Below are 144,179 nucleotides of genomic sequence, written 5' to 3'. Positions count from 1 at the left end.
CAGTACATGTTTCACAGCAGTTCATGAATAATAACTAATTCAACATTTCTTTTTTTAAGCCAACTTTATTTATAAAGCACTAAAAAAAAAAAAAAAACAGCAATTACTGACCAAAGTGCTTAAGATTAGAATAATTACAGGTAAGAATGAATATAAAATGTACCGAAAACAATAAAAGCAATAAAACAGTAAAAATAAAAGTAAAAATGAAAAAAAAAAACATTTAGCAAAATTTAAATTTCCCAAAAATCCTAAATTTTACCATTTAGAAAAGTGTAGTGAAGAATAAGAAGAGGTAGAAAGATGGAGTGAATAGGACAAAAACAATTTAAACTAAGAGAAGTGTTAGGAATAAGAACATTAGAGGAACCTTGAAAAACATACGGTCTTAAGATTTACTTTAAAATAATCCACCGACCATCTGCATGTATTTAATCATTTTCTTTATATGCTGATCAATAACTTCATCTGTGACGCGATAATATTCTAGATGATGCTCAGATGTTTTGCTTGATGCAGTACACACGATTGATTGTGCATAGAAGTTACTTACTGCACTAAGTGACAGTGAGAATGTTTTTTTTCCCCCCTGATCAATTAAGGTGATCGATTAACTGTGTATAGATAAACAGTGCACAAGGCTCCTGTGCACGTCTTTATGTATTTTCTCTTCGGGCTTTGCTTTTTCCAGATTAAACAGTGTCATCACTTTCTGTTTCTCTGCTTTTGGCAACACGAATGTTGACAGTCCTGCCAAAGTCTAGAGAAGACAGATGAGGTGAGAGGAGCAGAGGACATGGGACAGTGGGGAGGGGGTGCAGCAAAGACACCTGGGAGGGGACGGTGTGAAGAAGATGATGTTTAGGAAGGGAAGGAGAGAGACTGGGAGGGGAACTAGATGAGGACAAACAGGGTTTTGGGTCAAAGAAATGACGCTTAGTTTAGCATTCAACACGTGTGAAGTGATGAGGAGAGGGAGAGAGGGATGGAGGGAGGAAGAGGGAGGGAGGTAGGGATGCGTTGCTAGGTGACGGAGCGTACATACTGAATTTTAACAAAATAAGGGCACAGGAGAGAGTGAGTGAGGGACGCGGAGGTAGCAGGCAGCAACATGTAGCTCGCCGAGTGGACGAAAAGGTCGAAACTGTGCGTGCGCCTGATTCTCTGCGTTTTGCGTGTGGAGGGCTGATGTGTTTTCGTTTCATCCCGAGGACGTTATCCCGCAACGTTAGAATCGATCAGGCTCTATGCCGCAGGAAATGTCCAGCGGATGGATGGATGGATGGACGGATGGGTCGTGGTGCACGGAGAGAAGACGCGGAGAGCAGAAGAAGAAGAGTGTCGGGCTCCTGAAAACAGTGAGTGAATTCTTTGCTTGTCTTTTTTTTTGGACCTTCTTGTCTGTGCTCCTCTTGTCTGTGCTCCTCTTGTCTGTGCTGAAGGTGAAAATGTTGCGCCGTGTCTCCGGCTGTGCCCTTCACATTCCGGCTGTTGGATGCGAGACGCTGCTGCATTTCTCCGGGACTTGTTGTGCACGTATGTGCAGTCCGGGTTACTGTCCGCTGCTTGCGCTGTGACGGATAGGACGCATCCGGCCAGTGCGCGAGGCTTTGACCCCTCTGTCATTGATGCGCGTGCACGCCGCTATGGCCCTGTATGGCTGTCTTTCCCCCAGACGCGCACACACACATGTACGGAGCGGTGCGCAATCCCCTCCATCCTTCCTCTGTCTGACTCTCTCACGCGTGAAGTCTGTGCACAAGTTGCAGTAGGTGTCGGGCAGATGCGCACAGCTGTGATTCAGATGTGACATTTCTGAAAAGCCGCATACATGCCTCCTCGCGCACACAGGCATTCCGCAGTTTTACAACCGGTTGTTGCGCATATGTGCGTTATGCCCTCTCATCTGTCCTAAAATCTCCCTCTTCCTCCTCCCTCATTACTCGCAGGACAGCTATCAGATCCAGGATCAGTCCTGTGCGCGTGTGTGCGTGTGTGTGTGCACATCAGCAGCTGGTGCACCAGCAGGCAGCAGGGCGTGTGTGTGAAGATCGCTCCCCGGGACAGACAGGGGAAATTGGGATTCAGAGCTAGGAGCATGCAGCCCCCTCCTCCCTCCTCTCCCACCACAAAGACAATTCCTGAAAGCCTGATGGAAAAACACAACCTACACACACTGATGTACTTTCATCCCAGTGTGTGAGGCTGATTCAACAGTTTGCCTATACGCTTCACTTGGTGCCCAGTGTGAATTAAATTTCCAGTCATGTAGTGTAAACACTCTGTTCCTCCATCCCATTCGTGCACAGCCGCCTGTATGAGCGTGTCTGCTGAAGTATGGCCGAGCCTGTAATGGAGCAGCACAGAGAGATGATGGTCTGTGTGTGACATTACGACTCTGCTTTTCTGGTTTCCTCCTTGGCTAAATGCTTCAGATGAGACTGAAGCAGGTATCGTCCACATCCTTCCTCCGAGAACATCAAACTGAGATACCACCTGCTCAGAAATCTGACATCTCTGGATCCAAACCCCAGCTGACATTTTCTGTTCTCTGCTAGTGTTTTCAGAAACAGCCGCTCCATTGAGGCAGACAGAAACCATTCCAGCCATCTGTGTCTTGTGCCGATTGACATTTTGGATGTTGCCTGTATGACCTCATGCCCTTAGTAGTAGAAAGAAATCATCCTGTTTTCCTGCTTCCACCATTTTGAGGCCACCGACTGCTGAGGCAGCAGAGTTTTCCTGATGCTGAGGCAGTGGACTGTTCGACTCCATCCAGGCATTTTATCTCTCGTTAGCTTGGACACGGCGTCGTAGATAAACAGTGGCCGAAACCCTCAAAGGCCACTGGCCGGACTCCATATTCACTCTGACCCTCCTTTTTTCACGTGGGCCTCAGGTCACCCACACAGCGTTACCTCAGAGGTGATGAGGTGGACAGATGTGCCTGCCAGATGTGGATGATATGTTAAGTTCTGTCTTATTTTTACCTACTTATACTGCGATTATTCTTCCTCTGCACTTTGTGGTTCGGTGTGTACGATGTAAATGCTTCCACATACTGGGAGTCAGGTGATCACGCAGGTTGTTGCCATGCCAACAGATCAACCAAACTTAAAAAGGTGAATTGTAAAATGACTGTTCGAACTTTCTGTCGTTCACCGTCAGCTGCTGTGGTCACTGTCGACCTGTTTAACACCCGCCTGATTCTGTCTGTGAGGCTGTGGCTCAGGAGGCCCAGCAGGTTGTCCACCGGTCACAGGGCTGCAGTGTCCATGAGCAGAGCACTGGTTGTTGTCTCCTCGTTGCCTTGTAATCACTCGTATCAGACGCTCTTCCCTCAGATCGGCCGTCATTGGAGTCGGTATCAGTTTGTGATGCTGATGGCACAGCTGGATTAAAAGGCTGAATCACAATGTTACCTGTGCCCCGTCACTGGTGATGTAGTAGTGAGATGGGACCAATCAGCTGCAGCGTCCAGTCACTAATAGAGTGCTGATGAAGGGGTGTGCTGGTGTGTTGCTGATGTAATGTCGTCATGAGACGCCTGCTTTGAAACCAGCTGTAAACTAAGGGAAGGAGAAAACCGAGAGAGTATTTGAGACTAGTATTATTTGAGACTGAAAAGAGGCGAGCGAAGGGAAGGGAGGAAGGGAAGGAAACAGCCCACCTGGTCTGCTGTGTCTCTGTGTTTGTATACAACAGTAGAAGTTGTCAGTTGTCATCACTTCCCACACTCCATCATGGCGTAGAGCGGCGGCGAGGCAGAGCGAACGCTGTCCGCCTCTCTCTCCTCCTGCCCCCCCACCCCCACTGTCACTCGTCCTCTCTCTTCCTCCGTCTCTGTCCCTTCACCACAATCACACGTTTAATTGTGACACTAAGCCGAATGAATTCTTCATTTCATTCACATAATCCTCAAGTGTTGTTGAAACACACACTGTGTGTGTGTGTGTGTGTGTGTGTGTGGGGGAGTGACATCATATCCATTGAAGGGCTGTGACAGGCTCAATGAGTTCAGCCATTTTAGGTAGTTTTTTTTTTTTTTTTTTGACTTTATTCTATTTCTGCTTTTGTTTATTCGCTTTGAGTTTCCTTTTCTTTAAGTGTCTCTATTTCTTATCGTTTATTTCCTGTTTCCTTATTCTCACGCCTTTTCTTTTTTGCCTTTGTTCCCTTTTCTTTCCTGTTTCTCTTTTCATCCTTCCTGTTATCTTTGGTTTCCTTTTTCTCTCTTCCTACATTTTCTCCTTCTTCCTTTACGTTCTCCTTCTCTTCTCCTTCCTTTCTTCCTTGCAGTATGTTTATTCTTCTTCACCCCTGCCTTCCTTTAGTTGCTTCTCCATGTTTTCCTTTTATTCCTCATTATGTCCATTGTTCCTTTTTCCTTCCATCCTTTTTCTTCTCCTTAGGCCTGGTTCCCTCTTACCTGTTTCTTTTTCCCACTCTTTGATTTACCACTTTCTTCCATATTTTATTCATTTCTTTACTTTCATACTTTTTGTTTTCCTTACTTTCTTCTTCATGTCTTTTCCTTTCTCTATGGCCTGAGCCTTTCTTTGTCCTGTCCTTTTTTCTTCCTTCCTTTATGCCTCTTTGCATTTTTACTTCAGATTCATTTGAATATCTCTCTACCTATCAGGACATTTTCTTCATTCCTCTATTTTTATTTTTTCTTCCCTTACTTCTTTTTCTCTTTAACCCTTCATATCTGTTCTTATCGTGTCCTCCCTCTTTTTCTCTTTCTCCATTTCACTTTCTCTTCCTTCCTTATCAGATTTCCATATTTCTTTATTTTCCGTGTTGTCCTCATCCATTCCTCCAAACCTCTCTTCCTTCTTCCTCCCTCCATCCTTTATTGGCCCGTTCCCTCGTCTTCATCATTCCCTCACAGTCGCTCCGTTCACATCTGCAGATTTTTTTTTTTTTTCATCCTCTCCTCTTTATCGGCACGCTCCATCAGCCTCTTTGAATGGATTCCTGAGAACAAGGAGATGAATGGACCTGCATTCATTCTCTAGGTGTGTTTCATCATGCTCGGACATGACTCCTCCCCAACGCGTGCACGCACGCACACACACGCACACACACACACACACACACACACACACACACACACACACACACACACACACACACACACACACACACACACACACTCCTTCAGCATATCTGATGCAGGCCAGTGGGAACAGTGTGGAGAGGAGACTAAGCAGCCTGCAGATCAAGAGGAGGATGAAGGAGGGAAAAAGGCAGAGAAGAAAAGAAACTAAGAAATGAACAAAGGAAACAGATAAAAGTGGAAAGAAAAAAAAAGGATGCTACTGGGCAGAGAAAGGGAATGGGAGAAAAAGATAAATGGGAAAGGAAGGAGGGAGTAGGTATATGAAAGGAGGATAATGAGAAGAGAGAAACCAGGGAAAAGGTAAGGAAGAAAGTAGAGACACAGGCTGTGAGCAAAAAATGGAAGCAGCTGAAAAGCAAATAAGGAAGGAAGGAAGGAAGAGGAAATCGAAAAAGGAAGCATCCAGAAAGGGAAGAAAGACAGTAAGATGTAAATAAGAAAGGAAGGAAAAAAAATATTTATTCTTAAAGGAAATGAAACTGGTTACAAAGGAGGGGAGGGAGGAAGACAAGGAGGAGAGATAAGAAGACAGAGGAGTGTTGGAGGAGGTGAAGATGAAAAATACTCAGCCCAGACGGACTCAGCTCTTTGCTGAGGTTTTAGAGAACATCTTTAGAGATCTGTCACTGATCATCATTACACGTTTGCATTGGTGTAACCTCATCAAATTTTTATCAGTCTTTGCTTTAATGATGTTCCTGCATGTGAGCTCAGGTACATCATCATCATAACCCCAGTGCCTGATGGGATGGACTGTGCCGCTGCAGAGAAGCCACTGAGGAGTTTTTACGTTTGGTCTCTTCTTTTGTTTTGTTTGGTTTGTTAGTAGGTTGAGTCTTGTCTTTATCTCTCCATCCACCATGAGTTGGTGATTCAACCATATATTCAGACTTTTGTATTTGCTGTGTCTTTTTAATTTCAGTGAAGTGTTTACATCTGATGGACGCTGTGTTTATGCACATCCAATATTCATTTTCTCTGTGTTTATATCTGTCAGTCTGTTCAGTCTGAAAATGTTTCACTGTCTGTCTCCTGGTGGGTGAAAACAGCTGTGGGATGTTTCTGCTGATGTAAAATCAAAACAGTGAGCTGAAAGACACTGTGATGCTCCACAGAGCTGAAGAGGACCGATGACTCTCTGTTGCTTCATTACTATAACCAATAGCTTCACGTCCACATAGCCATTTGGACTACTGTCAAGATAAAATTGATTGATCACAGCAGCTTTAAGATGTTACAGCTGACCTGAGGCTGGTGGAAGCTGAGGTGAGTCCTCTGAAGTCATTCTGTTGTAGTTGGGAGATTATCAGTTATTAAAACGATAAATCTACTGGAGATCGGTGATAATGTTAATTGTCCTCCTGAACATATGTGAGGATATGAATATGTACCTAAGCTACTGCACAGTTTGACGTACTTCTTGGTAACTGCAGTGATAGAGACCATGTAGATATCTTTAAACCTGGAAGGCATCTTGTCAGTCATCAGGTCTGTCCTCTGGTACTGTAGGATTTGGATTTTCATCAGCACAGGTGTTAAATGACGAAGGATTCTGAGGAGTGCACATGAACAATGCTGCTGTTTGTTTGACTCTTTTAAGACAGAGAGTGAAGGATTAGGAGAAACAGATGACATGCACCATCATTAAAACCAGGACATCACATTTCCACCCACAGTTTTTTATGTGAACGGTTAAGATGTTTCAGCAGAACAATAAAGCTCTTCAGAGTCAGCAAACATACATGAAACTGCTGCTGTTCCATGTGCTTCTCAACCCAAAATATATTCTTGGAGCAAAGGTGTCAGGTCTGAGCATGCAGGGGGAGCTGCTCTGGGTTAAGTCTTGTGCTAATCCTTCACTTGGGATTATCCGAGCAGTAACGTTAGATACTTGAAGAAAATGTGCGATGAGATCACACAAAGAGACAGCAGCAGCTGAACGTGAGAGAGGCAGCTAGAAAGGAGGAGGAGGGAAAAGACGAGGGGAAAAAACAAAAAGGACATTCAGCAGAACATTCTGGAATTGAAGTGAACTTACCGGGGGCTCACCGGGCCAGCTTGTCGCTCTAAATCTACATCAGTGGATTAATGTGGTCCGAGCCCACCGAGGAGGGAGGAGGAAGAGCAGGGAGGTGAGGGATTTGTTCGGCGCACCTGTAACCCCACCTGACGTAGCACTCTGAGACAAGGGCACCGGGGAGAAGAAGAGCGCGAGTGGTGAGAAAGTGGAGAATGGATGAAGTGAAATAGAGATGAGGGAGAATCTGCACCTGTGGCATCACCTGAGGATTGTTTGTGTGTCCTCTTCTTCCACCTCTTTTTGCTCATTTCTTCCTCCATCCATCTCCTGCTATATTTTTCTGCTCTTTGCCTGCTCTCTCTCTCTCTCTCTCCCTCTCTCTCCTTGCTTCCATCCCTCTTTCTTCTTTGGTTTTCAGCCACCTAGTCAGCTCAGCTCAGCCTCGACTGCCTATTAGCCTGCAGCCACTCTACATGTTTGACTTTGTAGGGTATTAGCCCACAGCCAGCCTGAATACCCTTCTCTGCTGAAATCCAAGCTGAATACTGTTAGAGCAGCTTTGGAGAAGGAGGCGGTTTTTGATATGTCATTGAGAAAATGCCTGCATGACTCTTCCCACCGTCAGAGGCTCAGAGCTTGGTTTAGACAGCATTCTTGTCTCACGCCGCCTCTCAAGGTTGCAGGGACTACCTCAGAGTGAATACGATGAAGTCAATTAGGCAGGCTTTGAGTCCCTGCAAAGCCTGGTGGGGGAAACTGAATGAGTAACACTCTCCCCTCGCTTAAAGACGAGTGTTGAGGTCCAGGCACGCACAGCACTTAGCCCCCGGCTGCTCTGAGGCTGATGGGGGACAACTCTTGTTATACTGGGCCAGCAAGAGTGCATGCAACAGTCTCTATATACTGTAGATCTACTTTTGAGTAACTTTTCTGTCGTAAAAATGAATCGAATTGATATAAAACAGTCACTTACCTGTGTGTGTTTTGTCTCTCTAATGGCAGCAGGTGCATCGATTTCTCTATGCATTTAAGTCAAAGCAGTAATTTTGCCAATGGCACAAATGTGTAATTTGTTTCCCCGCAAGCAAGTCTGCACTTTCTCTTTTGACACTAAAGAAACAAAATGGAGTTAATTTCTACATCATGATCAATAAGCAGCTTTTTCATGAATGGCCATATGATTTTTAAAAATCAATACTGATGCAGTGATGCCCACTGCAACAAATCCTATCTTTACTGTACCTAAATGCTCAGCTTGGTTTTGACTTGAAAACAAAAATCGTTGGACCAGGACTTTGTGCTAGTATATAGTATATATTTGAAGTCCATACAGATATTGTTTTACTGCCTAGCTCCATGTTTGGGTCAGGCTAATGCCATGTTGTGATTTAATCTTAAGCTGTCCTACATTGTTGTTACCAAGTGCTAGACTTCCATGTTTGCAAACACATATACAGCACAGGACTGAACAGGAGGAAATCAGCTTCAAAACATACATTCTGTTATGCAGATGATGCACAACTGTACTTTTTTGTACAGCCACATGGTTTAAGTTGGTACAAAAAGCCTTTTTCATGTTTGATGTGAAAAGTCTAAGTCATGCTTTGATACCATCCATCCATCATCTATACCCCCTTATTCCTAACCAGGGTCACAGGGATAAGCTGGAGCCTATCCCAGCTCTCTTTGGGTGAAAGGCAGGGGTCCACTTTAATATCACTCCGCACTTGCTCTGTCTTATTTGGTTGCAATTCTACAGACAATTAAAAACAGATATGCAAATGAGACTGTGGGCACTACTGTAGGTTTAAAAGGGTTAATGTGTCTCCATGTTCACTCAGATGCTCCTACATGGTCACATTAAAGCTGGAGGTGCAGCTTGAGTAAATTTAAGGTTTACCTCAGTATGTAAAATTGTACCATGCAACTTGACCTCAAAGCAATTTTCATTTTCTGTACTCTGTATTAATATTTTGTTCCTTCTTATCCTACAACACGTTTAGCTAACATTATTAATGTGTCATACCGAAAATAACACTTATTTAAATTCAGACAAATCCATTTTTTTGAGTCTGTAAGTTAGATGTCCATTTCTATTTGTATAATATTTAATCTTCTTAGGCCTTAGGGTTTGATGCATGTTCAAGAGCTGAGTCACTCTGTATGTTGTATAGATGTGGTGTAAGCTAAACCCCAGTAGAAGCTTATGATGTACTATCATTTTAGAGGTTTCCATTATGAGAGGTTGAATTGATTTTTAGAGAGGGTATTATACATCAGCATTTTTATAATATAGACTGGAGAGATACTCAGACACACTGATGGATAGATAGACAGTCATGGCACACTGCCACATGCAAATAATAACTCACATTAAAGTAAAGGCCCTTTCATTGCCATACAGCCGGCTTGTGGCATTTGTGTCAGCAAAGTGAAAAATTGCTTTGACATTTACGACACATAAATAGCTTTTGTGCACAATGAACATAAACAGAGAAAAACAGAGTAGAGCAGTATTGTACACAACATGTATGTGGAAGTTCATGGCTCACGCACAGTAGTGGATCGTCAGCCTGTTGAAGAAACAAGGGAGATGCTCAGGCTGCTCGATTATGGAAAAAGTTATAATCACGATTATGTTACTCGATTATCATTGACTTTGGAAATGTGTTGCATTTGTTGAACAAAACAATGAATTGTCTTTAAAACGAATGATATAAAATGTATTCAAATGTATGAATAGCGGTGCCGACACCACCGTGTAGCAAATCTTGCACGTTTTTGATCCACATCTGGTTCTTCTAATCCAAACTGTTCCCAAACAGAGTTGCTTCTACCTCTTTTGGTGACCAAAGACTTCTGTGGCTGCTCTCTTTCTGCCATCTTCACGCGCTCTGATTTTTAAATGCCACCAGATACCACATACACGACTAGTTTCGCCGACAGTATAGGCTGAGATAGTTCGGGCTTCTGGAGGGGCGAAAGTGCACGTGCACGTCATTAAGAACGCAGGTCAAAGAAACTTGAAAAACTGAATAATCCTTTTTTCTTGATTACATAGTTTTTGTGATCGTTGAGACCTGAAATCAAAATCAGCCTTGGAGTGATGTTTCATTCATTTCTCGTAAAACGCACACTTCCTCTAGACTTTGCTCGGTGTAACTGTAATTTAATATCTCCAGCCTGTTCCTCTGCAGCTCCGGAGCCGTTTGCCCAAAGCGTTTTCTGCAGATGCCCCCGTCTACCCACAGTCCAGCAGGCTAATAGGATGATAAGCACCATTTGCTTGAGAAGATCTCTTTAGTTCTACCTAAATCCCTTCTAATTTGCTCATTTTGCCCACTTTAGTAACACCCTTTGTTCCCTCCAGGCAGAGATGAAAATGACATTGTATAATCAATCAGCTGTGTACAGTTTATCATTACATTCAGGCAGCCACTTCCTGCCTCTTACTCTCTGTGCTTTCTCTATTGCTGCATGGGAAATGTATTTTGTGTTGTGTTTCTCCGCTTTCCCTGTATTTGATGTGACCTTTGCGTTAGATTATAAGTGAATCCTTGCTGATATTAGTTAATTATAAGTTTACCTTCCTGGCTGCCAAGAACACGTCATCTAAACCTAAGGTTCCCGTTATATCTGCTGCCTGTTCTGTATCTGATGGCAGCGTGAAAGTCGACTGCTTAACTTCTTCCTGTAAAATGCTTTGGTTGCACAGAGATTTTGAGTTTGCTGATGTTTCTGGTTTTCAGCTGTTGTGATTCAAACTAGCGATCAGTGCCAGTGGAAGTTGTAAAGGGCAAAACACTTGTTCCCATTTTTCATTTTCTATAAACACACTGTGTTGGCATTTTGCAAGGTACACCACTGTCCTCATTCCCAGGCTCTATTATAGCAATTTAATTATGATGCCATCTTAAAAATGTGGGTGGATATTTTCTGGTAACTGAGAGACCCTGATACGAGGCCTGAAGGGTTAAAAGGGAGTTGAGACAGACTTAGAGCTGGTAGGGAAGGCAGTAGGCATCCATGACGTTATCGAGCCAGAAGACAGATTTCTGGCAAAATGACTGCAGATGGAAATGGTTTGTTTGGATTCGACAACGTATGAGGGCGGTGACGACCAGCTCTGACAGATGTGGAGCAAAGAGAATGACGAATGTTTCTGTTCTACTGTAACATGTCAGTGTGTAAGACAACTGATCCTGCTTCAGAGGCAACTTGAGAGTCGGTCTCAGATTTTCACTTTGTTCTTCTTACCGACTTTCATAACATCTGTGGCACAACCTGGCATTTTAGATATTATTCACAGTAAGTGTTTCATGCTTGATCTTAAACCAAGAGTTTAATGCACATTAATGAACAGCTCAAGAAACAGACTGTAAATGTTGAACTCTTTAATCCAGGTCCACATCAAATCGGTGACAATTGCAGGTTTTAATGCCCAATCAAAGACTCGGTTCAGACTCTCTTAAAGAGAATACAAGATCACCTGATCACCCTACAGGAGTCGTCTCAGCTGTTTTTGTGCATCAGTGGTCATGGAGACAATTTTGGCAAATACCAAGACAAATCCAGCCCAGCAACAACATGGAAAAGATGAGCAGTGGTGTAATGTATAGTCTCAGGAGCTGTGTTTGCCTCTGACCCTGGTGATACACATGGGTCTGGTGATGTGCACCTCATTGAGTGACTTCACTGCTTTCTACACAGCCCCTCCCTGCATCCTACATGTCACTGTGGTGGTTTCTGGCTCTAACAGCTACTCTCCATCTAAGTGAAGCAAAGGGGGATGCAGAGAATGAAAGGATGAAAGGAACAGCAGCCTTTGGTTGTCTGTATAAAATTACTCTGTAGAGGGTAGAGGCCTGTGAGAAGTATTGGTGGGGATGATGATCATCTCACAAGCAAATACAGGATTCAAACAACAACAAAATGGAATGAAAATGGTTTGTTCTGCCACACTACAGCTCTGGAAATGTATATGGTTATTATATAGTGTCTCCTGTGAAATTGAAAGTAGTCCAGGGTCATGATTGTAATTAAAGGGTTGAGAAACTTCTTATTTCTGTGCTTTTGAACAAAAACGTGGGTGGTAACGTCTTAAACTCCAGCTGATCCATTCGTCATCAGTGCATTAAAACATTCTGCTGCAGTAAAGACTAAAATAAAATGTAAATCAGAGCCTCACATCTTCTCACGGGTCTTTGCTTTTTGTGTTTATTTTCAAGGTTCCTGAGCCGACAGCTCCCGTTTTCCAACCTTGACCTTGTGAGTTTGTGTTTATTCACATCGTGTCCCGTGCCCTGATTAGTGAGGATCCAGTGTGATTATCAGGTGTGTGAGGTAAATAATTCACAGTTCAGCAGTGTAGCATGCTGGCTCTGGGGCAGCTCCCCTGTGACGATGTACCGTGTATGGGAATTTATGAATGCGGCACAAAATAATGTGCTTTATTTGGGTTCAGTGTGCAGGTTGGGCTTATTTGTGTCCAACAATGGGAGCTGGAATATCTCCCGTTTCATTCTGTGTATTTCTTGCATCTGTGTTTGAATATTCCAATGCAAAACAGCCCGAAGTAATTCTCAGATAATGCCCCCTTTCCCCACCCTTTATAGAGCTGCCTGAGCAATCATGGATCAGCAGCTAAACGCTTCCAACACTGACAATTATAGCAGCATATTTATCTTCCAGGTGTGGCAGTATCACATATTCTGCGTGTCCAGTTTTACTGTGTTAGGTTTTGTTTGTTAAAGCTTCATTTCTGCCTCTTTTACTTTTCATTCATTCTGTTTTTAGTGTCAGAGATAATGAGTGACAGCAACAGACGGCATGAAGCAGATTGCAGTCCCCAAATCACCAGTGGCAGATCTTTCTCCTTATTCTGCCTTTACCTGTCCTCCTGTCGTCTGCCTTTGTGTCTGACGTGTTGAGTCTGACTTCCTGTTTTTGTTTTGCTTTTTTCTCGGTGTGTTTTTCCAGCCTTTATATACACCCTGTTTTACATTCATACGTTTGCATCTTTGTCAGCTTTGTGCTTTTCTATGTGTTCAGTGATTTTTTTTTTTGCAGGAGTGATCTGAGCTGATGCAACAGAATCAATGAAATGTGATGCACTTTTTGAGTGGACACTGATCATTTCAGCCCCGATACGTCTGATAGAGGTCACATTTTCTCTTATGATCTTAACTAACCGCCCAGCTTAGCTTCCTGTCAATGCTTTTAGCTGATCTCTAGCTACATTTAAAATTAGCTAGAGGCTAACATTAGCAACTGCTCATTACTGAATCAGTGCTGGTAATTTTGATAAAAATAGTAGGATGGCTTTCTGTCATTAACAGGCACCGGGCAGAACCAATTCAGTGCTGTGCTTGAGGTCACATTTTACGTTCTACGGGGTTTTTTAATTTTTTTTATTCCATTCGTATGACTGCTGCAGTTTGGCTGAATATTTGAAGAATACAATATCACTGCCTCATAAAATACAGCATATTCTGCAGAACCTCAGTGCAGTGCCAATAATATGCATTGCAGCATCTTAACCCATTAAAAAAGTATTAGGCTGCTGCCTACAGGTTAACACATGAAAAATGTAACACTCTTCAATAAGGGTAGCGTTACCCACTGTGAGTATGCTTATACAAACTGTGGCCATAATCACATTCTGTGTCACAGGAGCTAATTTGTATGTTTCCTCTTGAAACATCAGTCGGGAAGCGTCGGCGAGAACATTGCTGCTACAAAACCACAGGCCGAGCTGGTCATCATGAGCGTTAATCTAACATGGAAGGTGGTGGTCAGCATCGTAACAGTGCACCACCACAGCTGCAGCTGATTGGCTCCAGTGTGTGCTGGAGGGGCAGCGGCGGCTCTGGGTGAGGCAGCAGGAAGACAGCCTTTGGATTTTAAGTAGATGTAAGAAATATATGTATGAAACATGTATGATCTGTTTCACAGGCCTGTGCTGCTCAGTATTCCCCTCATCCCCCGCCCCCCCGCTCTTCAGGTGACGGCCCTCCTCTCGCTCTGTCTCTTTAAACTCAGCAGAGTCTGGTTCGCTCTGAATTGGCCTGAATTTACAGGTTGTTGTTTTTTCTTGGCAAATGATGTTCATTTTCCCAGTGGGGTTTGGCATGAATATTGTGAAGATGGTAGGTTTGTTTTTTCGCTGCACTGAATCTGCACAGTAGCTCTCTCTCCTGCTATATGTTTAATGAAGTAAGAATGTCTCTGGAAAATATTTGGCCTGTTTCTGTACCCCATTGGTTTCATTCCTCCCTTTTTCCTGGTCTGGCTTGTTTCTTTTTATCCTGTAACTCCGAGGTCCTGAACCACGTGGACACAGTCTGGTACATTAGCTGCAGGGCTGCAAGGAAACACTTTATTGTTCAGATTTTCTGGCTGAGCCGTAATTAAATAACTGTAAACGGCTACTTGAGGGGAAATTCCCTTTAACACGGTGTCTTTGCTGCACCTTCTCATGTCATGTTTACAACACTACACCAATTTCAGTCTTAACTCATACAGCTGATGATATTTTCTATTTGTTTCATTACCAAATTCCATAAAAACACCTGATGTGATTTATTCCTCTGTGCCGTAGCAGAATATGTTATTTACAGGACCGAGGTGTTTTAGGAGCGTAAGAAAAAACGTGTGTATGTCTTCAGTGGGAAGGATCTGACTGAAACTGTATATATGAGCTTCACCTCCTCACTCCCTAAGGTTTAATAAATGTTTTATTTTAAATTCTCAGAAAATATTTGACCCATTTCCTGTTCACTTCCTACATCCACACTATTAACACTCAGTCAGTCCCATAGCTTCAGCAGACAAACCTACAATATTGCTGTTTTAGCAAAAACCATGAAGGATGGATGCTTCAGAAGTGTCTGGTGCAGGGAAATAACCAGCTGTAACTCAAAGTGTCAGCTCTCCATATCTCCCTACTGCCATTCTTCTCTGTATCCCCCTTATCTCAGCTTTGTTTCAATTTTGCCTCGAGATGATGTCTTCCTCCTCTCCCTGTGACCTCCAACCCTTGTCTGCTGCTTGTTTCTCCTTAAACTCTTCACCGTCTGCTCTGTGCAGCTGATGTCGGCCTCTCGGCTCAGCTCTTTGTTCCATCTCCAAATCTTCACATCCCTCCTGACCTGCTCCCTGTTCCAGGGTTCCTCCTCTTTTCCACCCCCCCATTCCTACATCTCCTCCTCTTCCCTCAGAGCTGGATCATTTTTGCAACATCCAAAGTTCCTTGACTTCACTAAAGCTTTCCATCCGTGGCATAAATAGAACCATTACTTCTCTGAAACCCATTTTCATGATGAAATCACGGGGCAAAAGACTCCCAGAAAGGAACCAGAGGAGGAGGCTCTCAGCAGATGGCAAATCTAATCACATACATTTGCACACAAATGGACAAGGGTTCAAACTTTGGTGTCTTCTGCAGAGAACAGAACAAGCTGCTCTACGATGTTTGGAAAAGAGGTGTGAGACAGCAGACTTATAATGTATAGTGTGTTATAATTGCAATAATAAGAAAATACATGACTTTTAACATGTAGGGCAAGTCTTGTTTTTAGCTGTCCAACTTTAGGACATCAAAGCTGTCACGTATACGAAGTCTTTGCAAATTTACAGGAAGTGCATCATGACAAATCACATGATTTCCCTTTTTTAAGTCATTGTCACATGTGCAACTCCATGAAAAATGAAAAAATAAAGCATCAAATTATGCATTAAATTCTTTCCTGCCCTTGAAAATGCAAAAGTCAATCTCACACTAGTGTTTCTCAGGTAAAATATGTAGAAGCTGAGAAATGCCACGTGAACTGATGCTTCTCCAACACAACTGTCAAACTCCAGCTGATGACAGACACTGAGATTCAAATGAAAGCTTGGGAAACACTCATAGCTGGACCCTGGGTTTGGTCAAATTATCTGGCAAATGGCTTTTTTTTTTTACTTTAAAGTATTTTTGGCTTCAGGTAAAACCTTATTCTGAGATTTAATGAAAGATAAATAAAATGTGTATACCGCCTGCCAGAGGCGATTTTCATCCTCCTTCCTGAGTGGAGAAGGGAGACAATGAGTTCAGCAGTAACTCATCCAAGTCAGCTTCAAACATGGACAGAGGATGGCAGCGTCTGGCTGCAAGGTCACACTAAAAGACGACGGTACCTGATTGCCAGAGACAGAGTAATTTGCTTGGCTCTTGTCCTTGCAGCCTTCCCATAGCTTTACTTCAGCGTTCCCAGAGTGGGGTGAAAAATGGCTTCTTTAGGCTCAGTGATGTGTGTAGCTGTTTAACTGCAGTAAAATAATTAGGGTGAGCTCTGCCATTCTTATGCACCACAGCTGCTTACGGGGGTTTTTCAGTTTCTGTCCAACATCTGTCCCAGTCGTGGTTCTGGTGCAGGTTCGATTTAAAAAATGGTTTTCTGGTTATGTTCATTACAGTAAAAAGGTAATTCCAAACATTAGGATTTGACCCATTTTGCCTTAGGGGTAAATTTGGCTTAATTATGCTCATGTACTCTGCAGCAGTGGGGAAATATATTGGCTACAGCTGTTTAATAAATACGCAAGGAAATGACTTCTCTTTAAGAGATTCAGTTTGCAAATGGTCAAGCTATGTCATTGCTCTGCTGGTGCAAGGTTTGCTGACTTGTGCTGAACTGGAGGATATATGATTCAGGTTCAAATGAAGCACAGTGTGCTTTGCTGTGCTGTGCATGCAGCATCCGTCCATTTGTCTGAGCTACAAATGAGCGTGCAGGATATTTTAATCATCAGCATTTCTCAGCCTCAGGTCAGAGCAGGCCGGCGTTAAAACATGTCTGATGACAATTACACCGTCGGTGATCGTTCAGGTGCTGTAAGACGTCTCTGTCCGGAGGACGTTTGGCAAAGCGAACGTGCCCTTTAACAGCAGGGCCTTGCTGGTGCACATTCACATCTGCACAGACCTTTTCTGCTGAGAACAACGAGCTGAAAGGTGTTTCAAACGTATTGCAGCTCTAAGTGTTGGTGTGTCTGGGTTGGGTTAGTTATTGCGTATTACCCCATTCACTCCACACACAGTGATTTGACTCATTCTGGGGTAAAAGTAATAATTAGTGCAGCTTTAAATGTATTTTTGCTTATTTAGAGACAAATAAATGAGGTTTGGGACGTTTTGCTGAGCTTTAGCCAGAATCTAAGCAGCATTTAAACAGACCCTAACGCTGTGTAGTGATCACTGAGCAATTTGACAGACACTGCACTGGCTTCCACTCTTCAAATTGCTCCCACTGCTTTTTTCCAGGCGTGACTTGAATACTGATTTTCATTTCACGGTGTGGTTCGTGCCAACAGGCAGCATAGTGCTAGTTGCATTTAGTTTATGTGCACAATCAAACAGAACAATTATGGTGATATCTCCTTTCTGCTTGTGGACTAATTTGCTTCCTGTGTCTCCATTGATGGGTTTTTTTCTGACTGTTTTGGCTCAGAGCTGATTGTTTTGTGGCAGTGGGGAATATTATGACATTCCTGTGGCTTTGACCTTTATCGTCTCCTTTCTACTTGAGGCTTGTGAAGCTGCTGATGTAAGAGTTGGACCCTTTACTGTAACAGTCTGAGCATCTAAGCTGAATTCATAACCTGAGTTATGTATAAAGTTACTTCTGTTGCTGTTTTGTCAACTTTTGCATTAACAAAGTGTGCAGATAAGGTGTCAAACCCCAAACCTCTGTTTTCTTATTATGCTAATTGCATTGGCTCCTATACGACCCCACCAGGGTTCATGGCGTCTCTCTGTGACTGTCGAGCACAAATATCCCAGATTCATTGCGGTGCTTTTCTAATTAATGGCACAGTGCTGCAAATCAATGAATGCGGGAAGGCAACCTCTCTTCGAGGGGGAGATCAGGAGGGAATTAAACAACTGTTATTGAAAATTACAGGCCCCGTATTAGACAAAAGACAATTTGCAGTTTGTTTCCCTCCTGCTTACTCCACACTATTCAAAGTGTTACAGGGCAAGGAGACCAATAACAATTCGATAATTGTTTGGTGTTTGTTTACATGGCCCTTTGGTCCTGCTGATGAAGTTCGGCGTCTCTGAGCTGCCCCAACTTTACTCCCAAGGTGCAGCACTGGTGGTTTGCAGGCAGCACCGCAGCTTAGGGTTTTGATTTGCAGCGTCTTCGTATTAACACGCTTCAGCAAAACCACCAGAAAACCAATAGTGAAACATGAAGCGTCTTTGAAGTTTGTATCTTTTTTATTTTTTCCTTCTAAATATAATATATGAATATACAAAAACTAAGTGCAGTATCACTGAAATGTACTCGAACTAGTACCGTTTGATTTTGAAGTTAGTTTATTTTGTCGTGTGTATAATTTAAAGTTCAGGACCAACAGTCTCACTGCAGTAAACGTTCTGCAGCAGATCCTGCACAGCTGCTCTGGATGCTGAGCAAATACCAGCCAAGGTGACAAACCAGATTGTGAGAATGGACGAGAGCATCAGTTACAGGAGACAGTATGGGTTGAGGAATTATCGTACGACTTGATAACAATCACGCAGCGACTGGACACAACATGAAGTGCAGTGTGAGTTTAGGCCACATCAGGGTAGCAGCTGACTTCACACTCTTCAGCTTTCCCCCCATGGCTGCCTGTAATATCCAAGCTGTTGACAGTTTTGGCTCTTGTTCAGACAGACCTTTTAAAGTTTAATGTTACATGTTGCTGCCTTTGGTTTCTGTGCTTTTTTATGACCTTCTTTTTGACATATAATAAATCATGTATGCGTGTGCTGTCATCTTTGCTGGATGTGCTGGTTTCCTGCCTGGAAGCCGCTTCTAAAACCCGTCTCAGTGTTCGACAGTCAGAACACCACAGGCCCAGTGTGGCTGACAACCTCACTGTACAACTGTCCAATTATAACCAGCACCTGTGCCTGTTCAAACTTTCAGTTTAGAGAAGAACTACGGCCCAGGTGCACTTGAATGCATCATTAGATCCCAGAGGTTTTGTGTTAAGTCTGCATGTTTGCCCTGACCGCTCCAGGAGAGCCGACTTCTTTGTTTTTATTTCTTTGGTTAAGGTTCACAAACAAACCAGTGCCAGTAAAAGTCACACTAACCGGACACGGTTTGGTGACAGAGTTTTAGTTTTGTCCTGACGTGCAGCGTGAACTGTGGAACCGTAGGTTACCACAGGTGGATCCCAAGTTCTAGGCAAACTGAAGAACATTAACCAAGCAGCTCTGAATATTGAATATCTAATGAGAGACTTCAGTTTTTTAGCCTTTAAAAAAAGCGTACGGTTGTTTGATGGGCAGAAACTGGATTTAGTTGCAGCCGTTGTAAATAATCATGACACTGATGAAGCAGGATGTTGTCGCCTGTATAATGATGATCTGATCTGTTTGTAATGCTGCTGAGATCTCTATTCAATAACCTGCTGGAGAAATTGGATCTTTACTTGGCTCAGCGTGAGCCGCACTATATTACCACACCTGCACCCAGCGAGTGTCAGCCCACATATACGGCTGCCTATCTTTCTCAATATCAGCTGAGCTGCCACGTGGTCGGTTGCGACGTGTCCCGGGCTCAGATTAACTCTGCAAACGCAGTGAAGTACCTGGAGCTGTTTTTCTGTGCTGTCTTATCCTTTACCCATGTCCTTTGACAGGCTCGTAAATAATGCAGGAGGACTTTGTGATGATAACCGCTCTCGGAGGCAAATCACGCGCTCACATTTATTTATTTATTTATTTATTTTTTCGCAGTTTATATCTCTGCTTATATCACTTCCTCGTGCCGCCGGAGTTTAATGCGTTTCAGCTCAGTGTTAAATTTACTCTCTTCTCCTTCATCAGGTCATATTTACAGTTCACACCTTCCTCTCTGCTCTGCTCACTTTCTCTCTCACACACACACACACACACACACACACACACACACAATCAGGTGTGTCAGGCCTTCTGTGGTCCCACCTGCTGCTTCGCTCACAGATGATGATGATGTGGAGCGGTACAGTAGAACCGTGTGCATGAATTAGTGATAGTTGTTTTATCTAGTGGACTTGATCTGGCTTGTCAGTCCGTGACCTTGCTGGTTATTGATTTTTGCAAACACCTGGGTAGGTCCCTGTCCCGACACACACACACAGAAACTAATACAGAGGCAGTGAAGGGTCTAAGAGATGACCATCGGACGTTTCAACTGTGAGTACAACATGTGGCTTCCTGTCTGCAGGAGATTTGTGCATAGAAATGCACCACAAAGCAGGAAACTATGTGGAAACACCATCATCGTCTTCCTTAAACTCCTGAGATGCTTTTTGCGGCGATGGAAAACGAATTTCCTTTTGTTGACATCAAAAACTTCTGCTCTGTAAATTACACTACTAGACGACACGCTAAGCAGCTGCTCAAACATGACTGAGCTTCTGGTGGTGGATGATACTGACTGTCGTCTTGAGTCAGAAACAATAACCCTTTGTTTTCAGACAAGTCATATTCTGGCTTTAAAGGACCCTCTGGACTCCATAATGACAAGATTTTTTTAAGTCTTGTTTTTACCATTTAACTCTCTGACTTGATTATTAAAAGAGAACGAGCAGATGATGGATGGAGTCTTGTCAGGGCGGCCGGTACATTAGCTGTGTTTATCAGCAGAGCTCAGCTGCAGAATATTTGGCTGCTGCTTGCTGTTAATTTCCCAGCCTGTCTGCTGAGCAGCTTTGAGGCTTCATGTAGATGTTACGTTCGTTATGTGTCTGCGTGGCCAAATTACAGTTTCTTCACCACGGGTGGACAAATGGGTCACACACACACACACACACACAGGGTGGATGTTTTGTTATTATGAGTAAAGCAGGTGTCACATACAGACACACGACACTGTGGAAACGTGCCTCGATCCAGCTCGTAGCGTGATCTCCTTTGGCACCTTTGGCACCTTTACCATCTGGTTCAGCTGCGACGGAGAACCAGCTGCCTGCCAGCGCCGTGGTTGGACAGTCTTCAAGGATGTGGTCCGTGTTTTTTCTGCTACAGCCTTCACGGACAAGTGAGGCTTTAACCCCCCCCCACCAGTTGGTGGAGGCTGTCAGGCCAGGAGCAGGATCCAGCTCCACAGCTGCTCACAAGGCACCACAACAGTATTTACTGCTTAGAATTACCATGTGCTGAAATAAAGGGGGCATGCTAAATCCCCCATAACAGTATTTTCCACTTTTCCCACATTGGTGTCCCAGATGGAGTCAGATATAATACCTGGACGTGATGTGTGTCTGTGCCAATTCATTTCACAATGACACATTTTAGTCTGATGACGAAACTTGTGTTCTGGATAAATCTGAGCAAGCATGACCCAGTCTGACTCTGAGAGTCTGAGACACAGCGTTACAACACCTGGATGCTGAGGAGGAGGGTGCTGACCTGTGGTGTGTGGGCTCATTCTGCAGGAACAAGGAGTGAATGAATGGACTGCGGTCTCAGGGAGGCCAAGGACAGGACGACTGGACAAAAGACACATGACTCAAAGCTCCATAAAGGTTTTTCCATTTCACCGGAGATCCCAACAGTCTTCTGTTGACTCCACTTTGGGGTTTGGTGGTCACAATCGATGCTTTGCACAAGGGCACCTTGTCGGTACAGGACAGATAAGGTGACACGTTGACAACTTTTAGTCCAGTGTGCTTACATTTTAAATCCTGCATGAACGGACAGTGTGGCCCTTTTTGTTTTCTTTCCCAGATTCATCCGAGGACTCGGTCCAGCAGCGTTTCTGTCACACGTCCCGTGGAACCACAGCCTGGAGATAACCAGCCACTGCTCCTGTTCAAACACTGAGCCTGGAGTAGTTGGTCAGTGCCAGAGACTGGCAGTGTTTGGCCTCTAATGGGCTTGTTCTCTGACACATGTGAACATAAGAGGGCTGGAGAGAGCCGAGCAGATGGCTCCCATCCTCTGTTTCAACCCTGCATTTTAATTGACGCCCCAAAATTGCTTGAATGTTTGGCTCAATACACCTCCCTGTTCCTCCCTGTTCCTCCCTGTTCCTCCCTGTTCCCCCCTGTCCCTCCAGCTCTTCTCTTCCCCTACATAGCCATGTTCTGCTTTATGTTGACGTCTGTAGCTGATGGCTGGAGATGATGCTCAGCTGATTTTGTTTTTGGTAGAAATAAAGAGCAAAAAAAACAGTTTGTGTTGGCAGAGGCTCGTGTTTGACTCGACCTTCTGCACAGCATAACGCAGCCGTCTCATCACGCTTCCTCCCACCTCTTCCTGGATCAGCCGCCTGTTTCCTCAGACATGAAGGGGAGTTGAGGGCGGTTTGTTGAGGCCAGGCGGCTTCTTTTTTTCGTCCTCCACCGTGTGCCAGGTGGTTTATTGGCTGCCTGTTTTTTGACTGGCAGCCTTGTGGGTAAATCTGACAGCAGGGCGATGAATGGTGCTGAATGATGAATCAGTCTGTCTCCAGAAGGTTTTCTTTTCTTTCTCCTCAACCTGAAGATGGACGGGCTGGTGGGAAAAAGCCACTGCGGCACATGCAGAGGACATGAAGAAGAAGGGGAGACTGGGCCGACTGTATTACTGAAAGTGAAATAGAAAAGCTGCTGTTTCCCCCTGAGGATGATTTTTGTTTTCCTTTTTCATCTGTCCTCTCCATAACTCAGCACACAGCCTTCATCCTTTATCCTTTCATCCTTACATATAGAATATATTATGTCCTGTGTGTGCTTGCATCACTCCTGTGTTGTCTCCTCCTTCCTTCCTCCCTCCTTCATCCCTGCTTCTTTCTTCCGTTCTCACTTCGCCTTGTTCCTTTCCTAACTCCTTCAAATTCTTTTACTCTCACCTCCTCCTTGCTATCCTTCATTCATCCTTGCCTCCTCCCCCCCATCCTTTCCTCACCTTCTCCTCTCTGCAGTGGATGACATAGCTTTACAAATTATTCCAGCCTCTCGGTTTGTTTACAGGCCGGTCTGTATTGACCTGCCTCTTTCGCTCAGCTCTCCTGCGCAGCACAGACACGCTGGGCCCTGCACACGTCGCTTCACTTCACCGTCCTCGATACGAGCTCGGCAGCTATTTGCAATTCATCCTTCTTGCCAAAATGCACAAAAAGAGCCGTTTTGAAATCAAAGAGGGGAAGGTAAGGTGGTGCTGGCACAGCGTGGTGCTATGTTCACCTCACACAGGTGTGTGTTCGCTGCAGATCATCAGGTGTTTAATCCGCCCTGCTGGAATGAATCAGGCCTGTAAATATTACAGCGCTGCAGGTATGTTGTTTTTCTGAGTTTAAGGATTTTAAGCAACTGCAAAGTCAACACAGGTTTAAAAAAAAAAATCTTCTGAAAGCTACTTTCAGTATTTTGGAGAGACAGTATCTTGAAAATGAAATGTTTTTAGCTTCCCTGCTGGAGTTTAAGCCTGTGTGTTTTGTTCTGCAGACACTCCAGGAGGGAAATAAAGTTTACAGAAATATAACTGTAGGAACATTTTACAGACTTATTGATCAACAAGTCCAATAACAATGTGAGAAACAACCACATCTTTATAAAACGCACCAGAACTAAACATTACATTAACGCTGATCAATCATAGTGATTAACGTACAGTTGTCAAAGTTGCTTTAATGTCTTTCATTCATTGTTCTACAGTCTCTAGTTTTCACTGGTATCACTCGTCCAGATGTTGCAGGCAGATGTTTCCTCTCACTGGCCACAGCCTATTAGACTTATGTCGTATTCCAAATATTAAATCTGTGGCCAAAGCACTCACCGAGCTTCTTTTCTGCTTTTCATTTGTACTTCCTGCCTGTGTGAGATGAAATAATGCTAAAGGAACATTTTAATGCTTTTACACATTAAATTGGGAGAAGAGACCAAACCAGACTGTGGCAGATCTTCATCCGATGTGTTCAGTCAACAGCGGGAATATGTGTTTTTATCACACCGATAAAGCTTTTACAAACAAAACAAGCACAATAACATCCTGTCTGCATCGGGCACTTAGCAAATATATTCAAATAGAAGTGCACCTGTTCTGTCATGAGACACATGAGACACATGAGCTGAAGCTTCAGTGCAGACAGAGAGTAAAAATTCACCTTCAAGAATCAAAACCCAGCCAGTTACTGCAGTCTATGACATCTGGCCAGCTGTGAATAGTGCAACATAACCCGGCTAACATCTGGGGACATCCAGAGTCCTCAAAGATCTTCAAAGTAAAAACAGCGATAAACCCTTTTGGTATTTTTTAATGTATGTGTTTGTCTGAAACTAAACTTAATTTGGACTCAGCTTGACAGAATAAACATCCTAATAATTATGTTCTGAGCAAAATGAAAACAGGAACACACTAAATTTAATCTGTATCAAATCAGTTCCGTTAATTTGTTTTGCTATTTAACACGAAGAAGTTGGATATTGCAGCACAGTCATAATCAAAACAGATTGTAACTGTGAAATAATTAGGTGTGATATCTGCAGTTACTGTGTAACAGCTCCAGCAGAGTTTATTAAGCCTCGACTGTCCAAGTAATTTAGGCTCCCCTGAGGTTAAACCCTGAGCCCAGAGCTGCATAAACACCAAACCGTAAGGGAAACAGAGAGAGGCTGCACGTGAAGCAGTGTTATATTTACTCACCTTGACTTTGCTCACACCCCCTCCTCTTCCTCGCTCGTCCGCATCAACAGTTCCTAAATCACAATTCAGGTGGTGAGTGTTAGAAATGGCACCTGTACGGTCACCGACCAGCTTTTGTTAATTAGGCTGAAGACGCTGCAGGAGACAGAAGCATCTCATGAATCTCATCTCAGTCTCTGTGCACGCTCCTGGATTTGCATGTCTGCACATCTGTGCTGTGAACCTCTTTACCTTGGTCTTAAAGCCTAAGTTTTGTTTAAAATAAGTGCTGTCAGGTTAACAGACAGTCATGCAGTCCCTGCTTTCATTCTGAAACACAACTTCCTGTACAGAGATAAAGAGGATACAAATTGTCCAGAGTGCATATAAAAAATAGCAATAAAATCCAAAAGTCTGTTTGTTTTATACGTATGTTGATAAACAGACATCTGATCTTCTTCGTTTGCCTTGAGTAACAAGTTGAAAACCTTCCTGCGGTGATGTAGAAGTGCACTCAGTGTTTTTATGCAGCGATGGTGAAAGCACAAAAAAGCCGGTTGCACCTATTTCAAGAAAAATAGGAAATCCTGCATTTCTGTCAGAGCAAAATGAAATCAGAATATGGAGGAAGCAGAAGTGCTGAAGTCACCGGGTGAAACACGCCTGGAGGGATTTTCAGCCCATAAAATAATGATTGCCTGTCATCAAGATGAATTTGGGTGGCATTTATGTTTAAAGTAGCCCTCTGCATTGCAGCCCTTGTTGATGGAGGGGATTAAAAATCACTGGAGTTTCATGAATGAATCAAAGATAATGTCTGTTGCTGAGATCGTGGCAGGTTTTATGGATACTTAGATCCCAGCTCTGTTTTGAGGCATCTGTTTGTGAGAATAAGAGCATCCACAATAACTCTGCTTAGCTTTGCTACCGTTTGTTGTACGTCTCTTTTATTTATAGTCCTCTTCCCTCTTCCTCCTTCCTGTTGTGTGCAGGTAGTTCTTTGTAGCATCTTTAAAACCACCGTTTTGCTGACGCTCACGCGGGGAGATGGAACAGTGAGACGACTTTCAGCAGCCACACAAGGAAAATAAACCAACGTGCGGATACAGAGCGAGGCATTTTCAGATCTGAATGAAGTGCGCAGCTGGGAATGAAAGGACTTTTGGAGGTTTAACCAACATGCAGCTCATAGAATCTCCTCTGTTCGTACCACAGAAACAGAAAACCCAGTTTGCATGAGGAGCAATAGCTGAACACAGGTGGCAGCACACAGGTGAACGTGGCACCAAAGATGAAGCCCCACAAGGAGAACATCATTCAGAACCTGTTGAGAGTGAATCTAAATGAACTCTAAGCTAATCAATTAAATCTAACGTGAACAGATCTTTATAAAATACGGTCGTTTGTTCAGGTGTTTTAACGCTGCAGCTGTTACACACCTACAGCACGGAAACACATGCGCCACGTTAAATATTCACCAGATATTTAATAATGTAGGCGACTGTCTGCAACAGCAAATGAACTCATGCTTCATAATCAGCAGTATTTGCTGGGACATGTTGTCCTTAGGCTGCCTGTTAATTTGAAGACAGCAGGAATGAGTTGTTGGGTGAAGTCCTCAGTGGCTTATTGCATGAAAAGAGCTTGTCACAAATAATAATAAAGCTGAACTTAGATAATACACAGGTCCAGACTATATACAAATATAAAATTCACTCTTGATCTTATTCAAATTCAAAACCGCATGACTCCAGTTTTTTTTTATTATTTGGAGTATTTATTGTGCAGCAGAATAAAACGAAGCTGGAAAATATTATAGAAGACATTTTTCTAAAATCTCCCCAAACCTTTTACACAAACCAGGTTTGACAAACTCAGTGAGAAAATCATACTTGACTCCAGTTTAGTGAAATAAACACTCAAACACATTATATAGCTATTACTATAGCTGCTTCCCACCTGTTATTTTATAGTTGTTTCTTTGTTATGTTTGCTGGAGTTGGATTTTCTTTGTGTGAGGGTTTATGCAGTGCACAGGAAGTGCAGGACTTTGATACCAGACACCGAGTCCTAAGTTCTGAATCCTGTGATTAGGATCCTTTGTAGACAACAAAAGCGCTTTGAATCAAAGTTTCAGTCAAATGTTACTGAAGTAAAACAGTTTTCTCTGGTGCTTTAATGCACCTGGAGGTGAATGTGAATAAAACACTGGTGAAACAGGTGGAGACCTGATGACTGATGAGCTGCAGCTGAGCAGGCAGGTGAACAGACTGATGAAAAGCAACAGGCTGCAGGTTTCCTGACGCTGAGCTGTGGTTTTAGACGGTGATCACTTTTCATCTGTCTGCATGGCCTTGGTTTGTTTTTTGATTTTAATGACTGCAGACTCATTTGTGAATGTTTATTTGTGAATGTTTTAGTGGGAGTTAATTTCTTTCTCTCTTCCCGAACTGAAAATCAACTTTAGTCAAACAAACTTTGATAATACCCCCCCCCCCCGTCTGGACGAAAGCGTCAATGTTGCAACAAAGAAAAAGAAAGTGACTTTATTTCAGGAAATAAAAGTTGTCCCGTTGAGATAAAAGCACACAGGATCTTCAGGATCTGCATTATTAAACAACCTTCATTCCCCGAATGTCTCATTAACAACCGTCAGCTTATGTGTGACAATTCATGAAATGGATCCAGCATCAGTTTGTCTAATTGAAGATGCCTCAGCAAAGTCAGGCTTGTTCCTGTGTTCATGAAGCTGTCAAATTACTGTCTGGCTGCATGTTTCATTGCCCCCCCCCCCGGACTGCTTTTGATGCATTCGCTAACGGACCAGTCCGATGGGAAAATCTGGCTCCGGTTTCCAAAGTGAACCCAAAGAAAAGCAGCAACGCGTTTTCATCACAAAGCACGAAATCAGCGATGTTTTTTTTTTCTTAGTTAGCGTTTTTTTTATTGTGCATTTAGTTCAAACATACGCCCATGTGTTGCTGTTATTCCAGACAGGACTGACCATCATTATTCTTGCCTATGCTTGATGTATTTTCCACCTCTCCTGCACAGTGACCACCACTGTGGCCTGGCCAGAGTTAATATAATTGACCCGGGTCACACCGCTGGCACAGGTTTTCTGACTGTCACTTTAAATTGTTCAACCTACAGAGCAGCTGAGCAGCTCGGTCGCAGCAGAGGTGACGTTGGAAGAAGACCCGAGGTCAGTGTTCAGAGGAGTGATGAGATCTGCTCCGAGACAAAGCACCTTGTTGCAGCTAAACAGAAACGGGATAAATGAACTCATCAGTGAGGAGTCTGAGCATGGACATTACTGAGGAGGTAGGTGCAGTATGTGAGACATGTCTTCTGACTGAAACCTCCTTTTATGTCTTTTGGTGCAAAGCTCTTGGACTCGGATGCGGTTTTGGTGTTTTGTAAATGCAAAGCCTGGTTTGCATAACAGACTGGTGGTTTAATTTCTGTAGCTTAAGTGTGAAATACTGCTGAAGTGTTGAACTGTGACAGTTTCACTGCATTTCTGGCAGCATTTTAGAAACATTTAAGATTTTTGTGGCTCTTGTGAGCATGCTGTGGCTTCCATTCCCTGTGAATTGGAAGTGTAAATTTGCTCATAAAGGACCTGAAGGTTTTCTGCACTTGCACTCACTGCACAGTAAGTGGCTGTGCCTTAAGGACTGCAGGATGTACTCTAATGTCAGCTAAAATTACACTACAGCAAATTAGTCAGTCGATGAGCCTGATTCTCAGGGGCCTAGTTCCTTATAAGCAAAGTTGCAAGCTTGGTATTTGCAGCAAAAATATTTTGGAGAACATCCAAGAACAATAACCCGAGCCTGTACGCAGGACCCGAGCCTGTATGCAGGACTCGAGCCTGTATGCAGGACCCGAGCCTGTATGCAGGACTCGAGCCTGTATGCAGAACCCGAGCCTGTACGCAGGTCCCGAGCCTGTATGCAGGACTCGAGCCTGTATGTAGGACCCGAGCCTGTACGCAGGACTCGAGCCTGTATGCAGGACTCGAGCCTGTATGCAGAACCCGAGCCTGTACGCAGGTCCCGAGCCTGTATGCAGGACTCGAGCCTGTATGTAGGACCCGAGCCTGTACGCAGGACTCGAGCCTGTATGCAGGACCAATTTAAAAACTGATGATGAAAAGCAAGCAAGCCTGAAACTCTGATTTGAACTATGGTTCAATTCATCACTGCACCCAACACCACAGGTTTACAACCAACTTCTAAAAATCTATTAAACCTAAAATAAATGGCCGAGCGTCTGTGTGGTGTGTTACTTCAGTTTTAGACAACCCCGTGTTTTGGCTTTCAGGGAGGAAATATGTTCAAAAATAAAAATCCAAATGTCAGTACTGTAGTAACATGTCAGCCTAAAGAGGATTTGTTGCCCTAGTCTAGTCCTGGCTGCATCCTGCTGATCTCTCTCCCAAAACTGTGTTTAAGATTTATTTATTTTTTTAGTGTTGAATCAATAAATCTGTACAGAAATTATAGAACACACCTTTAGACACTGTGTCACCTGAAATGACCAAAGTAGCAGAGGTTTGCCGTTTGCTATGATGATATGTGAAGGATAGGAAGTTTTCAGTGTGATGATCCAACGAGAGTGTTTGTAGCATACTGGATCTTACCTGTATCCTACCCAGACCTCTAAATCTACGAGTACCAGGCCTCACTGATGTTCGCTGGGATCAGGATTAAAATAAAATAAAATGAACCTTTGCTGTGTTTAGCAGATGTTTAATATAATCCCACGATGCTGCCATCTGCATGTGATGCGACGCTAATGAGGGACATACTTGCATTAACAATTCCTAACAGTTGCTTTAGGCACCTGCGTAGTGAGGGACCCCCCCCCCATGGACCACAGTTTCCTGGTGAAGGTCTGGCAGGTGACCAGACCTCACAGGTGGTGGAGGTACAAGGTGTGTGTGCAGCCAGCACAGGACAGGGTCTGAAGCTCACTGGTAATTAGATGTTCCAAACTGGGAGGAAACAGTTTCAGTGTCGGGAATAAATAGAATAAAAAAACATGTTTAGCATGCAAAGATTTCATGAGAGAACCCATTAGTGTTTATGCCAAACTCGACCTTTTGAGCTGCAGCGCCAACACACGAGATGACAAGTGGAACTAAATCAGTTTGGTTTGCATAATGACTCAAGGGACAAATGTATCACAAACAGTGTTTGTCATAATTGCTGGCAGATCTGTTCATTTCATTTGCTGGTGTGTCATGTGCTTGTCTTCAGAGCTGGGCCTGCGTCATGTTCTGAATTGATGGAAATGTATATGGGCTCGCGGCTGAGCTGCATGTGGTTGTTTTGGCTGTTGGTGGGGGGAACAAGAAATTTATGCAGAGAGAGCAAAGTGGCTTTTCTCCTGATTTAGCAGGTTTAAGAAAAGCTCCACACCATGCGCCATGTAAACACATTGTTTTTATCAAGCAGGAAAACCTCACACATTTGTAGGTTCCCAGATCAACCTGAACCTGCTGAGTACAGAATTTAATGAGAACACACTGTGATTCTTCACAGGGAGAGTCAACCCCCCCCTGCAGGTGCTAAACGCTTTTGGGTGGTCGAAAAAAAGACTTAATGAACGTGAGAAATTACATTTCTAATATACATTCATATCCTTTGAGCAAGATCCTGGTTGCCTCTGAAATAATGAGTATTTGCAGCCTGTAGCCCTGCATCTGTAATAAATCATGTGGAGCCGCCTGAAAGTGGAAAGGAAAGATGGTTTTGGTGTCGTCGTATCTGCTCTGTAGTCGTCCAATCATTCCCAGGACCTTCACATTATCCAGGTAACTGAGACACTGGTTTCCATCAGAAAAATGAAGAACCTTTACTGTCTTGTTAAACTTGGTCAGTATTTCATACCTGAACAGAAAAAGGCTTCAGCACATAAATAAAATATGTGACTTTTGATAACCGGAAACTCTGACATCAAACGTTTTCCCTGTGAAGTGATAGAACAAGACAGATTTATAGCTTCTTACACCTGAGGTGAAGTGTATGCGTCTATAAACTGACACGAAACGAACAACACGTCCATCCAGCAAATATAAAAAGCATAATGTTTTAGGAAAGTTACCAGAGAGGAGACGACCGAGCGGCAGAAGAATGGGAAGTAGTCTTCAGGGGAGGGGACGGAGCGGCAGCAGCTGAATGTGAAAGTGGGAGACTTGAGGTGCAGAGATGATGAAAGATGTGATGACTGATCGATATTCATGCCAGCGGGGTCAGACGGGCTTAGCACAGTTTCAGCAAGCTGTGCATGAATGTTTGAACTCTGAAGCAAAGAGCAGCGTCTGACCTTTTGTCTTAGACCCTAGTCGAAGTTCACGTGCTGAACTGAGACGTGTGCAACTGAAGCTTCACCGTGGAGCCAAGACTCTGTGACTTGTGAGTTTGTTGATCAAGTAAATGAAATTGTCCTACTCAGACAACATACAAGTGAAATATTTTGCTTCGTTAATTAGTGCACCATAAAATATGCAACAGCTCTTTCAATAAAACAGAAAAGTGTTGCTCAGCACTTTAAAAGTGGCTGTTAGCTTGTAATTTCCTCCACCTTGTGTCTGACAGATGTTTTGAATGTTAACAGGCCATTAAATGGCTGTTATCAGTCGTTATCATGCCCTTAATTGTTCTTCAGTAGGAACAAAACGCAGGACTTTGAGAAACAGGCGACAGCTGTTCGATTCCTGTTTCAGATGATCAGTACTGTTCCTTTGGTCTTGTCTTTCCTTTAAACCATAACCAGGACTTTGGTCTTCCCCTAAACCAAACCTGATATTCCCACGTTTTGTATTGTGACCATGACAAAGCCTGTCAGATGATAATAAGCCAACGTCAGCGTGGAGCGGAGCATATTAAACCGAATCCTGATAACAGCCATTGAACGGTGCCACAACATTTGAAAGGGGGGCATGCTGGATCCATCTCAGCAAACAATGTGATGACTTGACACCTTTTCTACTTTGATGTCACGTCCCTGGTACTGGTCTCTCCAGCTGTATAACCTGACTGCATCTCTGAGTCGCTGTTGTTTTTCTTTTTCAGGAATCTAGACGGACATTAAAACTCTTAGCATGCCTGCCCTGTTTGCCTCGAGCTAAATGCTAACATCAGCGAGATAAATGCCATTGGTAGTGGACAAACTATGATTTAGGCCTGATGGTGGAGCTGAAAGTTCAGTAAGTAATGCTGGAGTTTTCTGATAGGCTGATTAGAAATCGATCCAAAAGCTGTACGATTATTTAATAAATGTATTTCTGCTAAATGATGCTGTGTCAATATCTGTAAAAGTAAAAGTGCTTCGAAATAACAAATGGAAACTCTCGGGACCACGGATTTTATGGAGCCAACAGATGATGATGATGATGATGAAATTATATTATATCAGCCAACAATCTCCTTATCCAAGTTGGAAATACAAACAAATCAAAGCAGTAAAATAAAACAAACGCCTTTTGTTTGGTCAGAGACACAAATAGCTTGAAGGAATCATTTGAGAAGTTCTGCTCGGTCTCAGATTTTGTGCTGTAATGTCTGTTTAGCTCCATGTTGCCATAAAACGAACAAAGGCTCAAAGGATGCAATCTTGTCAGCAGTCAAAGAACCAGCTGCTGAGCATTTTTTAGTTATAAAAACTGAAACTGAGGTGCCCTGGAGCAAGGCACTAAACTAAATCCCCATATGCTCCAGTTGTGAAGTGATGACAGCTGAGATGGTGAATCTGTTCTGTCCTGATCTTTGCTTTAACAAAAAAAAAAAAAAGTCTGTGATGGGTCAGAAATGTCACTGTGTCTTATTGAAGCCAGAGGACGACTTCTTTAGCTGCATGAAACCTCCATTTACGGCGGAGATGTGAGAAGCGCTTTGCTGTGACGACATCGATTTCCGTCTCTCAGTTTGCGTTGGTGCCGTCGGTGTGAAAATATGCTGCGTGTTTAATTCACCTTCCATGGGTGATGGTGTTTTGGAGGGTGGGGTTTGTTCATAGTTGTTCTGGTACGTTAAAGAGGCGCACAGGAGGCAGTTGGTGTTTGGGGTCATCAAACAGATGATGCATTATGGGATATGTCATCTCTACACCAGTCAGAAGTCATGGCTGTGCACTGGTTGTATGACTGGACGTTACAGTTTTGGTACAGGACGTATTTATATTTTTAGGGATATGTTTTCTGTCAATGCAGATGATTGATGCAGTCAGAGTAAACTCAAATCCACATCTTGCTTTTGTTGTAACGATGTATTTTTATGCCTCATCTTGTTAATCCTGTAGTGGCCTATAAAGACTGACGGTGGCATAATGGAAATTAGAGTCAGATACTCTTAAACCTGCCACAGCTGAACTCAACAGTTGTGAAAACACATTGTCACCTTTTAAGTTGGTGCGTTAGCAACCTGTCCAGCTGAGCTAAATTATGATTCATTGACTCGTGTCTCTGGCCATCTGGCAATGTACAGTATTGATTTGATTATTGCCCCATTAAATGCCCATTATCACACCCATGTTTATGCTCCAGGCGTAGACCAGAAGGTGCATATCAGCACATGTAATTAGGGGACCTTTTAGTGTTCATAGTTATTATGGCGGAGCAACAGTGGTAGTTAGTGAAGGGTGGAGGATGAAACACAGACAGCTGTTTGTTGTTGTTGTTGTTCCTTTTGTAAGTCCTTATTTCAACCCAAACCATGATCTCTCCCTAAACCTAACCAACTAGTTTTTGGCCTTAAACTCTTATTATTGTGACTATGCAGATGAAGATCATGTTAACAGCCCACTGAGGAAAGTAGGAGGTGGAGTAGGCCCGATCACCACTGATCATAATTGAGTGGTGTGTTAACATTCAAAGCAGATGCACTTGTAAGTCCAGTGCTCCCTGTGTTTGTTTTAGCTCTGTTTTTGGTCTCCACCACCCCCTGAGGCAAATCTCTGGGTCTTTAGCTGCTAAATGCTCCTTCAGTAAGAGCTAATTTCTGTGTCATTTGATAAACTGTTATAAAAATATGTATTAGCAAAGTAGCAGCATGAGAAGGCCTGGTTAGTTTGGTTACTATGTCCCTGCTTGACGTAAATATAATGTAAAACCATTTTTTTTATCATCTACATGTATTTTGTTTCTCAGCTTGTCTCAGTCCAGGAAAACAAGACAAAGAATCGTCACTGAGTTTTCACACAGTTTTGGTCTTGGTATTAGCAGAAAAAACATTTTATGTATGAACACAGATAAAAATGGCAGATGTAGGATTTTCCAAACAGTTGCTTGTGGCTGGTGCTGGTGTGACATGTCTGTTTACACATGGATTGTGGGCCGTTGTCGCAGCACATTTTACGGCCACTGTTAAACGTCAGCTTACGATTTATGTTTCTGCATATTTTAAGTCAGTTTGTTCTTCACGTGGATGCTGCTCTAACAAGCTGAAGAAGCTGTAGCCTGGTAACAGCTGAGACAAACAGCCTTGCAGGTACGAGTATTATTTTGAGAGCTCTGCACTCTTATCAAAATAATGGATACCCTGCAGGCAGACAGCAGTTCTCTCTAACCACTGTGGTAAAGGAAAGCTGGATTTGCCAGTGCTGGGCTTCATCTTTGAACATGCACGTTGCAGATGTATATTCATGTTTTAGTAGACTGGTGTGTGTATCTGCATCCACGCACACATTTTACAGTCTTTACACTGGCATCCATGCCTAAGTGTATGCAGGTCTGAGTGTGTCAGCAGCAGGCAGTGAGACGGGGCAGACAGCTCCTATTGCTCTTTTCGATGAGAGCAGAGCGCCTGCCAATGTGTCGACGGGCTGGCTGGGAAAATACAGAATATTATCACAGTGTCTGGGTGCGTCGGTTCAGGCCTCGGCGTCGTGCGTCTTGGTGTGTCCATCTAACTGCCTGCAGTGAGGGCGGTGGGTGACAGACAGACAGCGCCAGATATGACCCTTTTTATTTTTTTTTGTTCAATCCTTCAATCGCCTTTTTTCACTGGCCTCAGGGAGGAGAATGAACCCAGAGTGAAATGTGGCATCTGGGTTTTTTTTTTTTTTTTCCTTTTTCTTCTGTGAACAGCAAGAGCCTGACACACAGTATGCATAATGTGTGTGTGTGTGTGTGTGTGTCTGTTAAGCTATTTGACAGGTATTTGTGGAGATATGTAGAGTACTGTGTACTCGTTTATATAAAATCTATGGAAGTGTGTGTGTGTGTGTGTGTGTGTGTGTGTCAACCAGTAGCCCTCCTGACTGGTGCCTGCCTGGCAGTGATGGAGATGGATAGCCATGCAGCGGTGCAGGGTTAAGGATGCACCAACAGCAGAGACACACTGACACTGAAGTACAAGGACATGCCCTAAAGATGCAGATGGCTGTTCTGAGTTATCAATGAATTCATGATCAGCTCAGGGTCTTTGTAAACGATCCTGCAGATTCTTTATCACCTCGGGCAGAACAGCAAACGTTTGTTTCAATGCTTAAAATAAACTGTTTACATTTTCCAGACAAGCAAACTGTAGTAAAGACGCACAGAGCTAGTAGTTTTATGACAGTCCACTACTGTTTTCTTCTTTCTGCTGCTGTAAACGAGGCCAAGATGGAGGTTATGTTCACAGAGCAATGGATTCCTGCTTTGTTTTCTATTGCTGTCAACAATAAATCAATAAAGACAATGTTTTCTTAACCCTGCTCAAAATACATGATACAATATAAAATATTACATGCAAATAAACAGACTCTTAACACAGAGGAGCCAGACCAGACACTGAAATAAGTAAGTACCAGTGTGCAAATGATGTACCACATCAAAACATAACATCTAGGCCAATATTTAATGATTGTCAATCCTTTGGGACCAATTTGTAATTTAGGGCTGTTTAAATAGAATCGACTTAACTTGGCAACACGTGGCCTGGAAGACCAAAACAATATGTTTCATGATGCACATTTTTACCCAAACTGGTCCTACGGATGTGAAGAGCGTGTGCATCTGAAATGTACGTGCTCAGTATAGAAATATAGTAGGAAATATAAAGGCGTGTTGGATTCAAAAGGCGTTAATGTAGACAGAGACCTTTGATGTGTCTGGTCCCAGCGGCCTTTGGTATTAAACCTGTCAGTGACTGCGAGATGTGATTTTAAGACACAGGAACATATCTTTTTACACTGACTAGGAAAAGGAAGCTGCCACATGTGAGGCATGTGTCAGCAGTGGCTGCGTGTGATACAAATGAAGGCTAATTCTCAGATTTCATATAAATAAGCTGCTGGTGCTGCCCCTGGCGAAGAGCGAGTTTAAGAGGCTGTGGATCAGTAGTTTAGAAATGCTGGGAAATGCTTCATCACATGCGAGTGTTCTCAGAATTAACCGAAGGAACATTAAAATAGACCACCTGCAGGGTTCAACATTTTGGAGGCGATCTTCATGGCGTCCGATTTTCCATCTGTGAATTTGGTTAAGTCTCCTCCTCAAGGTGCCTCGATCCCTTTGCTCTGCACAACACTTGGGATGTATTGTTTTTAGCTTGTGGAGTGAGCCCAAGCTTAAAAATGATGTGGCTCTCAGAGGATTTAATATTGAACTGTCACGCAAGATCAGCTTCACAAATAACAGCCTATCCCCTCTTCCCTTGCCAATAAACAAATGCAGAAAGTGATGAATCTGTTGTGGCCTGGAGGCTGGTTTCCAAGATTATGGCAGTAGTTCAAATGAGACTATCCAGGGAAGTGATCTGACTGAAAATTAGGGACAATTATTTACAATAATAAGAGTCAACAAGACAGTGAAGGTGTTTGTGCAGTGTGCTAAGTGTCAGCGGCTATTGATATATTTTTTTTTTTCTTTCTTCCTGTGTTCTTTTTCATTTTTACCTGGTTTATCAAACTGTCAATATGAATCAATTGCTAAAATGGAAATTGATTTTCTCACATCTCGTACAGGATGTTCACATTTATATGAAGTAGCACTTGATAGGTAGTAGGGGTCAGGGGTGCAGGGAGTTATTGATTCCTGTACAACTGAATTCAAACTGCTGGGCATTTTTACACATGCACATGTGCTCACACACACACACACACACACACGCACACATTTTATTGTTTTGTCAATAGCATAAAGCCTCACTTATAGTTTTTTTCCACTGTCATATCTCTAGACACTCACAGACAAGTAGATACGGCTCCAGAAAGGGCTGCCTCAGCGTACAGCATGGAAGACCAGGCTGCTTGCTAAGCTGTAATCTATTCAGCTGCTGAGGTGTGTGTTTGGTTTATAGCTGGAGAGAGGTCCACTGTTGCATTTGTGTGTGTGTGTGTGTGTGTGTGTGTGTGTGTGTGTGTGTGTGTGTGTGTGTGTGTGTGTGTGTGTGTGTGTGTGTTGCGAGCATTTCAGCACTGGAGTAACTCCGTCTACATGTTTGTGTGTATGTGTGCTGGTGTGTTTTCTGCTTTATTGTCCATCGTGCAGAGGTTTGTGTGTTGCACGTGACCACGCAGCTCATACCCAAACAACAGGCCGATGCTGAACAGATTAACCCAAACCACACAAACTAGTCATGCAAATCTGTGTAGCGGTCAATATTTGGGCAGTAGCATGGTCGGTTGGTAGTGCTGGAATGTCCACGTGGTGTTTTCCCTCTGAATGCAAATGTCTGTGTCGAGTATAAAAGTAAAAAGGGCCAGTAAAGGCTGGTAAGTTAGCAAAACTACAGCAGTGACTCTACAGTCTGATGAGACCCAAGTGGTTTCTCTGGTGTATGTTGGTGTACGAGACGTGTCGAGGGAGGAAAAGTCTGTACAAGAGAATCACTATCGGTTGACTTCCTTGAAGTACTTAATGGTGTCAGTAACGAGGTTATACACGCTACACTAAGGCATTGGATGGTTTGGTGATTGGTCCTACTGAGCACAGGCTCGGGGGCCCAAAGGTCTCGCAGCAGTTTTTTGGTCTCACTGAGGAAAGTTGGGGCCCTTTTACACGTCCGTACCCAGGGACCCATTTTATCATAACCCGTCTATGCCCTGTACTCCTCACTGAAAGTGCACCGTGATGAATTGTATGTGAATAAACTGCATATTTAGTAACTCCGACTTATGCTGCAGGAAACAGCTGACTCAGCTGAGTAACAACATAAGTAACATGCACATACAGTAATGTAATATCCTCCACCTGCTGTTCCTGTTTGGGAGGCAGCAGTAAATAAAATCAATTGCATTTGTCTACTTTCTGCTTGGAAATTGATTGTGCTGGTTTATGTCTGAACAAATGGAGTGTTTTAGTCGACACAGCAATACAGAGAACACAAAGCCATAGTTTGCAAAGAGCCCCACGTCTTTTCTTTCCTCTTCTTACAGCTGATAGCAAGTGTGTGTGTGTGTGTGTGTGTGTGTGTGTGTGTGTGTACTATAACAGTGCAAAGGACAGGTATATTAAATCATTTGTGTGTCTACCTTTCCTTATCACCTCCTCGTAATTAGTTTAGGTGACCAGTGGTGTCCTGAATGAGCTGGCCTCAGCGATGGCGTGTGTTGATATTCCACTAACTCAGCCCGACTGTGATTAAAAACATGCATTAGGCTTCGTGTCTTCTTGTGAGAAAAGTAGCCAGAACTTCCCAACCTTTCCGAGCAAAAAGCAATAAGCTCCAACTCTGATGTGAAAGGTGAGGGACAAAATGATCAGATTATGAGGAAGATATGCAGCATGAAATGATTGCACAGACAAAAGAACCACAAAAAACCAGCTCCGTTAGCTGCCTGCAACTTTGTCTGATTCTCTTTTGTGTCAAAGTGTCCAAGGCTCTTGACAGCAGCTAATTATTGAGGTTTTTCACGATCCATCCATTTATTATACTAAATACTATTAATCACACTCCATTTAATATTTTACAGATCCAGGGCTTTGAATTTGAACGTGTCCTCGTTATTTACAGTAAAGTTTCTAAAATGTTGGTGATTCTGACTCCACCTGGTCTGGGATCTGAACCTGCACCTTTCAAAGTAATGGCAATCACCTAAACCTACTGTAGCTGAAAATGTAATTAAGTTCTTTTCTGATCACCACCTGGTTTTTCACACGTCGGCTCTAACGAGAACAGATGATCCAGAACCTCGAGCGGCACAGCTAAACTACACACACTGTGATGTCTGGCTGGTGTGAGTGAAGCGACGTGACATTTAATACGAGACAGACCGATTATGCAGACTTAGGCTTTGCGTTTCTGAAAGCATCGTGATGTATAATGTTGGTCTTCATCAGTCCAGGAAGTATTCACAAGTTTGAATCTCAGGCCGCCACAGTCTGCAGCCAGTCAGCTGGTGAGATATTGGCAAGATATCTGAGCTGTCACTGGCAGCTTGGCAGAGCCGAGGAGATGGTGAGCATCATAACCAAGAGGCTAATTGCAGGATCTGTGGTTGGTGTATTTATATCTGAATGAATCATTGTCTACAGTGAAGAACTATTAGCTGTAACATTGGCATGTTGGTTTGTTTTATCTGTTATTTTTTAAAGGCTGCTTCTACTCTCGGTGCAGCAGTCACATGGAAAAATCTTTAATGGAACAAAAATAGCAAAAATCTTTACACCTCTCAGCATCTTTGAGACTCTCAAGGCCTCAGTTATCGTCTTCTACCTGCCTGTGACTGCTTCATTTTCTCTTTATGACTTTATCAGTCATAACGATAAGTATAACTGCATCCTGGGTCTGATTCCTCCAACCACCACTCCAGCCAGATGTTGAATAGGTGGAAATGCATCCATCTTCCCAGTATGTACACACAGTATGTCGTGAGGTAACATTTAGTACTTCAGTCATTACACACATAGGTACTCATGTACTCGTGTACTGTAGGTTTGTCAGCTGGGACAGCCCAGAGTCTACAGAGTCTCCACTGTTGTGGCGATCCAGACTAGGAGCTGAGTCTACCTTCTGCCCTCACCGGTCATGGGCTGAATCGAAATCTTGCGGATGTGCTGCTACCGTGTTCCAGATGTGAACTTGTGTACTTAAAAACAAGCTTAAGATGTTCGTGTCGCTCGTTCACGTCTGCGTTAGCTTGTGGCTCATCGTTAGCCGATGCTAGCTAACGTGCAGACCAGCTTCTGGTTGTTTTGGTCAGTTATCAAACTGTTTCAGGTGCATCGCCGCCTCCTCCTGCTGGAGTGGACGAAGGGCTGATCCTGATCTGTGTGTAGTCCAGAAAAACCTTGAACAAACAGGTTTGGGGTCTGGAAATGGAACCATCTTAAATCTCATGAGGCTTCTTCATCAGGGCTAAGTTTGGTCTGGAAGTGAATTTGTCCCTGTAGTTTCCAACAGGAAAACCTGAAACCACAACAGTAGAAGCTGTTACAGCAGCAGGTTAAAGCCCGTATTCAACACTCACCTATGTCTTTGTGCTCACTGGGTTTAACCTGCCATACAGTTATGCCTTAATACACTCAGTGGCCACTTTATTAATTACGCTTGTACAGTCTAATACAGTCCAGGACTTATCTGCCGTGAAGTGCGTTATGTTTACCTGTCCTCCGTTATATGAGAGGTGTCTTTAATCTGAGGCTGTTCTGTCCACTCTCGTTTGTTTACGTGCGAAACACAAACACAGTTAAGGAGATTTCTTATGGGGAATGAATGTAAATATAGTTAGACAGTGAATGCTGTTATGTCCTTAACATTTATAACAGTTACAACTGTGTGTGTGTGTGTGTGTGTGTGTGTGTGTGTGTGTGTGTCAGCAGTCTGCTCCCTGGTCACTGCTGCTCCTCGTTCCTGCCAAAACACCAGGAAGTGTTGGGAGCTCACATCATGCACACAGGGTTCACTGCAGGCCCAGGTCTCGACTCTCACAGACACACAACCCATAGGCTTCAGTGCAGAGACTTCTCAGTCACACACACATACACAAACACCAGCCTGGGAGCGAGGATACACTTTCTCTTTTACACACACACACACACACACACACACACACACACACATGCTTACAGTGTCTCATCACGGCAGCCAGTAAGGGGGAAACCTCACAGTAAAAACGAGATGGATAGCAGTTGACAGGCAGCAGGAGACGAGTAACTGTTGGCTGTTTTTGTTTAGGGGGGTTTATGGTGCACTGCAGAGCGGCAGGGAAGGTGGAAAGTGGGAATGAATCAGCATGTGTGGCAGTGTTGGCAAATTGGAAACGAAGGTCATAGATCCACTGTTGCTTTCCTCTTCTGACATTGCTTTAGGGGACACATTAAATCCTTTGCAGGAGTGAAGAGGTAATTTTTCCCCTTTGGTACTGTACCGCTTTTCCTCAACGCGCCTGATCCTGTTGTACTTTGACTTTGTTTCCTGCGTTTACAAGAAATGAATCTGAAGTGTTTTGATCTTCATTTCTTAATATGTGCTTCCTTACAGTGAGCGACCTGTGATGCTGTGAAAGTTACACATTTCCTTTCTAAGCTAAGCTGTTTTGCATCCACCTCATTTCATTACTTATTTCTGTCATACTTTCTAAAAGTGACTTGAAATGTTGAGATGCAGTCAGATACGTGACAGTAGTTAAAAACTGCTAATGAAGTACAGGTATTATTACTTCAGATTTGTTTTTGTCTAGAGAGGTTTGGACAGTTTGTATCCCAGAAGACCAAGTTTAGCCTCTTATGAGAAACAAGGTCTTATTTTTTTCTTGCAGACAAAAATGAAACCTCGCCTGAGCAGGTGATTGCTATAATTTCAGAAGAATTCATTAACATAAAAACATTTCACCCTTTTCATCTTTAACAACCTGCGAGTTAGCAGAATCACTAAAAGGTGGTTTTATATGGAAAATCTCAGGTTCCCTGTGGAGCAGTGAAGTGTCATCGCTCAGCTTTGAAGGCAGCACCGGGGACAGGTTTGGTGCCATATGTAGGACTCGGTGAAGCCATGTGGGTGGCTCTTGTTAGCACCCACATTGGATTTGCAGGATTTTGGCAGGTACATCTATCATTCTTTCATTGGCCTAAGGGATGCTGCTGTATTGATCAGCTGACCTCCATCTTTTTTTTTTTTGAGCCAGCATAATAACCCAGAAATTTGTCAAACAGACAGTAGCCAGAGGAAGATGGACACTGACCCAGAGCAGGAACATGATTTATACGACACAGTAGCTAAAGCTTTAAAGCTGGGTGTTTTATGACCACAGTACGTCGTGGGTGATGTTCTTTCACCAAAAGGTGGGGGTGCTCGTTAGTTCTCCACACACATCTTGACTGATACAGGATGTTTTTTAAGACAACATCATTATCTACTGATTGGCTGCTGGAGCAGAGAGGAGGTCCAGCGTCAGACTTTCACTGCACTGCACCGTGTCTGACCACGTTTGGCTAAACCGAAGCAGAGTGAGAGCCGAAGTCATTTTATTATAACATGGGCTCTACATGAGGAGCATTTATGGCGTCTGTATGCATGATGATTTGGTAACCATGGTAACGATGCAGACTTTCTTCTTCTAATCAATCGGGAAAAGACGAGCAATTAAACCCGCAGTGTGTTTGTGCTTGTGCCCCAAACTTTTTTTTACTTTGACATTTCCTCATTAAAAATTGAGCGACCCAGCAATCTGGGTAATCTTTTTGCTTGTGCATCATCGAGTGTTTTATCTTAATGAGAAGACATTACAGGTTGTACTAAAATAATAAACGTACAGGTGGAAAACACCAGATGTAGAGTTTCCTCAAAGCAGTCCATCTCTGCTGTAGCGGTCACACACGCGTCAGTGTAAACCTTTGTAAGATTAGTTGCTCTGGGGGTCTTGGGGTTAGGTGCAAAGCATCAGTACTGTTGCTATCTAGATGAATAATTTAGTGTTTTAAAATGTTTGTGCTGCTGAAACAGAACTTCTGTGGACATCTGGCAGTTAAACAGACACAGAATGGACTCGCCTGATTGTCAGCAGTGCAGTGCAGTACAGCGGGGACCAGAGGCCGTCAGGGGCCCATGTGGTGGTTTGAATCCAGCACTGATAACATTAGCACTTCAGCTTCTGTTTGTGGTGCTAACCAGTAATAGGAGCCTCTTCATGTCGACATAGTCGTCTGCTTTACTTTACCTGGAGCGGCTTTGTGTTTCTGTGCATGTGAGTGCACAAGCATGAGGAAATACTTGATATCTGTTTTTGGTATGTTAACCTAAAATCAGACCGTAGTGCCTGTGCTGCTGCTGCTGCTCCGTTGTGACTGCAGCTCGATGGAGAATGCGGCGGTGGGGAAACAGAAGGCAATAATTGAACATCATAAAGGTCAGCTTTCAGCAGTGGTGGGATCCTGAACCGGAGTCATTGTGGTTCTGCCTAATTAACTTGGTTGTGTAGGAATGGTCGGCCGCACGCCGCCTGCAGTCATGATGGGTTTGGCACAGGTTGGTGCTTCCACTGCAATGCGTGCAATGAGAGGCTGTTCTACTGTACATGAGTGATAAACAGCAGGCAGCAAATAGTGTATAATGAAAACAAGGACGCAGGAGGACCTGCTGCAGACTGGGTTCTCTTGTTCGCTGGCTAATGTATCACCAAATCCTTTATTCCTGCAGAACAACAAGAGATCATTGAAATGTCAGGTGGGCTGGTGTTTGTAAGTCACTTGGTCAAAAGTGTTTCTCCCAAACCTCCTTCCTTCCATCATGGCCGACGGTGGTGTGAACCCTTCGATAATTATCAGCCTGAAAAATGCAGCATCTTGTCACAAACCGGGATCTTCCCCACCTGGTTCCAGGCCGGCACAGCCTGAGCGACAGATATCAGGAACGTTTCTTCTTGCCCCTTGTTGTAGTTTTTTCTTTTCTACTGCGTCTCGCTCTTCTCGCCCGGCCGTCCTGCTCGTTATACTTACTGCAGTTTACTACCCTGTCTCTTTCTTTCTGGCTCATGGGCTCAGTCTTCTCCACAACCACACTTGGATGAAGATGTTGTCCTGTGCTCACCATCACTCTGTCACCCCCTCTCTCTCTGTCTCAGGATATATCAACACATTTTGTTTTATTTCCAGCAGCCACACTACCTGAAATGAGCAGTTTTCATCATCTTAATCCTCCTGTCCCATCTGTGACTGCTCACACTTAGAGACTCCTCACAGACGCAACAGTCTGTTGAACGGGGAGGCCGTTATGGATTGGCTCTGAATCGTCCTGTGTCTTCTTGTTGTTGTTTTGCAGCATAGTGTGCATGTGTGTTTTCTGTGTGTGTATGGGCAGGTACAAGCAACCTTAGTATGCGTGTGTGTGTGTGTGTGTGTGTGTGTGTGTGAGCCTGGGGAAGACGTGGGGGCGTGGGGCTAATTAAAGAGAGTGAATGGAGTGAGGGAGTGTGTAACAGGGTAGTGAATGCAGCAAAGGCGAGGGTTCAGGGTGTGTGTAGGTAGTGTTTAAGAAGTGTGTGTGTGTGTGTGTGTGTGTGTGTGTGTGTGTGTGTGTGTGTGTGTGTGTGTGTGTGTGTGTGTGTGTGTGTGTGTGTGTGAAATATTTAGTGAGCTCACTGACTTGAGGATGATACATTGACTTGCACGGTTTACATCTCCTTATGTTTCTGTACGGCCTGTCAGGCCTCAGCTGGCTCACTTTCTGACTCGTATTTTATTCTCTCTCTCACACACACACACACACACACACACACACACACACACACACACACACTCATCACCCTAAAAGCCAAGCACAAAACTAAGAACCCATCTTTGTAAATGTTAGGTGAAACTGTTAAGTGACAATAACAGCGACATCAGAATTACCCACGTGTCCCTGGTGCATGGTTTGCTCCACAGCCTGACATTCAGCCTACATGGTTTTGAGTTATGCTGCCACTTCCATTACCCAGAGACAGATGACAGACCTTTGAGTGAAACATGGTTATTGGCCGTCCTCATTATTTGGCCTGTTTCATAATAAAATCTAGTGTGAGGGGTCCTTTCCCATGGCAGACGTTTTGTCTTGCCCAGCAGGAGAAGCACGAGTGGAAGTAATACCATTACTGGTGGCTCACTTCCATTCAGATGTTGCAGTAAGTCATCACAGGGAGCAGCCGTGCACAGAGTAAAGGCTCCTGAACTGGAAAATCTTAATGGACTGCCGCCTTGATTAATGGTGTTCAGGACTCTGCATTGCTCTGTACGTCAGTGCAGCAGGGTGTGCACGATGATTTCTGTTTCTTTATACCAAATGTTTAAGTTTGACAAATGTTTGTCACGTCAAAAATCCACCTATTACAGTCTCGGTCCCTGCTGCTGCCTCGATGATGATGTCAGACCAACAGGAAATAGGGTCACCACACTGTGTCTGCTGAGTGCCCTGTTGTGTCTCGTGCCAAGGCCTGATTGTGCCTTTTTGACAAATATCAAGTCACCAGCACCACTGACAGACCTGGCAACCCCCTTCAGTTCAGGCCAATGAGCTTCCCAACCAGACTTCGGTTTTATTTCATGAGCTGCCTCTACTTTGCACCAGTCCCAGATAGATTTTCATTCACTCCAAATGTTTTTTTTGGTTTTTTTCAGCTGCACGCTTTACAATCTGCAGGTAGCTCTTAGCTCTTTCGTCTGGGTGGCATTTGGTTTGTGCTGTTGCTTATGGTTAGAGTTTTATCTCAGTAAATCTGCGCCGTTGTCTCGTGGCTGTATGAGAGTACTGGCATATATAAAGGTGCTGTGGAACTGAAGTTGCATGAGCAGCTAAAAAAGTCAGACTTAAAGAGCAGAACGTGCTGCAGATGTAGTTGAATTGGTTCAAGACAAAGAATCAGTGTGTGTTGCCTTCTAGCTTTTCTCTGACTTGTAGTCACATAAAGCTGTAAAGTATTTCTTTAGTCAGGAGAAGCAAACTAAAGCTGTGGTTAACTGAAATAACTCAAAACCTAAACCACAGTTCTATTTAAGGCGCTGCAGGCGTGTTGACTTGAAGCAGCACATACAGTGTGTTACTAATAACAGTGTCATTCCACTGTCCCAGGAAGCTGTGACGGTGCGACCCAATATGCAGAACGCCAAGGATCCTGCCAGCGAAGCGTCACCGATCGTTTTTATTATTTGTGCCATGTCTTCGTCAACGCAGCAGGAGGGAGCTGAGGTGGAGCAGGAGCTGGATCAGTCAGAACTGGATCAGCATGATAACAGTGAAAGTTGTCGAGTCATAAAGTCACTGTTCACCTCTTTGAATATCAATGGGCTCCACCAGTCACCTGCTGGCCATGTATCTGATAAATGAGCCATAAGATGATGACGCCCACTAATGCCTGAATTCACACAACGCCTCATTACTCTGATATATGCTTAATGTCCATTCAAAAGAAATGACTCCTCTTACAAATTTCTCAGCAGCGGATGTTTAAGTCTGCTCTTATCAATGTGCAGACCCTGAAATTGTATTCTATTCAAAATGATCTCTCTCACTACACACACACACACACACACACACACACAGACACACAACAGGAAAACCTTATTTGCAGAGTATTTGTAAAGGGGCCATAAGAACCTCTGCTTATTGTGAGGCCAGGAGTCATTTGCTGTAAATGCAGAGCAGGTGCTGACTGTAATAATGGTCTGCAGGGTGCATGCTGCACACACTGCTGATGGCTTTACTACATGTCTTTGTGATGTGTAATGCCCTGTGATGGTACTGTACATGCACTATGTTCATTTCTCCATGCTTTTGACTTATATGTATGCAAGCAGTGTGTTTTTGTGGTTTGTGTTGGTGTGTAGCAGCAGCAGCAGTAGTAGTAGTGTGTAGCCTCAGATTTATAGGCAGGCCTCCATGCTGTCCAATGATGTGGGACTGAGCTATGAATCAGCTCAGCCTGTAATGAATTCTGATGGCCCACAGGAGAAAGGAGAAAGAAGGATGGGAAGGAAAGAAGAGGAGGAAAAAGATGAGAGGGAAAGATGGAGGGAAACCAGAGGGGTTGGGAGATGAAAGGAAAGGAGCTGTGGAGCTGTGTGGATCATGGAAAAACACAATTCAATGCTAATACTCAGGGTTTTTGAAAGAGAAAAACCAGTTTACACGCTGCTTTTCCTCCACTTGCACTGTGAGAAGGTGTTAAATGAAGTGTATAGATTTTATATTAGTTTGATTGTTTAGCTCCTTTCCAGGTAAAAAAAGGTGAATATTGAGGTAAATAACATTATAACGTTACATTTCTGCTCTTATTGTCCAAAAACTGATGTAAAGTTTCACGTTTCCTCAAGCAGTTTTAGTTTTAGAGTGAAAATCCAAATCAGATTAAGTCAGTGATGATCTAAGACATGACAGCATCCATAAAATATCTAAAAGGAGAAAACCCTACAGTACCATGGGACCCCTGGGTGCCTTAAGCAAATGTAATTAATACACAGGGGACTGGCCCTCAGAGCAGAGACTGCCAGTGTTATTCTTTCCTCTCCTTGTACATCTAGAAAACCTCGTCTTTGTTGATGCTGGTCGTTAGTTTCTTTGGTCTTCACAAACCACTCTACCCCCTGCACACAACGAAAACAGCAGAACAAACACACACGTGCAGTTGTTGTTGTTTATTCAGTGGTTCTGAAGCTTTTTGAGAGTTTGTACTTCGACAGTTTCTATTTGTTTCCCCAGTTCCAGATGTTTCAGGTGTCACTGCATCTCAGACAGCAGAAAACTGAGTGACGCTCAGTCGCACATTAGCAGCCTTCACTCTAGTACAGACAAAAATCCATCTCACTGGCACCGCAACGTGTTAAATTCACAATATGCTGCAGCGTCTGCGCCCTGAGCTTCTCGTTCTCATCCCACTGTAGCCGTTTGTGCGACTCAGGTCTCAACACCTTCGAAGCTGTTCGTTCCACGTTTTCAGTTCCGCTTTGGATTAAAACCCATTAAACGCACCATAAACTAACAGCCATACCGCTGCTGAAGTATACAGACAAACACTCAGCAACAACACCTCACCTTTAAAGTGACTGCAGCTTAAAGGGACAGATTGTTGACCTGAAAGTCCGTTTCTATTTGTGGGTGTCGCAGAAAGAAATAGAACCCCATGAACAACCGAGTCCGTTTCCTATAGATCAGGAAAACCTCCACTGAATTTTCTTGTTGAACAGTTGCAGACTGCATTCCTGTAGACTTCAGACTAAACAGTGGATACTCCATCTTGTTGTGGTCAGTTTTAAATGACCTTTTATTTCCACCACTCACACGCTGTCAGATCACAGCAGCTCACCACAGGTTTGTGGCTGTGGAAACTAACATGCCAGCTACACAAACAAGCTGCGAAGTGGAGAGAGCTCTGCTCTCCTCTCCACACAGACGGACACAAATGATGTGCAGCAGAAAAGATGAGACGACATAAGACAAGACGAGGCTTTAATGCTACTGACCAGAAAGTGGGTCACTGCAGATTTTGGAGAAAATAAAACGAGCAGAATATAATGAAGATCAGAGAAAAAGACAACAATGATCCTTTATCATCAATCACAGTGAAATTATCAGCCAATAGAGTTTTAGTTTACAGCAAACGTTATTTTAGGCGCCTTCACGTTATAAAATGCCTAAAAGAGCAAATAAACCGATGACAGGTCAGTTTCTCTGCATCTGCCTTTCAACACCGAGCAAGCGAACATTTCGATTATATGTGGACAGTCCAACCACTGAAGGCTGACAGCGTGCCAGTTCCTTGAAGGCTGTGTGGCTCTGCTGTTTGGCAGCCTGCGGCTCTCGGACCACGTCGCCTTCTTTATGTATCCAAGGCTGAAAAGTGTCAACAGCTTGAGCACAGACAGTACAGCCAAGGCCAACAACATGAGTAATGGCTTTATAGCAGATACAATTCACATGTGCATCCTTCAGCCTTCATTACGTTTTCATCAGAAATGATTTACGATGCCAAATACGCAACGACAGCACGAGCTTCATTTTTCTTTACAGGAATTTATATTTCCTGCATTCAGCGTTTTATTTTGATTAGCTTTGAACTAACATCCCAAACTGCTCTGACAGCTCAGCTTTTGTTTCAAAGCACAAACGTCGGGGCTTCGGTGCCACTATAGGTTTTATGAGCACGTTATACTGTGACAGTGTGAACTGCAGGAACCTCTAGTCATCCATGTGTGAGTCAAGTGCTGCACTCCTTGCAAGATATTTCAAATCTGCACATATTTTCTGCAAAACCGTCCCCGGGACTTGTCTTGTCAGAGGCACCGTGGCTTCTAATCTGCAGTCAGACTCTTTGGATGCTGTATGTTAGCTATGATGTGACTCTACAGCTAACAGCTCTCACTCCTCTGGGAAGAACCCTACCTGCAGGGAGTAGTTTCACTGGCTCACTGTGCAGTCAAACATGTAACATTCATAGTCTACACTTTTCGCTTATACGCTGATACTGTAGTGGTGTTGAATCATTTTAAATAACTAATAGTGGGAAATGTAAAAATGTAATTTTCCTGTGAGGATCCTGTGAGTCCAAAGGCAGAACCAAGGGAATTAGTTTCTGCAGTTTTCTCTTTGTACATTTTTCTGTGCATTTTAAGCTAAGTCAACATTTGAGCTGCACCATTACTTTAAACTGTGCACAAATTGATTTCCTTTGAATTCATATTGTGTGTGTAGCATGCAGCAGAATCTGCACACACACAATATGCACTCCCATGCTGTAAGCCATCCTTACACCCTCCCCTCACTTCCCTCCTCACTCTCATGCATATGCAAGTCTCATTTTGAAGTCTTTTGCTCTCCATTAGAAATGTAGCTGCATCTGTCCTCACACTGCAGCTGAATCTACTCTCCCATCTCCTCCTCTCTCCCTCCTCCCATCCTTTGCTTCCCAGCTTCTCACCCTGCAGGTATGTCTCTGTTTCCTTATTCTGCCTGTACTCACTGTGCCTCCCCTGTGGTCCTGCTTCTGCCTGTTTCTCCAGGCACATCCACACACGCTGCAACTCTCGCCTCAGCCTGTATGGAGCTGTGGAGGGAAAAAACTCGGCTGAATTCTAACTTGACCTGCATACTGTGCTTATGGGTCTTATTTCAGTTCTACACTCTGTTACTACACAGTACTGTTGCTTCTTCTAGTGTATTTTTTATGTAACTAGCAGAAATCAGTTGTACATATTGTCCTGCTTGTGTAGCAGAGTACAAGAGTAAGTCGAGTAAGAGCCTCGGTCCACACAGATATTTGTTTACATGTGACTGTTCAAAGCTCTGAAACTGAAACTGTTAGAGAAGAGCCATAGTGACAGTTTCTTCTTTGCCTCCTCCCCAGGGTCTTCTCTCCTCCTCAGGTGAAGCACTGTGAGCGGCCAACCCTGCCCCATCTCTGCTCCTCTTCCCCTCCTCTCCCCCCCCACACAGACATCACCCACCAACCCCAAATCCCTAAGCCCCACCTGCCAAACCCCATCCGACAGCTGCCACTGGCCCTCCCTTTACCCCATGGTGGCCCCAAGGCCCACCCTCTCACTGCTATTGGCTGTCCTGGCCTGTACGGGGCCCGCACGCCCCTCGCCCCCCCTGCTGCTCCGGCCCCGGGAGAGAGAGAGGGACTCGGGTGGTGTCAACATCGCTGTCGTCCACTCGGGCTCCTCCCTGCTCCCGGAGACGGCGGTGGTGGGAGGTACGGGGGTCGGCGAGCCGGGACTGGGTTTTGGTCTGGGAAACGGTCCAGGAGGAGGAGGAGGAGGAGGGGGAGGAGGAGGAGGAGGAGGAGGGAGGGGAGTAACCGATACAGCATCACTGGCAGAAGCAGCTGCGATGTCCTTGTTGTCGTCCTCGTCATCCCTGTCGCTGGCAGCACTTGTGGGAGAGACGGTGATGACGCCATCGGGTCAAGCCAACGTCATCTACCTGGCTGTGAACGAGAGCAGCCCTGGCACCCTGCTGCTGCAGCTGTGTGAGCTGCTGGCCACCACACCACTGCAGGTACACGCAGTAAACACACAGGATGCACTTCCACCACGCACCTCCCTGGGTCAGCGTCTCGGAGAGCTGTACAGATGTTCCACAGAGTTCAATATTTCCAAAAGAATTTCCATCAAATCTGGAAATTTTCATTAATGTTCCTTTTAAATTCATCAACCACAGCATCATTGTATTCCCATAAAACACAATAATAGCTGGGATGTTCCAAACCAGTGGAGCAAATTGAAGCCGAGTCTCAGATCGATAGTGGGAAATGGAACAATGATGAATGAAACGTATCAGCTAGAGATGAAAACGCAAATCACTTTCCATTGGATTCATTTGAGTTCAAAGATACGTAGTCACAGACTGTATATCACATCCAAACACCGCAGGTTAGCTCAGCCTCGATTTTATGACTCTTTATAAGGCAGGACGTAACGTGTCTCGTACTGAGCCGAGCTGGTTCCAACGTGTCCCGAACATCTCAGATCTCCTCAGGAATCCTTAGATGTCACATGTTCTTTTCAAACTAGTGCTTTTTCCCACAATCCCTTTCAGAGGTTTTACCTGGCATCTTCTCTCCAAAATTCAGCACAAGCATTAACAAATGTTCTGTACATTTAAGATGGTTTGAGGTCTGTAAGGACGCAGCTTTGCCCAAAAGGCATGAAGACCATGTCAGATCTGTTCATGTTCTGTTCATTTGCTTGTTTAATTGTTGTTTTCACAGAAATCGCGAACTGTCCTTTCATTCATATGTTAATTTCTGTCGTGCAGTTTTGTTCATCTTTTCACTCGTCCATTCATAGCATGACACTTGTGGATGGAGCAGATCTGAGAGCTGCATGTGAATATGCAGAGGTAATACAGCAGACAACATGTTACACTCCTGTTTCGGTTTCTCAGCCATTCATCTGCAGAAGTCTACATAATGCATGTTTGTGTTTAGCTGATCCATGTCAGGCTTCCTGTCTCTATTTACTCTCACGTCAGAGCAGTCAAAGAGTCTTATTATAAGCATCTTAGATCAGATATGATATCAGCTCTTTAAAGTAACACTTGCTATCTTATTTCCAGGTCCTGTCTGTAGCCTATTTGCATATCAAATGCTTCCCTGTGAGAATTGAGCTGTCAGCCGCACTTAGCTTCAATTTGCTTCCCAGAATCGCTACAAGAAAACAAGAGTTAAGTCATCAAGCCATCCTCAAATCCCCGCTGCTCCTCCCCCGTATCCTTTACCTAAAGTTATGGCACCTGCCAAACCTCGAGCATTTATCCTCATTTCATTCTTTCTTTTGACGGTTCTGTCCAGGCGATAAAGCTCCGGTTACCAGAACCTTCATGAGCAAACGGACTTGTTTGCAGCGCGTATGGAGCAGCCGACCTGTTAGTTGGGCCTGTGGGAGCTGAGATGGCCCATAAGCCAAGAAGCTTATCTGTTGTTTCTGTGCCGTGAAGCAGCTTAAGCTGCGCAGGTGCAACGACCGCTTCTCCTGCCAGAATGCCAGTCCACTGCAGGGACCTCATTATCAAGTAGAGCAGCAAAGGACTCCAACTGTTGTTTTATGACTTCTCTAAAATCTAAATCTGAAAGATTCCTGTCACCATGTTCGTTAGCTGCAGTATGAGCTGTTACTTTAAATACTACGAACAGCAAGTGAAGGTCCTGATTGTACTAATGTATTTGCCTCACTTGTTCAGCCTTTAATCTACTCTCAGGGTTTGGTGCGTAAGAATAAAAGAAACGGCAGCTTTGATGAATGAAAGTCTGATGAGAAGCTCGTGAAACTGCGTCTCAGTGAGGCTGATGAAATGTCTTTTGTTTCACTGAGCAACCTTTGTTTCACTGCCAGGGTTTGGTGTTTGAGGAGGAGAGACCGCCGCCGCCGAACCGCGCCCCCCTGGCCCCCATGCTGGAGTTTGTCTCCGCCCAGACGGGGGTTCCTGTGGTTGCTGTGGGTGGAGGGGCCAGCCTGGGACGGGAGCCACAGGTAATAATGGATTACTCAACGTTTCATCATCGACCCTGTTAATTTCATTTGCACTGAAATGAAAAAGCTGTTTTGGAGACGACAGAATGCGGTGACGTCTTTCTGAGGGAGGGGGGGGGTTTATGGATTATAAATTCTGATTAGAAATGTTATTTCAGTGGAATTAACATTAAGGGTAGTTGCTCTTAGAATCCACCCTATTAACCATTATGGGATGTATACCGGCATAAATCAGGTGATGTGTTCTGGGGTTTGTGATTTTTCTTTTTAATTGACTGTATTTATGAAAATTGTCCATTAGATATTTTACAGATTTTCATAATATTAATGCTCATGATCGTGATGTTTTCTTTATTTCCTGCATGGCCCAGACCCACCACCATCGCTGCTGTGTCTCCATGTGCCAAATGACGCTTACTAGCCAGTTGGTGCGCACAAAATAAATGGGTGTCAGCTCTGAAACGGGCTAATTAATTTGTGATAAAAGCCTGTTTTGCTGACAGACATTAATGATAAGTGGGTCTGACTAACAAAGCAGGTTAGCGTTGACAGGTGTGATGTTTAATATGCGGCCCAATTTGTTTTAAGTGGATATTCTTGAAGTGTTAACGTGGTTATTGTGATTTTTACATGAATAGCTTAAACTACACTAACAGACTCAGCTTGTCAGTACCTGAACTCATCATTTTCATATACGTGGGAACTGAGTTTGTTTTGAAGTGGCACAAGGTGCAGAACTTGTACTGTGATTATGTTTCTCTGTGCTAAGGTGGTTATATGTAAGAAACCAAAATACACACAGACATAATTTAACGTTTTGCCCCTAAACCCTGGGTCCCAGAGACGAGCTGCTCCAGGGTCCAAAGGATAAACAAACAAAAATACACAGTGTTTGTTTTTCACTCATATAATGAGTAATTATATTTTTGGAAGGCTACCTAACTGGCTCTTAGGAAAAGCTACAGGGTAATTTGAATTTGGAAACTTGGCTAAGTAGCAGACAATTTAGTATAAATGAACTACAAGCAGAGTGCCAGGGTTTAGCTTATCTCCTCACTGGAGAAGCTGTGGTTCTCTGACCCTGCCCACCGAGGTTTGACACAGCAAATGGGCATTTCTGCCTCCAGAGTATGTCTGTCTGATAAGTATTTGTATAACTCGACTCCAATCGGTCCTTAATTGCCTTTGGGATGCCGAGTCATGCGTGTTTCCTGATGTACACATCAATCATCAGCCACCCAGGTGACTTGGGACACGGCATCAGTCAGTCATTGTTTCTGCTGAGTGCTCACATGACAAGAGCGCTGCTAGAATATTTTATTTAGCTCCAGCTCCACAGGGGCGCTAAGATTTAGTCTTATGTTTCATGCTACACTACCACCTCTCACTCCCAGCGTGTGTGCCATACGCGCCGCTCTCTGCTGGGTGAAGAAGGAACTTAGGCTGGTGCCGGTTTGATATTTGACCTACTTTGGTGCAGCGTAACCTGAGGTGAGCCTCATCGACACGGGGAGGCGGGTGATGTTCCTTGGAGTTAGCTCTTTGATCAGCTGCTGTACGTGTGCACGAAGATGCAGAGGCTGGATGATGGACTTAAAACACGTGCACGCCACCTCTTTGTTGTTCCGGAGAAACAGCTAGATAATTAACACTGAAAACTTTGGACTATGTCAAAGAAGCACATTTGTGCACCGTGATAAGTCCTTCACTTTATTTGACATATTCATTCCAACTCTCAACCTTTATGGATTTTTTTTCCCCCATTCTCTTCCTTTTTAGGAAAAAACAATAGAAGAAAAGCCAAAATAAATGAATTCCTCTTTCAGACAGTGAGCGGCTCATCTTTCCAGATTAAATGTGACTGAGCCTCAGAGAGGAAAGATGTCCTTGTTTCTTTCCCTGACACTGAAATCCTCGACTTTTTTAACAGACAAAATGTGTAATTCCTCTGAGTGTCCTCCTCAGTAAAACTGAAGTCAGTCAGCCAGAGGACAAAGACGAGCTGAAGTGGATGAGAGCAGTACGAAGTACAGTAGCTCAGACAGCTGCTGCATGGACATACACACTCTTTCAGAACTGGGAGACTTAGGTTATGCAATCACCAGTGTCCCCGAATCACATCTCAGCAGTGTGGGATTTACATAGAGTAGTGTTGAGAATATCCAACCATGGATGGATCACTGAACGGGTCCCCAGGCACAGACCCAAGGGCCCAAGAGGTCAGGGGGCCTTAGAGGAGAACTGTAAAGGGACTGTTGACCTCCCTATTTGAAAGTCTACAATCCATCCATCCATCATCTTTACCCACTTAGTGATCCTAAGTGATCACCAGTGAAATATATGTACAAAATGAAGAAAATTAGACTATAAATCACGTTTGTTCCTACAGATGTAAAACAAATAGGGGCCTTTTGTGTGTCTGTGCCCAGGGGCCCAATTTGTTATGATCCATCCATATATGCAGCTCCTTAAAATGCATGTGTGTGTTGTACTGAGATCCTGAGACTTCTGGGACTGAATTTGTTCATAACTGTAAAATATGTTCATATCTAAATGTATCTGACCAGATTAGGAGTTGGCCCTCCTCATGCTCTGTCTGTGTCCATGTCTGATAAACCGTGACACACCTGTGAATATTTAGGGCCAGTATGAATGTTCAGATGTCCTCAAGGCTTCATGCTCGATCTCTGACTTTCAGGAGAGCGGCTCCATCTACCTGCAGTTCACCTGCTCCACCTTGCTCCAGCTCGAGGTCATCTTTGAGGTGCTTGAAGAGTACGACTGGACCGCCTTCTCTGTAGTGACCACCCGTCACCACGGCTACGAGGACTTCCTGGCCATGGTGGAGGGTATGACGGACGGTTCGTTCATCGGCTGGGAGAAGAAGAGCGTGGTGATTCTGAACGTGACGGACGATCCCGGTGGGGCGCGAACCAAACGCCTGCTGAAAGACAACGAAGCCCAGGTGAAGCAGGGAAATGCAAACATCCATGTTGATTAGTCCCTTCATTTATTGCTGTTTCCTGCAACACAGGAGATGAACATAATTTCTCTTTTGTCAAATCTTTAATTCAACGTTTAACCTGAGAAGTCAGTGTTTCTGCACCGCCTGTCACTCATTTTGATGAGCTGTCTACCATGAAATGACTTCTGTAGCCCAGGGCTCAGGAATCGGCTTCTGTAGAGACGCCACAAGCCTTGAAGAAGCCGAGTGTGAGCACAGCTCAGATCCTTCCCTCTGTTGTTACTGCGACCTGCTAACTTTACCTTAAAAGACACTGTGTGTTCAGTCTTGGCCACGTTTATACTCCGAGAAAATGATACACAACCAAAAGGGTAAATATCTTATTATCTTCTAAAAGTGGATTTTAGTCAGTGAGGAGAACGTCCAGATAACGACACTGGACGTAAAACGTAAAAATCATGTGTATGAAGTGTCTTCATGGGGCAGCAGGAGAAAGTTAATACACAACAAAAATGGACATTAAATACGTAAACATTGAAATAATCACCTCTGATCTGTTTTCAAACCATCTTTCAAGACCCAAATCCAACTGGTAGAATATCGATTCAATAGCTCTGAACAAGAAAATTCTTCTACTGTAAAATTCTTCTTCTTGATTTCCAAACATTTGCTTGACGTCCAACTAAGTGACAAATATTATCACGTATTTTAACGGCGTTTATTTTTTAACTAATTCACAGCATACTGATGCACAGAGGGGACACAGTGTCGTCTAACGAGTAGATTCACAGCGCTCGCCGTGGCTTTCCATCTCCATTTACTGAATGACATTAAAAGTTATTCCTTCAGGCGTTTTAATCAGACGAAAGGTTTTGAGGAAAGTTGGAGCATCTCACAGAAATTGGCCCCTTGTTTGCAGCCTTATTTAGGGGAGGCTGACTGAGGACGCACTATTCATTTCCCCTAACATCCTGGGGGACCACTTACCCACATGCTCACACACCATCACACACACACACACACACACACCTGGGAGCTCTGTAGTGTTACTGCAGCGTTTAACACTGAGCTCAGCTTCTCTTTGCAAACACTGAGCACTTGTGCTTTTAATTTGAAGGGTTTCAGTACAGGTGGACACGTAGCGTCTGTCAAAATATCACAAACCCACAGACTTAATTTCTTTCTAATAAATCAGCACAGATCTTGAATCTATAATTAAACATCATTTAAAGATGTTTGAACAAACAATCAATGGAGACTGTGCCGGTGCCAAACCTTTGTTTTTTTTTTTTTTTTCCCCCAAGAGGTTTTAAATTGTTGAGGCTAATTTATAGTTAGAGAGGTAATTGCTCCCTGTGGCAAAAACTGAGCTGAAATACAGTATTTAACACGTCAGACAGAATTATACTCTACTTACGTCTTATTTTTATTGTTTTGTGTATAGTTTTAATAGTAAGCTGCGTCCCCGCAGTTTTAAAACTCACCCTATCCCAGTTAAAGATCGATCAATACAACCCAACTTTAAATCAACTTAAAATATTGTCTGTTTCCAGGCAGGTTTCATCCAGCGTGTTGCTTGTCATATGCTAAGGTCTAAGGGAGGAGATGTTGGAAAATCCTCTTCCCTGTTTTTGTTTGGATGTAACAAATTTGCTGCAAATTCTCAACTGATTATTTTTAAAGGTCCAGCACGTTCTGCAAATGTCAGGTGAAACTTTAAAGTGCAATAACATATCGGTGCTAAAATGAGTCACCCGGGGACCAAACAGCTGCTGAACTATTAATGAATGTGCTTCACTAAAATATCCCCTGCCAACACTAATAAACAGGGGTCAGTGATGCACACAACATGTTCCCTAAGGATGGGGGCTTTTTTTTTCCCACTGAAATGTTGTTCCCCAGGTGTTGTGTTCCCAGATCCAAGGTCAGAATCATCCATCTAGACACTAATACATGAGCATATGTCCTTGGAAGAAAAAAAAAGCTCATTGCTTCTGTATTTTCCGTCCTGCCACCTTGGAGCTTCGTGTTTTATTTCACTAAAGCTGTTATTGATTCCTCTTATCTCAAACACCTTTACTGTGCATTACCTGGTGGCATTTTTGATCTGGAGTTATACTTCTGCAAAGATGCACGTTTACCTCTCTTTAGACATATTAGGAGAAGGTACCTGACCTTAACATAGGTAACTGTAGGTCATGCAGACTTTGAGAGGACAACATCAGATTTGATTTGGACACCTAAAGTCTATGTAAGAACTAAAATCCTCTTACGTACTGTGGAGACAAGCGCTCCAGATGTTTCGAGGTGAAGTATCTTATGGCTATGTTCAGTGCAGGAGCTTACAAACACGAATGTGAAGCAGCATCACGGACACATCAGATCTGGCTGCAGCTGCTCTACATTCTTGTTTGATTCCAGATTTGTGGTTCGTGAGTCCTCGGGTTTTGACTTTACAGTGCGCTGCCCCCTGCCTGCTTTTCATTATTGTGCAGGGTTGCTCACACCTCGTCACCAAGCTGTCTTTGGAAATGCTGCCGATGCGGTTGCGTACCGGTTTCTGCTAACCAACTAAAGGGTATCTATAGAAGCATCATGGTGCAGGCTCAGTGCTGTTTTCGTGAACTGAAGCTGAGCGTATGCCGAGATCTCCTCTCACACACATCCTCGCTCTTCATGTTGGAGGCATTGATTAGGTTTGGTTCAGCCGTGTCTGTGCTGTGGTGTGAGCGTATTGCAGACGGTCTCCCACTGAGCCTTTTCTTTATTGCTGCTCCTACATCTCCACCTCTCAACTGTTTCTTTGCTCCTGTTCTTCTCTTATTGTACATTAGCATGTTTCACAAGCAGACAGTACCTGGACGTGAACAATCTCTGTTTCATTTACACCTGAAATTGAAATAAGCCTCCAGTGCCCCCAATGTTCCTCTGCTTTTACAAGCACAGAGAATGCAAAATTATTAATCATATGTGTTTTTTTATTAATAATCCCAGAGGCACCAGGGGGCCTGTAGTGCTGCATGGACCATTTATTTTGCTTCAAAGCTTGCCTTCACCAATTAGCATACCGCAGGCATCAGCTGATGATCCTCATCTCAGTGCTGTGATTGTGGGTGAGACAGCAGGCATGTCTGAACCTCTCATCATTACAGCAAATGCACAACAAGTCAAGCAGTGCAACACAAACTGCTTGGGAGCTTTTTCTTTACTTTTTCGTTCAAACTGGTTTGTTAGGAAAGTGTCAGGATGCAGCTCTGATCTTCTGCTGACGTGGTTTTGATGATTTAACATCCAGCACCTCTTTATACAGATGTGGTTTCTTATATCACTCATGTAGGTTTGTATTTCTTCAAAGAATATACAAGGAGTGAGTATGATTGATCAGGCGATCAGTACTGGCTTTCTACTTTTGGATACGATCAGTGCTAAAGGATCAATCAGAGAGATATCTGCATTTGATCTAAACCTCTAAACTGTGCACAGTTCTCATGCACAGCTGCTCAACCAGCATCTACTTGTATCTGCAAACAGCAGCTTTTTAAAAACACGAAGGAGCAACAGAGCAAACTGTAAACTGTGATATAGTCTTACCTTTAACGCTGTTAGATCCACATGATTCATTTAGCAAACACCTGCCTCAGGTTTTAGTCTGATATTGGGTTAATTCTGCTTTGGCAGCTGCTGCAGCTGAGCAGTGAGAGAGACACCAAAACAACAGGCTGAAAGAAGCTAAAGTGCTTTATAGAGCTTTTCACGTTTTATCTGTTGTTAATATAAAGGTCGTGGTTAATGCAGCTAATGCAAGGGTGGAAAATAACATGCACAGAAATAATTAGTATAAAATTCAAGAGCATCCTGTTTGTTTGTCTGCTGAAGGATAATAGTTTTTTTTTTTTTTCAATGCTCAGTGGACACTTATCATTTTTCCCCTGGATGCTGATGTGATTGAGCTCTGTCACAATATAATATGAAGAGCCACGGGGCCTAAAGGGAAAGTTTCCTTCCAAAATGAGATGTCCAGTGTTTGAAAAATGAGACACCCTCACTAACCAAGTGATTGATGGCACAGAAATGATGACAGATTACGGCTCTTTCCGAAAAACGGCGGAAAGCGGGGAACTCGGCTCTCTCTTTCCAGGACGAGATGAGGAAAACACTTTGACACATGTAATGGCAGATAAATAAACCCCGACTGCTCAGATGTGATGGATAAGGACTCAGTGTGGACCTCATGATGACCCCTGTCCAAACTGCTGTGAGCAGAGCAGGAGGGATCAGCTTCATCTCGCCGTGTTCTCTGTCCAGAGCAGCAAATCACACACTTCTACATCCTTTCTCACTCTCTTGTAGTTTCATGTTTTTTATTCTCACTTTGTCTTTTTAATCTTGCCCCCCCCCCCTTCAGTTCCCCCTGTTTAATAATGCATGAAGGGGAAATGCAAGCAAACCAAAAGGCACCATTTTTATTTTTACAGCACAGTTCACTGTTAAAAAAATACAGCAAAGCATTAACGTGTATGTGCTCAGAGTGATTTGATGTATAAGTGAATATAATCCATGATTGTGAAGGAAAAATGAAATGGTGTTAAGGGACCAAGCAGAAACAAGCAGAGTAAAAAAAAGAAAGTGTTTCTGTTTTTTCTCCACATCAATTATCACTTTTTCCTCCTCGCTCATGTTTCTCTCCTCTTCATTATTCCCTCTCATCATCCTCGGTTCCTCATCCTCCTTTCCCCACTTCCCTCCTCTCCGTCCTCCTTTATAACCTTAGATTTTTTTCTTACACACTTCGTTTCCTCGTTTTTCTGGTCTCCTTCCCTCCCCTGGTTATTTTTTCTTCCTCAGTCCTATATTTATTAATTTCTTTCTTCCTTCTGTGCTTTTCCTTTTTCTTCTCTTTTTGTACCTCCTTTCCTCCTTTTGCCCTCATTTCCTACTGTCTACTGTCACTACACTCTTCCTCTTTTGTTAATTGATTCACGCTACACTCTCACAGTTTTTGCACCCCCCCTTCTACTTCTCATTTCCCTCCTAATATCCATCCTGCTCCACTTTTCACCTGTGATCCAACCTTCGTTATCTCCTCCTCGTTTCCTTTCCTTCCTTGCTGAATACATCCCTTCATTTACTGTGTCCCTCTCACCCTGACCCTCAGGTCCGTCTGCTGTACTGTTCCCTGGAGGAGGCCGAGCTGGTTTTCCGGGCAGCCTGGGCGGCGGGTCAGGCCGGGCCCAGTCACATGTGGTTCGCTGTGGGACCTGCTCTGTCTGGTTTGGGTCTGGAGGGGTTGCCCAAGGCCTTGTTCGCCATCCGACCACAGGGCTGGAGGGATGAACCTCGCAGGTATGGACAGAGAAAAAAGGCTTTCAAATTCCAAGGGTTCTGGTCTGTGTCTAGTCTGTAGGACTCAAACAGGGTCTCAGCCAGAGGAGACTTCAGACCTGTGAAGATATTAAAATATGTTAATGCATAGTGAGATTGCCTTTTACTAATACGACACCTCATATATGTGTCACTAAGGAGAACAGGATGTGCCTTAATTAACGTGAGCTTTTAGCCAGGGTGCCCATGTGACAATTGCAGGATACACTTAAAAATATAAATAAAATAAAAATATATGAAGTCAACAAACCAATTAACTCAATTTACATTTGAATTTAGTCAATTACTGAGCAGCGTTTGTCTCAGTGAAGTGCTACAATAAAAACATGACTCTTTAAAACGTTGCTGCCTTTGTGATGATGGTACGTTGCACATGTTTGACGTTTACTCGGATCAGTTGAATTGAGGGTATAGATTTATTGAGCAGCAGCAGTGGAAGCAACAGTGAACCTCATGGCTTCTCTCCTGTTTGAGGATCAGTGGGAAAATCAAGATTTTGCCCATGTTTCACAGCTACATGACCGTTGGTCTGTTCAGGGTCTGTTCTGCATGATCTGCAGGGACGACCAGGTTTCACTACAGGGATCGTTCAGTTCTGAATCAAATCTGAATAGACTGAGCAAGTGAATCCAGGTGAAAGGTACAATGCCTTAATGGTTTAAATTCATTAGATGGATGTTAGAAAACATTTCATTGGAGACTAATGCAGAGCGGAGACAAATGTAAAATGGCTTTGCCTTTGGCAATGTGAAATCAGTTTTATCAAAGTTGGTGTCTTGAATCCTTTGAGATCCAAGAGTCCTCCCAGCTTTCCGAGGAGCATTCTGAATGTACCCGACGTCCACACCTGTGAAATTAATGTGCACGGTTGGAGGAAAGTGAGCAGGCTCCCAGGCTAGAAGGTCATGGTTCATTGTGAAACACAGGACTGGGGCTGGACATGTAGAAATATGACACAGATGGGTCCCTGTGAAGACGTGACAGAGGCTCATCCTGCCTCACTTTGAACCTGCGGTGCGTTCACTGCACCTCAGAGCTGAAGTTCACAGTTGTATTTTAATTTCACTCTGACTGTGAAAGTACCCAAAAAACCTACAACTGTCAGTCCCTTGGACTTTATGATGTTTTGCTCCTCAGACCTTTAAGAACTAAAGTTAGTCCAACATGAAATATTACCAGGACGTGGTCTGCAAATGCTAACAAGAAGGAAAATACCTGAGTTTATGGAAGGAACTAAACATCCCAGACATGAATAACTCTGTCAGCTGAGGAAGGTCCACAAGCTGCAGGAGTATTACTTGGATTGGAGTATTTTTACAGTGGGTTTTACTACTATTACTTTACTAAGAGATCTTAAAACCTTTTCACCAGATTTTGGTGAGGATCACCTGAATGCACTATGACACGAGAGACCAGCTCACACTTGAGTCATTGGACACTGAGGGACCCAAAGGACACGGGATCTGTACCCTCCAAATTCCTGAAATAAAACATTTGGACTGGATCTGCCTGCTGGTGGTTTTGCAGTGTAGGTGTGTGCTGTAGCTGCAGTCTGCTCTGTGCTGCAGTGGTTTATTGCTGCTGTTGCTGCTGATGGACTCTCCAGAGAGCCTTTACAGACACTAAAAAAATGAGGCTTATGATTTGGACCAATAGCTTTTGTGAACATATTAAAGAAACGGCTCCCTACTCGCTGTGAGGAGAACAGAGTCTTGCCCCACTGAACCACTAACAGCTTTTTCAAATCACATGTGAAATTAAATTCAACCTTGTTAACTGATTCATCATATCATAACATGCAATAGAAGAGTTTGATTTATACCACAACTTCATTATTTCCTGGAAAGTAGCTTATTTTTTGTTAGTGGTTAGCACTGCTGCCTCACAGCAAGAAGGTTCCTGGTTTGAAACCCATCAGGGGCCTTTCTGTGTGGAGTCTGCATGTTCTCCCTGTGCTTGTGTGGGTTTTCTCCAGGTCCTCTGGTTTCCTCCCACAGTCCAAAAACATGTATGTCAGGTTGATTGGTGACTCTAAATTGCCCATAGGAGTGAGTGTGAGTGTGTGAGGTTGTTTGTCTCTATGTGGCCCTGTGATGGACTGGGGACCTGTCCAGGGTGGACCCCTGCCTTTCACCCAGAGAGAGCTGGGATAGGCTCCAGCTGATCCCTGGGACCCTGGTTAGGACTAAGGGGGTCTAGATGATGGATGGATGAGCAGAGCCTGTGTCCTGGACATGGCCATGGATTAGTCCCTGTGACGAGGACCGAATTTGTGACTGCTCAGATTTATGTGTGGATCATTTTTGAACTTTTGAACCGTTCAGCTGAGCTTCCTCACTTCATGTCCTGGCCCGCCAGCTTGTTTGAAGTGGTAATACAGTGAATAAAGGAAGCAAGACTCCTTCAAAATGCTTTATTCCCATCATTGAGTAGGGTTTGCTGCCTTCCTGGGGCAGGCCTTATCAGCAGGACTATGGCTAGAACCTATTGTTCAGTGTTTTCAGACATGATAAATGTTAGCTTCCTGTAGAACAAGATGTCTGGTGTTTGTATTTCAGTGGTGAGGTATAAATCAGTGTTTTTCTTTAAGGAGCAGTGCATTTCAAATATTCTCTTGTTGCTGTGAGAACATCCTGCAGATCAAAGTCTGATCTGGTGTTAAACTGTAACAGACTGTTGAGATTTATGTGCTGGAATGAAGCAGCTTGTCTACCTGCACAGGGCGGCTTTTCTAACCTGGCACTGGTACCTGAGTTCTGCATGGATGCACCATTTACTCCTGCAGCTGCCTCCACCACTCCAGCATCCTCATCAGCTGAAGCTGTTGAGATGTTTGACCCCCACAGACTCAAATATTCATGTGAGTCTGTGCTTCTTGTTGCAAAAAGCCCTGAATCACTGAGAATTAGAGCATGTAGGAAATCAGAAGTGTTGTGATTGGTGCAAAAACAACAACACACCTTTCTGAAACGCAGCATCGATTCAATGATGAGTCCAGTTTTAACCTGATGACTGAGACATTTTGGTTTTTACTTTTTTAGCTTTAATTCATCACTTGCCATGTGCAGAGAGGTGCAGACTCTCCACACTCAAACCTCTTTTACAGAGACCACACAGTGTTTCAGTCAGTGGAGATATAATCATTTTTCATTTTGCTCAACTTTCACATAATGGAAACTGTCACATTGGGTGATCTTTAGAGTTCTGCCCAGTTCAGCTTAAACTTATAGACAGGGGGATTTCATTCATTTTTCTCCATACGTTCAGCTCTATTAAGTGTGAGCCCTGCTGCATTTTCACTGTGACTGCAGTCATTCAAGCAGCGACTACAGTCTTTCACCCTGTCAGTGTGTCCCTCCTGTATTTCCCTGGACCTCAGCAGTGTCAGAAAAGCCCTTTGAATGTCTCTGTCTCACATTGTTCTCTCCCTGATCCTGCAGGCGCATCGCCAAGGGCGTCTCCGTGCTCACCCACGGGGCGATGGCTCTGCGGAGGGACCAGGGGGCCACCAGCCGGTCGCAGTATGCCGGCAACTGCCAGAGCGACGGCAACCACACCCACCGGGTGCCAGACAGGATCAGGTGAGGGGGGCGAACAGGCGTCTGACGAACAGCTCGGAGCTGTGGAGCTGAAACGGGAAAGTGAATAGTGACCAGCAGCTGTGAGGAAGCTGCAGAAAGCTGAGTCACTGTGGCCCGAAACACGACTGCTCTGCTTCTGTCCTGACGCTTTACAGCTGAAACTCTACACGGTGGGCGGCGATGCAAAGCTGGATTTATTGTTTCTCATCTTGCGTTTGCCAATTCCACACACCCAGAGAGTTGATTACTGTGCACCGGGCTCGAGGTCAAACCCCAAAGGTTAAACTAACTTTGCACTTTTACATGTCTCACGACGACAGCACCTTGACACTGAAAGAATATTGATCTAGCTGCTCAGCAGGTCTGTTTAGGGTCACATTCAGCTCAGGCCTCAACGCAGACAGTGTGTTCTCACGCTAATTAAAGGGCACTTTCCTACGCTTTGCTTCTCTGTTTAACATACACCAGGTGTGTTGGTTCCACACAGGAGCTAAAGATCCCAAATGCTAACAAAAACATAAATATCATGCCTTTAAAGGATGTCGCACAAATATGTGAGGCCAGCGTGCAGCAGATTAGACCATTTAAACTCATAAAAACCAAATGTAATGGTGTGTTTGGGTGGAATTTGTCCACTTGTCAGGAAGTTGAACAGGCAACAAAATAGTAAAACCAGCTGGAAACTTGGAAACAGGAAATCATCACTGGCTCACAGTGACAAAATTCATCCAAAAGGGGTTTTTGAGCTGACAAAGCTCCAGCTGGGATTGAGATTGGATTCGGCAGTTGTATCCAAGATCAGACTGCAGGGTTGATATTTTGTCACATCACGACATATTTTAAATGCAGACTGTCCTGGAGTCAGACCCTGAACTGGAACAGAGCAAATATTCATCCACAAATTGGTGCAACCTGAACCAGAAGCTGCTCAGTTCACCTCTCAGTTCACTGGTATAAACCCAGGAAGGACCATGTAACAGATTCAAGCTTTACCTCTACATTTTAGACAATTTGCCCATCACACCCAGAAGGACTTTAAGTGTGTGGAGGGAAAATGAGCAGAGGAGCAGGACAGCACAAGTCTAACTTTGACTGCATGCTTGATTGACTGCTGCTGCTCTTTGGCAAAATCCCCTTTGGGAACTGCTGGAGATGGTTTAGCTTTATTTTATTTTTTTTCAGCTGTCAGGGTTACAGGAGCTGTCTGCTAACCTGCTGCTCAACTGGCCCCGGAGACTTGTGTTCAAATTCACTAATGCAGTTCTGTACTGAATGCCACTCACACATTAATTGTCAGCAGGAGACATGTAGAATATGTGCATGGGGGTAGATTTGTACATTAGGTTCCATTAAGTCTGCCTGCAGGAAAGTGAAATGCCAACACAACAGCTCAAAACTATCTGGGATTTGTATTTGCATTTTAAAGGAAACGGCAGAGGCTAAAATTGGTAACTTTCTTTGTTGTGCATCAGCTAATGGTGATTTTCTGTGGTAGAGCTGCCTCAGTACATGTGGAATGAATCTATATTGAGTATTTGAGCTTCCTTGATGCACAAAAACGTGCGATATGTTGGTATCAAGTTGATTCGGTCGTCTTCTCTACATATTAAGCTGCTGATAGCACAGAGTTCGAGATAACCTAGTCTTGTCGGTGTAGGTCAGTATGTGGGGGAAGTGTCGAGGCCAGTGACTGTGATTGAGAACTGTTGTGTCAGTATCAGCCTTTAGCCTGCAGTAAATATGCAGACTTGGATGAATGAATCCTGCTAAAGAATCTGCAGAAAACAAGCAGTTTTTGTTGCAAATCTGTGAAAATGTCAGCGACTGATTATTTACCATGAGAAAAATGTTCTCACTTACTGAAACTAATGAACGTTGTTGAACAGGGAGAGTTTGGACACCACCGGAGGAGTTTGAAAGTGGTTTTGTAGTCTGTGTTATGGGCTGCAAAGACCACGGCACCATGCAGAGTGAGTGAGAGCACAGCTGAACTCTTTTTCTCCAGACCCCCACAATTTTCACTCAAATTGGAACTTTTTATTTACATAACAGGTTGTTGCTTTTATTTGAGGAGCCCAGAGAGACCTGTTGGCCTTCTGCTTTTTTATTTCTTTAGAGGGGCAGCTGCTCAGGTGGGACGACATGTTGACTGGTAACTGTATAAGCTTGTGGTTCGATATGATAGTGTCAGAAAAATCCTCCCTGCACAGAGAATAAATTGGACAGATGGATGGGTGCTGCAGGACGCCTGCCTGAGCCCTAATGAAGTGTGGAGGTTCATTTTAAACTCTGCTAAATATTTCATCCCCTTCAGAAACTGGCTTTTGAAAGCTCAAATCAGCGGTAGGCCTGTCTGTCACGCCGACAGGTGTCGGCATGAATGGAGCTCGAACACGTGAAGCACATTTTACTTCACCGTTCACGTGTATCTGCGTCTGATTGCATGAATTTAACTTTTCAGTCACTAGATAGAGATTTGCAGGGATATGACATGGTGCTGAATATATTATTGAGTTATAGTTGTGTTACAGGCAGATCGTAGCCAACAAGTGGACTTTGCATCAGACTCTGAGACCGTTCACATTCATCCATCAGCCTGACCGGCACACCTGTTCTCCACTGTACCTCCAACCAGAGTACACACTACGCCTTGTGCTGGTACTGAGGGTTGGCAGTGGGAGCGATGTGGAAGTTGCTCCCAGCGAGTCTGTGCTGAAGCAACGGTGGAGAAGTGGAAAATGCTGCAGGAGTTTGAGAAGTTTTTATTGACATCTTGGCACAGTCGTGACTCTGGAGTACAGTTAGAATCCAATGTGCCTGCTCTGAATTCAGCCTGTTCTCTTTTTTCCTAAACTACTGCCAAGGAGTCGTCTTCTAAATTCTGATTTTAACTCCACAGAACACTTGTTATTACGGCAATAACTCCAACATCCAACCCCCCCCCCCGCTTCACTGTTAAACCCCATGCTGCTCTCTTTGTTTTGGATAAACTGAGTTTGAATGAAAGGTAGTTCTTCAATCCTTGTGCCTTTCCAGTCCGTGACATCCTGTTTTAGACTGAAGAAGTAAAGCTCAGAGTGTGTTGATGACTGTAGCTGCACACCTGCCAGCAGAGCTCCCCTGTCTGTACACAGTGAGTGGGAAGCCGAGCAAATAGATGCTCCGCAAATCTCTTGGATAATGAATCATTAAGAGACGTTAAAACCAAATAGATGTCATTCATTAGCGATTTGTGGACTTTTGAGTTTGACGTACTGGGATCAGAGGATGACGCTGCACTCTACCCAACACTACAGCACAGACATGATTCATATTCATACAGAAAATGTGGTGGAGAGTTAAAAACATCCTCACACCGGAGGAGCCTTTCGAGACAATACACATTTCAGCCGTTTTGCTTCCTAACAGCCTCCATTAGCGAGTCTTTCTGTGTTCTGACAGCTGAGGCAGATGTGTGTTTAACTAAAAAGACATAAAACACCAGCGTAACTACATGATCGCGTTCACTAAGAAGCCAACCAGCTGCTCACATGTGCAGACAGAAGAAAAGGAGGGAACGTGTGTGAGGACTAGCAAGATGGGAAATGTGTGAGATGGAAGTCTGGCAGGCGGAGCTGGAGGATTGTTGAGAGCGACTGGATGGACGATGGAGATGAGGGGAGACGGGGGCAGAGATGACAATGAGTTGGCTTTCTGCTTGGGAATCATGTTGCAGCTTCCAGCCATCAGATTGTGAACAGCAGCAGCACAATGTGTGAGCACAGCCAACGCAGCAATGACATTCAGATCTACCTCGGCGCTGTACAGCAGAGTGCAGCTCAACACCGGCACATGTCACGTTAAACGGATGCGTCGCTGATCTCAGGTCAGCCTCCTGTGTGTTTGTGACCTTCCCTCTGTGTGACCTGTGACACCACGAGGACTAAAACCTTCCTCAGTGATCAGCAGGAAGTCCAGTGCTCGTCCACTACAGCTCGTCTGTCGTCAAGAGGGAGTTGGTGTTAAACCGAACGACAATGGATGTGACACTGGGATGCAACAGGCGCAATGCACCCTGGGTGTTGTAGGATTTTTCAGCTTGGGAGCTTTTGGAACAAGATGTCCTTTTTCAGTGTGTTCTGCAGTCACAGGACATTAAGAACATTTTTTTTAACTATCTTCTGTTAAATGATCGTGTGTGAAGCAGTGGATTATTATTTCTTTCAGTACAATTTTCCAAAATGCTTGAAATAGCCGACTGCATCACATACTGAGGCTACGGGACAAAACAATAGGACACTGAAACAACTTCAGGGTACAAGCCCCAAAACTATGAGGACAGTCGCTGCTAAAATATATGTGTTGTTATGGTTAGGAAGAAAAACTCCCTGGTTAAATTCAGACACAGAAAGATGTGGTTAGGTTTAGGTTTTGATATCACAGTGATAGAAGATGCCCTGAGAGTGAGAACACCCTAAAATACTATGTTCAGGTTTTTCCAATGAAATTATTTCCATTCAGAACTACTCCCCTTTCCATTCTGAGCCCACAGTCACACCCCGATGTGAACGATCAGAGCTTCTTCACTCATCGGACCTGCAGTGGAAGGAAGAGAGACGGGGGGTTAAGGAGATTTTAATGCCTCCAGACAACTGAGACACTAAGTAAAAGGCACCGGTGTGGACTGACGAGGAGGATCAGACAGGAACAAGACAGCAAGACAGAAGGAGCCGAGCAGGACAGCCTAGACGTGGTTCCTGGATAATAGCACGAGGACATCTTCTATATCTTTTGCTGTCATTTGTATTTTAAATTAGCATATTTTTAATTCTTGGTGGAAATATAGAAATAATTTACATGTGTAACTGCAGGAAGAAAGACATTGAGTCTTAATTATAAAACTGAAAATATTTCTTTCACTTTGATGAAACTAAAGAGGAGAAAAGAGTAAAGGAGTCGACACGAGAGAGAGAGAGAGGATCACTGACGGAAACAGGAGGTGGCGAGGAGGAAAAAGAGGAAGAGGAGAGATGTAAGGATGCCCGGGAGTGACGAAGAGGAGAAGCAGGATGAAGTGAAGGCAGAAAGATGTGGAGGAGGAGAGTCAGACTGTCACCTTAAACCCTCAGGGGGAGCGGAGGAGCGTCACACCGCCCACTCTGTCTGTCTCACTGTTCTAATCACCACCCGACGGTCAGCTCCAGTAGCCGCACTCATTCAGGAAAACCAGAGCAGCATTCACACCCTCTGTGCTCTCCAACGCTTCCACATTCGTATCTCCCAGCTCTCTGTTTATTTCTGATGGTGCCTCCGCCTACGTTGACCGAGCAGGATGGTTGTTTTCTGTTTCGACTAAATGAAAATATTCACACTTTAAGCCACAGTGCGTCTAAAAATACTGATGAGAAATGAGAAGCAGAGGATGTTAAGTCACTGATTGATTTCATCCTAAACAGGACATAACTCATGGCACAGGTAGACAGACAGACAGGACTACATCCTGTTACTGAGCCTTTTCTCGTCTGTCAGTCTTTCCTTCACTCTCTTTCACACCTTCCCTCGTTTCTCATTAACGTCTGCTGGTCATCCTCCTACCTGTCACCTTTCCTGCCTGGTCCAGACTTGAGTCCCCCTCTCTTTCTCTCTCCTGGCTCACCCATGCATTCACTTTCTTTGTTTTCCTCATTGGATGAGACACCCGTCCTCCCTTTTTCCTTATACTTTCAGTGTTGTTCCCTCTTCTGGCATCAACCTGATCCTGATCATCAGCGTCTGTCCTGTCTCTCTTTTGTTTCAGCGTAGTCGTTTGTTACCATGGACAGATGATGAAAGATAGAAATGGTCGTCTTTGGGGGGGGGTGGCAGTGTTTTCATCAAGAAGTGATAAGAAAAGTTCCCAGACGGTCGGTCCAAAATAGCCCTGGGGTAGTTGAACATGGTCCAAAATGTGCTTGACCCTAACACATTAAACTGGAGAGAAGAACCAGCCCTGGCAGCGACACCGTTTAACGAGCAGCAGAGGTTAACACAGACTGTGGACTGAGGGCTCGGCCACCTGGACCTCAACGATGTTTTGGCCCCTAAATGTCTCTTATTGAAAGTGAGTTATAATAAGCCGCACAAACAAACTATAGGGTTGTTTTAGTTTCTGTGAGGACAGTCTGGTACTTTCAGTGACGGGGACACTAAGAGTCTGGAGGTTTTTTCCCCTCACTGAGCAGCTGTGGTGTCTTTTTTAAGTCACAGCTGTGAGGCCACCAGCAGAACCCGTCACAGCAGGGATGCTGGACGTGGTCAGATGTAAAACGTTCACCCCGTCGAGGTCAGGGCAGCTTCGTTGTTCCTCCTAACAAATGTACTCAGGAGTTATCGGTCTTTAACTCTTTCCACCCCAGTGGTCCCAGTGCTGGACCCAGGCTCTTTGTCAATAGCATCTGACTTGCTGGTTGCCCAGTACTGCACGTTTGCTCTCCGAAGCCACCCAGTAGCTAAAATAATTGATAGTATTGTATTGTTGTGCCTGATTTACATTGCATCACATTTAATGGAGCTGCAGTTCAGTAGCATCAGACCTTTAAGGCTGTTTTCACGGTCTGATTTTGAATTGGAAGGTTTTTAAATTTGTTTTTTAGTCTTCTTAGTCTCGGTCTGGCCTTGGGATGGAGGCAGGGAGTTTTGTTGTATTTTTAACTTCTCCCCAAAAAAGAAAAACCCAGGTGTTTTCTGTGAGATACAATTTACCATATGGGTATTTTATCAAAGGAGTGGTGAAGTACTTCATTTTTGGATGTTGTGAGAGACATCTCCTTAGACACACAGTCTGATCAGGTTTAAACTGCTGCAGCAGGAAAGTGGAGTAGCAGGGTCTCCTTAACTCACTGCAGCTTGTCCAGGCCCAGCAGGACTCTGTGCTCCAGAGGCCTCCTCTGATTCTTACCTGTGTGACTGGTGCAAAATGTGTAACTCTGAAGAGCCGACTCCGAAACCTGATGTTCCCAGTCGGTATCTCGGCTCAGGAGTAGGCAGAGGTAGCTGCCAGCCATCTGTCTTTCCCTGCTCTGTGAAGTCTCTGTGTGGCTGTCAGCACTGACCCATCATGTTGTGCCTCTCTCCTTAAACATACATGAGGCGCGTCCCCCCGGGAGTCGAGTTAAACTCACATGACTCGTGTCCTCAACAATCAGGATAATGTATTGAGAAGGTAGGAGCAGACGGGAGGGCAGGCTGAGGATGAGTCGGCTAATATGAGCTCGGGGATTTGGAAAAAAAAGGAGGGTTGACTTTGCTGTGGAATTACACCAGGTTTTGTTAAGGGCTCAGACTGGGTTATGGTGCTTGTTCCCCCATCGGACCGATTATGTGATGAGGTTCCAAAATACGTGCAGCTCAGTTTTCCTGCCGCACAATTACACATGTGATGATATGGAATATCAATTACCTTTGTGTTTGAGTTGGGTATTTATAGCCCATACATTAGGTGACCTTTGTTTGTTCTGGCTGAACCTAATTTAATTTATCCCCCTGCTGTTGTACACACGGCATAAAAAAAGACTGATGCTGCTAATTAACCTTTTTCACAGAAAAACTAATCCTGTTCTGGGCTTCGTTTCACAGAGTTACCTCTTCAGATTCTTCCCTGTTTAATCTGAGTGTTTAATTTAATCTGATTTTCAGTTCCTTTATGTGTGTGAATATTAGTCTGCGTCCAATGTGGGTTAACAGGTTCAGATTCTCTCTGTGTTACGTACACACTGAAAGAGTTGTTGAGCCAGTCGTTTCTCCTCTTTGTTCGGGCCATGAAGTGAAGTTCGGAGCGTGGTTCCTATGTAAGAGAGGGGGGACGAAATCCTTGTGCCGTGCCTAAATGTATTTCAGAGTTCAGCTGAAGCTAACCAAGGGATTCACCGAATCCAGTGGGTTCCTTCCATGTTAGAGCCTTTTGGAAAGAAAATTCACTCTTCTGGAGTCCCTGGAGAGAGTGTGGCTGCTGATCTAATGTACGGTGGAGAGAAAGTAATACTAGAAGGGAATTTCATTCTAAAAAGTCTGAAATGCATTTTGCACAGAAAGAGGGACTGTACATTCAAAGCCCCGTCTCGTACACTGGAGTGTTTTCTGAGAGAAGACCAAAACCCTTTGCGGTGCACGTACAGGCAGGGTAAAACAGACTTACCGCAATCTGAAAATCTTTCAACGAAACTGTTTAATAATGAGTAAAAACATAGACTGGAAGAAGATCGATATGAAGAAACTACCTCTGAGGAACACATGAAGTGGCTTGGTGCACAAATATGAGCAAGCACAGCAGAGAAGAAAAAGGGAATGAGATTAGATTTATTGAACTGTGGGAGAGACGTCCATCAAAACACTGCAGCTGTGCAAGATGAGGATCTGTGCACCCCACAGACTCTTTCAGTGGATTGTATTTGCATTAGTGGTATCTTAAAAAACCATCTGAAGCAAAGAAAAACTCCAGTGCAATTGAAAGCCCTGTATTTGAAGGTAAAAGGACGTGAGAGACTATGCTGCAGTAGATCAAAGCTGCACCAAGTCAGTCTGACATCTGTGATTATAACAGACAAGATCCTTCATTTCTTCTCTCGTATCAGTTTGACTCTCGCGTGGGAGCAGATGTTTGCATGTTTTTATACGTCTTCTTCGTGCTGTCTCCGTCCACAGACGTCTGTATTGCCATGGGTGAGTAAGGGAAGGCAGGATTTATCAATTTATTGATTTATTGGCTTATTTATTCAATCACCCATTAGCTGGGTCAGTTATCTTATGTGTCTTTCAGCTCTTGACTCAGTCTCTTATTTAACTATCTGCCCAGTCCATCAGTTTCTTTCCCTCCATCTCTTCTGTTCATACATTTATTTCCTCCATCTTCCCTCCACTTCTGTGTCTGTAGCATTTTTTCATTCCTTCCTTTTTCCTTATTAAATTAACCCTCTCTCTCCTCCGTCCGTCCCCTTATCTGCTCTGCTCTCCTGCCCATCTTTGTCTCCCATCTTGGCTCCTGCGGGGGGGGAACCACGGTCACAAAGGCATCTGATGTGTAGTTTGCATGTCAATTGGATAATTGGATTCAGATGCATAAGAGATGCAGAAGGAAAAGGAAGGAGAGAAGATGGGACAGAGAAAAAGAGCAGCCACATCCAGCCGGAGTCTCACCTGCAGTGTTTCACCATCTGCTGCCCTTTTACACCTGTGTCACCTACATGCAGCCTGACAGCAGACTGAAAAGATGCATTTGGACTTTTTCAATCAACAAGTCCTTCTCCCTGTGTCTTCTGACCCATTCATCCACCCAACCTAAGGTGGACTTTGGACTTTATTTACTGTCACCTCACATAATTACTATTTCCCCTCTCAGTCTCCTCGGTGTAACTCGTCTGTGGTCGTAATGTGACATGCAGCACTTTTCAGTCACGTTCATTTCACACCGGTGTGACCCCACGCTGTGAGCAGCTGACTTTGACCCACCTGTGGAGCGAGGAGGACAAAAAGACGCCTTCTCCACGAGGGGCTATCAGAAAGACAGAATTTAATCAGTGAAAAATCACGGTGCTCGTTTGGCTCCTTCTTTCTGCAGCCGGAGACTAGATGAAAGGTAGTTTGGGCTGCATGTGAAATTAGCAATTGTCACTAACAGCCAGTGCATCTCCTCTGGCTCTGTGACTTTTGTTGCCTGAAAGCTGTCAGCGCTGTCACACACACACACACACACACACACACACACACACACACACACACACACACACCCCTCTGGTATCCTTGCTGCGACCTGTCCTACCAGTGCTAATGAAGGCACTCACATCAGTGTGATGATGGAAGTGAAGTGCTAATATGAATGTTTGTGTGTGCGTGTGTGCGTGCAGAGATGTGTGTCTAATACAAGAGCTGTCACTCCTGCTTAGAAACATGCAAATGGAGCTGTAAAGGGAACATTAAATTCCTCCCCAATGTTGTTTGATGTTGAAATAGCGTCTCCTCTCCGCCCAGTGCTCCCTTCCTGCTCCCCTCCTTGTTCTTTCCTCCCCCACCATCCTTCTCTTTAATTGTCACTCTCCTTGTCCTGTCTCTCCATCACTCTGTGGTTCCTCCATCTCTCTCCTCCCATTTTCTAGCTCTTCTTCTCGCCTTCAGCTTCTCCTGCCCTTCCCCTTCGTCCGTCTCATTTTCTTCCCCCTCTCTTCTCCCTCTACTTCCTGTCATCTTTCTCCCCGTCTTGTCTTTCATTCACAGATTCCTTTATCCTCTTCTTTGTAGATTTCCTTTTTCTTCCTTTGCTCCCCACCTCGCTCCATTTCAGGTAACCTGTTCTGTAATCATGCAAATTATAACTAGTTCAGACATTTTATTCTGTTCTGTTTTTAGATGTGGTATTATTTCACTTTTGTTGAATGCTTCAGTTAGCTATGTTGAGCTGTTACCATCCGCTAAAGTCAGAGTTTTATTACAGTTTACATGTTTAAATTGTCTAAGAAGCTGGAAGTCGTTTTAATCTACATTAATTACACGTCTCCATCTGTCTTCGTCGCGTCCCTGTTAGGACGCAGCATGGGCAATGTACAGCATTCACAAATCCACGTGTAACGTCGCCATGACAACCCTGCTGGGACGAGCGATGGCAGGAGAGAGACAGATTGATAGACTCGGGTAGAGAGCCGATAAAGAGGGAGAAAGGAAATATGTGAAAGACAAAAAAAAAAAAAATGGTAGTTGAGGGATCTAGAAGGGAAATGAAGGGAAATGAGAGTGTAGAGGGAAGAGGAGGAAATGGCTTTGAGAACAGAATAGCAGGCTGAATATAGAGTCTTTCCACTGATACTGCATCTTATTTCATCCTGTTTGGGGGGAAAATAAACACTTTAACCTTTGCTACAAGAATTAAGGCCCTGCCTGGTGAAACGTTCGTCTCGTTTGTCTGCAGGATTCTTTTTTTTTTTATCCTTTATCTCTGCACAGCCTCCTGCTGTGAGACAGCGGTGAACTGTGCATCTGTGATTGCATTGATTATATTTCAGTCTTACAAACTTTCACTGCCCAACTTTGAAGATTTTCTGTCCGTGCATAAGAAGCACAACCTCACGCTTTATGTTGAAAGTTCATGGAGAAACAAACAAAGGGGAGATGTGTGTGGAGATGCAGCAGCTGTCGATCTGATGACAGAGTGTGGAGGATGAGATTCTTCTCACCCACTAAAATCTCCTTCTAGTTTCCTTTCAGCAAACAGCAGATCCTGCAGCAAAACCAACCTTAGGGTTTTGTTTTAATTGGTGGGGTTTGCTGAGCCTGACGTCACGGTGACCCTCTTTTCAAACCACCTTCTTCGGTCTTTACCGTCCCCAGAAAAACACACAAAGAGCCTGAGCAGAGGTGGATGTTTGTTCATGATTAAAGCCGAACACAGACTTTTAAGTATTTGAGTGTCCACAGCCTGAAGGCATCAGCAGCGTGCTCCTTTGCAGGCAGGGATACTCTCAGGAAAAACCGTGTGTATCAGCAAAGTATCAGAACTTATTAATGAGTGTCTCAGCCCCGTGATGACTCAGAACAGTGAGAAAGTAAGAGCTCGCCAACCTTTTCATGTCTCACCCGACCACACACCGTCTCTTATTTGTACCAACACACCAGGATCTGCTTTGATCAGCGCCGACTCATTCGTTGGACAGAGATAAAACATCCTCAGTCACACGGTTTCATTTCATTAGTGGACCAGTGTCGGACAAAGAGGTGTGTTAGTACTTTTCAGAAATAACCCCTTTTACAGTGAGCTAACTGTGATTCTGGATGTATGTGCAGTCACTGCCATTCTTCAGTTGCTCTGTAGTTATAGTTTTAGTCAAATAGCAGCAAAGCTCCAAGGACCAGTGTCAGGCTACTGGTAATTCTATTGTAGTGGCCGTATCTGCACAATGCTCATATCTGTGAACGCAGCACAGATTCGATGCTGTCGGCTCCCGTCAAAGATTCCTGCAGCAATTCAGGCTGCTCCAGACTTGACAGTCCACTTCACAACATCTTAAAATGTCCCACAATGAGTCTGGCAATGATTTATGAATATTAAAGAGCCACATGTAGCCCAGTTAAATCACTCACAGCAGATCCTGTGCTGCTCTCGTCTCTGAGTCACTGTGGCCTTTACGTCTCTATCAGGCTGCTCCCTCCCTCTGCTCCTCATGGTCACAAGCTGCTCATTTGTGCTGTGTGGTTCAGCCAGTGTGTGTGTGTGTGTGTGTGTGTGTGTGTGTGTGTGTGCGCGTGCGTGCCATAGCATGAAATACAACCATTATTCTCCACCATGTGCGAGCAGAGCAGCTCTACCGGCGTGTTCCACAGACCCACAGCAGCTCTGTCATAGAAAGTGATGAATTATGAATCAGCTCAATCAATATCAGTGAGTGGGGGGACTGAGAGGAAAGAGGGAGGGTTGTTCATCCCATTGAGTATATTGTGCACAGGGCTTTTATTTTTTTATGTTGTCATTCATTCATCCGGTCATCTATTTGTTTAGGTTTCACAGTGGCAGGGGAAATGGAGAGAATTAAAAAGTGGAAGCCTAATCAGCTGTATCTGTTGTATGAGGAAACCACAGGAGGAGTCAGAGAGATGGAAAGAGACGTGTGTTAAACATCCAAACAGGTGGACAAAGCCAAACATGACTGAGATGACAATACAGTTGGTGCTGCACATGCACAGATGTTGGCAAAGCCTCAGTTCCTTGAAGGCGTCTGGAAAACACCAATTCCAGTTTCCACTCCGAGTTAAGCCTCAGTCTCATCACAACATTAAAGCACCACGTCCTGCCCACCGTCGCATCAATGAGCGAGCAGCCAGCACAGAATCAGTCAATCCAATGGACCTCAGGGAGCAATTCTTACATTAAGTCAGCATCATATATCCAGAAACACAGTAACTCTGAAATGGAAGCACGTTTTCTAGATCTGCAACGTTTCTCTTTGCTGCAAAATGTGTGTGAGACACACACGTCACCCCCTCAGAAGTCAGTGCTCTGCTCTGTGGTGGGTCAGGGCTCATCTGTTTCCTGAGTCACCAGATTAAAAACCCACTTTTTCAAAATACAACCATGCGAGTAGTTCGTAAGCTCTGATTTCCTTAAGGGCAGCTCTTTGTTAACGAAGTACAGAGTGTTCCCCTTGTCCTTCATCTGGAGGAGATGCACTTTTAAAGATGTTTGATAACGTTTTGCTCAGTGTTTTGAAGTGTCTTGTTCCTGTTTGTGAGAAAATAGCTGAATGAGTAATGGATGTCCTGTACCGCTGCTTCCTGAGTATTTTAGTAGTTATTTTAGTCAACATGCTTTTATTGTGAAGGGGCAGCGTGAAACGTTTTATTCCGTTTTTTATTTTTCATGATCCTGTCCAGTGTATTTGTGTTTTAAGTGGCGAGATGTGTTTGTGGGGAGGTTTTGCAGTTAGCAGACAGTAAGAAATGAATTCAGTATTTTGCAAAATCATCCCAGACCAGGCTGCAGCAGGTATTTCACCTTCACACATCATTAATCAGACTTTAACCGTGTTGCTCTTTTGGAGGGAAAACCACTGCAGTAGTTTTATATGTGCAAGACAAAATGTGAGAAATATGCTTTAGCTTTTTTGTCTTGTGTATTTTCCACTCAGTCACATTTAGCCTGTGTCTTTTCTTTAATATGATGCTGCACTTTGATTAAAACGTTACGTCAGGTTTTAAGAAATATCTTTGGTGAACACTTTGCTAAATGAGTTTTTTCTTTTTTCCTTAAAACATATTATATTTTCTTAAAATAAAACATGCCAATAAAACAGAGAGGAAGAAAAGAGGATAGAAAGATGAAGGGAGATGCAGAATAAATGCTGACAAATCCCAGACTTTCATTACACGAAACTTGAAATGGCTCTTGATCATTGGAGCTAACTCGTCCGTCTCTCTCCCTCCTTTTCTGTCTTTCTTTCTTTTCATCTTTTCCTCTTTAAATCTCTCCCACTCACTTCACTTTTGAAGAAGTTGTCATGGTTACACAAAAAGCTTTCCTGTAACAGGCGGCAAAGAGGCTGACTGTTTCCGCTGATGGAAAATCACACACACACACACACACACACACACACACACACACACGAGGCAGCGAGATCTTTTGTGCTTATTAGAGCAGGACTGTAAACCATTAGCACACACTCCATCTCTGACAGAGCTCCAGGCACACACACACACACACACACACACACACACACACACACACACACACACACATCTTTTCCAGTCCCTCTGAATGGATCCTTTTATCTGTCTGTCTCTACATCCAACTTCAGTATGAACGGATGAATCTCTACACCAGCCAGATTTCTCCTCTGCTGCTGCAGCACATCCATCAGGGGTTTTTAGTGAATTGAAATGTATTGAATTAGAAATGATGAATGGAAATGGAGATATCTTGCCTTTATTAATTGCTTGCGGGGAGATTTTTCATAGCTTCCTTGTATTAATGAACATTTCACTTTCTGACATGAAGAAATATAAAGTGTTTTGATGTTTGCAGCCAGAGGTTCCCACTAGTTTTGTGGATGTGGGTTGAGAATAAATTTGCTCTTTTTGCACTTTACACATTTTTGCTGGAACTGCATATCTGTTCAGCATTTCCGGCAATAATAGTAATAAAACCCTGCCCAGACCTGCTGACTCTCCTCTGTAGTCCTGTCCAGTAAGACAAAACAAAAAGGCAGAGCAGATTTTGTCTTATTTTGAAATCATAACAACAAACGAGGAGTCTGAATCCTGCAGCAGTGTGTGTTTTTTTTGTAATGAAATTTCAAGTATCTGCAGTCATGACAGCTCCACACACTTGTAGTTGCCAGGCTGAGATGGCATTCAGTGTGATTGGTCAGAAAAAAATCACTACAGCGAGGCGAGCGGGCCAATGGCAGAGCAATGAGGTGACAGGCTTATCACCAAGTGAGAGCTCTGCTAGGTGAGAAACACTGAGGCCAGAAAACTGAGGACGGAAAACGTTATTCCACATCGGGTCATCGGGAGAAAATCTAAAGGCTCCTAAAGCTTCATTAATCTTCATTTAGTTACCAACAGTAAATCAACATGCCTCTAACGCCAGTGGGCTTGTTCGTGGGGACACACTAGAAGAATGAGCTGTGACTAAAGCATGTTTTAGTTTAGCTCTGTCTCTCATCAAGCCCGACAGACAAGGATGGGAAGAGTTAAATCCAGCAGTGTACATTCAGACGTTGCTTAAACATAGAGCGAAGCCTGGAATAAACCTGGATAAATCCTGTGACTAAGAGTAAAGACAGTAAACAACACACTGGTTTTTAGACGGGGACAGAAACTAAAGGAAAAAGCTCAGAGTTTGGTGGAAATGACTGTAGATGAGAATCTTCATATTTCACATGATGTTATCTGCACAGCTTGACCCAGTCCAGCGTCAGTGGTGATGCTCAAAGCATATTGAGAACTGGCTCGATGGTTGTGTAATATGCAGCAGGCGTATTGGAGGAAATGGGAGGATTTAGGTTTCAGGCAGTAAATAATGATTACAGTGAAGATGAGTTCAGGTTGTAGGAAAAGGTTTTTATTGTTGTTAAAAAAGGTGAACATCATCTGCTGGACTGTTGTATCCCTAATTTCCACAAATTTTCCAAAATAGTTCAGATTTCCATGTTGAGCCATGTTCATAGTTAACTGTCTGACTTCAACTTCAGGGGTTTAGATCTCATTTTGTCTCTGGGCTACTTTGAGCTTGAACAGATGGAGGTCTGGGTAAATGTTTTCCTGAGAATGAAAAGGTGGATTTACTGGGGTGGGCAGAGTTCCACCCTCCGTTTATCCCTGAATTATTCCTTTTAAACTCTGTTGAACCTGAATCCAACCACTGCTTTTCCTCGTCTTTTTCTCTCTCTCCCTCTCCTGTTGTAATTTGTAATATCAATATTTTCCCCACTGCGCAAATTAATAAAGCAGGTACTTAAATCCACAGGGAACATCTCGCCCCCCCAACCACCCCCACCTGTTTGGTGCATGGCTGTCACGTTTCCACTGGACTCACTGATTAAATCCAGCTCTGCCTCAGCTCTGCTGTTGTGTAGCTATAAAACAGACAGTGCAGCATCTTCGTCCTCCCTGCCTTCACAGGACTTTACCCCCCGGTGCAATTTAAACTAATAATATATATATAATATAATGATTAATGTCAGTTCTGCTACCACAATGAATTAGCAGCTATTTATTTTAACATGAGGAGAGATCTGTCTAAATATAATGAAATGTTATTCCAGGAGTTGGCAACGACTTATCCAGATAAATATACCAACAATCAGCAGAATTGTTTCTGTGAAATCTGCTATTTCAGTTCTCAATAGCCGCTGACTGCTAGAACACAAACAGAGATCAATAGACATGAAAGAGTAAGAAAGGGCTTGTGATTGAGTAGAGTTTCCAGATATGTTCTTCCTGTGGCTGAAACAGTGATTTGGTAGGAATCATTAGTGAGAACACACCAGACCATAAAGGAATAAAACACAAACAACAACAAAACAAGAAATGCAGAAAGAGGCTGAATATTTAGTGGGACGCACAGAATAAAACCCACAAAGATATGAAAGCTTTGTGCGGAAAATGTCACCAACATAAAAAAAGACAACAGTTTTAAAATGAAGCAGCTTTTATTAACCGAGACGCTCACTGAGGTTTTGAACCTTGGAGATTTCTCTAAAATAAACCCTGTTCCAAAGCCAGTGTTATTGCTTTTGTTGGAGGTTTCAGTCTTTGATTCATTCCTATAACAAAATGTTTCAGGGTCATTGAAACTATGCATTTAAAATCAGGAGTGTATTACCTGCAGAGTGAATCAGCTTTATGCAGCGGAGCCTGCTGTTCTCTCTGTCTGACATAAAAAGTGAAGTAATGAACACATAAGTATACCAACAGTAAGGTCTATCACCGGGTGTGTTAAACACACTCTGACATGTATTCCTTGGGTTTTTTCTCGGTGTGTGTGCGGCGGCTCCTGTCCCTGGTCCACAGACTCTCTGTATCACACGCTCTCCCTCTTTTATAGCAGTTTTTCTTCTCGGTCCTTCTTCGTTCCTCTCTCTCTCTTCCACCTTCTCTTTTGCTCCTATGCTCTTTGCAACCTCCTCCTCCTCATTTCCTCCTGCATCACTTTCACCTCTGGTTCGCTGCTCCTCTGCACAGCACCGTGGTTTCTGCAGGGGGAAAAGATCAAGAGAATTTCAGATGGTATGTCGGAAAGAGGACAGTGAAGGAGGATGAAAAATAAAAGACGGAGAATGTGAGGGGAGTAGAAGTTAGGCCACATAGACTGACGATGCCACGCTGAACCTCCAGGCTGATTCTTCCTCTGGGTACCACCAAGTGAAATAGAAATGCTGGAGTCCTCAGGCAGCATCAGGAGCTCATGGGCCTCCTCTTACAGAGCTCCACCCTGGGGAGGCCACACACTTTCTGGACATGAGTTCAGAACCATGAGGAGGTTTTGCCCTCAGACGCTGCAGGGTGTGTGAGCTGAATGTCTCCCTGAGTCTGCTGCTTATCAGCAATGCAGCAGACTCCGTGTGTCGTTCTCCAGGAACACATTAGCATACCGCGAGGAAAGTCAGGTTTCACTCAGCCAATTAGTGAAGTTCTTTGAAATTAAAAGCAGATGACAGGAAGCCCAACAGGTCCCTTTGGGACGGGGGAGTCAAAGTGAATCAACACTGTGACCTTTCAGTGAGCTGCACCTATAGGAGCTGAATCTCACTGGACTCCATGTGAGGAACATGCAAAGATCCTAATATCCTATACTGAACAGCATGTTTCATTCCCTATAGCAGGGATAAGCTCATACCCATTTTATTAGAAAGCTGGGACATGCACACAACGTCCTGGTTTGTTTCCTGTGAGCTGCTTTTTATTCTCCTTGCATTTGATTCATAATTCAAGTCAACACAGTGTCTCTGCAGGATGTTTTGCACTTTGACCTGAGGAACCAATGGGGATTAGTTGTGCAGGAGTGCACAATGGCTTTGTGGCTCTGTCTGTAAAGTGTGTTGTGTTCCTTTTACTTTTAATGAGCTCGTCCGATTGTCTACCAGCACCTACAGCAGCATCATTCAGAGCAGCAGAACTCAACTCAGGAGAACTGAAGTAATGAGGTTTATTTTTTTTTGTTCGTTGGTTCCAGAGACTCTGTGTCACTTGTCAAACAGGTGACGTCTTTTTCCTGGACAGTTTCTGTTCATTAGTTTTGATTTTTCTCTTGCCTCTTCTGTTCTTTCGGATCGTGTGAAGTGCAAGAACGTTCCTCATCGGGCTGAGTTGAATTAGCTGTATATACTGTGAATATACTGCCAGTACGCAGAACCAAAGCGACTTGTTTTCTGCTACGAAAGCTTGATAAACCAGAATATGCAGCGTGCTCGTGATCGCTTAGTCACTGGAGCCACTGCAGTGTTTCTCCTCACTCGAGGGCCGTGCGTATGTTTGTGTGTTTTGAAGCGTGATTGCGGTTGATGAAGAGTGATTTGGGATGTTGTTGAGGTTTTCTTTCAGCGAGGTCGCCTGGGTGTTCGTGAGCATGTGGGAAGGTTTCATTAGGAGGCTTTGATGTGCTTTTTTCTGAGATGCTTTTAAAGGTAGAGGTTTCATTAAAAAACATCAAAGGTAAAACTTTCTCTCCAACACTCTTCTGCTTTTGTTTTGCCTGTTTCTGGAAGTTTTTTTTTTTTATTTTTATTTTTTTCCCAACCGTTTGTCCTTCGCTCTTTGCTCTCTCTCTTTTTCTCAAACCTCCTGCTGCTGTACAATCCAAGAACGCCGCTCAAGCCGAGCAAACGTTTTAGCAAATTGTGCTCTTTATCTGCTCTTCCCCTCCCTGCGTCACCTCCTCTGGGCTCTTTGTTTTGCCACCTCACGGACTCTGCACCTCAGAAATGTAATTTTCTCTCATATTGGCAGGAATGTGTTTTGTCTTCAGCACAGAGTCCCTGATGCTTGTTCCCTGCAAGGCTGAAACACCAGAGCTTTAATTCTGTCTTTTCTCATTTGACTTCTTCACTGATGAAACTTTCATTAGGATAAAAATCGTCTGATGTGTTTTCTTCCTATAGACGATCTGGTGTTATGGGCTTATGTGTTGAAACATCCTTTTGTTGTCAGTTTTATTTATTCAAAGTGAACGTTTACCAAAAAAAAAAAAAAAAAAAAGTTGATTCTTGTTTCAGACACTTCGCACTGTTCTCATGTGCTCGGCAGGACCAGGCCATAAAAACCCAAAGATGATCGATCGATCCTGCTATAGTCCTCACCACAGTCAAGTGCTGCACCTGCTTTTCAAAGAAAACTCAGAAAAATAAACAGTTTGGGTGAAAAAGACTTGATGAAATTAAATTAATAAAATGGGTCTAATGTCCTTGGCATGGTGGTGGGTGCATGGTGGGTGAGAATACTGAAACGTGGTCCCAGACACCTCCAGTTTGTTCAGCGACTAGGATCAGTCTGGATGTTTTACATTGATGCCATCAAACCCCGTTTGTTTTACACCTTTTCTCCTCCTGTTGCCGCTCACAGGTACTTCACCAACATCTCCATTGGTGGGCGGGACTACTCCTTCAACAGCGACGGCTACCTGTCCAACCCGCTGCTCGACGTCATCTCCTACACCAACGGGAGAGGCTGGGAGGAGGTTAGTACACAGCTGTGCGAGGTGGCACCAATTATCATAGCGTGGCGGCTAGACGGGCTAACTGCAATTTCACACCCCATCAAACATGCAAACTCATCGCTGCTCAGTTCCACCTTTGCGCTGTCTCACTGTGGCGCCGTCTTCTCTGGGGATAGAGAGTATATCTAATGAGAAACTATCCCCCCTGCATCTCTACTCTTTAGTCTTTGTCAGCCTTGTTAGCCAGGGCTAAGTCACAGGCCAGAGTCCTCTCCATCAGGGGCCGTGTGTGGCAGGTGTACAGTAATAGCACCAAATCCAAGGTCTGCACTCCGAGGCCATTTTCGATTCCTCAGGATTTACTTTGGCCTCAGAAAAACAAGTAAATCTTTTTGTTCTTTCTTGCTGTGTTCCATTTGCTCCTGACCTTTTACTGCTCAATATGTTTACCTGCGAGTGCCGACCCCCGATTTTAAGCTTGAAAACCAAAAGGGAAGAAAGAAAATCCATCTTTAAAAGAAGAAATAAACGCCAAGCTCTTTGGAGCCTTTGGATTTCAGGTGTTTGTAGATCTTAAAGTGGATGAAGTAGGATTTACAGCATAAGTAATCCAGGCACAAGGTTAGGGAAACAAGTTCGTGAATGGAAGGACGCTGGTTCAACAGGATCTTGGCAAGACAGGTGAAAAAGCAGCTTTTGCCCCTCCCTCATCAACTAGGCCTCGTTAGACCCCCCCTGCTCCAGTTTCCAGCAGGTCAGACTATGATTGTACTGGGTCACTTCCAGCTCTGACCAGTGTGTTGAGGCGGCCTTATGATATAAGTGTCTCTAAGTGCTGGATAATAATATATGGAATATGGCCAAATGTATGTGGACACTCTGGTCTGTTTCAGCATATTAATGGTGAGAAAAGGTTTTACTGCCTCAACCTCATTCATCACCTTTCTGATGATCTGGAATCAGTGTTGGACCTTGCTAATGCTTTTGTGTCTGGATGGGGGCAAATCCCTGCAGGCAGGTCCAGCATCTGGTGGAAAGTCCCACATCATTAGGTGACACTTACATTTCTGAGGTGTCCATGTACTTTACATGACATGTAGCAGCAAACACAATATTCAGTCCACAACGCAACAAGTGAGCATTGCACTGAAAGGTTTTTTTTCTGCTTCATTACAAACCTCTGACTGAAACTGTTCTCCAGACCTCATCCCTTTTAGACTTTGTCTCAGTATTTTGTCTTGATAGTTGATAGAAACTGCAGAATAAAATGAAAATCCTTTCTTGCCCCACACTTGTGATGTTAAGTTGTATAATCTCATTTTGTCTTTTCTTTCCTTTGGTCACAACTGTCAATCCCTCTCCATGTCGCATTTTGAAGATCTGACCTGATCTGGCCCCTGAATCCTGAATCCCCTGTTTCAGTTGCCAACACCGATGATAAAACACATTAACGTGACAATGCAGCATAATGTTTTTCCCTCTGGACCTTCTATAAAACACTGAACTGAACGGTGGTGTTTGAGGAGAGATTTGCAGAATTTATACATCACGCATGCCCAGATCAGAAACTGACCCCAGTCTGATTTGGAGACGATAACAGAAGAAGCACAAGTTCAGCCTGTATTTCCTCTGGCAGTACTTAACCTCACAGCAGAGGCATCAGTGCAAAAAAGGCAGCAAACTGAAGTAGTACTTCGTCTGTGGGAATCGCAGTACAATTTTCTGCCCTTTGCTGATGCGTCTCACCTTTACTGTATTGGGTTTTTGCTGAATAAAAGCTGAGATACTGACAGAGGAGACAGGTTAGCGTCTTGCACTCGATGGAATCGTCAAAGATAGAGGAATGTAAACTAGCAGGCAGATAAAGGTTTAGTTCGCCCTGCTGCTCTTTTATATCTGAGGAGCGTTTTAGCTTTTTCCAGCTCGTCGTTTTGCTTTTTTTGTGCGACTCTCACCCATGTGATTCGGACTGTTTTCAGTGAGGAAGCTGTGTGAAGACTAAATTAGTCACTAACTGGTGAACATGGCATTTAGCAGATAAATAGCCCAATATTTTCCTTCAGTGGTTGGTGAAGAGCTTAAAACAAGTAAACAACATACTGGACGTGCTTGTTTCCAAATAAACACTAATGTCAGGACTGTTCAAGAGAAACAAATCTGACTCATTCAGTCACTTCATTTTTGGTCTGACGCTTTTAGGCAGAGATTTCTGTATTTAATAGACAAAGTCTGTAATCCCGGCTCTGTTGAAGCGAATGCTGTACGAAGGCTTTGACCTCGGGGCTAATGGCCGAGCAAAGGACCAGCGCTGTCGATAGAACCCCCTCAGAGACCAGTACTTGACCCTAACTGGTCCTGTCTAACATCATTTGTCTGCACCTGCATTTCCCAGCTGTGTGTTTGCTGAATTAATCTCTGCCCAACTGAATCATAGAGTATTTTTGCTGAGTGTAGTCCTTTAAGGCAGCTGGCTGCAGGGCTCAGAGTGAGATCTGGGACTAGACTACACCTGCGTTAGTGTCCTCGTCTTCGCTGCCTGTTAGTTTTCACAATGATCCTTTTTAAAAACTCAAACCCTTTAGTCTTTAGTCCGCTTGTTTATCTGCCACACAGTCAAGTCCAAAAGTATTTGGACAGTGACACAGTTTGTGCAATTTGGAGATGAAATGGACAAAGATAGTTTTAAGTCAATGGGGTTTAAATGTATATTGCATTAGGAGTTCAGGACTATTTACATACAGACCGACCCCATTTTCAAAGGCTGAAAGATATTTGAACAAACTTACATAAAAATATATTTATTATTTTTAATAAAACAAATCCATGTAGTTTTTGCGCCTTTGAGATGATTTGCCTTGCAGGTCTTTGGCGTCTTACTGATGTTGGGGCAAAATATTCTGTGTGTGGTGCGTAGAAAAGTGCGAACAATGAGGACAGGCCAGCAAATCCTCCAGAGACTTGGCTGATGAGATATTCATGTTGAATTTAAAAACAATAAGAGGGAAATTAATTGTTAGATAATTTACATACTTTACATAGACATAGCCCTTATATCAGTAGTTAGTCAGACTCATGCAGCGTTAACTAGTTTTTCTTTTTCAAATGATGTTAATTCATTGTGCACACGTGCTTGAGTGCACATCATATCGAAATAAATGACAGGGTGGTTTATGGTTTTGTTTTGTCAAACCAGTTTTTGAACTTGATGGTGTACGGTGTGATGCAACAGTACAAGTCGTCTTCCCTTTGCCTTCTCTTAAACAGCACAGGGGGGTCATTTTTAATCAGCGTGACAGGAAAGTGAAGCTCATTCCACTTGACTTTAAGGTGCAATAAGAGAATTTTACAACCTCACAACAGAATGATCCCGATACATCAACGCGATGGGCTTGATAGAGTTGTTAATGGGTTACAATGATTTAACAGGCACTTTATAAGCAGGATTTAAAACTGCCTTCCCGGACCTTAACGCCAACCACCAGGTTTGGAGATACTCAGGTGAAAAACTGTTCTAGATGCCAAAAAGCCAGTGCAGTGCTAACAAGCTTCATTCTTAAGGTAAAAGTCACAACACACAATGTGAGTGTGTGTCCTGCACCGTCAGCGCTAGTTTGACCATGATGACCTGATGGACTTTCTGATTGGCTGCTCAGCTTAGCAGATATTATCCATGATGTTCCCCATGTCGTCCTTATTTCTCTCCTCCGCCTCTTCCTTTCTTCTGTCACAACCCAGAACACTTTGTGTATCTGCAGCACTGATCTTCCACTGTCCCTTTTTGAATGGCCAACACAGACTACCGCCCCCTGCTGGTGTGGAGAGTTATTTCCTCTCACGCAGGTGCAGAACGTACAATCTGATTGGCTTTGTGCCACTTGTTTTTTTTTGTGTCTAGACAAAGGCGGCGTTCAAAGATGCAGCAGTTGGCATTTGTTGTTTCTGGCCAGCTTGTTGCGTGTTTGTCCTAAGAATCAAAAAGGTAAATATTTTAACAGTCTGCTTCTAAAAATCACGTTTGATGGTTGTAACACTAAAAGATTGGACAGAAAACAAAGATTCAAGCGAAAACGTGATGGTAGCTGTAGTGACCAGGGACCAGACGTCACCTGAGACATATTGAGCAGCTTATCCTCTCGCTACATGACCTTATTAAAGCTGCAGTCTAAGCAGAATTTCGACATTGACATTGAACGGAAAACCTCAATCCCCATAATGCACCATTTTGGAGTATGCTAATTTACTATTGTGCTATTTGCTCCTTTTGTGGGCAAAATCCTGAGCTCAGCCAGAGGGTGTGACCTTGGCTTTTTAAACTGCTCATGTATTTAATAGGAATTAAAAATACAGCACTTTAGCAAAACCTTGACTGAGCCCAGTTCAGTGATTGGACACTTGAAGTCACTGTGGATGAGACTGTACTAATCAAAGCAAACGTTTAATCAAACTTTGTTCCTGTTCAGCTGCTTTTAGAAGAATTACATCTCTGCAGCAACTTGGAGCTTATAAGAGATTAGAAAAAAAACATGTGCTTCACTTATTTACCATCGTTTCCAAGTGTTTGCATTTGCAGAACAGACTGGCAGAGTCAGAGCAGAGACAGAACATGTTTCAAAGTATTAACGAATCTGTGGCTGGCAGGGAACTTGAGCAGCGGCTCCTTTCTGTTGGAGGGATTTCTGGGCAGGTAAGTTTTTAGCCTTCCTGGAAACAACAAGGTGGAACACTTCTTGTTTTGGTGCTCAAAGAGCCTCGACTCCTCGGTGACAGAGCAGCTTTGACCAAAATAATCAATGACACAACTGAAGGACAGAGGCAGACAGAGGGTCCAGACAGCAGGACATTCAACAACAATAATACTCTGAAGGAAAAAGCTGATTCTTACAAACCATCAAACACTGGTGCATGAGCATCACAGTTTATTTTTTATTATCATATATAATTAATCCAACTTTTAAACAGAAATTACTTAACAGCTTAATTAAATGTGAGAGCAAAGACTGATACCGATGCAGTAAGTTGTGATGCTAAAGGAGGTGATCGACTTTTGAAAATGAAGAGAGAAATATTAGACCAGAATATTCAATTTTAATCCTTAATATGACTGAAGCTACACAAGCATGTGCTCATCCAAGTGTCTTTCATTATGCCCTTCCTGTCTGATAAACATGCATGTCATTTAAATCCCCCATAAAACTACTAATTGGTGACTCAGAAACACACAAAATAGAATAAAACGTAAAACTAAAAGGAAATCAGTTTTTTCCACAGTGTTGTGCAAATAAATACTTAACCAACACAAAACCTGTGGTTCTAACAGCGTTCCTCTTGTTCACGTTGATTGAACCTCACACCCAGACTTTACCGGGAGTGTTTTGCTGCCTTTGAGATGGAGGGTCATTATATCAGTGATGCTGTCTATTCCCAGGACACAACAGTTTTTACATTTGCTGTTCTCATCACCGAGTGTCTGGTCTTTGTATGAAAAGGTCCTCCGGTGCTCAGGCGCTGATGAGCTTTAGGTTTGCTGCGGCGAGAGCAGCGGTGATTTGTTTGGAGTAAACCGAAGACGAGCTGTTTTACAATCAGTAGCTGCAGGCAAGAAAGTACAGAGAACCAAATCTTCCTCCTCAGATTATGGACTCTGTAGAGCAGCTGTGGGTTGGATGATGACTGTTGACAGGGTTAGCAGATTAAATTATTGATTCTTTACAGTGGCTTAATAATGGCTGTGAATGTGATGTTTCTACAGGCCAGATTATGGAATTAGTGCACATTGAATTATTGTTTCCTTGCAGAGCCTGAACGCTACAGTGACACATCGATTAAAGACTATAGAGTAATATGTTTGTTAACCAGTAACACTGACATCAGACTTTAGCAGATGTTTGCAGTATGTGAATATCACTTCAGATTTGTTTTACTTGAATTTTCAGTCTCAAAACAAGCTCCATGGTAACAAAGAACTACAGTGTGTGTGTGTGTGTGTGTGTATAAATGTTAGCCTTTTTGTGTTGGAGTAGTGGCAGAAAGCATTTACTTCAGTTCATGCAAAACATGTTGCAGGGGTGCACAAGAGGACAAATGAGCAGAGAAGGGTAAATTATCATGCTGTTTCATAATAATAAACTGTTGGACCGGGCTCCTATAATTTATGCAGCAGAGACAGTGAGAGAGAAGAACAGACAGTAGAAAACACAGACACAGAAAGTGCATTAAAGATACAGAGAGGGATGACGGTCCAAAGTGCCAGGTGCTGGAAATGTTTCATTCACATCACCCTCTTTGTATCTCAGTGGCCAAAATGAATAATTATGAGTAACAATGTGGGTGTGTGTCGGTGCACATGTATATTTGTGTGTGTTTGCTCCTGATTGTGTTTATTTGACTATGCGGGATGTGGGTCTGTGTGTTTTACCTGCTTGTACAGTGTTGACACCTGTTTCCACTGCATGGTATGTGGACTGAACTCCCGTCTGGGGACACTAATGAGGACCTGATGTAATTAGAGATCTATGCATCTCTAAACTAAAGCAGGTTGCACAACATCAATCGGTTCGTCCACCGACCACAGGGGATTAGATAACACTGAATATTTACATTAAGATAATTTTAAATGATATTTGACCATAATTAAACAATATAATGATGCCTGACATGACTAAATCAACTGCAGTTAATTCTGCTTAATTTGATATTTACCATGCCGCATGACCTGCATTAATACAGAGAATGACCTCACAAGTGTATAAATCCAAATGTTTGTTTGTGAATACATATTTATTTACTACACTGCAGAGACTCACTTGTAGTTGAAAAAGCTGAAGCGTTTGCTTTTGGGTTAAGATGATGTTACAGGCTGAAGATGTGACTGGTGAAGGTGGGACTGGACAGGTGGGCGTAGACACAGGGCGAGCCTGGTGTCCTCACAAGTGACAGGAGCTTGTGTGTGTTTTGTGGAGGTCTTGCATGCTGTTTTTATAAATCCCAGCAGTGGCGTCTGGCACCATCAGGGAGAGGCCACGGGAGAATTGGCTGCATGCAAATATGAGAGCACAGCTAGAAAATCAGAAAACACCTGACACATCCACTGTGTTGTGGTTGCACATGGAAGCAGCAGCATCTTCCCTTAATGTGAACAGATTTGTTTACACATTTAGGTCACTGTCACACACTAAGCTGTGTCTGATCCTCCGAAACATCATGTTGCACAAACTGCACTGAGCTCAGTTAACGTGAACAAACTGCTTATTACACAGGACAACGAGTATGATGACATGTTCTGTCACTGTGTCCCCCACAGCTCACGGTTCATGCTCTGAAACATTAACTGTGCAGCTGTAGAGGAAACTAATACTAAACTAACACAGTTAGAAGGTTCAGCTAACACGTGTCTGAGATACAAGACCTCCTTGCTGTTTGAAGATCCAGGTAACAGTGAAACTACTATGTAACAGCATTTACATAACGACATTATTTAGTTAGCAGGACTAAACCAAACACTGAAACGTGGTGACGTGTTTGTGCCCGTTTCTAATCTCGATGCCTTGACACGTAATATGTGCCTCTGTGGTTGGGTGACAGGAAGTAACTGCAGCAGACTCAGCTACTGGTGTGGTCAGTGCAAGAAGAGACTGAAATGATTATATGTGAAATACTCTGGAGCGAAGTCTCATCAATCTGCAAACTGACATGTAGAAATGTGATCAGCAGCTTGATCGTCCGTGTGTTTGTGCACATCCAGGTCGGGTGGTGGGAGAACGGCCACCTGCGTCTGCGTTACCACCCCTGGTCTCGTTACGGCTCCTTCCTGAAGCCGCTGGATGACTCCCAGCACCTCCGAGTGGTCACCCTGGAGGAGAGGCCCTTTGTCATCGTGGAGCCCGCGGATCCCGGCACCAGCTCCTGCATCCGGGACTCCGTTCCCTGCCGCATGCCGATGAACTCCAGGTAACTAAACTAAACTAAAAATAATAATCACATAGAATAAATAAGTGAATCTCAACCCCCTGGACTTTTATCAGCAGCCTGTTGAGGCCTGATGCAAAATGCCACTTGTAGCAGTGAGAATAATAAGACGTATGGATTTAAATGAAGCACAAATGAGAGAAAAATGAAAAAGTAAAATTAAAAAACAAGATAAAGGAAAGTGTAGATTGAGTTGAACTCACCAAAGAAAGTGACAGGACTAGATAACCTGCGCTTTATTACGGCCATGGGCAGAGATAAAGAGAATTATAGATGTCACATTTTTCTCTCCTAGAGCTGATTGACACTTTCACACAAAAGGAAAATATACGTAGCATATAACAGCTTATTTCTAACCTTGATGTCTCCTTTGTGCTATCGCTCTAAATCCTTATCATCCTATAAACCCTATTAGAAAGTGAAAAAGAAGTTTGATAGAAACACAACGTCCCAAATTCTCATCCTTTGTGAACGAATGAGCCAATAAACCGTCTTCAGCTGCTGTGTACAGGAGGCTGAAAGACGAGGTTTGAAAACACCCAAAATTATTATTATTCTTCTTCCAGAAAGAAAAATCAATTGGCTTCGATACGTGAAGTCTTATGGTATCACAAACAAGGTATGATGTTATAGCTGTTCATTAAAAACATTAGACGGACCATAGAGCACACAGCAGAGTTAATCGTCTCTTAATCAATCCAGATAATAAACAGCAGACGCGACTTACAGAGAAAAATCAATACATTTTTAATCAGGAGGGAGCTGCAGCCCCATCCCTAAATTTAGCTCTGTGAACCATGTGGACTGATTTAGTCCAGGTTACAGAGTCATACTGAGCATCAAACAACTGGACCCAGGAGCCATCCATAGACTTTGGACTCCTGCTCCGATGAATCATATTTTCCTTTACGTCGTGTGGGCGGACGGGGGAACGGATGCTGCAAAAAACAAGTCCAATCCATGGAGGCTCCACCTCACAGATTCCAGGACTTAAAGGATCCGCTGCTGACGTCTTGGTGTCAGAGACCACAGGAACCTTCAGAGGCCTGTGGAGACTCAGAGCTGTTTCGGTGGCACCTAAACAATATTAGTCAGCTTTATTTAATGTTGTGACTGATCGGTTCTTCTCCCGTTTCAGGCGAAGGTAAGTCAGGGGGAGAAGAGTGTGTGTGTGTGTGTGTGTGTGTGTGTGTGTGTGTGTGTCTGTGTGTCCCAGATAAGCTTCCTTCCTGCCAGCTCATGACTGAGCCAATAAGAAGATAACAAGCTCATCATCCATCAATTTTATTGGCTGAGGGAGAATCTTGCTTTTTTGATAATCCACCTATATTGACCCACGTTGTTGTTCTTTAAAAGACTTTTTCCTCCCTCACCTCTTTCTTTCTTCTTCCCTATTATAGATTTTATGTGCTCTTTAATTGACTTGTTGTCTTTCTTACCTGTCACAGATCGGCTCCTGCGATCTTCCTACAGTGCGGCGGTTAAGATGTTTTATGCTTTTATTTCTCCTGTCATCACCACCAAGGTCATGGTTTGTTCAGTGCTTAAAATGAAATGCAGCACAACCAGGCGCTTCAACTTTAATTGTGTTTTAAACGAAACGGTTAGTGTCTTTCGTGACGGTCACGTGTTCTAACGTGGAACACGAGGCGCTGAGGGTTTGGGTTGAAAAGTGACCGTGTACCTGTTTTAGCAGTTTTTAATGTCCTCTTCGAATAGGCTGTTTATTATTTATCAATTACTCCATTCATTATGCAAATATATAGTCAATATGGTTGTATTGTTTTCATTATCATTTTATAATATCAAAAATGTTCAAATATTTGATGTCAAATCCTCATATGCATGTTTGAACTGACCTGCTTTCATGTTGCATATTCATTACTCCAGTGTTTTTGCATCTCTTTGGTAATATTTAAGTAAGTACAGAGCAGATGAGTTCCCACTTTTTTAACGGTTTGCCAAATACGCAAGTTGTTGCTAGGTAACAGAGAGGAGAGGTTGCCATAGTTAAGTGTCTGAGGGGTGACGTAATGGTCCTTGGCATGAAGAGCTGATGGAGGGCACCGCAGAGACTTGACTGATGATCTGAGTGTGACCTGCCCATGATGCTGTCAGGGTGAAGCGATGCGTTCACAGACCTGTGTACAATTCAGTTTTTTTTGTTGTTTTTTTTTTTCCCAACAGCATCCAGAAGGACAAGCTGGAGTTTGATTTAGTTTTAATAATGCAGCACTTTTCCTCCCGAGCTGTCTGATCTGTCGAGCGTCGCGTTTCAAACACAACTCAAGCTGTTGGTATCGATCCACTCGAGGTGCCTCGCCGATAATTCACACCTTACTCTCCGTGTCCCGGTCGTGCTCTGTTACGTTCTGCCCGTGTCTTTCTGGGGCTGTTCGCTGTCAGTGGCTCCTTCTTTCTCAGTTTGTACACAGCTTTGATAAAACATCTTAAAGTCTCCTAAAAAGCAAGTTGACGCATGTCACGTATGTGTCTTTTCTCATGTCGTCTCCTCAGTTTGGTGGTGGAGGGCGCCGTGCCCATGAAGCACTGCTGCAAAGGGTTCTGCATCGATGTCCTCAAGCGACTGGCCAAGATTGTGGGCTTCACCTATGACCTTTACCTGGTCACCAACGGGAGACATGGGAAGAACATAGATGGGGAGTGGAACGGTATGGTTGGAGAGGTGAGTGTACTGACGTTAATAATAATTATGATGTACCTGCAGTTTAATGAGACCTGGAGTTTGTGGAACCACCTGGAAGTCATGTGGTCAGGTGAACCCATGGTCACACTGATCAGTTCATCATTTTGAGGGATCGATGTGTCGTTAACAAAGAAGAAACCTGTTGTCCCATATCGTACACTGTCTGTTCAGCCTGTTTGTGAAGAGAAAAACAGGCTCTTGAGTCCAGCTCTGTATTGATCGTCTCTGTTTATAAAAAAAAAAAGTGGTGGACTGCTCCTTTATAGCGACAGAGAAGGTGAAACAAAACCAACAAAAATAGCCACTTATAAAAGATTCATTAGCCAAGACGTAGCTCAGATCCAAGAATGAATCATCACAGTGGCAGCAACATGGGCGAGAGATGAATGCACGCGTCTGAAAATGTTGAGTTGGGATTTGAAAGGAGACCGTGTCTGCAGACTCTGGGAGTTTATTCTGAAGTTTAGCGGCTCAGATCACAAACACAGCATGACCCCTTTTTTGTGTGTCTCAGTGAGATAGTGTCGTTGTGTTTTAATTCTCCATTTTTCCTGTACAGCAGCACCGTCGCTTTTCGTTTTCAGTTTTGTGTTTTTTTTTTCCCCCCCTTTGTGTTTACAAAAAGGGGTTTGATTCGAGGGCTCCCGTAAAATTCTATTTATCCTGCCTTAAATCCTCTAAAAACGCGACCCAGTGTGAGAGGATTGGACCAGAATGGTAGAAGAAGAGGGAAAATATGGAGGGAGGCTGTCAGGAAGATTAGTGCTGGAGAAACTGAGAGAGAGGACAGCGCAGACTGAGAGACAGCTTATCCACGACTGTGTGCTGCCAGATACTCTGCTGCTTTCATGATGCCAACCCCCCTCTGCTGGTTGGATTAATGAAGCTGGTGTAACATGGACTTAGACAGGGGATGCAAATGATCACAGTACATGCAAATGTGTATTTTGTGAGTCTGTGGTCTTGGATTGCGGTCTTTGTGAGGATGGGTTTTGCTTTTAGACCTTTAGAAAATAAGGACATTTTTTTCTCAGAGGTTTAAGGCTTCAGGTTTGATTTTAAGGTTAAGGTTTAGGAAATATCTGCCTCCTGTTTGGACAATATCCACCATTTAGGGCTTGAAGGGTCAATAATTATAAATGTACAGTCTTTGTCAATACGACTGAATGTCAGACTGAGCTGACTGCTAAGATGTGGCAGGACCCACAATGCATCTCAAATGTTTTTAAATATTTGATCAAAGCTGATGCTGACGTGCTTCCAGATGTACTTTGTCTTTTGACTGGAGCCCGACTGGGACGGGCACCGGCCCCTCGCCACTGTAAATATCAGGGAATATTCAGGTTGTGTCCAGAAACAAATCGATGTAAATCCTCTTGTGTCCTTCGTGCTAATTTGACGGCTGCAGGTAAACACTCACCACCGTTTCCCTCCCGTCTCTCGTCTTTGTGTCTTTATTAAGATTCAAAAAGTGCCAGATGTGCCCAAGGTTTTTTTTTTTTTTTTGCTTAAGTTTGTAGATCATGTGGACGTGTTTGTGGCAGCTTGGGCCTATTTACATGCAAATGTGGATCAGCCTTCAGGAGTTCAGTCTGAGCTCAGTGAGAGTGGGGACAGGGACCGAGGCTCAGTAATGCAGTCCCTTTACACCCTAACTTACAGTGTTCACATGGTTTCCCTACATTTGTGATCGACGTCACCTCTGAAGACTGAAAGTCCAAATCTACAGTCGCACATTAAGTGAAAACCTTTGCGTTGTGTCACCATCAGACACACACTCACAGTGTTACTGTTGACTAACAGTCCTGATGTCACTGTTTACAAGGCTTCTGTCTCAGATAGATGCAGGCGGTGTCTCCCTCTCCGTCTGCAGCTGCCTCTGCACGGGTTCTGTCACTAACTCATTAACTTGGTTAATTATAGCGACAGACGAACGTGCACGGGGACAGCTGAGCCCTGTTTCCTGTGGTGGTACCTGTGGCAGAAGTTATACTGTACAGGAATCTGTTTATTCTCTTGCTTTCTCTTTTCCCCTCATCTGCTCGTGACCTGCAGTCCTCTCACATCCTGTTTACTCACCTTCGTCCGACCATGTGCCTGTAGTGAAAAACCTGCACTCCGTCCTTCACTTCTGTGATTCCTCAGAACATCATTCAGCACTTTTTCCATTTCTTCTTGACGTAAATGCCTCCCTGTCAGCCGTAATTTCCTGCGTCCTTATTTTTGAATCACCCTGGTAGAATATTTTTTGTTCCCAGTATGAACTGAAGTACTGAAGTACTGAAGTACTTCCTGAACAGCAGCGTCACAGGTGTTGCTTTCACACTTTCACGCTGTATTCAAGCATTTGAAATGACCTGGTTGAATTAAATGGAATAATTATCATAGATTGATTGAACTTGAGAGGCAGAAAAGCAACGAATCACATGGCACAGAGAGTGTCAAACTCCTGCGTCATCACACCTTTTGTTGGAATATACTTTAAAGTGTTCAGGAAGACTTTAATGACAAACTATTGATTTTGCAAATTCAATTTAAAAAGTTCAACAGTGTCTCCATCCTGCCTCACAGCCACTAATCCACATGGCCTGTCTGATTATGGTACAGGATTATAATCCACTGTAAAAATGACGTGATATGCAAAGTATTGAGAATTTGTCGTTTTATTGTGTTGAAATTGTATTTAGCATTAAAAAACAAACCCATAGACCTCCATACGTACTTGCATACTTATATGTATGTGAAGACTTTCCAAATAACTTTGCACTATTAACCTCTGCATCCTCCATCATGCCTGTTTTAATTCAACCTGCTGCATTGACATTTGCTTTGTTTCATTGGACTTCACATCGTGTTGGATTGAGTTTTGTTCACCCGGCGACTAATGAGTGAAGTTGTGTTTTAACGGGGAACATTTAACATTACATTTGGTAGAAGTCCTTCAGCACCTACAGGCGTATGAGTTAGATACAAGGTCTCAGAAGGTTCCAGGTTGGATTTGTTGTTAATTTCACTTATTGCAAATGTTTAACTGAGACAATTTATCAGAAACTCACCACCACCCTGCGACTGGCAGGTGCTGAGCAGAAGCAAAAGGATAAATGAAGATGTCAACAGGCAAAGAGGAAGGCGACTGTAAGACTAATGACTTTTAGCACCTGCTGAAAGGTCCCTCAGTGGTGTCTGGTCCAAGACAGCGGAGCCTTTTGTCTTCCTCACAGACATTTAGGGCCAGTCCAGGACGTAGACTAATGAACCTCTGGTCAGTAGCCAGCTCCTCTGACCACCACAGTCCCTCGGCTGCAGTCAGGTAACCTCTGTTTCCTGCCTGGTGAAACACGACCGGTCTGTGAATCCCCTCACCCCCTCGCCCTCTGGCCACCTGAGCCTCATTCACAGCTGTCAGAGGAGCTCTGAGGACGGCCGGACTTGTGGCGCATGCTGACACAAAAGAAAGCGGAGATGCTCTCAGCTTCTGTCCAAATCCAGTTCACTGACAAAGCACAGGGTGTTTTCACTGAACAACAGGGCTGTGGGTTTCTCTTTGCTGTAGATAGACGCACAGGCTTCAGGCTTCAGGCGATGCTTTGTAGCAGGAAGGAGTTCACAGATGTTTTAATATTTTCTGCGTACAGAGCAGAGCAAAAAGAGAAGAGACAAAAACAAAAGTGTGAGTCTGAACTCATGAAACCTGGTTTAAATAACCTGTTTATTGTCTGTTCATAAGTGTTAAGACTCTTGTTTTCCAGGTGGTGTCCAACAGGGCTGACATGGCCATCGGCTCACTCACCATTAACGAAGAGAGGTCAGAGGTCGTGGAGTTTTCCGTGCCGTTTGTGGAGACCGGCATCAGCGTGATGGTTTCTCGCAGCAACGGCACCGTTTCTCCTTCTGCTTTCCTTGGTGAGTAGGAAACGACACATGGAGCAGACAGTCCTAGAACCAAATCCAGGATGAGGTCTTTGAAGGACTTTACTTTGAAAACATTTATCTGCATGTGTGACTTTATATTTTAAATGTATCCTTCACCTTGAGCTGCATCACCTAAGATTGTGCGTCCACCCCCTTGCGAGGTTTCCCATGCTCCTCTGGGGAGATGCTCCTCATTTAGTCGGTTTGATGATAAGTGTATTTGGACAGGGGCTTGAATCCCGACGGCGAGGGAACCTCAGCAGAGTCTCAACAAAACACCAAAAAGCTGGCGTTACGTGTACAGCTCATGAGTTTGTTGAATCTGAAAACCCCGGATTATATGAGTGTTTATTCTCCGTGTACAACAATAACAAAGGGATGAAGAGCTCCATTGTGAAAAACATAGTTTATTTATACTCCCCAGTGTCGTACACGACATTAAAATGGGATTAACGGACACACGACGCCTACTGCCAGCCCAGCTCTGCGTGAAACTAAAAGCTCCGCAACACGAGGAGGAAAAAGTATGTTCAGAGACAGAGTCCGCCGCTGAATCACCTGTGGAAAAAACAACTTCAAATAAGTCAAATCTGAAGCATAAAGAACATAAACATTGGAGTACACTGTGATTTAGATGGTGCTGTATATATATGTTCTCTATGTAGCTCCAGGTTTATTTATCTGTGATGTGAAAAGCCACCGGTGTTCTCTCTCTCTCTCTCTCTCGCTCTCTGTCCTACTTTCTCTTTGTCTTATTCACTCAAACAAAAAGGGGAAATTTGCAGCTTTAATTTAATTTCACTGTGTTGTCAGTGGTTATTTTAGCTCTAGCTCTAATTCTAACATATGCACATGAAGATTTAGCGACACTTCCCTCTGAGGGATAACATGTTCCAACATGCTGACCTGATGTTATTTCACTACTGGGCCAGGCAGGTCTTTCTAAATCCACTTCAAGTGTTTACAGGAAGCCAAGGTGTCTAGGTACTGACCCTGCCTGAGTGCAGCACAGACAGGGAACAGGTCTGTAGCTAATGGGGTGTTGTTTGAGCAGCACTCACACGATCTGCTGAACCGAAGGCTCTAAAGGTTCGACTTATTTAAGCAGATATGAGTGAACGTTAATTAATAATTCCCTTAAATGATTATTAAGGGGGTTACGTTCTGTGAACCTGCAGGCTGGTGTAGTTTCACATCGTGTTTTCTCCAGAGCAAACATGTGACAGAAATACACAAGGACGGAAAAAGTCCACATATAATCTCATACGAGTTAACGCAGCAGTTTGCGATGTACTTTCAAGGAGCTGTTTTGATCAGCGAAGAGATCAGTTTTATGTGTGTCTGACTCTACAGTGTGAAATCAATTGCAGAGAGAGATTGGTAGCTGAGTAAATGCTTTAATATGAAGAAGTGGGGATTTGAAGACACAGAGCAATGTGCTGATTACTTACATAAGCCTGTACAGTGTAAATGGTCCTCAGTTATGTAAGTGCCTTCATCTCTAACATGCTTTTGTTTCCCACTTGGAAAGTTCACACTGGTGCAGCCAACACGAGCCTTAGACGTGATATTATCAGTCTTCAAATGAGCTCCCACAAAGAAGCCCGGCTGATTTATTTTGTTAATAATGTGTCTCAATCTAAAACGGGCCTCTTGTAAGATGATACTTCTTAATTTACAAATCTACAAATACGTTTGGACGTATGGCGCAGTGGGAAAACTGGGTGCAGGGCAGAGCTGGAGGCCGAGAGGAAAGAAAACAGAGAGAGCGAGAGAGAGAGGAGCATGAAAGAGGGAAAGTCTTGTTGTAACTCAAACACTAAAGAGTGAAGGTCGAGTGGCTGTGAGATACACATTCTTAGATGTTTTAATATGAGCAGCGGCTGGTTGACATGCTGCTCAGTGTGTGTGTGTGTGTGTGTGTGTGTGTGTGTGTGTGTGTGTGTGTGTGTGTGTGTGTGTGTGTGTGTGTGTGTGTGCAGGCCAGATGAGATGATAACCCATAACAAAATGACTTGTTAGCACAGAGCAGCGTCTCAGGCTCTTTAAACTCTCCCTCTGTGCTGTGAAAACACTCCACTGACCTTCCACATGACACTCAGGGCTTCAGTTTTAATGTCAGACCTGCGAACGTGTGCAAACCTGCCAGGACTTAACAGAAACAGACTGAAACCGAAGCACTTTACTCTGATGATGGAGCCAAACTCATGGTCTTCTTACTAATCAGTGTTTTCATCTGTAGCTGATGGTTTTTAATAAGCCAGTTTCCCTTGATGCTTCAGTTCACTTTATGTTACGTAAACAAAGATAAACATTTGGTTCCTCACTTCTTTATACTCTTTTATAACAGGATCATTTCTTCTTCAATTTATGCCTGTTAGATTTTCATAACACCCGTCAATTAGACGGGCAGCAATAACATTTCTACTAAATTAGCGAGTGAGTATTTCATGCTCACCTGCTGCAGCATGCAATTTCTTCTCTGCTGCCTCAATTCAAATTTCAATGAGTCCATTAACCTGGTTATTGTATGTCGATAAACAGTTTCAATATTTGTTCCAAAACCAAACAAGCATCTGATGCAGCAGCTCATGAGAAGTGAAAACTAATTGTTAGTTTTAAAGGACTTCAGACCCAGAAGCTTCACCCGCTGTGATGAATGTTTTCTCGACTCCCGTGGTTTGGATCAAATCTGCTCCAAGACTCAACTTATACTCCCCATTCATGGACCTGAGCCTTCCCTCCGTCACCTTACAGGGTCTAGCTCTTACTTCTTACACAGCAGTACATGTTTCCGTCTGTCAGGGGAGACTTAGGAGAGGAACTGAAACACGTCATGGTTGGACAGAGACGCACGGCTCCCAGGACTGTTTTATCTTAAGGCCTCAGTGTGTGTGTGTGTGTGTGTGTGTGTGTGTGTGTGTGTGTGTGTGTGTGTGTGTGTGTGTGTGTGTGTGTGTGTGTGTGTGTGTGTGTGTGTGTGTAAAAACAGATGGGTTCATGGGAAGGAAAGAAGAGAAAGGGAACACAAACATGTGAAGGTCAAAGGTGAAAGAAACTATCAAGTGAGACAGAATAAGTGAAACAGATATGGAGACGAGGCAACTGCTTCTGATTGAGGTGCCTCAGAAAAACATCCCAGCAGCTCCACCAGAGCTGGTCGTAAAGGAGGACGAGACGAGGGACGAGACGGACGTGTGAGACGTTCGGTGTTAACTGTTCCAACCAGCTGACACAGCTGCCGGGATCATCTGCCGAAGGAATGAAACCTGAAGTCATGAGTCAAAATATATGTCAGCGTGACCGTCGTGCAGTTCTGAAGGAGGATAAATGTGTTTTTCTGTAAAGTCTGAAGAGACAGAAAGTATAAGATGCATGGTTTTCTTAAATTAGCAGTTGTAAATCCAGTTGTAACACTTCAGTACACTCAGTGGACGAGAACATGAGACAGACTGAAAGTCCTTGTCACAAACACTGAGACCTGAGAGCTGCAGAGCGAGGCAGGACAGGAGAGTCTAAGCCTGGATGATGATAAACACTTCAGCTGTCAAGGGGCCTGGTAAAGAGAGGGGGTGAAAATTGAACAAGAGAGGAGAAGTACTGGGAGAGTGTGTGTGTTTAGTGTGTGTGTTGGGGAGGATGGTCAGCAGCAGGACTGAGATACAGCTGAAAGCAAAAAAAAAAAACCATCTGAGAGCGAGTCTGTACAAAAACAAACATTTAATAAACTCCTTTTCTTTTTGTCCTGCTCTCGTCTTTAAATTAAAGCTTATTTCTCTTCCCTCACTCCTGTCATCATCCAGAGGCGCGTTCAGGAAAACAATTTGCAAGACAAACAAGGATCGAACAAATATCTAGGATTATTCAGCTCACAGGAAGTGATGAAGCTGGAAACATAGATCTAAATATATGGGATATGACCTTTTGAGCATATGAGTTCACAAACTATTATTATCATCAGACCAAGTGTCTGCTTAGGATGGAAGTCAGGGATAAAAAGTTAGTTTCCTACCACAGAGCTGCAATCAGAGGCTCCCGAGAGGCGACTAGTCAAACGTCTGGAGTCATATTGGTGTCACTTTTGCTGAATGGTTTGTCTGCAGGCAGCGTGGCTCACACGCATACTAATCACTCCCTCGTCGTGCAATTACGCCACTGAATAAAGTGAAACCAAACATATGCTTGTTTGTTTGTGCAGCCACAGTACGTCGAGTTTCAGTCGCATGATTGAAATCTATCAGTTTTTCAAACTCTTCATCGATGCTGCACTTCGTCACTTGTGTTATCGGGGTTAATGCAAAAACACAAAACACAGTCACTCAAATATTAGTTTGCAGTTTCTCATCAGGTGAACTGTGAGAGAGGTTTTCCTTGAGGTAATCAAATGAAATGTGTACTGCTGTCAAAATGCTCTCGAGGCTGCATAAACCTCATTAGCCTTAACCTTATCCCCATCTGCTCCCTGGCACCAGACCGTGGTTATATCTGGCATCTCCTACACGTGGAACATTACAGAAGGCGTCTTTTGTCAAACAGCGTTCAGTCTGTCGTCCGCTGATTTGTCCTGGTGTAAAATGGATCTACTGTTGTCCAAAATAGATATATAGCTGCTGGAAACCACACGCCAAGACTCGCTGAGACCGTGCATGAAGCCAAATAAAGCCCCTCACATCTTAACTCGAGGCTGGCGGCGCTTTGAACACAGCACGCAGCTGCTTTACACTCCTCACCCACCAGACTAAAAGAAAAATAAATTAAACTCAACCTTCACTGTTTGCAGTGCCGCACGTAATTATTTACACACTTCTTCTGCCGAGGCAGTGTTTGATTGAACAACGGGGGATATACAATATGTGACTGGATCAGGTCCAACAGGCGGTCTCTCTACTGGTGAGCAATATAAACACACTCAAAGTCTTATATACTTAATAAAAAATTGTAAATACAAAAAGTTTTGAGGTGTAATAACTTGGTTCAGCTAAGACTAATGAAAACAAAGCACAGGGATATTATTTTCCTTATACACTGAACCACTTTTACCACTGCAGCTTTTAGAACTATTTCTAATCTTCAGTGTTTGTTGACAACTATGCAACACAGGTTTAAAGTACCTTCCACACTATCAGAGGAGTAAAATTCATTTGTGTGTGAATAAAATCGCACAGGCCTCTGCACCTGTGGTCTTGTCCACCACAGCAGACCTGGGTGGAACTAAAGCTGGCAGCCTCTCAGTCCTCATGGCACAGTTGGACAGCCCAGCCTTAAAAGCATGTTAACCCCGTCTGGCAGCTGGTTTAATGGATAAATCCTCAGCCTCTGCAGGGCAGCGTCAACTAAAAGCCTCGTATGCAGACAGAGCGTGTTGCTCTTTGGTATGTGGTGCGTGGTCCGGTTTGATTTAGCATCTCCTCCTGGATGGAACTCAAGACAGAGGTGTTGATGAGTGGATCCAGCAGCTCGGCCCGTCTCTCCGGTGCCGTTTGATTATCTCGCAGCTGCTGCTGTCGTCGGTGTCTGCAGCAAATCCCTCACTAATTTGGCAAATCTCAGAAGGATCCACTTGTTTGCTCACCCGGCAGTTAGGCTAGCACCCATTTCTCTAGCAAATTTCCTCCTGCTTCACCCTGACAAAGCTCATTTGCTTTGTCATGCGGTGCAGGAATGACAGCAACTTGTGAGAGCAGCATAAAAATAAATATATGGGTTTTTTTTTTTTTAATCCCCATAGAAACAAAAAGTTATTTCATTCATTTTATACATAATTTGCCTTGTGCTGCACATAAACAGCAGCATGTGATTGTCGGCCATAGCGCCCGGCATGATGAAGGCGTCTTTCTTCCTTCAGCTGTTTGTTCCTGCTGTCAAGTTACAGAAGCAAGTAGCTTTCAAAGTGTCCATCATTTTAATGGAGGTTCATGTTAGCTGCAGAAACAAACTTGTGAGGATGCTGTGCTCTCTGACCCCTCCTGGTGTGACGGATGTTTTACTGTGCCATAGAGACAGGAAACCTTTTTCACGTTTGACGGTTTTACTGTGCTACAGATCCAGCATGATTGCTGCGTTTCCAACAAACAGTTTATCTTCTATCTCTACGTCATCATTGCTTTTGTTTATCTTCAGATTAATGCATCCAATTAACTTTTCGCCTCATCAGCCAAACGGCTCATAACCTTCTCAGAAAGTCCTGAATCTTGCCAACAAAGTGAGTGGGAGATAAGTAGTTCCTGCCAATAACTTTGTTTGCGACATCAACCATGTAAAGTACAAGAAGCAGGAACAAACCGATGGTGTCGGGCTGAGCGGCGCTTGATTTGTGTTTCTGAATTTCCTGAACTATAAATAAAAACAATGCAATAAAAACTGGCTTCCACTTTGAACGATGCAGTGGGCCACAGAAGCTCATGTTAACTTTTTGTTTCTTTGTCCAGAGTCCGGCCCTGACAAGGAGAACTTTACAGATAACACTCAAACTTCTCAAACTTTATCTGATATTTGTGTGTGTGTGTGTGTGTGTGTGTGTGTGTGTGTGTTGCAGAGCCCTACAGCCCGGCGGTGTGGGTGATGATGTTTGTGATGTGCCTGTCGGTGGTGGCTGTCACCGTCTTCATCTTTGAGTTCTTCAGCCCCGTGGGATACAACCGCAGCCTGCAGAGCGCCAAGAGTAAGAGATGGAGTCACTCCAGTGGCGGCTTGCCAATCAACCCGCCGTCACTGCTCATTTCACAACGTTATTGTCACTTTGTCAGTTATGTAAGCGGGGGGGGGCTGATTTGAGGAGGGCGTTTGATAAAATTATGCAAAGTGTCCCACTTTTTTTGACTGCATGAGTCAAAACAATCACTCCACTCCCACAATCCGGCTTATTTATTTTTAATGAAACAAACACTGGTGGTGGTTGATTTTGACATTTTTACAGTACTTGTCAGTTCATCATTGATTCCAATTGTTTCCTGGCTGCTCCTTTATGCTGCAGCATTCATACAGTCATCTGGATATGTTATTCATTACCTTCTAATAAACTGGCAGAAGTGGAAGCGTACTGAATTGGAATGACATGGAGGTGTTTCTTCATCATCATTATCATCTCCCAGCATCAATATGTTGGAGAAGAGCACAGCCTGTCCACATACTTTTGACCACGCGGTGTATTTTTGAATTGCCAAATATCACTCGGTGATACGCCTTTAACATTCAGACTGTGTGTCCGTCAGAGTCCGGTGGATCGAAGTTCACCATAGGGAAGTCAGTCTGGCTGCTGTGGGCGCTGGTCTTCAATAACTCTGTGCCTGTGGAGAATCCCAGAGGGACCACCAGCAAGATCATGGTAAACACACAACCTGCATCCCTCACTGACTCATCTCGGTAAAATAATGGATTGATTTATTTTTTATGCCTTTAATCGTCGGGTGACTCGACAGCAACCAGCAGTAATTGGATGTTTTTCAGGTAGTCTGGTAGTTTTACACATCGAAGCTGCAAGATTTGTTTCAGCAGCACTGGAGTGATGACGACCCAGTTAACAAATGAACTGTTTAACTGTTTGAGTTGATTGATTTCCTTTATGACCTTCCTCCTTAACGACAGTAAAAAAAAAAGTCATTCAAGCTCATTTTCAGTGTTTTTCTATAAATGAATCCAATACAATAAAAACTGGCTGCAGAGCCCAGACAGAAACTCTCATCAAACAATTATCTAACCAAAATATTCCAATGTTCTCATCTCAACACACTGATTGAGGCAGTGTGTTGTCCCTGATTTGCTTTTTTTAAAAGAAAAATCTAAAACTTATGAGCTTTTGTAAACTGCCGCAATCAGTTTGAGTGTTCGGGGATTTGTTTCACCATGGTGGTCTGTTTAATACCTGCTGTTACTCTCTGTCCTCATGACATGGAAGGAAGAATCTGTGAAAGACTCACTCCCACTGCCACAGAGCAAAAAGCCACGGGAGGTGAAGAACTTTTTCTCTCGCGTCTGCCCGAGTGCTGTACACAACAACCCCAATCATCTCAAGAGCTCGTTAGCTGCTCAACAGGCTTTAGAGAGGAAGAGCTGATCAATTGTAGTTCTCTTTCTTTGCAAATGTTGTAGGTTTTTAGTTAAAGTGGCGGTTTGCTGTGCGTCGATAGCCGTGAAATCATTTCCTCCCATTCAGATACAGTCGGATTTAAAACATAAACGTCCTTTGACAGCAGCATCTTGACCATGTTCATGTCACTTAATCTGTCATGAAGGCTTGTTCTCTAAATGGCTTCCATTTTTATTTGTTCAGTTACCGTAGCTGCTAAGATTTATTTAGGGTCATCCCTAAAGTATCCCAGCATGCACTGGACTGATATAATGCGTTGAAGTTTGAATAGTTTTAGCATCAGCTCATGAAACTTCACCTCTTCTGTTCGGTCAGATCCTCCTGCAGAAGCAAAACACTTAATCCTCCTTCACTAAATGTTTTCTTTTTCAAATTAAGAGTTTCCATTAGTCATTGTATTCATTAGGAAAATTATGCAAATGAACTTTTGGTTGAACACAGGGTTCTGTGGAAGAACACAGCCCTGTTCATCACCCAACTGCAAGTACAAATCGAGTGTGAAGACTAATCCTCATCTATCGCTTGGTTCCTGGCTGAGTGTCAGCAGTGCAGCATCCCGCAGCAATAAAAGCAGCTAAATGTCTTTATGCCTGGTGCTTTAACCCACCTTTGAAAGAATCCGCTGTTTGCGCTTCACTAATTTAGGTCGGTCTGTGTTTCATACCGGAGACGCGAAAATCCCATTACAAGTACATCCTATGTTAAACAAATACTAATGTAGTACTACGCACTTCACTACAGATAAATACAGTGAATACACAGCTGGTGACGTTTCATGTTTTTATTATCATCAACAGATTCAGTGAAATGACCGAAACCAACAGTAATTGGATCTGACACCTGATATTTCTGTTCTTATAGATCTCCACTGTTATCAGTGAGACACAGCCTGACATGTTCTTTCAATACCTTACACACACACACACACACACACACACACACCGCACTGCTGCTGGGAAGTCCTTAGTGCACCAAATGTGGATTAACATACTAAAGAAAATAATCTCCACCAAACCCACCAAACGACCGTGTCTCTTTAAGATGTCAAATACAACAGTTCAATAATCTACGCAGGTAAAACACGTGACTGTCACAAATACACTGAGACATGATGGTTTCAGGAGAGTCGTCCAGAAAAAAAAAAATATATATATATATATATATATATATATATATATTTTTTTTTTTTTCCCACAGGAAGTCACATGTCACTTTATCATCATTATAAATCTAAGTTTGAGTAGGAAAATGACAAATGCTGAGGTTGCAGTGACATTTTCGGAGGCTGAGGTGTCATTCTGACAAATACGACTGTACCCTGCAGGCAAGGCAGAGCTTCAGCTGTGGGTTTAGCAATAAAATACCAAGAAGTGAAAATAGTGTCACTGAAATCTTAAAATACTTCCACACCTGTCAGATTCGGCGTTCATTGATCTTACTCCACCCTCAGGTGCTGGTGTGGGCCTTCTTCGCTGTCATCTTCCTGGCCTCCTACACCGCCAACCTGGCTGCCTTCATGATCCAGGAGGAGTACATCGACACTGTGTCTGGGCTGTCAGATAAGAAGGTACATTCTGGGATGGATGGATGGATGGATGGATGGATGGATGGATGGATGCTTGGATAAATGGGGTGATTAATAGATGGATTCTCGAACAGGTGGATGGCCAGATGGACTGATCTGACTGACTGAAACTTTGCTTTGCACCAATCCTGAATGAGGTGTACATTTACATAACGTAAACCCTTCAAAGTAAGAACCTTAAAGGCTTCTGGTAATCTTTAGAAATAAACAGAAACAGATGAGAGAAAACAGAAATGAGATCATCCCACGGAGGTTTTATTTGCTGCCTTTATCTAAAATGAGTGGGTAACTTCAGAATAGCTTGAGTCAACAGAAAAAAAGTACAATGGTGTATATATTCCTTCAAAATGTTCCCTCTCCCTGTTGCCTACTCCTTTTTTTTATTTCTCAGTGCAGCTTCAGCATAACCCACAAACTGTATCCTGTTGCTCTGACACTTTAAAACCTCATCAGTTTTATCATTTGCCCCTCAGTGCTCCAGGGAGCTGCAGCAGGAGGCCCCTCTTTGAAAGTGAAGACTTTGACTTAGCAATTCATCCTCTCCCACTTTTCATCTTCCTTCTATCATCTAATCTCCACCCACCTTGTTTTCCCTCTCATGCAGTTCCAGCAGCCGACGGAGCAGTACCCGCCGCTGCGCTTCGGCACGGTGCCGAACGGCAGCACCGAGGAGAACATCCGCTCCAACTATCCCAACATGCATCAGTATATGATCCGCAACAACCAGAAGGGAGTGGAGGAGGCCATCGACAACCTCAAGACTGGGTGAGGAGACGAAAAGAGAGTTGAGGTGGGGTGGAAAGTAGAAAGGTTCAGTACGTGCGTCATTAAATCTTTAACAGCTCCTCTCCAGAGTGAAGGGGGCTACACTGAGTCATTGACGTTTTATATGAGTCCACCTTGATAGCAAAGAGCAGCACTGCATGAAGGGGGAGCTTTAACTGCTGCACTGGGACCTTTTGTTTTCTTCTAACAGTCTGTGTCCTTTCATTGTTCTTCTTACTTTTAATACTTTAACAGGTGATCAGTGTGATCATCAGCCGTTATCACTGATGGAATGTGGTTCAGGTGGTTATCAGCCTACTGAACCTCCCAGTAGGAGAGCAGGGACCTACCGAGCCATAACTGTGGTTTGATAGGAAGCTAGTGAACAGTCCAATCCGCCTGATCAAACCTCTTTTTGGGACTGGATGGCATGGTCCTCTTATTCTGGTCAACTCAGACTATTATTGGTTTATTTAGGGACCACCAGTCCCTCAGACCACACACACATCATGAGATGGTCGATGTGTCTGTTGGAGTCGATATGTTTGGAGGACTGTGTGTGTGCCAGTATGTGTTCAATGGGATAAACTGGTAACAGATGTTGCAGAAAGATGGGTGTGTGGATCGGCCATTGGAGAAAAACAGAATGAAAAACATTACACCACAGAACGGGAGCACGGGGAGAGTGTGGAGTAAACGCTGGCAGACATTGACTGGAAGCAACTACAAATCTTCTGTGATCCACTTTAGTTTAACAGCTCAACTTTCTGCTAGTTTCATCCTCCAGTCCAAAAGTCCTGGCTGCTCATTTTTGACAGCAGCTCCTACTTTGAAGAGATGCCTCTGCTTTTTATATATATTTTATTTTTAACTTGAGGCAACGTTGTCGTCCACGCCTCGTTTCAATAACAGGACATTCTCGTCTGACTCAGCCTGCGAGCGCATTGATCCGCTCGCCCCGGGAGCCTCAGCTAAGTGTTGTAACCTGTGCAGATGCATCAGGATCATGGCTACTAAATGAGGCAGGAGGAGAAGACAGAAAAAGCAAATGCTTTTAAATAATACATGGTAGCAGCAGCCGCAGTGCAGAGGGAAAAGGCCGGCCGCCACTCAGGTGCCTCTTCTCTTAACCTGAGGGGTGGGTATTAGCGCCTGCGGGGAAACAAGGCACACACAGCACTTGCTATGAAATATACATGCGTTGATCGTGTTTAGAGGGAGCGAGGTGAGGAAGAGGTGGGTGTTAGATGATGATGGTGAGCGTTTAGACAAGCAGCGGCTGCAGCGTTTGGCAGATGTTTAGCAGCCGTGTTATTTAAACTGCCATGATACTTTCCTTTTCATGATCCTTACTCATCCTCTGTTTCTCTTGCATCAGTTTCTGCCTCTCTCTCTCTGCCTCACTTCCATCCCCCAGTCTCTCCATCGTCTCTCATTATCTGCTGTTTTCCTCTTTACCTTTCAGTGGTCTGACATTATTTACAGGGGAAGCATTAGTTTACACCGTCAACACAAAGTGCTGTGAAGATTCCTGTTTGATTAGGCTGTCGAGGCACTAAATATCACCTCTCCATCTCTGTCTCGTCTTACCTCCTCCTCTCTTAACCCTCTCCTTCTCTGCCTGGTCCTTCCCCTGTCTTCTCTCTGGCCTTTTCCTCCTCCCTCATTAACTCTTGCTCCCAGTTCATCACTTTATTTGCTTCTTCTTTGCACTTCGTTCCCTCCTTCTCCCTCCTTCCTGTCGTTATCTCTAACCTCCCTCTTCTCTAACCTCCTCCTCCCCTCCTGGACCCTCGGCCCACCTCTTCACCTCCTCAGCACAGTCGTCCTCTCCACCCTCGTCCCTCCGGGAAGACGTTGGTGGAACGGCGCAGCTCCCCAAGTGTGAATATAAATGAATGTGGAGTAGAAGAGCAGGTGTAGTTAGAAATCCATCATCAGATCCTCAGATACATATCATCAGTCTGGGCTGAGCTGGTACATTCAGTCCAATTATTTTATAATGGCCTGTTGTAATTCTTTGTTGAAGTAGATCCATTTTACAGAACCTGCTTCTTCTGCTTCGACTTCAGTGAATGATTTTAACATGATAGAGCCAATAACATTTTATTCTGATTCTTTTTCAATTTGTTAATTGTCAGAAATAAATCTGCCATATTTATCTGTAAAATTCTGAAACATGCAAATATTTTTGTTTTACTTGTTTCAAGTGTTTTACAGCAGCCGGCTAACTGAGCAAACACACCAAATGCTGTGTTAATGTAATATTTTACAGGTGGTTCATTTAAGCAGCTGAGTGGGAAGCAGTCACCTCAGCCTCCTACCTGCAGTTATTAGCAGGAGGTTAATGACTGAGCATGCATTTGACATATTGTGATGAATATTAATATTGAAAAAAACATCATAAAATTATTTGTTTTGCAAAAACAGATTTTTGGCAGCTGTTTCTCTCAATACTTCAAGCAGCAATTTGTCCATCTTAAAATGCTGCACTATGTTTTTCAGTTTATGAAACTGATTTGGTTTGATTTGTCAATAAGAAACATAGAGGGCACATTTAGAAGGCAAGGCAAATTTATTTGTATATCACAGTTCATACACAGAATAATTCAAAGGGCTTTGTCTTATGCCACACTAAAAAGAAAGGTTTTTAGCTTGGACTTAAACATTACCAGAGATGAGGCTTGTCTAACATCATCAGGAAGACTATTCCAGGTTTTAGCTGCATAAAACTGAAACGCTGCTTCTTCCTGTTTAGTCCTGACTCTGGGCACGAGCAGAAGGCCTGTCCCTGATGTTCTCAGAGTCCGAGATGGTTCATATGGCATCAGCATGTCAGAGATGTAATGTGGTGCTGAGCCATGAAGAGACTTATTCACAAGCAGTGCTGTTTTAAAGACTATTCTCTGAGAGACAGGAAGCCAGTGCAGAGACCTGAGAACAGGAGTAATGTGGTTGTACTTCCTGGTTCTAGTCAGGACCCGAGCAGCAGTGTTCTGAATGTACTGTAGCTGCCTTACAGCTGGTTTTGAGAGCCCCCGTGAACAGGCCATTCATCATATCTATCATCTGTAATTTTGTTGACTCCAAGTCAGTGATTTCCATTTCTTTGTTGTAATTTTCCCCCTTCCCTTCCTCCCCTGCAGGAAGCTTGATGCCTTCATTTATGACGCTGCAGTGCTGAACTACATGGCCAGGAAGGACGAGGGCTGCAAGGTAAGACCTCTGTCATTTCAGCTCTGCATAGCTCCCACGCTGAAGTCCTCTTACCCTGCAGCTGCCGTGTCCTACTTAACTACACAATGTTTGAGGGTGCCCAGCTCCTTATTGTGGGAAGAACAACAGCATCAGAAGCACAACATGTGCCAAATGAGCAAAACTACATCTGCAGTAAATAAATCAAACACATCCAGTGCATTTAAATGTCTCCCGTGTGGCCTGTAGCTAGTTAATATTGTCATTTTTGGACAGCTCTGGTGTTGATTTATTTATAAGTTTGCATTTGATGAAGCTCCCGCAGTGAGAATGAAACTCCTGACCAGTAATCATTTGTAATAAGGTCTGTGGGAGGCCTGAGCTCCCAGCAGCATCATACAACAGCCACTGCTGCAGTAATTATTACCACTGATGTGGATCTATATTAATTCCTCCACTGAAACAATATTCCACACAGCTTTGGGATTTTCAGGGATGTCGATATTAGAGCTGAGCCAACTGTTGTGCATTTATGTGTCAGTGACAAAATAAATTACAGCAGAAATTAAGCTCATTTCCTGCCATGTGTCCCTGTGAATCTGACTGTGATATGTGTTTTATTCCACAAGGTGATGACCATCGGCTCTGGGAAGGTGTTTGCCACCACAGGCTACGGCATCGCCCTGCACAAGAACTCGCGATGGAAACGGCCACTGGACCTGGCACTGCTGCAGCTGGTCGGAGACGGTAAGACACTTGAGGTGGAGGTCTTAGATGTACGGCTCCTTATAAAACATAACACATTCTCCAGACCTCAACTATGGAGGCAGCATAAACAATTTAGGAATTAGGCCTTTTCTTTTGCACAGGCAGCAGTGGTCTCAGATGCTGTGAAAACCTAAAACTTCTGAAGGCCACGCTGAATGATGCAAGGAGGAAATTGAAAATATCAGCTCATATATCTCAGACCATGTTCCAACCTTGATCATCCATGAAAAGAGTCTTTTCATTTGGGAAAAATTACTGTGTGCAAATACATTTGAAAACAGAGAGCAAAGTTTGTAAGATAAAAAAAAAAAAACTAGTTCAAATCTAGTTTGGCAGCTCAATTTACAGGTCAAGACAGTTTTCTTAGAAAATAACACAAGAACAGGCTGTTGAAAAAGAGATGTTTTAATCTCAGTGGGTTTTCCTGGTGGAAGGAAGTTTAAAAAGTGAAACTCAGATACTGATGTATTATTGACCTAGACCAGAAAATAAAATGCAGCCTCATGGTATTTTAAAAATAATGAGCTAAACATAAATTCACATGTTTTTAGAGCCTGATAGTTGTAACAGGAATAAGCCACTTGGTCAGCACCTCCCCCTTTCACAACGTTTACTGGAAGACGGACTTTCCTCTTTATCATCTACGACATGTGATTGAGCTTTACTGTGTAGCTGTCACATCAGGAGTCATAGTTACTGTACGTAACTCCTAACTGCATCCAACACTGAGATGAGTCGTGGATGAGATGAATCAGAGGAAAAAACAGAGCAGAGCAGGAGGATGTGACAGGGACAGATGTGAGAAAAGATGGAGGAGCAGAGGTGCACACGGCTCCTTCTGGTACCTCTAATGGCACCAATTAACTGTGTGGCATTGTTAGCCGGTCTGTTTAAGCCTGTTTGTGTCAATAATTGTCCTGTTTCTAATGTGTGTGTGTGTGTCAGAGGGTGGATGACTGAATCTTTTCCAGCTGCATGATTAAACACTGTCCGTCAATATGTAGATGTCTAGAAAATCCCACAGACCAGAGCAGCATTATTTGCATTTCTGCAGAAAGCAAACCGTGTCTTTGTTCGTGACATTAGCACTTGTTGGATGGAAGCAAGAGGCAGAGAGCGAGAGGCGCTGACTGACTTTCACACTGACCTTGACAGTTTCCAGTAATTTGCTTTGCAGTCGGCAGAGAAACTCTCGAAATTAAAATAATAACCATTGGTGTGTATTTTTACAATAGCTGGAGAGTGTAAGTGCCAGGCAGTGCTCAGTAAAGCATGGCATGAGATTGAATTAGTACCAACTTTAATATTCTGCAATAAAGCTTTAAAGGACAAAAAAAACTAAATTATTTCCCAAATGTATTTATTATAGGATTATATGCAGACTACATGGTTGTTAATGTTTGTGCGTTTATACACTGGTTTGAAAAGGGTTTTTAGTTGTAGTTTGTGTGAGGTACAGTAAATGATTATGTTTTACTAAAGCAAAATGTCTATTTAAACCAGCAGACTCAAAACAATAAAGTAATACAGAAAGAAATACAATGAAACATAGAAAAACTCTAAGTGAAACCATAAATAACCCAGAAAAGGAAGTCTAATAAAAAGCAGTAGAGCACGCATGTCAACAAAACCTAGAGCAGAGTGATTTATTTAGATTATTTCAAATGATAAAACAACTTACACACTGAAATTGAAATAGTGACGTCGGTGCAGCTCAGCATCATCTGTCCTGCTCATATTTCAGAGTGGAAAGTTAGAAATGTCCGAACCAGCTGTTACAACGCAGCAGCCTCCATGAAGCGAAGCTGTGACGGCGATAAGTCAGCAGGCACAGACGCAACAGGAGAGTCGGTGGACAAAAACATCCAAACCCACCTGTACAGGCGGCAGCCTGATGGTTTCTCCGGAGCGCCCATGTGATTATCCTAATTGTCGTTAAAAGTGGATTTGGCCAAACAGCACTAACGGAGGCGTTTAGAGGTCTTGTAGGTCTTGTAATTGTTACTCTTCTCTCTGTTAGAGCATTGTGTTTCTCTTTTTAGCACATGGCTGGTCAGTCACCAAATTGGCTGCTCTGGGGAACAATTTAGCCTGTTCACAATTAGCGAGCCCGAGAGCCGAGCGCCAGCAGTGACAGCAGCTCCCATGGGTGGAGAACACTGGAGGCTGATAGCACGCTGGTCCTGGAGCTGCTCAGGCTGAAAAGTGTAAAAATTGAGGAGTTTTTCTTTAAAATGGTTACTAGAGGAAGAAAATCATTTTAAAGGATGGATCCTCCAGATTTTAGGACCCATCCTTTAAATCAGGATGGGTCTGCGAGTACATTACAGACAAGCCCTTCTCTTCACTTTGCCAGGTTTCAAGTTTTATTTTATATTTTACCAAGTATCTTTTTGTTTAAACTTACACTTTTCATTGAGTTTGAGCTGCTGCCAATAAAACTCAGCAGCTTCTCCATTTTCACCTTAAAACCTTCGAGCTGCTCAGAGGGCACAGCCTGTAGTCCTGTAGACCTGTAGTCTCCAGGAAGGGGACTACTTAACAGGACTGAAAGGAAGTAGCTTGTGTTAGTGAGGAAAACAGGATGATCTTTAAGAGAAATGACCCATCACAGACTGAGTTTGTTTATTTATTTGTAAGCTGAACCTTCGTTATCATTTAAAAACCAGCTCCTTTCTAGTAGTTTCTACCTGCCCCCCCTTTATGAACTTTATGAAGCACAGCTGGAGAGAAAATGTGCAGCCTTGTTTCTAATATAAAGGAAAGATGAGGCCGCGATGCGTCAGGTCCCACTTGGCTCCAACACTTCCAAGAAATAAACCATCAACAAAATGATTGTGCTGGTAAAGCTGCTGACGATGCATCTGGACTCAAATCCCACCACAGTGCATTTCCAAAGTTCTTCTCCAGTCCAGTCCTCTTTTGTTTGTCAGTCGCTCTGATCTATGCTGACTGAGCAGCATCTATAGGCTGGAACATACTGCAGCAGCATTTTAGGCCCTCGAGAAATTCGAGAATTTCTTTTTGTCTGAATGGTTTTGAGTCTTCATAGACTCAGATGTTGATTTTAATTTTATCATCCTAAAATAGAGGCACAGATATTTTTCTAAACCTGCAAGTTTTTCTTGTTTTTTTGTTTAGTTTAATTCCACAGTCAAACAAAACCTGCAGATAATTTAGGGTCAGCATGTAGAAACAAACAGATAAACACAATGGAAGTCGCCCTGCTGGACTGTGGCCCAGTGAGTTTTTGTTGGAAGAATAACCGATGTTTAATAAAAGATCACGTTGTTCTGTCGTTTCATCATTATTTGAGCTTTTAAAACACAGAGAGGCAGAGGAACATGAGCTCAGGTCATTTGCTTCTGTCAGTCACAAAGAAGCTGTTACAGGAACTTTAAAGGATTTGTTGTTTTCTGTCCCATCCAATATTCACTTTTTACTCCATCACAGTTATTTATACCCTGTTTGCTGCTGTGCCGAGTGTCACCGAGACGAAAATGTAGTGTAGGTGTCACAGGCTAAAAATGTAAATGAAACTGAGCAACTTTGAAATATGAAATAAAGACCAGAACAAGGTCTTTTCTTAATGAGCTTCCTTTAAAAAAAAAAAAAAACGCATTTAACCCAATCATCGCTTTATTTTTTCAGATTTTGTTTCTTGCTTGAGACAAAATGTGTGAAATTAAAGTTATTAAGTGAAGGCGACTCTGCTGATGCTCAGGGTCATGTGATTTGTGATTAGCCGACTAAAGTCAAGGCGGTACAGAAAACCTAAATGAGAGAGGAACAGGCTCACTGGGGCAGGACAGGTGTCCTGATTTTTCTGACCTGCCACCTCTGTGGTTACGTTTTGGTTAAATAGCCAACGAAAACTCATCCGCCGCCAGGAGACGTGTCCGCCTCCTGAGAGACGCCTACAGGGAGAGCACCCCTGTCACCAGATCAGAAACATCTGACCAGTCTGAACGAACACGGTGAGGTAAACACCGGTGGTCTCTGAGGCCCTCACACTGATGACTCCATCAGCTGGTCAGGATGTGCCAGTGTTGACCCGTGTCAGCTCCTTAAAGTAACACACCTCGACTTGTGTCGGGGTGATCCTTTGTTTGGGTGCTGTGGGTGCCAGACATCATGACACACTGTGCAGGGACTGATGCACCTGCAGGATAGATGGTACAGAACCTGCTGCTGTGCAGTAAAACAGAACAGTTGTGAGGCCTGTGGCATATGGATGCGACGTACACCCCAGACTGAAGGACTACCAGGCTGCTCCAGGGCCTAGTGCTGTTTCCCTTAATGTTTTTCTCTGTACTGATGGAATAAAGCAGATGTTATTAATGACGCCACCGAGGGTCTTAAATCCTCGTAACTGACCAGGTAAAGCTTTAAATGATAGACAAACGTGTTCACTAGGTCAGAAATCAAATGGACTCAAAGTGAATTGACTTTTCCTTAAATTGCTAAACTGGAATCAACAAAATGAACCATGAGTTTTATTCTGACCTCTGGTTTTGGCCCCTCTGTGTTTGCACGCCTGCTCATTTCATTTGTGCAGATGATTCCTCGCTTTACTCGGTGGCATTTTCCTCCTTGGAGCAGGTGAGAAAGGACACGGCTGAAACTCTGTCAGCTCTTCGTGTGCCGCCGCCTGCCATGATTAACGTATTTACAGGAGGATAAAAGGAGAGAGGCGGAGGGCCGGACAGGGAGAGAGAAATCAGCCGAGCCCACGCTGAAACTCAATGAATTAGATTATGGAAGCGAGCCGCACACAGAATGAACATGCTTATTAACGTCTGTTGTCAGGGTCTGTGCAGGAAGCCGAGTGGGGAGAAGAGGAGGCAGGGTCGGTTTAATTTAGCTGTCAAGGAACGTTTGAATTCCCCCTCGTGACTGTTGCGGAAGTGAAAAGTGGCACAAAGTGGTACACACACACGTCGGAGTGAAATTTGTGTTTTATTTGAATGGATTTGACGCTTCAGCCAACATGGTCAAGTTGTGGTGGTCTAATCCGTGTCCGGGTTTCCAGACGACGTTAATTAACCCAGAGGTCGATTAATATTCTAACTATGAGCACTGGGAATTGGACCTCGGATGCCTTCATAGTGTGTACACTCACAGCTTCTGAGTGTGTGTGTGCGTGTGTGTGTGTGTGTGTGTGTGCTAGTTTCTGAAAGTCCTCAGTGCACATCTGTCTGCATACGTCTCTGTAAATGTGATCCTGCTCTTCCTTTCTGTTGCTCATTCTTTGTGATTAATGCATTAATGTCCGGTGCTGAGAGTCCCATTACATCAGAGCTCAGAGTGTGTATTACGTGTGTGTGAAGTGTGTGAATGTCTGTGTTCATCCTTGCTTTTCATCTGCCGTGCCCTCGGTGTGCAGACGCCACCACATTTCCCAGCCGGCTTCAAAAGGCTTCACTCCGCCTGCACTTCCCACTTTTTTCTCTTTTGCATTTCAGAACTTTTGTTTCCAGCCCTGCTAATTCTCGCCCCCTTCTCCTCTCCGTTCATGATTTATGTTTCTGTGCTTTTAATTGGTAACATCTGTAACACAGGAACTCAGATGTTTCTCCGTGGACTTTATTAATTGTATTTCATTTCTAACATGGTTCTGTGGGCATGATCTCCATTCCTCTTTCACCTCTCTCCGTTTCTTCGTCCTCAGGGATCACACACCTCGCTCTCATAACAAAGGGATGGTGATCCCCCTTGTTTGAAGGATGTTTCCCTCTTATTTTCTCCGTTAGTGCTGTTGTAGCTCCTTCTCACTCGTCTGTTCCTTCCCTCATCCTCCTCCTCACTCTCTCTCACCGTGCCTGTTCTTCCTCCCCACCCTCCATCTCTCCTTCCTCTAAATCTTAAACCGTCTTTTCTTTTTGCTTTTATAGCTCTCTTATATAATTTCCACTCAGCTCTGCCTCCTTTTAACCTCCTGGTTCTCCCTCCTCCTCTTCGCAGATGAGATTGATATGCTGGAGCGTCTCTGGCTGTCGGGCATCTGCCACAATGATAAGATCGAGGTACGACGTCTTTTCTCCATCCCCCACTGTTTTCAGAGTGTAACCCAAGTCATGTTTTATTAAGAAACCATAACATCAAGTACAGTATTGTAACGTTAATTCAGTCAGTTTATCTGACTTATTATCCCTTCAAACCAAACGGATGTGTCTGACACTTGAAACCATCGGTACCTGATGCTTGATGGTGAAAAACTCAAAGGTTGGGTGGGTAAAGTTGTCACAGACTGTGGGGCTGATGTTCTTGGATTCAAACCAGATCTTGTAAGTTTCTCTAACCTGTCATTTTACCAGGTTTGTTCAAACTCCTGCTTTCCATCCTATCATTTAGTTACTGTCATTGCTTCCCAGAGTAACTGAAACAGAGGACACTGAATAAATGTCTGGGTGCAAATGTCCCAGCAGGAGCCAAAGAATTTGAAGCAAAGCATTAATCATTTTTGATTCAGGAGCGAATGCAGCGTGAGAGCTGTGCAAGTGAATGCATTAAAATTGCCTGAAAAAAAAACAAAACTCTCTTCATTTGATGAGCACCAGATATTTTGTGGCAACTGACGCAGTTTGTGTTTTGCATCGGTGTTGTGAGTGCAGGGCTGTAAAATACCACAGATGGCTGCTCTGACATGCAGCGACAGAGAAGGATTCTCTATTGTACTTCTAGCTATAATTAACTTTTTATCTGCTGTCTGGAAGACAAATTAGCTCTTGTCAGGTATAAATACATTCTCCTGTCTCACTTCTGTGCCTCTTATCATTTATGTTTCACCTCTTCTAACTTTTACATTTCTCTTCTTTTTCGTTTCACCTCTATCTGGTCTTCCTCCACCCTCCCCTCCTGCAGGTGATGAGCAGTAAACTGGACATTGACAACATGGCAGGGGTCTTCTACATGCTGCTTGTGGCAATGGGCCTCAGCCTCCTGGTATTTGCCTGGGAACATTTGGTGTACTGGAAACTACGGCACTGTGTGAAGAGATCTGGTGGAATGGACTTCCTCCTGGCTCTCAGCAGGGTGAGAGATTATCCATCCATCATCTAGACCCACTTAGTCCTTAACCAGGGTCCCAGGGACCTGCTGGAGCCTATCCCAGCTCTCTCTGGGTGGAAGGCAGGGGTCCAGCCTGGACAGGTCCCCAGTCCATCACAGGGCCACATAGAGACAAACAACCTCACACACTCACACTCACTCCTATGGGCAATTTAGAGTCACCAATCAACCTGACATACATGTTTTTGGACTGTGGGAGGAAACCAGAGGACCTGGAGAAAACCCACGCAAGCACAGGGAGAACATGCAGACTCCACACAGAAAGGCCCCTGATGGGTTTCAGACCAGGAACCTTCTTGATGTGAGGCAACAGTGCTAACCACTAAACCACCGTGCTGCCCAGCGAGAGACTAATAATTTTAAAATATCTAATTAATAAAACGTCCCTGAGCTTCCTAACGCGTGAAAGTGAACATGGAAAAAGGCAGCAAACAGCAGAAACATTAAAATGAATATTAGAAAAGACACAAAACAAATAAGGAAGCAAGGTTGTCTCAGCCTGTTAGACTTTACCCAGAATTATGCCCAAGAGAGAACTCAGACAGTGTTTGCAACGCTCTCAGTACAAAAACAGTGATTAATTGTAATGGGTGTAGCACGGAGGTCAAGAAGTATTTTCACTATCTGGCATTCACAGATTTGTGAAGCCTTTTCTTGTTGGTGTGGACCACACATGGCAGGTTTTCTAATTAGAACATGCATAACTTGGAGAAACAGATGCTTTTGTTGCATCTTTGTGCAGAGCTCAGGTCACATCCACTTTTAAAGTGCTGTGCGGCTCTTTGTGTTAGGTGCATTTATCCTCAAGATACATGAAAGAATAGCACAGACACGTTCTAGAAAAAGGTGAAAATATCTCCTCCAAACAGAGAAAACAATTCACTGAGCTTTTTTCATTTCCATGTCAACACTACAGCAGCTGATTTGCACACCCTCAGCCTGAGAAGGGAGAATTAATCAGTGAAACAAGCTGCAGATTCATAACACAGTGCTGGAGCAGCACCGCTAAATGATTTATGCAGGAGCAGATGTTTTGATAAGACTGAAAGGTGGAGAAACTTTTAGGATCTTCTGTTCCAGGTATGGACTCATGGCAGCTACGGGGGTCCATTAAATTTGGATTTATTCTAGAAAATGTTATTTAAGATACAATCGAGATATGGATTGCACAAAAGCAGGTACCACTCAATAGTGGTACTTGTTTCTGGCACTCAGCAGGAACAAGGAGGTAGAGCCAAAAAAAAGGAAGATCAATGGTATTTATCATTGGCACAACACCAAGGGGGGAGGGGGTTGGCTGATAGAGTCTAGGGCAGAGCCATCACTCAGTTGTTGCACAGCTATTTTGTTTTAGAGCCAATTGAGTTTCTGTAAGTTCAGCTCAGGGCATATTCAGTACAGGCCCTAAAAACGATTTACGGCGGTCGAGGTGTAAAGGAATTAAAGAAAAAAGAAGGGAGCATCAAGGGAAGGGTGGAGATGAAGAAGGTATCCTGAGAGGATGAGACCGGGAGAAGTGGGAAGGTAGGGGAGGGAAACTTTGAGATAAGAAGAGAAAGCTGGGGGTCTGGATGGCAGAGGCAGTGGAGTATAGCAGGAGAGGTGGGAGGCCAGGAGGAGCTGAGGAATGGAAAGAAATGACATGGACAGAAAGGACAAGGTGGAAGGGGGCGACTGCTGAAGTGAGAATCAGGCTTCAAAGAGCACGGGGGAGATATTCTTGTTTGTCAGAAGATGCTGTGGTGGAGAGCCTGGTGTGTTAAGTACCACTGGTACCACTGTGATTTATTACCTTCTCTGGGTTGTCAAGGCAGAGAAAATGGCTAATTTATGCAGCGCTCTAATTGCACTATAAAAGGGAAGAGGACATAACATTACATTATGCTTCCAACGTAAGTGCAGAGTACTCGAGTCTAACTAAATCAAGAGTCTAATTTTAACCTGCAATAACAGGATGCTGCTTTTCAACAGAAGGAACCAGACATTCAACCTGTGTTACCTCGGCTAAGATTCTTAAAGCACACTGTCATAGATAATCCTACAAGCGTGGATTTCAGTACAATAACCGAATTATTTTAGAAAATTACACCCACAATTATTCATAACAATGCGTGTGAATCTACTGCATGTTAAAATCCAACACCGCTGTATCTAATGGAACTGTCTGCATGTCAGATTAAAATCAAAACACTAACTGAGACACTTTTACAAAGTGTTTATGTCAAGATCCACCTCATCCAACAGCAGCTCCATCACCGGGACTGTCTATGTCCTGTAACACGTGATATGAGATGTGTAACCTCACTCTTACATACTTGAATCTTGAGTGTACCAACATATTTCCTCACATGAGCAAAGCTGACTACCTGAACAATCTGATTCCAAGAATAAAACCATCAATTGCATAGAAGTGACGCTCTGTATTCCAGTTAGCTGTTATCTCCCAAGCTTTACGCTGCACTTGCTTTAAAGCCTCTGCATCTGGCCTCTGTATCTTCCTTCAACCCAACAGTGACTCACCCGAGTTTCAATTTCACAGTGTGCTGCGCCCCATGCTCTGGGGACTGTGATAGCACTTCTGCTACTGGGACTGCTGGTTCATGTGTCCGGAAGGGCTATTATTACAGTCTCTCAATCCGATCTGTATCCCGGCGGGGAACAGAGATTTACAGTTGGCCCCACACGTTTTTTCATTAAGATCTGACAGATATTGATGGATATTATGAATTATCTTCACCTATGAGCAATAATAGAGTGTCTGTGATTTACATGGCCCTCCTCAGTACTGCTAATTGAGTCCCATCTATCTACAGCGAGGGGTAAATATACACTGTACTAGAGAACAAGCAGAACATATATATTGAATTTTATACGTAGTTCTGATTTCATTTTTGATTCATATCAAGCTTTGGTGAATGTTGCTGCTGAGCTGGAGAAAGTCAGACTGATGATCTAAAGTGTTCTCACCAAGCATGTTTGAAACACTTCATTAAAACCAAATGAGAATAATCAATTTATTGCCAAGTGGCAGCAAATTGCAGCTCAAAGTGATTCAGTCCTAATATGGCGACGTAAGGACTGAATACAAGGAGTATCCACCATAAAATGTGGACTTTCATATAAATGACTAAATCTCTCTATCTCTGTGCTGATGTTGAGTTTTTCCCTTTGAAGATGTTTGTGACTAAAATTTCATTTATAAAATCAAGGTAATAAAAGTGAGGCTAGTTTTTATTGCCTGTGCACTGACCTCTTCCTGAATGATTTAACATACAGGCCCTAGTATCTGGCAGTTACTTGAAAGAAGTTTGTTTTTACATGAAATGGACAAATTCTTGCTGCATCTTCTCGGTGCATCAGTTGTTTGCTTGGATCCCAAGAAGATTTTGAGAACAATGTTTTTCTTTAAGAACGCCAGACCATGAAAGGTTTTCGCTTTGTTTAGTTTCACCACAAAAATTTCTTACTGTGTGTGGTGAGAAAAAAATTCTGCTTCACAGCAAATGAAGTGAACATTTTAATCTTAATCTGTGGGCTGAGAAAAGACTGACCAAGTACACATGAAAGGTGGTCCCCTAAAAACCCAACATCTGTCACAACGATAAAATAAGGTTTTGTAGTTTTCGCTCTCCCCCATAGTTTTGACGCCTCTGTAGAAGCTCTATACTCTCTAGTCCCATTCCGGCTGAATGTTGCTTTGTTTGCTGAAAGCTTTGTTTGGTTTGATGGTGTGAAAATTGACACTCCAAGAAGCCTGGTAAACTCAGTCCAAAGTTTCTCCTAAACTCTGATTAATATTTAATGGTCAGCCCTCCCTGTTGTCTGCCTTTATAGCAGATGTGTGACACGGAGAACTGGAGGTGGAGGGAAATCACCTAGAGCGATTTCTCAGCATGCTCAGAGAAAGAAGAAAGACAGATTATTTTCTTTTTCTCAAAATGGAGTCGGTCTTTGTGAAACATGTTGAGCCGGCGATGTGGGTGGCACAGAATAAAGATTTAAAAACATAGTGTGGATAGAGGAGGAATAAAATACATAGGTTGTTGCCCAGACAAATTTAAATCCTCTCTTGATCCAACAGTCTGTCCCAGGTTTAAGCCGACACTGGTCCTGTGTTGGTTTTCATTAAAACATGGTAATGGAACAGCAGCCATTGTCCTGTTTTTACAGCTACTCATAAAAATATCCACACTGAGCCAGTTCTATGTGTAATGCTGGGCTGTCCGTCTATAGTACAAACCACTAACACTTTTCCTAAATCAGTCTGATTCTAGTCAATACTGCTATTTTGCAGCACAACAATACATGGGAAACGGTCATGTCATTGCTTTATTTTTGAAGGAATTACTATCATTTTCTGATGTGTAGGAATAAAAAAACAGTGGAAAATGTTGTTTTTACAAAGATTTGGACATTTTGTTTTGAGAAAGTTGGTATAGGACTGAACAAGCCTTAGGATTTCATCTCCAAAACCTGCTTTTATAAGGTTTGTGTTGCTAAGTTCTCTGTAAGTTTCCTTTCAAAGTCGGTGATGTCTCTTTCTTTGGCCTCCTGACACACACACTGTTCGTCCTTATCATACCGGGCAGCCTGTTAGTCTAATTACAATCTGTCTTTTATCTCTCCACCCAGGGGATGTACAGTTGCTGCCAGTTTGAGGACGAGACAGCACCAGGAGGCAGCAAAAGCTCTTTGCCCCAGTACCACACCGTGACCACGATGTCTACCGCCCCACAACAACACCTGGTTACAGCCACAGTAAACAACACAGCTGCCATTGCCATGGTGCAGCAGCAACAGCAGCAGAAACACCACCAACAGCAGCAGCAGGGGCAGACCTACACCACCATACTACCCGGATCACCGCCAACTACAGGACACTCTGCAATGGCGCTGGGTCCCTCAAATAGCCCCTTACTGGAAGGCCCCATGCCTTGCTCCACCTTCTTGCCTCGACATGACCGCAGACTTGCAGTGGTCGATCGCTGGAACAGGCCAAAGCCAGAGAAAATTATAAGTGGAGGCAGTAGTGGAGGAGTGGGCATTGGGGGTATAGCAGGAGGGATCACTGACCTCCAAGCCCAGCAGCAGTATCAGCAGAACTTTGCACAGCACTGGAGCCTGCAAGGAGGAGTTGCAGGTGGAGCAGGGGGAGGAGGTGACACTGGGCTAGATGAATATAAGCGTTATTATGGTCCAATAGATCCAGAGGGGCTCGGAGCTAACTCAGACCAACAAACAGGGGGCCCCCAGCAGACTCCCAAAGTTAATCCTCGAGGTCCCAAAGCCTCAGGAATGCCACGGGTGCCTCCTAAAGGACCCCAACAAGGCCCAGGGCATTTAATCTCCAAGCCTCCTCCACCAATCCCATGTTCTCCACGAAGGCCTTCATTTTGGCGACGAGGGAGCCTAGCTCAGACTAGGAGAAAAAGCTCAGGAGGTCCCCTGTACGAGAATATACTCCCTCTGGGGAGGCGAGGAGGTGGGAGGTACGGAGCAAGTGAAGGAGCTGGAAGGAGAGGGCGACGTCCTCCTCCACCTCCTCCTTTGCCTGTCCCCCTTTCCTCCCCAACACACACCCCTACCACTCCCTCCTCCCCATGCCGTTTCTACTCCTCCTGCTCCAGTGCCTCGTCCTCTTCATCTTCCTCCACGTCATCTTCATCCTCTTCTTCGTCATCTGTCTCGCTCTCTCGATCAAACTCCCCCTCTTCCTGCTCCAGTGACAGCTCCTACAACTCCTCTTTGAGTTTCCGGTATCGAGCAGGTGATCGGGATTTTATGGTAGATGATGATTATGACTCAGATCTACTCACAGAGGAGTCCAGCCTCCTTCTAGGGTCACGGAAGAAGATTCGTTCACGCCGCATGTCATCGCGTTCACTGCCATGTAGCCCACCACCTCCACCAATTCCACCACGAAAGCCTCGTCCTCAAAGAGATTATGGCAGAGAGAGGACCGGCAGCCAACTGGCACAGTTACAGGAGTGGTGGGCATCGTGGGGTGATAGAGATCGAGGAAGGGGAGGTACAACAAACCGGCCAGAGGGAGGAGTGGATAGAGAGGAGAAGAGGCATCACAAAGAGAGGGAGCGTGAAAGGAAGAGGAGGAAGAAGGGCCGAAAGAAGAAGAAGAGGGAGGAGAGGGAGAGAGAAAGAGAGCGAAAGCGACGTAAAGCAAAGAAGAAGAGGAAGAAAGACGATAAGATGCGGAAGCGAGAGCGGAAGAGGTCAGAGCAGGAGGTAGGAGATCCTGAGAAAAGAGAGGAGCTCAAATCAGGGACACCAGACTACCCACCATACCCACCCCTGAGACGAGAGTCCTTTCGCAAAAAGAGTGAAAGCTCTGTCAGAAGCTATGGATGGAACATCCCAGGTGAGGATGAGAGGAAGGAAAGAGAAGATAAGGAGAGAGATGATGGGGAAGATAGTAGAGGAAAGGAAAAACACCACAGGCGAAGGAACAGCAAGCACTATCATAGCTCTAGCAGTAAGCCTTCAACATCTGTCAAGTTCTGGAGTGGGGGCAATCCATCCTCTGACACCATTCCATCTGCCTTCCTGCCCTTGTTGCCTGTCTCTTCTAAAAGGAGGAAGAGTAAAAGTTCAGACAGGGATGCTGTAGGAATGGAAGGCGAGAGGAGGCCATTGCTGGGCCGGGATGGAAGAAGCGAGCTGCACTCCAAGGATGGGATGTCCTTTCATGAGTGGGGGTCTGAAGTAGAGGACGAAGAAGATTCTGAGCAGGAGAGGAGAAAAGCTGAGCATGGGAAGCGTCGTGGAGGAGGGCGGACCATGTCTGATGAGGACCGGGAACATGATAAGGTAGTTTGTATATATTCTGATGACGATGGGTCTTCAGGAGAGTTTGGGAAGTTTGAGAGGTATTGGGAGGATCATGATGGCAGAGCAGTAGGCGGTATAGGAGGGGGTGGTTGGTTTTTCAGCACCTACCCTTCCAGAGATAAAGCTGGCAGCATCAACAGCAGAGATGACCTGTTCCTGGAAAGAGGAGAGCGGTGGGGAACAGCAGAGAGTGGGTGGGGGTCTGGTGGAGGTGGTGGAGGAAGAACAGATGCAGGTGAGAGAGGGTGGGGATCAGGATCACACTGGCCCCCACCACCTCTAACACCGCCACCTCCTCGACGATACTGGTCAGTGGACAAACTCCACATACAGGATGAGAAGAAGAGTAAACGCAAATCAAAGGACAAGGGAAGAGGGCATGCAGCATGTTCCTCCTGTCATTCCCCCCGACACCATCCTCACTCCCATTCCTCCAAATGGGCTCGCATAACCTCACGAAGCCAGGAAGAGCTATACCATCACTGCCAGAGTTTTGGTGGTCCCCTGAAGCCCAAACACGACTCCTCATCCTCCTCTAAACCTGATCGTTCACAGAATCCATCAAAATCCGGGAGCCAGTCAAACCTTAGTATTCAGCAGCGGACACAGAGAACAGACAGGGATCGAGATCGAGGAAGACAGTCATCCCCTCCCTCGACCCTCATACCTAACATGCCACCCCCGCTCCCTGCCCTGCCAGCTCCTCCGTCTACATCTCACCCTATCCACGTTCCTCCTGCTACCTCCTCCTCTTCTGTATCCTCTCCCTCTGTGGTCTCATCAACCCCAGGGGCTCCCCAACCCTCCTCAATGGCTTCGGCAAGTGCCAAACTGCAGTACCAGAGACTGCGCTCTGTACCCCAGCCCCAGAGGTTTCCACAGTCTCCTCACTTACCGCTCAAAGCCAAGAGCCTTTGCTCACGAAGGGGCTCAGCCCATTTCTCCAGTGTGGAGAGCGAGGTCTGATGTTCAACAAGGTATCAAAGGACAACCCCCGCAAAGCTGATGCAAAGCAGGTGATCTGGATTGGAATCTGCCTGGCAGCAAACATGGCTGCACAGCCACATCAGTACAGTGTACACAATGAGCCCTTTCTTGAAGTTCTGCACAAAACAAAGAAACCAGAAAGCCAAACAAACCCAATGGGGTAGGTCAAAGGAAAACAGGAGCCATCTTGTGCTTACTGCTTCCTTTCATTCCTCTCAGTATGTGAAAGACTATAACCACAGCAACAACTTGCATTATAAACTGGGATAACCAAGACACTAAAAATAAATCAGACATCAAACTGGAGGAGGCGCCTTTGCTATCGACAGTAAAGGGCTTTGGATGTTGAAGCAGAGCAGCAGTTTGTATTCAGAAGATTCTTAATGCTTACTGAGGGCTCAGGAACTTTGTAGTACTGTATACCTGCTGCTCTTGGAAGTCTTTAACACAGAACAGTGTTATTTTGTTCCCTTAAACAAATTGCTTACCCTTACTTTCCTTTTTCCTTAACAAACTGTTTACACCCCGCAGAACTGTGACGCCCACCTGAGGCACCTTTGTTGTGTATGATCAATACCTTGTTTAGAGGGAGAGGAGGCTGATAAACACTTTGTCTTCTCTGTGTCACCAATGCAGCCTCTATTGTCCTCTTCTGTGTTGTTCTCTACTGTCATATTCCCCCTTTTCTCTCCCTATTCTTTTCCAGTTCTTTCTCCTTTTCCTCTGCTTTCCCTCCTTTCCCGCCTTGTTCACATGTCGATCTTCTACTCATCTCTCCTGTCCTTCCCTCTTGGCTCCTCTCCTTGATGTGATTATTCTGTGTGTCTGTGCTTTTCTGTGTTTGTATTCTTGACAACAGGGTAAGTCAACTGTGACTGATATTTTACTGGCTTAATGAAAAGCTGAGTGCCAAATTTAAGTAGAGCTTGACATCAATCTGTACAACTTTAGCTGCTGTGTTTCCTTTTAGTATTATTCCATCATCTCGCAAATACGTGCACATGCCAATACACACACCAAGCCCTGCTTTCATGCACACGTAAGGACACACATCCCTAATCACCCAGACGCCCCATCTCTTCCCTTTTCTTGAGAAATACATTATTCAGCATTGGTTCATGTTAAGATTTTATACTTTGAAGCTTTATTTTACTTCTGTGTTGTAGTTGTTGTTGTTGTTATTGATGGTGTTCTATATATCAAGACATTTATTAAGTCTAAAACAATGTAAGCACTGTGCCGTACTACTCAAGCTTGGGTGCACATGAAACGTTCTCTCTACTACCTAACCATGACCACGGAGGAAGTGTCTGTTCCCTTTCTGTATTTCACTGAATGTAAAGTCAGCCACCAACAAGGGTGCTGCAACATCAATCAAGACACTTGGAGATGGAAACTGTAGCTTTTCTGATGGTTGGAGTCCATGACAAACAAACAGGAATGGAATTAACTTCAGTTCATTGACGTATTCTAAAGTAAACAAGAGTATGCTAACCCTGCAGGGTAGGTCTCCAATAGTTTCTGTTTACAAATGATTTAATCTTCCATCACTGTCCTCCGAAAGACTCAAGTGGCGCCAAGGCCAGGACACAGCCCTCTTTGCAAAACGAATCAACCCAGTTTGTTTGTCATTGAGCAGGACATGCTACAGTAGGTGGAGGTATGCAGGTAGACACAGTGACAGATGGTTGCAGGGAAATATAGACTTATAGCCTTATGCTAATTACTCCTGCCATTATTGCCAGTATTAGTATGAGGGTATATATTTTATTCAGCATACCTGGGGTTAGCCTCATGCTACAAAGACATTACAGTCGGATGGGGAATTAGGTCTAGTGTGAGTGCTGTTTTGATGTCATAGAGACTGTGCCTGTGTTGGATGCTAGCCGGTGGATGACGTGGTTTTGATAAAGTGCCAGCTCTGAGAGATGGTGTATGAAGGACACGGTGCCATTTCTGTGTGATTTCATTTTGGAAAAAGTATTTCTCATCTTGTAATTGTGTAAAGAAGAGAGCTTTTGAATCCATGTCCGAGCTGACACCAGCAGTTACACTCCGATGTCAAGCGCCTAGCTATAGAGTCCAGTCGCCAGACATATCCACCAACATTAGTCTACAACATCCGGACACTGGGTATCAGTGGGGTCTTAGTGATGGGTCAAAAGCCAGTGGCACAACATTGTTCATGTTTTGCAGCCATAACATCTGGCATCTTTCCCACCACATTCTGGTCAGTCCATGTTTGCCTGGAACTGCATCTGAGCCATATTTAACTTCAGCTGAAGAAAACAAAAAGAGAAATTTACATTTTGAACATGAACTTGTTGAGTAGTTTGTCTTACTTTCTTTAAGAAACAATTCTAGATATATATATCATATATATATATTTGTGGAGGTGGATAGTGTTAGCGAAAATCGTTGTTTTGCATCTTGATATTTGGAGGTATTGTTTGTCATTGCAAGTCCATTACAATAATAATAGAAATTATGTGTGTAACACACACACAATCCCTCATATTGACACTGACAACAGAAATTGTTTATTTCAAATATAGGTTTGCTTTTATCAGGAAAAAATGAAGCCAAGTTGGAGACTGTTTTGTTCATCTCAATCAGCAAACAGCTCATACAAATTTCAATGAAATCAGGACAAATGGGAAGTTAGTGTGACATATTTCTGTGCATTCACCAGCACCTCAAGCCTGATGCCCCAAATACACAGAATCTATGACCTGAGAGAAATCCGCTTATTTGGAAGGGGGCTGCAGTTAGACCAGTTGGGCTCATTTGCACATATGCTGTATGTGCAGCCTGTTCCTGAAACACAACAGCAAAAAGCTGATTGTACATTAGTGCAGCACAGTAGCTGTTAGCGCTGTGAACACAAAGCTTTAGTGTTTCTTTCACGAAATGAGCCACCGATCTTTCCTTCTCTCCCCTTTGCCTTTTTCCTCATGTCTATCCATCGTGTTGGTGCGTGTCTGCAATTGTAAAGCTGATCTGTTTTTAAAAAAGAAGAGTATCTGTGGATATATTTATTTCATCAAAAACAGCATATCTAAATATATATGATAGTATATTTCAAAATGCTAAAATCTATGTTATATAAGTTTGTCTACTAAATTTACAGTATTATCTCAAAGAATGTCTTTTTTGTCTATTTGTCTGTCTCTCCTTGTCTCAAACCTCCTGCCAAGCTCCCCTACCACCCAGCGAAAACAGAGACCAGTATGTAACTGTGTTTTTGCTCACTTAAGATCAACCATCCGCCTCCATTAGCTATCTATTGTAGCTAACGCTAAGAATTCAACAGAGTGACAATGTGGAGGGGTGCGCGAGTGTCTTATGACCGTGTCACTGTAGCAGTGGTGGCGTGTGTTTGTCTACCCAGAGGGGCCTTTATTTTTGGTTTGGGCTACAGAGTAATGACTAATTAAACCTTTTATGGATACAGCAGCTTTTACCACAGCCCTCACTTGTTTAGGGGTCACATTCTTAACCCTGTTTGGGGTTCGTGTCGGACCCTGGAGTTTATACCGCGGTGTACAGTGAGGTGACCTCTTTGAATCACAATGTAGCAGCAGCACAGGCTTTTTATTTATTTCTTTATTTCTTTTCTTTTTTTTTGTTGCGTCTCTTAGTAGCTGTATTACACAAAAACATGCACAGCTACCCCTGCCTAACAACCTATACGGTATATATAAGGACTTTGATATACGTACATAGTGTGTTGTATCTGCCAAGCTGCTGTTCTGTAAAACAAACACAAAAAAGGATTATACACAACAAACACACTGGTTGTTTCTTAATTTTACAAACCTGGTAAAGCCAATATGACATCATGTTAGGGGCAGGGCTAAACCTGCTGGTGATGAGTGTTTTCCCACTAAGGCCAAAAATGGCCAAACCAGGGCTTCTTTTGATAACCTTAAGTCATATTCCCACATTTTGCAAGCTGGGATGGATTCCTAAATAGACATCTATGATCCTGCACGTCACTGGGTAGAATATGGAAACAACACTGCCAGAGAAAAGAGATCCTCCCTCCTGCCCAGCTCATGATATGTTAATGTCAGTACGGTCAAAGTTGATTCAATTTTCAACATTGCTTTTAAAAATATTTGAAGTATTTACTGGCCCTTAGCCCTGGCAAGGCCAGTTTTAGCCTGCAGTGGAAACACGTCCACAGTTTCTGCCTGTGCACCTCGGAACAATGTCTCAAGGCCTTGTATTCATACTGCTGTATTGACTGACTGTATGGGATCATGGCTAGTTGTGCAACACATTATTGTCACCACCTCGCACACACACAGACCTACACGTATGCACATACTTTCAGAGTGCACACAGAGCACATACACACATAAGTACATGATGCTGCCTCGACTCTGCTTCACCAGTGGGGACAGTGACAATACTGTGCTGTACTGCAAGCAGGACAGAATTAAAACAATGATTTTAATAAAGAACTGAAACTGATTTCTGACTTTTTATTTTGCTGGTTGAATGAGTTTGTTTGATTTGGACTGTTATATTTAAGGAATCTGGTTGACACTTGCCGCTGGCCGTTAAAGAGAAAAAGAAGTTCAATACCAGACTGAATATAAATCATTGGATGACTTATCTAAATGACTTCAAATCCCATGAATCACCAGTATTATTGTCATTGTCTCCAAGATGATCCTTTAGGTTGATGTTCTGACATCAAGTTCAAATAAATTTACAGCTTTGTTGACATTTGACATGGCAGACAGCTCAAAATACTACAATACCCATAAGCCTCAGTACTTTCACAATGGAGAAACATCCAGATAAAGATGTGAATCAGAGCTGTAGCCAATTCTGAACAAAATACAGAGCAACAGCTGCTGAATTCATCCAAATTGAATCTAAAAGTGATTTATAATAGGAAGTGCTTTATCATTATTTCCTACCATGTTAGTGATAAACAAAACTGAATTTTAAGTCCCTTGTTTGGATGTTTCAAAATGCACATGCTTGTAGCTTCTTAATCAAAGTATCTGCCTCCTTTCTAAGATTGTTGTTCCTCTGTGGCACTGATGAGTCACCTGGGACAGGTTGATGTCGATCAAAGTTATGGAAGTTCTCCAACTATGTGCACAGGAAAACAAGGGCCTCTGAAATAGCAAATCCCACTTTGCAACTTTATACAAGAAAATAAAAACACGATTCCCTTTTTGTGACTTTTCACCAGGGCAATTGTAAAGCTGAATTGTGTCAACGGTTAGTGTGAGGATATAGTGGCTTCAAGAGTTCATGGGAAATGCAGTAGTTTTCTGTAACAGCCCTCATGTTTTATAATACACTAAACACAGTCAATAAAAATCTGGCTTGGTGGCTTTAAAACCTAAATTACAAGTATTATAAGAAACTAACAATGAGAAGTCAAATGTAACTATTAATGTGTAAGTGGTAGGAAAGAAATGACGATACAGCTGTAAATAAAGAGGGGAAGAAGATTGACGAGAGGCTCTGGGTACTAAATAAGTCCTAGAATAAATGTAAAAGACCAGAATAAAGGACAGAGAGGTGAAATCAGATAAGGTTAAAACGAGGAAGTGGAGCAAAGAAGGGAAAAGCCAGTTAAAGATAGCAGTGCTGATAAAATAAGGACTGAAAAGAGCCAGAGAAAGCCAGGTGGGAGGAAGGCGAGAAAGAGAGGAGGCAGTGCTCGGTTCTCGTGCTGTCTGCAGGGGAAGATAGAGCCGGTTGTGATTTCTGCCAACAATAGGCCACCACCAAGTGCCGCCTGTAATAGGAACACTGTTGATATGGATAAATCCTGCTCGTTTTCACTCAAACACAGAACGAGCCCATAACCAGACCCACACACTTCCTCCCCCTCACACAGCAGGCGACACCTCCTAATAACCCCTCCCAGTCATTTTACAGCCCTGTAATTAAACAGCAGGTTCAGGAGTTCAAACATGTTGACTCTTACTGGGCTTTTCACACAAACAACACACTATAAAAGCTAACACACTGTATTTCTGCTTTCATGTGACTGTATTATTTGATTGTCTGCTCTTAATGTCTCTCCTGGGGTGTGGGCATAAAACCCTTAACTCAGGATCTTCCTGTGTGAAGGGTAGTAAAATGTCAAGGTTACAGTTCATCAAGGAGCTTTTTGCCTAAAGCATTGACAAGACCATTGAAGTCAGCGTGAAGCTGCAGCTGTACATGTTAAACCGCACAGACATTAATGCCAACATGTGATAATTCATTCACTGCTGGCCTTAGGGGGTATTTGGAGATGCACACACAGAAAATGTACATGTAACCCCTTTATTCCAAACCAGTAAATCATGTGATTGTCATTTTTTGCAAAGCAGGCTGTAGTAGACAGTAGTGTTCACCATCCTTTGGTTTTCATGTGGCGTTTTTTCACTGTGATCATCAGAAAACACAAAGGCACAGCTGTAAACTACAAAATACCAGCTAAACTATCACTGATTCAGGCAACTAGTTTTATTGTTTAAATGCAGATCACCTGTATCTTCAAGGTGTTGAAATTTTAGAGTTCTGACTGCAAAAAAACAAACAGATTGTTGATTGAAATTGTTGAAACTCGAGGGAAAGGTTGTAATTTTTTTAAATTACTGTTCTATGTGGAAAGTGATAGCCTTATTAGTTATCCAGATTTCTAGGATAAATTAAAGACACACTCAGCTGGCAGTTTATGAGGCCTATAGCTAAACTTCCACAGTCTAACACTCAAAGACCTGCCATAAATCTTCCTTCCTGTAAGTTATACTGTTCTGCTATAGATTGTGTTCTTGAATTGTACAGATTTTCTGGATTTAGTTAAGATTCTAGTGTTTTGAACCATTTGAAGAATTTTAGCACTAGCACTCACACAGTTATTTACTGTTTGTTGTTACTGGTTTTAGTGTTGGGCCACTGAGCAGCTTCTCAGTTTTATCTTCATGAGCAGGAAATTACTTGACATCAGGCTGTTCCTGGCAGAAAAGCAGGTCTGTGAGTTAATCGTTAATCGAGAAGGGTCATCAGGTTTTACAGGCACATACAGTTGTGTATCGTCAGCATAGCGGTGGACATGAAAATATAAGTACAGTCATTTGTGTGATGCAAAATGTCATTGTAATCCTGTCAGTTTTTCACTGAAGTCCACAATGGTAATGGTGTTGTAGAAGAGGAGTGAGGGAGTTACCAAAGTCATAATCCCAGTAATCCATAGTTTGTCAAGATGTTTGCGTCTGGGTCAACGTGGTGGACTGACCACCAGACCTTCATGGCCATCCTAAACCAAGCTGCTAATATTAAAATTCAGCATGAAATTTGACTAATGGCAACAGTTAGATAAAGTGTGTGTATCAGTTCAGTCACTGTCCAACTTCTAATGACAGTAGAATGAGCCAGTCGCATTGTTTGTCAATGATGACTGACGTACGTTGTAGCCAATGAAAAGCCCTTTCCAGCGACGTGTCATACTGTGTTGCGGACGAGACGGAAGGGGGATTTAAATGGCACCAAATGTTACACTTAGTTTACTTGACAATGCTGGGCACACAGCCCAGCTATGGGGGGAAGCAGGGTCACATTTCATATTTTACAGCGTGAAATAATAAACTGGAAAGCTTTTCCTTTAAACGACACCAAGGTCATCAATACAACCCTTAAAATGTAAAGACAACAGCTAGTTTAATTTCGGCTGTGTGCAAAAAAAAGGGGCGGGGTAGCTAACTTACTAAGTGACACTAAAACACAACATGCAGTGGTGGTAAAAACCTCTTTCTGCCCTGTCTCCTGCCTTGTTCTGCATCTCCCTGAACATCCCCAAAGGGCTTCATGAAGACTGCCATCTTCTCTTAATAGGAGCAATCACAATAAAAGCACACACTTTGATCATCGCTTTGATAGAAACAGCATATGTTACATTACGCTGCCACTGTGTTCCCAACCATCTCATTAAATGTTCGCATTTGAGTTCATAACCTATTGTTTTGATTTTTTCTGCTCTTGGTCAAATACACACTGATGAAAACGCCTCGACACAGTCGTTACGTCTGTTTCTACTTCATAGTCTCTTAGCAGTGCTTTACCCGTACTGATAGCTTCTATTTTAGTGCAGATCATCAGTTTTATGGTTTTCACAGATATTAACCCCCTAATTCTCATTATTCATTAAAAAGCTTAAACAGGCTGATAGAAAATATATTCTATAAAACACTGTAAGTGGAATATTATACACAATAAACTACTTTCAGCTCAGGGTTTTCCAGCCTGACACCCTTCACTTGATCAGACCAATTTTAGAGTGTGTTGTCCAGAGCTTGTTTATTCTGTCCCCAAGAGAACCCCCCCCCCCCAAAAAAAAAAGTTATCACAGGTTTAATGCTGCTTGATCGCCACAGTGAGCAGGAAGCAGGTCTTTTATTGTCATCTCAGAAAAAGCTGCTGATGATAGAACAAATGACACCTGGAGGGAAAATGAAAACAGCTTTGAAAATGAGCCTGAGAATAAAATTTAATGTTTTTATCCTTTGACATCTGGATACCTGAGGACTGAACCCGTAACCTCGTGTCCTCAGACTCACTCCTAAAGCTTTTGGTCTTTAAATTCAGGATTTACTGGCTCTATCAGAGAGTATTGTAGTGTTGGTCTTTATTTACACCTCATCACATTTAGCAGAGCTGCATTTCAGAACCTTTAGAACAGGTTCAGCAGCATTAGTGTCACTGACTCGTTATTAGACTGTTTCTCACTCTTTAATCTGAATTTCAATTAGCTGAGACTACAAAACAGAATTGTTGGGGGTTTTTTTTTTCAGATTTTACTCTACCCTGGTGTCCCAACCCAGTCTCAGCAAAATACTGTGCAATACGTACGTTAAACTCATTTTTTTGCATACAGACTAGACGTGTTTGACTTGTACTGGTATGGGAGATTAGGATTAGGATTAGTGTAAGTGATTGGGGCAGGTTTAATGAACACTGTAGCTAATGCACACAAAAGAGATAGATGTTTTTTTCAAAGCAAAGGTATTTGGATGCTTATCCATGTCTAAGGTTGTTCATTTTAGCCTTAACAGTTGTGGAGCTGTAGTTTGGGTCACGTTTTTGAGGAGGATATTTTAAAAAAAAAGTCCCCAGGTCTTGAGGGTTTAGGGCTGTTTCACTTTCTTTTCCTTCAGGTGCTTTCAAAAGGAAACTTTGAGACCACCTTTGGTAGGTGACGTGTCTGAGGTTGTGCGACTTGTATTAGTGTCTGGTTTGAACACCACCTGTTGTTGGTACTTGTAGTCCTTAAACTAATCCCACTTCAGAGGATGAGGAGGGTCTGGGGCCCCCTCTGAACTCAAAGAGACAGGGAGCGAGTTATGTAACGGAAAACTATGCTAATATTTTTCTTCAACATGGAGGTGAGAGAGTTTAGCATGTGTGTGTATGTATGTACTGTATATGCTGCCTGATCACCAGTACATGCATACAAATACACATATCGTGTGCGCACACACACACACACACACACACACACACTCATCTGAATGTAGTTAACTTCAGTGTTTTCAGTCACAGGAGGGGGTGTCGTCTTTTCTGATGCAACAACCTGACAGTCTTGTGTGCAGCAATTTGTGTATAATGTCCCTTTTGTTTGTGTGTCTGTGTTCATGTAACTGTACAGTGTGTGTGTGTGTGTGTGTGTGTGTGTGTGTGTATAAGTGTCTCTCACTGTCCTGTCTTTGTGCGTGCACGCCCTTGACTACCAGACACACACACACACACACACACTCGTGGCTGTGTGCCTGGAATACGAAGCAGGGCATGATGGGAGGAGAAGAAAAGAGATCTCTCCTGTATCCAGGGGCAACGCAGGTAACAGGAGGATAAGTGGCGATGACTCGGAGGACGCCTCGGTGCTGCGTTCCTTAAGCCTCGGGACGTTCTGGAAGACTTTCACAGCCCAGACGGGTTTTTGAAAACACATTGCATCACACACGTAACGAAGAAGTTTACTGGTCTGTCAGATTTACATAAAACCAGAGGAAAGCAGCCACCACAGCGTCTGCACTTTGCAGACACTCATCCCACACACACACACCAGCAGCTGATTTCGCTGATTACGTTGTCCTGTCTGGTTGATGCTGCTTTAATCAGTGAAATCAGCTGGTGTCCTGATTGGCTGGAGGTTCAACCTGCAGGTTTTCAGCACTCCATGACATATGACTGACTTATTGTACAGATGCTGCTAATGATGCTGTTTCATAAAGTTATAGTAATGCTCACCCCAGCTCCCCTCCTGTGGGGTTGCAGGTAGAAATGCTGATTATGCTCAGTGTTTGGAAGCTTTAAAGAGACTTCCCAGCTTTATTTTCATTACGTGAAATGATTTTTCTCTCCCAGATGCTTGTTTCTGCTTCTCTTTACCTCATTAGTTCAGTTTTAATGGCAGCCGAAAAGGTGATTATTGAAGCATTTTTCTTTCTGGAACTTACTGGTCAGTAACTGCGTCACATGACAGCTCACCTGTTTAAAGTGTCTTATACAAAAAAAATATTAATTTGGGTTTTATTTACTATTTTAAACTTTGCGCTTCTAACCTCATCTCATCTAACCATCATCATCCTCGTCCCCTGTTTGAATGTTTATTTTATTTCAGTGTTTTGCTTTGTTGCAGTTCCTGGTCAATACAGAACCACACAAATTATTGTCTGGTCAAACTTGTCAGAATAATTGAAGGGTTTTGATCTAACCTTCCTGCCATTGAAGCTATTTGCTAATCACTCACATAGAGAACCAAAGAAATGCTGCAGTATTTTATATCTTGGCCTAGAGTCAGTGTGAGCTCTGGTACCAGCTCCCTAACCCCTCTGTTATACGGCTGATAAGTGTGAACTGAAGTGGCTCTACAGCCACATCTTATTCTCAGAAGGTACAAGAGGGATCAGATTGACAAATGAGATCCACTGGGCTTGTCTAAAAGCTCCAGGAATCTGCTCTGTCCTTCTCATGCGTCCTACTTTCTGGGAAATTGATGTTAGTGTCGACATGTTGTTTGCTGTTCTGACAGCTGAGCAGCAGAAACAGGAAAATATGTTTTTCCCTGGAGCTGCTCAGGTGTTCGGAGGATTTGACCTTGCTGATGAAACCAGGAAGTTCAGTAAAGAAGCTGAACGAGATGAGAAATTCCTGAAATTCCCTCTTTACAACAGTCAGTTGATGGTTTTCCAGTTTTCAAACTGATGCTTGTGAAAATCCATTTGTTTAAGTCCAGTCTTTTAGTTGAACACATGAAACAAAAGAATATTTGAAAGTGAATAAGCTGGAATAAAACTTTCTGCTCAGGAGATAAACCCCCGGAGGTGAATCTGTTATACTGAGCTGGGGAAATGTAATTTACGTGACTTCAGATGTGGCAAAGTCGTTGAAGGTCCCGCTCGCTGAAGGCGAGGGTAAAGAGTTTGATGGTTATAGCGGTGATATGGAGTCTCATAAGTACAGTAAAAAATATCTCCCACCTCCTTTTCACCTCAGCAGCAACTCATATGAAAAACAGAAAACTAAAACTAGATCATTTCTGCTGTCTTTGGTTTTTACCCTAAACATAGTCAAAGTGATATAAAGTCATAAATTCAAACCTGAAAATCCAGTTTTTATGATAAAGATGTTTCAGTTTCATTAAAAACCATAAGTCTTCAGATTTCGTTTCTCATTATGACCTCAGGTGCTCATTTGTCTGAACGTTAAACCCGAAATATAAAATTAATTATTAAAAGGATAACTTATAGTCAATTATCGACATTTTCAGATTAAAGCTGCTCTTCACTTTCATGTTTCCCAGTTGTGTTGAATAATGTAGTTTGAGTTACACAGTACATGTGTTTCCCGTGGCTAGAGCTGCTCTTTAAGCAAATGGAAAGTTTCTGAGTTTGTGCAAATCTCAGCTGAAAAGTTCATCATGTTAAATTTGTTATAATTCCTCTAAAACTGTGTCTTTCCTGCAGCCCTGCCTCTGAAAATGCTTCGTGTCATTAAGAGCTGCTATATACTGGATGTGACAGTGGATATATCCAGAGTAAACCCCTGATTGCCAGTTCGGTCACGTACGGACTCCTGCCACTGTGGCTCTAGCGGCTGCTAAAAACAGATGACAGGTACTGTGCTGCACTCTTTCTGTTCATATTCCTCATGGAGACTTATTTCCGTCCTCTTTGGCTCTGCTGTGCTGCTATGGTGCAGAATGAAACACAAAAGCATGCAGCTCTTTGTTTCTGCTGCTGCTAGACAAAGTGAAATGAAAATCAGGCCACGTTAGAGACAGACAGACTCGGTGAGATCGACAGAGAGCGAAGAGAGAAAAGGAGTAACAGAGATAAAGAGACCCGGGTAGACCCAGAGAGTCCGAGGAGGGTGAGCAGAGACTGTGAGTACAGGAAAACAAAAAGCTGATCTATATAGACTTGTCTTCTCTCATTGCCTGTATCCACTTTGGCTGTTATTTGTCCTCATCTTTGCCCTTTAATCGCTTTCCATTTCACCACAGTGTAAATGAGATGTGACGTCGGACGTAGCCACAGTTTGTGTCCTTTGACTGATGAAGGAGCTGGAAATATCAACCACTTTTTTCTCTACTACTACTAACTACTAACTACTAACTACTAACTACTTTTCATTTCTGCTGCTTTGATGAGATCTGACTCACAAAGTTAACTGCTGTTTGTCCATATCAGCCAAAGCTTTGATTCCCACTTTGGAGGTGAAGCCTCCTAAAAAAAAAACGATATTTAGTTTTTGCTTCTTTCTTTATTTGCTATTGGCTCTTTGCATGTGAGTCAAACCTCTATAATGTATTTTGGTTTAACCGCAGGTTAATCACTGGCTGTGTGTAAAAGTGTGTCACAAAATGCACAATTAAAGGATCAGGAATGAAGCTACTGCAGCAGAGGAGGTAAGAGAGCGAGGGGTCGGATGAAAAGGGATTGAGATGAACGGGGGAGTGTAAAGGTGCGGATTCTAAAGATCAGTTACCCCCTTTCTTCATGCCTCATTGGATTTTCATCATTCATTTCTGTTGGCCTCTATGGGACCCGGACTCTCAGCCAGCACCTGATCTGAACATTAAGCAGCAGCTTCAAACATCCGTCCCCAACCCAGTCCAGCTGTTCTCAAAGCAGCAGTTACAGCAGCACAGACTGATATTTGGATTCACTGCCCAAATGACGCCTGCAGCTGCAAAATAGAGAAGTACTGTTTGCGTTTCTTCCTTCATTTAGAAGAAGAATACGCCGAATGGCACCGAACATGTTTTCTGTGATTCAGTTGACTCACTGCCTGAGAAATGGAAACAGAGTCGCTCTGAGTCTTTGATGTCTCCTCACAGGACCGAACAACCCGCAAAGACAAACCAGTTGGCATCAGAACACAACATGGCAGGAAGATGACAGCACCTCAGGTTGTGGCAGCTGGCTGATGAGTAGAGGGGATCATAAATCAAACAGGTGCAGGGCCCAGCAGAGGGGTTGGCTCTTTATAGACGCCTGGGGGGGGGGGCGTAGATGTCCACAGCTGAGGGAAAATGTCAGATAAGTGATTATTGTCATTGTATTGTCTTTTTCTAGGGATGTTCCGCGTAAAAGTAGACAGAACCCTTCATCTGCATCTCTTAGTGTCTGACTACAGTGACGTTTATTGTTTTTGTCTCTGTGTCTCTGAGACAGGTGTTTGAGAAAATATCCAGATAAATGGATGAAATAGCCATTTTTCAGTCTGATAACCCATAATGATAAAGTAAGAGCGTCAGATGTCACCATGATGACAGCTGGAAATGAACAGAACCTGCACGAACCATGTTCTCGTTTAGCTCTGAGTTCTCAGAAGTAGAAAATGACTGTAAATGCTTCAGAGAGCTCTTGTCTTTAAAGCTTTTATTGCTCCAGTCGTCCTAGAGGAGGCGTTTTGATCCCTGTGTGCTGGCTCTGGAAACACAGGGATGAACCTCACTTGTTTGATAAATGCTGTATTGTTCTGTGGTCTGACTCACTGTTGATTTCCTAACAATATTTCAGTTCTGGGCGGATGAGCATCTGGCGTTTAATGCATTTGGACACCTCGGATGATTACGCAAGTCGTATAATTTTAAAAGGGAAGTGACCTTGTGTTCCTGGATTACTGCGTTCATTCAGTTAATTATTTTATTCCCCTGATGACGGTTTGTAATTTTTAATGTGCGTGACCCAAACCAAATGGCTGACCTCTGCTGATAATGCTAATGATGCCTGGAGAGCACTTCAATCTGTGCAGCCTCTACCTGAGTTTATTAACACAGTAACGCTGTGAAACCTGGAGTATACCGAGGATTTCATTTTATAATGTTCACCCAAAGATGATTTTTATTGATTCACAGAGAAACACAAATAAGCCGCGAGGATTTTAGACTCAAATGAGAATCTACAGATTCCTGCAACAGTGGAAAGTAGTTTCTAACCACTTCAAAAACCAAAAGACGTGGGCTTATAAAGCCTTTCTCCCAATATCAGCTGCTCAGTTAGTTAGTTATAATAAAATCTCAGCATAGAGTGGGTGAAACATTAGCATGGAGGGGAAAACACATGCTTGTGGAATCAGTGTTAAATAGTGAAAACCCAGAAATACATATATTTAATTAGTGTGTGTCACACAGCCCTGCAATTATCTACAATAGTGAGAGAGACCCAGATATGTGGCACATACACAATATCCCCTTAAATCCTTTAAGTCAAGATGAATCTGACTCACAACCGTCACTGTGACGTCTAAAAGCTGCACAGAAGCTTCTAATGTGGTTTTGACGCTCGTCTTTGGAGGCTTGACCTCCATGCACCTACTTTGTTTCTGTTTGTTGCACTTGTACGTCTCCTGCTTTCCTCCGGTTTGTTGTGACTTCAGAGCAACAAGATGTGTTGAAAATCAAAGCCCAGTCAAAGTATAACTGAAGTCGTCACCTGCCACGTTTTGTTCCAAACCGATTTAACTTCTTACTGGAAACCGGTTTGTTTGCTGACAGCAGCTGTATTTATTTATATCCCATTTTTGAGAAAGAGAAAGAAAGAAGTTGTCAACTTTGTCAGTTTCTTTCAGTGTCTTTCCTTTCTTCTCTCGGTGTCAGGGAACCTGTGAAGCTGATAATTCCTTTAATTTGGGAACTTGTTAAGACCATGAAGCAAGAAAGTTGTGTGGTGAGTAAGCTGATCCAGCACTTTGTAGATCTTTCCGTCTCTTCTGCACCATGCGGTTATTTAACTTATTGAAAAGGATCGATATGCAAAACTTGTCCTCATATGTATATTTATATTTACAGCATATTTGGATTGTCAGGCAGCTGAATAAATCAATAAATAAATGACTGTGCCTCTAAAACGAAGAAACGTTATAAGTCCCACCATTATTAACCTTATAAGCTTTCGTTTATGATGAATAGATTAATATTGTGACAAACCAAAACCCTTTACAGAACCTGAGAAAACACACTAACACAGGTTAGTAACCCATATTTGTAGTAAATTTGTTTTCCAGAAAAACACATTATTTTTGTAGATCATTTAAATGTAGATTTAATAATAAAATGATCCAAATTTAATACAAATCTAAAACTGAAACCGTTCACAAAAGTACTGAGAGGCTCCAAACTGGGCTCAGCTGCTTCCTGTTTGCTTAAATCCCCCATGAGCTGTGGCTGCAACCTGACTGGAGTCTACCTGGGCCAAACTGACCTGGTTGGACAGAGTTTAGAAAGGTCCCACATTTCACAAAAAACACAGCCTGAAGTCCAGGAACTCTCCGGGGACCTCTGTGATAAATTTAAGGTGAGGCGCAGATCAGGGAAAGAGTATAAAAGCATTTTAAAAAGCCTTTCTAAAGTGTTCCCACGAGCTCAGTGGCCTCGGTGTCTGTGAGCTGGAAAAGTCTCGTGGCCTGGTTCCTTTCTGGACAAACAGAATGACCAGGCAGGAGTTTTCAGAGGGGGATCCAGGAACCCAAGTTCTTATTGAGTAGATACTGACAGACTAGCTGGCTGTTGTATCAGGGTATTTGAGTAAGAGATCT

The 144,179-nt window shown here is 43.5% G+C and overlaps 1 protein-coding gene across 1 annotated transcript; it reads left to right on the top strand.

Annotated features, from left to right (window-relative positions):
- The first annotated feature begins 50,189 nt into the window (after positions 1 to 50,189).
- Positions 50,190 to 132,557, top strand: grin2da (glutamate receptor, ionotropic, N-methyl D-aspartate 2D, a). The gene is made up of 21 exons (XM_026300283.1): positions 50,190 to 50,370; positions 50,548 to 50,681; positions 52,511 to 52,648; positions 55,347 to 55,613; positions 60,769 to 60,956; positions 64,436 to 64,516; positions 70,796 to 70,824; positions 76,233 to 76,254; positions 84,134 to 84,248; positions 91,969 to 92,174; positions 94,710 to 94,878; positions 98,649 to 98,802; positions 105,347 to 105,472; positions 106,023 to 106,135; positions 108,348 to 108,464; positions 109,087 to 109,247; positions 112,394 to 112,463; positions 113,072 to 113,189; positions 119,175 to 119,236; positions 120,075 to 120,245; positions 124,914 to 132,557. Exons 1-21 carry the CDS (start codon positions 50,190 to 50,192, stop codon positions 128,091 to 128,093), a joined length of 5,802 nt encoding a protein of 1,933 aa, XP_026156068.1. The 3' UTR covers positions 128,094 to 132,557.
- Positions 132,558 to 144,179: the final 11,622 nt, after the last annotated feature.

The sequence above is a fragment of the Mastacembelus armatus genome, chromosome 11 (assembly GCF_900324485.2).
Source record: "Mastacembelus armatus chromosome 11, fMasArm1.2, whole genome shotgun sequence".
Lineage (NCBI taxonomy): Eukaryota > Metazoa > Chordata > Actinopteri > Synbranchiformes > Mastacembelidae > Mastacembelus > Mastacembelus armatus.
This window is presented reverse-complemented; position numbering and strand designations above follow the sequence as displayed.

Coding starts and splice junctions, on each gene's coding strand:
- grin2da (XM_026300283.1), top strand. CDS start 50,190: ATGGTGGCCCCAAGGCCCACCCTCTCACTGCTATTGGCTGTCCTGGCC. Junction 52,649..55,346: donor GCCTGGGACGGGAGCCACAG/GTAATAATGGAT, acceptor TCTGACTTTCAG/GAGAGCGGCTCCATCTACCT. Junction 64,517..70,795: donor GGGGCCACCAGCCGGTCGCA/GTATGCCGGCAA, acceptor GTCTTTTTTAAG/TCACAGCTGTGAGGCCACCA.